This window comes from Pempheris klunzingeri, chromosome 6 (genome assembly GCF_042242105.1).
Source record: "Pempheris klunzingeri isolate RE-2024b chromosome 6, fPemKlu1.hap1, whole genome shotgun sequence".
NCBI classification, from domain to species: domain Eukaryota; kingdom Metazoa; phylum Chordata; class Actinopteri; order Acropomatiformes; family Pempheridae; genus Pempheris; species Pempheris klunzingeri.
In genome coordinates, this window is record NC_092017.1 from 21759578 (window position 1) to 21876422 (window position 116845).

At 40.5% G+C, this 116845-nt stretch overlaps 3 protein-coding genes across 8 annotated transcripts; 1 reads left to right on the forward strand and 2 right to left on the reverse strand.

Annotated features, from left to right (window-relative positions):
• Positions 1–17176: 17176 nt before the first annotated feature.
• dnajc6 (DnaJ (Hsp40) homolog, subfamily C, member 6) lies at positions 17177–55605 on the reverse strand. 6 transcript variants are annotated; one of them, XM_070832390.1, is made up of 20 exons: positions 55427–55605; positions 49773–49935; positions 43018–43153; positions 35860–35909; positions 35304–35452; positions 33706–33828; positions 30592–30725; positions 29629–29823; positions 29238–29355; positions 28571–28650; positions 28214–28407; positions 25476–25847; positions 24811–24954; positions 23889–23990; positions 23619–23756; positions 23195–23527; positions 22550–22698; positions 21927–22103; positions 18023–18886; positions 17177–17992 (listed from the first exon to the last, which is right to left on the reverse strand). In XM_070832390.1, the coding sequence occupies exons 2-19, from the start codon at positions 49783–49785 to the stop codon at positions 18785–18787; spliced, it is 2709 nt and encodes a 902-aa protein (XP_070688491.1). In that variant the 5' UTR covers positions 49786–49935; positions 55427–55605; the 3' UTR covers positions 17177–17992; positions 18023–18784. The 6 variants fall into 6 exon arrangements, with proteins under 6 accessions (XP_070688491.1, XP_070688487.1, XP_070688490.1 ...); XM_070832386.1 differs by lacking the exon at positions 55427–55605 and having other exon boundaries at positions 18023–18627; positions 18778–18886; positions 49773–49995; XM_070832389.1 differs by lacking the exon at positions 55427–55605 and having other exon boundaries at positions 24886–24954; positions 49773–49995.
• Positions 55606–56941: 1336 nt separating this feature from the next.
• ak4 (adenylate kinase 4) lies at positions 56942–66469 on the reverse strand. The gene is made up of 5 exons (XM_070831989.1): positions 65982–66469; positions 64967–65086; positions 61901–62073; positions 60685–60803; positions 56942–59604 (listed from the first exon to the last, which is right to left on the reverse strand). The coding sequence occupies exons 1-5, from the start codon at positions 66121–66123 to the stop codon at positions 59478–59480; spliced, it is 681 nt and encodes a 226-aa protein (XP_070688090.1). The 5' UTR covers positions 66124–66469; the 3' UTR covers positions 56942–59477.
• A 7667-nt stretch (positions 66470–74136) lies between these two features.
• On the forward strand, positions 74137–108468 carry jak1 (Janus kinase 1). The gene is made up of 25 exons (XM_070832899.1): positions 74137–74382; positions 81576–81787; positions 82642–82765; positions 86572–86725; positions 87379–87542; positions 88255–88523; positions 89329–89444; positions 90032–90214; positions 90941–91098; positions 91361–91475; positions 93179–93374; positions 96160–96269; positions 96939–97091; positions 97279–97366; positions 97464–97591; positions 97772–97910; positions 100313–100464; positions 100662–100812; positions 101642–101730; positions 102097–102289; positions 103143–103267; positions 103738–103910; positions 104926–105043; positions 105532–105642; positions 106249–108468. The coding sequence occupies exons 2-25, from the start codon at positions 81583–81585 to the stop codon at positions 106366–106368; spliced, it is 3534 nt and encodes a 1177-aa protein (XP_070689000.1). The 5' UTR covers positions 74137–74382; positions 81576–81582; the 3' UTR covers positions 106369–108468.
• The last annotated feature ends 8377 nt before the right edge of the window (positions 108469–116845 follow it).

Consider the following 116845-nt stretch of genomic DNA (forward strand, 5'->3'; position numbering starts at 1 on the left):
TATTGCTATTTCTAAAGGTAGACAAACACATGCAGGCAGACTTACTGTCGACATTACTCAAAAAGTCAACATACTGTGGATTGTAGAAAAAGCCCTTCAAAAAACTCCCACGCTGCCAAAGCTAATGGCTTATGATGTTATTCCAACAAAGCACCATCTTAAAAATACCTGAATGTCTGCGTCTAGGAATTTTTCACATTCCTTCAAATTCATCAAAGTGATTCAGAAATATGAGAGCCTACTACACAGTACATAAAATAAGGTTAAAATGTTAGGTTCACTGATCAGACAGGGCTGTGGAGGCGAGTGTGAGCGGGGGAGGGGAGGGGAGGGGAGGGGAGGGGAGGGGAGGGGAGGGGAGGGGAGGGGAGGGGAGGGGAGGGGAGGGGGACACACCAGCCGCAGCCACACCTACAGCATGCATTCAAAATGAGGAGATGATGTCATTCCCTCCAATGACATCATCCCAGCCTGTGTGCAAACATGACATCATCCTCTTGGTATGTAATCCCCCCATGTGAACATGATTGCGAAGTGCAAAAAAGCTAATTAAATAAAGGCAAGTAGATGTATAAATAAATAAGACATGATGATTGTTCATGATTGACCTCGTAGTTCGATCAGCACAACACTTCATTACCTGTATATATAGATAGTACTTAACACTACATAGCCTTCAATATATTTAGTAGGCTGTTTGCTATTATTTTTATAATAATAATAATAAAAAAAGGTCAACCATGATGAATTGGGGACTATGGACATAATTAGTAACTGTAGAGTATAAGAGTATAAATATAATATCTTGGTTTATTCTCTTTGTTATGGTTGTTATATCTATTGTTATGTTATATGTAAGCAGATTGCAATCTGTTACCAACTTGATTCTTCTTTTTATTACATTTGACAAATATCATGCTTTAAATACCATCCAAGAAATTATTTGACTGCAGAGCTATAGTGACATCATCGCAGTGGATGAGACAAGCTTTTTACTCTGTACAGGGAAGCCGCTCATGAATAATTAAGCAGGCTCTGCACATGAGGTTACACATGGGGGGGTTACATACCAAGAGGATGATGTCATGCTTGCAGACTGGTTGGGATGATGTCAGTGAAAGGGATAATGTCATTTCTTTATTTGAAATGCATGTATGAGTCTGCTGCAATGTGATTCCCAGACCAGCACCCACGTTCCAATGCAGATTCAATCTCTTTGGTCACTCAAGGTTGAAATGTAACTAGATTTTACATAATACGGAGTGAATCTCATATCTGTCACTTAAATGTTGCTTTATGAAAGGGAGGAAACCAGGTGGGAAATGAGATCAGATGACGGGCCAATGTTAGAGAGCATGCTCTGCAGGAATGCCCTCAGTAGTTAAGGACACTGGTTCCTGCTGTGTATTAGCGTTCTCTTTTATAGGAGTAGAGTAGTTTTACTTTTAGATATTTTGGGAAATTTGCTTCCTCCCCGTCTTGATGAGCATTAGATGAGAAGATGTCTATATGGTTAATTTGAGGTCAGCATAAATTAGGAGGAAACAGCTAGTCTGGCTCTATCACCGCTAAAACTGACAAAAACACATTTAGCCATTACAAAAGCCACAGTGTAAAAAAAAAAAAAAAGATCAAGCTGCAGTTTTACAATGGTTATGTGCCATACTTTTCCATGACCAGGTGACTTCTTGGAGACTACTAGCAGCTTGGCGATGCCAAGGTGATGACAAAAGGGAGCTGGAAGCCTGTAGCCACCACTCCCGTTTCATCTATCTCTCAGCAAGAAAGCCAATTAGCATATTTCCTGAAATTCGGAATACACGAGCACAAGACACAGATCTTCTCATTTCATTCTCCCGATGAAAGCAAAATGTTATTCCACTCTCACAGTATTCAGCTGAGTATTCATCAAGTTATCTCATTCATTCAGAACCAGGGTGAAGTCAAAACCTACTGCTAGGATATGCACAGGCCTGCTGATGTCTGAAAACCCTAAAAGTAGGTCAACCTCCTGGTGCTCTTTCTCCTCTGGGAGGATTGTATAGAAGACACCAGTGAGAGGAAAACGCTAAAGTATGCAGAGCAAGTGGAGCAGCACTGAAGTTGGAACACAATTTTTAGTTTGACCCTCTAAAGGTCATGTATGTAAATGCAAATGTTCTGGTCTTATGTGATATTTACATTTTTTGTTTCACTCTATTCTAATATAGAACATAAAGCATAGCATGTGCAGGAAGTAAATCAAGTGACAAGTATCTTTTCTATTCCCGCATACAAAGCCAAAAACTAGAATTGAGGTATATAAAAAATCTGAACACTCATTTCCTCTAAATTTGGTAATTTTGATTTGTCATGAAAAGAGAGAAATGGACTCTGCTATTGACTTTCACTTCACAAGTGTACTGGAGTATATTTCCCTATCTGGCCTCAAATTTTCTTATTCTGAGCACATGAAACAGTTGTGTTTTCTGTTTATTATTTAACATGATTTTACAAATGTGTTTCTCCTTTATAGCTAGACTATTTGTACTATCAAGCTTTGTGCCCTCATTTCTGAGGAAAGTCCATGAACCGGACATCCATATTTCCTCTGGCTTTATGCCCAGGGTCACTCTCTGTTCCCGAGAAACTGGGTATTTCAGATACACTGAGGCCTGAACAATCCTATTTTTTTATTTGAAGGACATAATCGCTGAGTGAGAGTTTAAGTGCACATGCATGTTTATGTCATGCATTGTCATCATCGTGCAGAAGTGTGTGCTGACAAAGTTTCAGCCTGATGTCTTTTCCAGAGCACAGCTGTATCACGTCTCCTCAAAAGCTTCGCTTGCTGAAACACAAGCTGACCCTGCATTTCTTTCTTTAACCCCTTACCACTCCGACAGCCCGTGTAGAGTAATCCGGCCAAAAAGGTGGTAGGCAGGCAGACTCAGCAGACATCTTGAGTGCAAAAGAGGTGATCTTATTTTACAGTGCTCCATGAAGTTAAATTCAAATTACAAAAAGTAAAAATTATTTACAAAGAAACATAATTTCAAAATTAAACTGTAGCTACTCAAAAAAAGAACTATTATACTGTGGCAGCACAGCCCTCACATCACTGTCTCTCTGTCAATCCATCTCTCACCCCAGGCATCCAAGTACCTACTGTTTATATAGGGCATTCAATTCCCACCTTGGCTCACTTCAGCTCTACCATTCGGTAACATGGTGACATAGTCTGTACCGTGAATGCAACAAATCTGCAAACAAAAATCACAGCACACACACTACAAACCTCTAGACATTTCTTAACCATTTCCCCACAAGCTAAACAAGCGAAAACAACAATTTTTGCATTTTAATACAAACAAACATTTGTCAAAAGGAAAAAAAAACCCTCCACTTGGTCCGACCCAATGATGTAACGCTGACATCACCAACACCATAAATAGGGGAAGTGCTGGGCCGGCCTCCTCTCCAAACACTACTCCTGCATGGTGAGCCAGGACAAACAAAGGTAAGTATAAACAAAGGAATGAACAACTGAACCACATTTTACCTGCAACAAAGGATAACTGAACTAAATGACTGTGTGTTTTACTTAAATCCTTCATGCGCAAGATGTAAACTGTAACCTAATGACACAAACAAACCCGGGATAGTATGTGCCTTAATGCTACACTGGCCTGGTTAAATTAAAGAAAAACACACAAAGGGAAAACAGGAAGTAGAAAGTACCATGAGCATGTCCAGGGACAAGTGGTGAGGAGAAATGAGCGCTCACCCACTTTGTCACAGCTCGTCCGCTGGTTAATGCAGGTGAAGTCTTTTAAATCAAACAGACCAATAGTTTGGACCCATCAGCCATAGAATAACAAAACCTGCCGACGTCTACTGGACTGTGCACTGACAGAAGGAAATGGGATCCGAAAACTTAGCGTTTTTGTGCAACGAGTGGAAATAAAGTAGTAACGTGTGACGAAAGTAAATTGGACACAGTTCCACCTCATAGTCATGTGAGCATGTCAACAGGTTTCAATCAGGTAACCTAGTACATTTAAGTAGTGGGCAGGTTTCTGAAGAGATGCTTTCAAGCATCTCTTCACAGCACACTGGGATGGTTTTAAGACAAAAGCCCAAATTAGTCATTAAAGTGAGAAAGGTCCATTCTTCCTTATTTCAAGAGAGAAGTTGGGTTTTTTTCCCGCTCATTCTTACATTTAGTTTGCTTGACATCAGCTCTTTCTCAAAGCTAGCAAACAATGAAGAGTTAAGTTAATAGTTTTCCCACAATGTTGTATATTTAAACCTGCAGTACTTTGGCCACTTGGGGACGGCAGTGACAAGCTGACCTGTCGTCGCCTTTTAAGTTAATATGGTGAAGTCGTTAGCAGACATTTGCCTATTTACACATTCAATGTAAGCTCAATAATCACTCTCTTGTGGCTCTATTTTTGGTCTCTAGCATCTCCTTAGTGCTGTACTGTTTTCACCAGCGAGTCTCTGACTGTGTGCAGTGTGGTATTAAGCAATGAGTACAATGAGGTTTTTAATGGAGACAGCTGCCTGCTCTGGCAGCTTTGTAACTCTGAGGTGAGCTGCAGATTCAGGGGATGAGGTTCAGGTGACTCAGGTGTAAGTTCGTCCCTGCAAACAATCCCTTTCACATAGTCTCATTGTTTCAAATTGTCATTTTGGACATTTTGTTTAGAACAAAAGGGGAAATTGTTGCAACGGTACTTTTCCACTGCTCATTTTCTGTTTATTGAATTAAAGGAAAGATTTCCAACTGCAGAGCTTCACATGAGACACAGAACCTGCCAAACATCAGGCCCCAGGAGAGAAGAGGCAGATGGAGAAAGTGTCAGACAGGCAGAGAGGAAAAAGAGAATGAGTCAAGGCAACATGTGCCCAAACCACCTTGTGGCAAAAAATGAATAAATTAAACTGTGTTTTCACTGTATTTTCAACATAAGACAAACCCTCCCATATATATATCTACCTCTCTCACTTTTCCCTCTTATACGTCAATCCAGAGTGCTCTTTGGCCAAAGGACTTGTCCGTCCTTGTTTACTGTTTTATATCATTGTAATTGCGCATCATGGAGTTTCAGCTTTTGGGCCATTTTATAAACTAAATCATTGCTTAATTTGTGGAAAACAATCAGTAGTTGCCGTCTTACTGTACTATTCTCTTTCACTTGTCCTTCTCATTGTCAGTCCTTCTCTGTTTCTTTTCTACAGGCTTGCCAGTGTGTCGCAACACAGCTGGAGGTCAATTTTGACCATGTGCGTACTTACGACGCATGAAACCAACCCAGCTACTGTGCGTGCGCATGCATGTGTGAGTGTGCGGCCCTCAGGTCTCACAGGAATTAACGAGACAGCCGCAGCTAATAGATTTAATGGGTCTTATTAGAAGGCAAGAGCTGGCCTGGAAAACACAAAGAACTGGGTTGTTGGGGTTTGTGGATGCAAAATATGTGAACAATGTGCATTAGTGCCAGATGTGAGTGGGTAACATCTGGAAGTGACACCAGTAAGGCTTAAATATCAAGGCTTGCAGGACAATGCTTAGCATCAGAGACCAAAGCAGTGAGCCTGAGGGGAGAGATGAGCATTTCTTATTCATCTTGTGGTCCTTCTGTTCTTTATTTCTACCTTTGTCTCTCTCCCTCTCTCTTTGTCTTACGCACAATGACATAAGCACGCATCAACACCGCAGCAGTGTGTGCGTGCACGATGATCTGATGAAATGACAGCACTGTACTCACTCTCAGCTTGTTCTCTGCACTGCTGTAATCACATCATCTAAAGCGTGATGGAGTTACTCGTAAAGTCACAGTCGCAGTCTCTCCCTTGGGTACAATCCCCACCTTGTTTCTGCGCATACACACACACACACACACACATATATTCAACTGTTCTGTCACTTATTCCACACCAAGTAGATTATGTGCTCATATGCTCAAACAGCTTCCCTCTCACTTTCTCCTCCGAGAGAGCATTATAAGGGAGTCTTCTTTCCATCTTCCCGGGGAAAAAAAACAAATATGGAAAGAATTAGAGAGAAATGCTGAAAGAGAGACAGTGCAGAGGTGCCCTGATGCCAAGTCTGTGCGTCATCAGATTTTATTATCTAAAACCTTGTGAGCCATCCCCTCCCAGCCAGCACGATAAAACAATAGCTAAGACGTCAAGAAGGCGGCTCACATGTGGGGGCAGATGGAGGCTGTGTCAGTACTGCTGTCACCTTGATAGAATTTTGTGACTGTTTTGAAACGGAGGTGGTTTTAGAGGAAATTGTGAACAATTTTAATAAGTTGTTGCTTCCGGTTGCTTCTGATCATCCTGTATTCAGAGGGAGAGTTGCCTCTCGAAGGAATCAAGCTCGTTGTCCCCCAACTCCAATAAGCATTGCCTCCACTGTTGCCGTAAATTAGTGTCAGCTTGTTGTTGTTGCAGTGTTTTAGAAGTTTCATGATAGAATTTAATAATTTCAAATGGATTCAAATTCTTTTATCCCAGTTTCAAGCTGAATGATACTAAAAAATTGTCCATCTTAGTTTGTTAGCTATCACATACAGGAGCGCACACAGATTAGGGGTCTCCAGACACAGCCAAGAGTGATCAGGACTGCTGAGGAGGCAGCAAAAGAACTTCAACATGCTAAAAGGAAAGTCAAACATATCACTGAGAGATTGCAGTTGACACCGGACAATGAGCAAGCTCCGCATTAACTTCTCTGTAACCAAACTGTAATTTTAACGTGGGAACAACTGACTCATAACAGACACATAAGCAAGGGGCTGATGTTTTATAGCACATGATTGAAAAGTTGCATCTGGTGAAAAATACTGTGCATTGAGGGAGTCCTCAAAGAATCCAGGCAGCGACAGGCACAAACACGACCATTAGAAAATAATAAGTCTACGATACAAAAAAAAAAGGCCCTTTGAGCATTGGCCCTTTAAGTGCAGCTGCTGCTTTTGCTGTCGTTCTGTGTTTCTTACTGTTGTCATTATTTTCTCTTTTGGACACAGATTATGCACATTGTTGTCACTCATTTTGCTCATTTACCACCAAATAAACTCATAGTCTGGTTTAATGTCAAGCCAATGGGAGTCTCACATTTCTACATAATGCCTACAAGTCCCCAAACATCCACTTGTGTCTGTGCATGAGTTGATATTTTTATTTAGTGCCCACTCACACTGGGATGAGCATCAGTCAAACAACAGGCAATAATAATCCAGACAGCTCTCTCTTTGAGTCATACCCCTGTTCTCTACCATAATGTCTTGTTGCATCCTCTAAGCACTCAGAGACGGCATCAGTTTGGCACCTTCAGCCATTCAAATGCTCTTTATCTTCCAAAAGAAAGCTCTGAGCTCATAACGCCTCAGTGGGGAAGGATCATAAGAACGTACTGAAGTACTAACACACACACACACACACCCCACACACCCCCACCCATCTTATCTTTCTGAATCAAACACCCCTGGCTCAGGCCACTGAATCACTTCTATTGTTTTGTTTATTCTCCATTCAAAGGTATTCCAAGCAAACCTGGATTGTAAATGTGGGTTGGGATCTTAATTTGCTATCGGAAGCTATTAAAACACCATAGTTTTATCTATTTTATTGCTTATCAAGCTGCTTCTTTATTACAGTGTGCCATGGGCCTTGGAGCAGACATTTCATCTTACGCTACTGAGTAAAAAAACTTTGAAAGTTAACAAAAGTGGAACTTAAAAGACGTGAGAGACTGCAAGCTGACAGTTTAACAAGTGTACTGTATGACCATACTAATGGTATAATATTAGATCATCTTATGTTTCAGTCTTGTTTGGCCAGCTTTGTTGGTTCCGGCTTCCTGTTAATTTAACTTTACCTCTTCCATTGACCTCCACACAACCAGTAATGACTGAGGTGCACACATAATAACAAAAATCAGAAGGAAGCGAAGGTGAATTAGTGTGAGGAATGGGAATGGTGAGAGTGTTTATATTAACTTGTAATGACAGAGAATAGAAAAAGAGGAGAGGAAGCAATGCAACAAATGAACCAAAGTTCATTTAACTAAAAGTACATGATGTGAGTATTTTTCAGTAACAGGTCAAAGAATATTTGCAGTGCTATACCCCTAAAAGCATTTCTGGGAATTTGAACCACAAAAACAAGTGAGCCAAAGTAGTTTGTTGGCAGACCGACAGCTGCAGAACATTTGGTCATGATAGTGTCTAATTAACCAGTTTATAAAGGTCTACATCCATGCTGGTGATTCACAGGACAAAAACACAAATCACTCCCACGCAAATGTCTGTTTATGAATATGCTTTTGTATATGTCGCAGGGTTTGAGCTGCGCTGGAGCCAGTGGGAGCTGAACTCTCATAAACACAGTGAAATCCTACATCACTAAGTGTCATTAAAACATTACTAACAACCATTATTTTAATCACAAATGATGCACTTTTCGTTGTAATGTGTATTAGCTATGCAAACAAGATAAATATGTTGTCAGAAAGAGCTGCCCACCATGTTCTGTGGTGAAGTGCTCTCCCTCTCTCTCCCCCCCCTTATCCTCTATATTATTTATCTATTTATTTATTCATCTACATCTCTTACTTAATTTTTGAAATCCCTGCAATGCTCAGATTAGAACTCAAACCATGGTATGTAATTTATGTTGTTCATCAAAAGTATGAAAAGTAATTCATCAATCACACGGACAATGTGGCATTAATGGAAATCTGAAGCCTGGAGCGAAATGCAGTCAGGACATGTAGCCTGACGTGGAAACCTATAAATGTGTAAAGCTGTATATTAGCCCTTCCTTTTCAGTCAGGCACAGTGGATTCTTGTTTGTTTAGTGACAATTTCAGTAAATATGACAAAAAGCAATTTTAGTAAGTTTTCTATTTAAGTTTTCAGTACACAAGATAAGATATAAGATATTCTGGATAATGTAAACTGTCCCCCAGGTTGCTAAACCCCACAAATATCCCGAGAGAATGTTGAGGACAAGACCTTTTGCCTTACTGGTAGCTACAGCCCTGTCTTAAGTGTGAACATAAATATCACCTGGATTAACACAAGGTTAAAGAATTATTCACCCTTTCAGCTCCTGTGTAAATTCAGCCTTAGAGGTCCGACTGAGCAAACAGCACAGTGCAGGAGCCTCTAATCACCATGGTGATCTCTGTAATCATGATCTCACCTTTTGCACAAGCTTGAATAAATCAAATAGTCAAACAGGCAACAACCCCCCCACCCCTGCAAACCATGGCTGTTTGCACGGACACAGACTGAAAAACAGGAGTCTCTGCCGGACTGTCGATCTGCTCAGCTTTTGCCCGAGGCTCTTCTTAAATGTGTCTGTGGCCAAAGCCACTAACCTCATCTTGCTGTCTTTTAGTGGAGCCTGAGAAACTGCTCTGTGAACATGGGTTTTTTTTTTCTCTGTTGTAAAAAAAAAAAAAAAAAGGGCTACTTTTATGTAATGCACGAAACTGTCATGATCTGTGCTTCCTGTTGTTCTAGCAGCATGTGTGGGATGTCACTCATCTCACACCTTTTGTTCCATGTCTTATAAAATGTCAAATATTGAGAAACATTACTCACCGGCTGCGCCACACTTGCAGAACTCCAGAGGTATTACACAGAGAATAAAGTTTGCGCTGCGCCTGATAGCCTGAACACTTGTAGTGGCGGACTTGAAGCTGACATTTTGATTTCCCACAGACAGAGAGCTTTATGTGGAGCAGCGTGTCTCTGGGCATGAGAGGCTATTTCTGACACACGGTGTCCGAATACACACCAATCACTAACAACACCACACACAGGCCAGGATGTGCATGCATGTGTTTTCACTAATCTATGTATCTGTAGGTGTTTGTCCACCGTAAAAGATTTTACTGGATAAAAGCCATCTCTATTTCTGAGTGCATGTACAGTATATGGAGTGGAGGTGTATATTTGTAGCCGTGGGCACGAAGGGATTTCACAGAGGTCGAGAGGAACAAGAGCTTAGTGACAAGCTTACCCTCTGTCAGTAGTCACCTCGAATTTTCCTCTCTTGTTGAAACAAAGAGGGGTTTTCTGTGCGAGTGTGTGTATGTAAGGAATGATATTTGATCCTGTAATTCCACTGACGCACTCTAGCCAAGAGCTGCCATTGGGGTTGCAATGCCACGCTGTTTACAGCAGCCCCCCCCCCCACCTGACCACACTGATCCTGACCAGGCTGGACAAACTTTCTGGAATACAACCTTGCTTTATTTATCACTGGGATAGGAAAAAAAAAAAACTCGATAAAGCTGCAACGATCAATATTTTTTATGTACAAATTGATCAAAGGTTTATGTGTGAAGTGAAAGAAGAACCTTGTGGTGATAAACCCACAGAAAAATATCAGCCTCATTGTTTTGGTTTTCTAGACCACAATTTTACTGGTCTGGCTCACTTTCAGCTCCTTCTCTGCATTGTTTACAGCTCTATCTGGCAATCATTTCTAACAGAAAAATCTCTAAAAACACACTGTACGCTACCTGTTTAGTACCAAACAGTGAAGACTATATATATATGACTATAGCGAAGCATTCAGCAGCTAAAGAGATGGATATTCCCCCAAGAAGTTGGTGGAGACCGAAAGCAGATCTAAAAGAAAGTCAATATTGAACTTACAGTCATGATGTGAATCTGAATGCTAACGTTGCTCTGTTATCAGCTGGATAATAAGATCAACACTCAAAAGAAGAGGCGATGAAATATAGTTTCAGAAGCAAACAGCAACAAACCCCAACAACAGCCATTCTATTTCAAAAACAGCTTTTAGATGCCTGTGAAAGTTATTACTGTAGTGCCATTGGTAGTTTCCACCACAGCTGCAGTTACATATAATCCATGCTTGTGAAGTGGCAGAGCCAAAGGGGAGGCCTCTATTTTTAAACTGCCGGTAAGATACCAAAACACTGCTGACCACAGCAGAGTCACAAAGTTGACCTGGATAACACCTAAAGTGGTTTGACAGCACCTGCAGCTTTAACCTTGATATGGATGGGTGTACAATTTCAAAAAACAATATCATCACCAATGATTTACAGATGGCAAAAATTAGGTCCACAACTCACTGATGTTTTTCAAATAACCCTAAGATTATTATCCTATAACAGTTTATGTTTACATACCTGTTGTACTGTATTCCACATAGTCCATCGTGGTAATCAGAAATAGAAGTAGTAGTAGTAGTTTACATCCTCTGAGCAAAAACTGTCCTACTAAAGAGTCTTCTTCATCCCACCCTTTTGTCTGTGCTAATTCATGGTATTTATGAGACAGATTGAAGCCAGGCAGGAAAATCCAACATTACCTGCTGCATTGAAGTTAAATCTTACTGATAACAAGTATGATCTTGTATTTATAAATCAATAAAAACCCAAATACATAAATATCTGAGCACAAATTTCTACAACCAGTTTTTCCTGAGTAGCCGTTATGACAATACTGACAATATTTCAATTTGAGAATTTCAAGGTTCTCCTCTTCCATTACTGTGAGAAGCTTGCTTGAATTTTTGGGATTTATCAGTACAGAACATCATCTATCCAGTGCAACCCATCACTTAAATTTAGACTTTACATATTTCAAGTTTTTCCTTCAAAAAGTCAGTTTTTGGTTAGTTTTTGGCTTTTAGTGAATATCAGTCTAATTCAGCTCATCATCTGCTCATTTTTTGACGTCTCTTCTTTTTTTCTTTTTGTGGAGGATGCAATCAAGACTGCACTGAAACTAAGTGTTTCTGCTTCCTGTGTGAAATCTGCACACCCAGGCAGCAACATCTGTGTCTTGGCATGCAAGATACACATTCCTATTGTACGCACACACACACACACACACACACACCAATGTAATTTCCTTAACTCTTATTGCATCACACAGATCATGTGGCAAAATGTTCCCTTGTATCAAGTCATTACATGTAACAAGAGTTTAGATAGAAATGAATGACTGGGAAATTAGGGAGCTTCACTGTATCTGAGAGATGTTTAACTCCATTAAATGGATGACAGGGGAACTCTAACCAATTATGTGGAAATATAATCATTAAGAGGATGGCTCAGCACTAAGAGAGCACCAGTAATATGATCACTATTCTCTCATGAAACAATCATAATGAAATCCTTCATCTCGACAGTTTTGCAGAGACATAAAACATATGGCTTTTATCTTTGACATGCAAACAAGCTCCCTAAAAGATCATTTGTTTTGCTGATCAACGACCTCAGTGAACTCCAGCACCTCAACCCAAACATCCTTTGCTTTTCAGTCACTCCACACTTGCCCCCCTCACAATTCAGAAACCCATTAACAAACGTCGTGAGAATGGCGTGAGTGCATCTGTATTGACAATTCAGCTGCATTTTAATCTCCAGGTGACGGTGCTATATTTGAGTCATTATTAGTATAGCAGGGAGTCCCGAGAGAACTTTAAAATACATGTTTAGGACTCAACTCGCATGTCAACGGTAATGAGAATCGTGTTTGGCAGTGACAACCAGAAGCAATGGATTTTAAAAAAGTCTGCTCTCCTGTTTTTCCCACAGTGATAGGAGCTGTGTATTCAAACGGTCTAAAGGTCAGTGCAGTGTAGCTCTAAAAGGATGGAAGTTGGTCAGCTGGTCCATCGCTTTGGTCCAGGCTGACTGGACTCCAATTATAAAGTCCTATTAGATGGCTTAGTGTGATATTTTGTATAGATATGACTCCCAGAGGATGAATTCCATTACTTTGTTGTTCCCCTCTCTGACTTTTCCTGCAGCATCACCCTATGACATTTGTGGTTTTGAGTGAATTATCTCTACAGCTATTGGAGTATTTTCGGTGTAGCACTTTGGTTGTCTCGCTGTTCCCTTCTTCAATACCTATTACTGATATTTTGGGCATCTGAATTTATGGATGGCCATATAATCCATATTTACTTTTAGTACAACAATCCATTAGTACATTATATTAGTATTAGTATATATGCATAGTATTTTCCAAACAAGTTAGGCCTAACCATCCATAAGTGTGCAGTATTTATTTTTATTTTGCTGACCGTTCACAGGAGAGGCCATGTGAAAATGCGTTTTTTTTTGTTTGTTTTTTTCCTAGGAGCAGCATCTCTGGAGACGTACAGATTTCCCAGACGGTCAGCTGACTTTTAAGACAACAACAGTACATAGCGTGCTTGTAGAATAACTCTAATAAGTTGTAAATATTTATTTTGATGTACTTAAGCACAACCTTACATGCACTGTTTTCCAACCTTAGGAACACAGTTACACACAGTCCCAACAGGAGGTCTTTCAAGGGTAAACAGACAGTAGTGCTTGACAGAGTGAGAGGCGTTACCTATTCAGGTTCCACCTTCACAACTTCACAATTAATCATAGCAGCAGTCTTGATGCTTAGAGACAATGTTCTCCTGGTTGAATAACACCTGTCACCTTGTGAAAACACAATGCATCCTGTTCAAGTGAACCTTATGCAAAACACTGCCTCTTCATGTACAACATGTCAATCTTTATCTTGGCTCAGAAATCTGACCTCTTCTCTCAAATTCAGACAATTCAATTGTGTGAGTCTGTGATAACAAAGGTATTTAGATTTCTGCATTATCACCATCTCTGCACTCATGCTTTTCAGACAGTGATAATCAGCCACAGATGCACAATCAATAAATAAGTAAAATCCAGTCCAATTAACTTGAGCACTAGTGGTCTATAAGTCCACGTTATTTACTTTAGGAGGGATGTAAAGATGAAATCAATTTGTTCTTTGAGTAGCAAGACAGAAAAATGGGATTTGTCAAATGAGTCACATTTTCAGTTGCGTACCCTGGAGACAATGGGGAGGATTGTAAAAAGTACTTTTTTTTTAAAGTCAGCATGTTTGCTGCTTAAGTTTTGCTGACTCTTTGGTCATGATTTTACCCAGATAATAAGTCACAGTTTCCTTTCTTTAGATCTAATTAATGGCAAAACTTTTATTAGAAGTCAATCAGGTGGGAGACCCTCCTCAAAATACTGAAAGTTACGTTTGTTTCTTGTCTTTTAGGGAATAAAATATTCCAGAACGAAGACTATAGTAATTTAAAAAAAATTAATTTAGTAAAAGTCCTCATTCATCATATATTTTGTCATTTGTTGTAGAAGTCTAACGAGACCACGAACAACACTTTGTAGAAACATTCATGAATATGTGTGCACACCTATCTACAGTCAGCTTACCCCCCAAAGGACATCCATATTCCAACTGGTAACAAGATGTTTATTCGAAAGTGTGTGTGTGTGTGTGTGTGTGTGTGTGTGTGTGTGTGTGTGTGTGTGTGTGTGTGTGTGTGTGTGTGTGTTAGACATTTAGATGAGACCTGTGCCTAATGGTGTAGGATACCATGAAAAATAAAATGTCAGCCTGTGTTAATGGTCTACATCCATCAGTGCTGAGTTTCTCTCAGGAAGTGCGTCAGCACAGCGAGTTAGTGGAGGGAAAAACTGAAGAGTGCAGCAGTAACCTTATTTTACAATGAATCACTGATTGGGGGGGGGGGTGCAGTTACCCTAAATTTCCCTCTGGATAGTCAAACACTGACACCACAGTCCTGTTTTTTTGGATTTGAGCCTGGGGGAAAACTTATGAACCCCCTAACTGATCACATATGAGTCTAAGTTGCAGTGAACAGCAGCATTGTAATAGGGCTTATTGCAGAGCAGCATCAGTGTTGAAATGCTGCATCTCCACAGCGAGGGGTCATCGTCAGGATTACATCCCTATTTGTAGTGTATCACTGGAGGACGCAAACATTTCTTATATTAAAAAGTTGTCGTTATACTAAAGACTTGAAGACTTTTTGCAACGTACTGTTGGATGGTGGCTGTTGCTCAGAAAAGCTAAAACAACACAAAGTTTTGTCTAATATTAATACACTCAGCGTTGGAAATTACAGCAACTACAGTTACTGCACTGCACTTCTAAAAGTATTTAACTCATGGCTCCCAGTCCTTTTTGCTTATGACCCCTTACGATAAAAGCAGTATCTGGTTGGGGCTCCTTGTACGTTTCAGACGGTGACTTCAATAAATGTCTCAAATGGTGTCATTTAAACTATTTGAGGCCCAAATTTAGCACAAAAAATAAAAAAATAAAAAATAATAATGATAATTTGAGTTATATCCAAAATATGAATATAAATTTGTGTATCCATAAGTTGTTCTTTTTTCTTCCCTCTGATGAATCCTCAGAAACCACAAATACCTAGCAGTATAAAGTAATTAAAACTAGATCCACCTCAACCAAGTACAATGATAAAATGATTCGTATGATACTGCATCAGTATGTAACTAATAATGTAATGTTTAATATATCGGTCACAGGGGCCATGTGTCTTCAGAGCAAGTACTTTTATTTTGATAGGCTACTTTTGTATATTTTGCTGATAATGCTTCTGTACTTGGGCAGCAAGGTGGTGCAGTGGTTAGCACTGTTGCCTCACAGCAAGAAGGTTACAGGTTCGTATCTCCTGCCCGACAGGTTTGTGGTTTGAACCAGGGGCCTTTCTGTGTGCATGTTCTTCTTGCTTGCGTGGGTTTTCTCCGGGTACTCGCAGTCCAAAGACATGCAGGTTAGGTTAACTGGTGACTCTAAATTGCCCGTAGGTGTGAATGTGAGTGTGAATGGGTGTGTTGTCCCTATGATTGACCAGTCCAGGGTGCACCCTGCCTCTCGCAATTTTACTTGTAATGAGGTAGTTTTAGGTTGTTGTATCTACCACTGAGCACACACACACACGAGACAGCGATACTGTAGTTCATGTGTTGTACGCTGCTACCCTCTGGTGACCATAAGGAGAAACACCAAGAGACAGACACATAAAACCTGATGAACACTGCTCACCCCTTCTGCTTTCTGTTTACTATTTATTTCTGTGCACTGCACTTGATCATTATGTACATCCTGTAACGGTAAACAGAACTAAAAAGGAGCACATGAACAGAACTTTTACACAATTTAGTAATACTTGAACAGCAGACAGGCAAACACATAACGTACAGTAGTCTGTATCCAAATCTGATCACTTCCATACATACCACAACTTCAAACAACACACATCCATTGACTATAATATAGAGGTTAGCTTTACAACATAGCTGTAAGATTGCAGATAGAGAATTCAGTCAGCGAGGGAGCTTATGAGGGTTATTTCACATGTAGGTCCTCGGTGTAAAACAGAGTACAGAAGCACATACTACACACCACCTGTGACTAGTGAGTCACCAAGGAAAGCAGTACCCTCTAGATCAGAGTTCAGCAGTTCAGTTCAGACCCAGTGTTCAGGGATGGGATCCACCCTGGGTCCCAAAACAGGTGAGCAAACAGCGCTTTATAGCAGTCACACTCTTTTTTTTCACTCATCAGTATTCAGTCAACGTGTTCAACGGAGATGAACAATCTCAAATCCAAAAGTCCAACACAGGGACAAAAGGATTAAGACTGGAGACAAGGATTAAATAAAACAAGAATGATCTAATCCTTCCTCTGAATCTCCAAAAGAGAGAGAGCATGAAAACAGTAACGATATAAAGAACTTAACTCTCATGAACATGTGAAGGCAAATATTCTGCTCAATTTGCACGTGTTCAAACAGATTTTAAACACATTTGAACTGATGGCAGCTCAACTGAGTTTTACAGTATAGCTCTGTCAGCAACACAAAGCTGGAAGGTGACGGTGTTATTAGGATCATATTAGTTTCCTGTTAAAACCTCAAACCCCTAAAAAGAAATTGAGATCTGCTTCAGTTTCCAATGGCTAATAAGCAAATACATTTTTTTTTTTTTGCATATGTTTATCACTGGCCCACTTTATTCCAGGATAATGAAATACTTCTACACAAGGAGACAATGTCAAAAGTCAACTTCCATCATACAGAGGAACAATCATGTCAGTCAGCATATTAGTGAAACGATATGGATTGAACTGGATTCAACTGTTAGAAGAAGACCGATGCTTTGATAGGTGTGTGTGTCGTACCTTACAGCTGATATGAATCTCATCCGGACCAAAAGCTGCATGATAATTATAAATAAAAGTGTCCGAGGTGTGACAGAAGTGTCTCACAAACGTAAACAAATTACATAAAGTAATTTAAAAAATGTTGCAATCGCTGCAAATCAGTGGTTTGACAGACCTGTTGTCATGACAGCAGATGCGAGCAGGATATGAAGCAGTGAGATACAGTAACTAGATGCAGTTTGGAAACAGATATTGCAATCTATAAAAGGCCACACACACAAAAACTGCGACTTATAAATTAATATTATTTGCTAGCTTGTCAGCCAGTAGATGAGTTAAACATATTGGCCCAAAAATCCCAAACATGTCCTTTACATACATTAGCTGAAGTTCATTTAAACCAGAACGCAGCAGGTCTGACACACAAAACAACAAAATGAAGATGAACTAAACAAACTAATAAATAAATAACAATGGTTTTTCCTTCAAAGCTGCACCGAGTAGAGTTATCAGTTTGTGCTTTCAGAGCTCCCTTGCAAAAATGCATGATACTGTATGAGTGAGTACGCATGAGGCCTCGGGGTGCTTCATGTAAGGAACTGTACATGTGCTAATCCTAAAATACAGTACACAGTCCCCAGTACCCTGCAAACATGGAAACACACAAGGCTTGATTATTTCCCACCAATGATAAATCATTCTCCTACACTCCAACATCTGTTTATTAGTCTGCCTCGTGAATAAATCATATATCAAGGATTGAAACTGTACCAGCCCTCTGACCTGTGTTTTTATTGTAGACACCTGCATTTTTTCGATTCAGTTTAGCTTTTCATTTTCAATTATCCCCAGTAGACAACATTTTAAGGCTAATGGAGAAGGAAGCCATCCTGTAATCAGGGTTACTATCAAAACAGCAGCCACAGTTTGCTTTCATTTTTAATTAATTTGTGCTTCCAAACAGCCTATTTTGGATGGGAAACAGGTTTGGCTTCAGCTTAATTTCACTTCAATCAGTGACGAACATACAGTATAGTAAGTTGACGCTGTTGTTCTTTGTTGTATTACCAGGAACATTTCACATTCATTCGCATGAAAAGCTTTAGATTTGATATGACAGAAGTGATCACGGATCCACACAAAAGTACAAAGCAAAACCAATTTCCCAAACAGAATATTTTGTGGGTAAATGGCTTGATAGATGTTAAATGCTCTCTGTGCTTTACAGACTATTTGGCTCTCCAAATTCCTTATTTAGAGCAGTCTGTGAATTCCTTGTTCAGTTTACCCCCTGATGTGTTTTTCTCTTATCTTGTGTGCCCATCGTCTCTTGTCCTCTTTGCATCTGTCTCCTGTGAATCAAGCATTTCTCTGTTTTTCTAGACATCCCGGTGACGTCTGCTTTGATTGGTGGGCTGGTTCAGGGCGTAGGACACTCAACAAGGAAGGACAATGTCGCACTACATACATACAGTAGGTAGGTACATTTGAGCTACAGAAAGTCATTTGTTCAGTGACACTGTTAGTCTGGGCACTGCAGTTCTATAGTGTTTTGCCGTCTTGGCAGATCAGCTGGATGTTCTCTGTCCTGTGTGTGAGGTGAGAAGAGAGGTACGGGTCAAAGCATAGGTATAAAGGCAGATGTTGTAGGGTGCAGCTGAAGGATGTCAACCAGAGGTGGTGAAACATTTTTAGGATTAGATGACAGAATCAGCTGGGGCATCTTCTCCACGCTCACTTTTCATTCAGTAGAGGGGTTTTTGTCCTTGGCTTTCAAATTCTGACCAGGCGTCATTTAGTTCCATGAAAATCATCTTGGCATATTGTTCATAGGGCTGTCCTGTCGCCTGTGAGGGAAGACGGGAAACAACATACGGTTAAACCCGCAGGAAAATCACCTTAAAACATGTTGCATTTCTGGCCATATTCAAATGAGAGATGCAAAGTAGGCCACCTGCTTTGACTGGACTGGGGCCAGACATTCTTAAAGCCGAAACAAGCAATTTCAAGCCATATGTGGATTTACTCCACGGCCGCAGTCAAAACAGAAACAAACTGACATACACACATGCACAATATATTTTGTGTCCCGCTTTCGTCTTTTATTGTGAAGCTACCGACGACTGATTCTATGTTCTACATTTCCTGTCTTAACAATAACCAACACTTTTGCATGCATCTTTGTGTGTGTTATGTTTGCTGTGCTATACATGTGTGTGTGTATGCTGCTGTGTCCATCTGTCCAGATGAGGCAGCTTTTATGTGTCCTTATGTGCCTTTTGCTGTCCTCCATAACTGTGCTCATGTTTTTGGAGGATTGTGCAGCTGAATCATGTGTGACATAATGTTGCCTCTGAGTCTGCCCTGTTGGGACGATTGAAATCCTGCCGTCTTGAGATGATTGATCTGTGGGTACTGATTTCATGATTCACTCACTAGACCCGTGATTGTGTATATTTTGGGTTGTGCCTGTGCTCCTGTTCTGATAAAAGAGCGAGTGAACAGAGGGGTGAGAAGTCTTGCATTTTTACTGCATGCTTGCATGCTGGTGATGTCTACCTGCCAGCATCTCACAACAGATCTCAGAGCCATAACGCGAATGCTCAGATGAGTGAAACCACAGGTAAGGACAGGCTTTTTCAGGCTTTTCTCTTTGCTTGGCATTTGCGAGGACAGCAAGGAAAGACGTTTTTTGCTGTGCTGTGCTGCTGTTAGTCATTTTCGGTTCACTGTACTCATTTCACAGGTTCAAGCTGCCTTCCACGTTCCTGATGATGTTCAGCCAGAGCCTGGAGACGCGCTCCACATGAAGCAAGCACGTCTGCACCAGAGTTTAATTGTATAGATTCCGAGCCAGGTTTCAGCGCCATCACTCCAATTGCAAGAATGCCCCTGATCCTACATCTCCTTTTTTTGATCTTGATGAAGTCCACCGTGGGAGCTTCACAGGTCATGAAAGGGACAGACGAAAGAGTAGACGGTATGAATATATTTCTGACTATGGCGAGGCAAGTTGCCAGCTACATACGCCCTAATTCTAGCTGTTATGTGTGTGGCCTAATGCCCTACACAGCTGGAGAAGGTTTACCTCTGATGGCCTTACCTGCATCTGACTGTGACACGTGCCACCTGATGCATATTCACGTGTCTCGGTCTTATTCTCACCCTGTATGTGGCAGGGTCCTCAAAATGAGACCACTTAACTGTTTTAGAGGACACTCAAACTGCTACAGGTGTCTCAAAACGCCCAAACCGGTTCCCATACAGCTCATTCCTCAGCCGTTCCCTTGGTGTCTCCAGAATAACGGACAGACACCTGTAGGACAATCTGACTGCCTTCGTACATTCAAATGGGACCCAAGAGCAATCAATAGTCAGTTTAAATCTGAGGATTCTACACCTCGGCGCTGTTTGGAAACAGCAGGCCAGGCTCACCTAAGTGCTCTGGCTCACCGCACGGCCAGCTGCTCCATCTCCTCTCCGGTAGGAATGTACTGGGTGTGTGGAAACCTTGCATACCCCTATCTTCCTGTGAATTACAAAGGACGCTGTGGCTTGGCATACATCATACCGGCTATGAGAGTGGCCCAGTCTCTGCCCCAGAAACCTCTCCGTAAACGAGCGCGACGGGGAGTTTCAGATATCTTTGGGACTCATCACCAATCATATTTCAAGAATGTGCTTGGTACCATTGTTCCTTTTTACGGAGTTATGTCTGCGTTAGATCAAATTGCCGATCTGTCTCATGCTATAGAAGTTATAGCTAATGTAACTGGTAAGGCTCTCATGCTTCTGTCGAGCGAGCTCGCCTCCGTCAGACTTCTGGCTTTACAAAACAGAGCAGCTTTGGATTTTCTTTTAGCAGCCCAAGGAGGAACCTGTGCTGTTATTGGTTCTGAATGTTGTACCTATGTGCCTGAGTATAATGCTACAATTGGTGACATAGTTAATCACCTTCATGACACTGCTAAGGCTGTTCACCAGGATAGTAGCTCTTTATTTGATTTGCTCAGAACTAATTTTGGATCACTGAGTTACCGCTTTGTTGAAGCGATTATTTTTTTGGTCGCTTTCATTCTTTCACTGTCTTTGTTTACATCATGTGTGAAAAAGTTCCTGTTCAATATTAGTTAAGTACAAAAACACCCTCTTAGGTTGTAATGAAACGGTAACAATGTGCTTCATAACACACAGTCAGTCACTTTGTGCTTCGAGCTTGATACTTTATTTGAATTTTATAAACATGATTGTGAACTGATGATGTGTTTCAGAGGTCTACCACTTTATTTCTGTTTGGGGTATCAGAGATCATGGCTGTAAAACATAAATACATTTGTTTTATATATCTATAGACTGCAGAACTCTTTCGTTCCTCAATCTGTCAAACTGGCCTCAGTGTTCCTGTGTGGACTAAAGACAATGATGATTGCACTGAAGCCACTTATTCATAATGTCTGATGTAATATGTGTTTGTTGTCTGATTAAATGCTGTATTTTGTTATTTATGTGAAACAGAGAACGTTTTGGTACGCAAAACAAATTTCAAAAGAACATTCTCAAATCAGAATTTTTGCGCCACACTACCTCATCTGTAATTGCAGTTCTTTAACAGTTTGTTCATAAAAGAGATAGAATCTCTTATTCACATTTTTGTCTTCGTCTTTGAGTTTTTGGCAAACAAAAGTGATGCATAGCCCACGTAACACATACAGCATGAAATTGTTCCTTATTTGGTGTCATTTCAAAAGTGGAAAAATTGGGTGATAGCAGTTATTAACTGTTGGCACCAGTGCTGTTGTATATGTAAAACAATGAGGATATAAAGCCAATGTCAGTGTCATTATTATTATCATTATGTAGTCCACCACCAGTTATTATCTGTCTCACCTTATCTGGGTGGACGACCAGGACTGCTTTGCGGTAGACCTTCTTGACCTGATCTGGAGTAACCAGGTCAGCCATGCCCACAGGCTTCCAGCGCGTCTCTCCCTCCCACAGCACAGTATGCATGGTGGACAGCAGAGCACGGATGTTACGCTCCTTCCCCTCGATCCAGTCCAGAATCTGGGGCACAAACAGAAGAGGGATAGAAGGGGAGTCATTAGCCAGTGATGACCAGATTTGGAACAATAATTAGCAGAAATGCTTCCAGTAATTTTGGCACTGGTGAAATGTTTTAAAAGGCGTAATTAGAGGAACCAAAGTTCGGTCATGGGAGACCTAAATCGGTCGCTCCATTAATTCCGAAATAAACAAAAGGCTTTAACAGCCAAGGGCTTTTGAGCATACTATCCTACTTTTGAAAATAACTCAATTGATTCCATTGTGCTACACTGGATAAACAGCTGACAACCCTGTCAACTGAAGTCAAGCTGTAATTCTCCTCAGATGTAGTGATGCAAGAGTCGTGGAACCTCATAGTGTTTCTTCAACAGCATGAAAAACAACAAACTACTCCTTATTTCCATTACTGCACAGATCAGACTCAACATCAGAAAAAAAAGCCCTGCCTTTAGTTTCTCAGGGTCCATCTCTTTGGCCATCTCCTCCTTCCTCATCTCTGCTATAGTCCTGGGCCCTTTCTTCTCTTTGGTCCCTGCAAAGCCCTGACCGCACAGCAGGTCATCAAAGTTGGCATCCGAGGCCTTGGGCTTAGAACCTGGCAGAGAGAGATACAAACAAAGAGAGAAAACATGCTGCTCTTTAACAATACTCAGCCTCTTACCTTCCTAGATGCAATGTACTGTGACTGAGTGACAGATCCATTCATTCATTGTGCCTGCAGCATCAAAATGCTGACGTATTAAAATGTGTCATTGCAACCCCCTCTCTGCTCTCTCTCCTAGATAAATATAAATGAGTTGTTACTTTATTTATTAGAGCCAATACAGATAAACATTGTTATGTAGAGAAGAGTAATGCAACAGATAATGATAATAATAATAACAAGCATCAAGCTGAAGCTAATTGGAAGCCCCGTTTTAAATTCAGGGTTAAATTAACAAATAGGATTAAACATATCAAGGTAAAAACAAGCTTCATCCAGTTTGTTATCACAAATTACGACATAAAATATGTCATGCCTACGAGAATTTAACAACCACCTCACCACAACAACTGCATCATAACCGACACAATACACAACTCCTGCTCACCCATAGCAGCCTGTGGTTTGGCCCCCGCACTGGGCGAGCCCCCTCCCATTGCAGAGAAGCTGACGTTGTAGTTGGGTCGGTTCTGGGGCGATGTGTGAGGCATGGAGGTGTGGCTGGGGCTGGGCTTTGGCTGCGCGGCAGGGCCCTGTCCTTGGTGTTGCCATCCTCCACCGCTTCCAGCACCCGGCTGCCACGTGGGGAAGCTGGCTCCTGTGTGGGGCTGCCACCCTTCTCCATGCTGGGGAGATGGAGGGGGTCGTGATGGGGAGCCCATGGGAGGGAAGGAAGGGGTAGTTCCTGTAGGAGTGGTAGGTTTGCTGGAGAAGCCAGAACCTGTGAAAAGAAAGGACGGACATCATGAGAGATGGTGGTGAAAATGGCAAAGACTCAGTTCATTTACTTCAGATAGTTTCCAGTGACTGACCTCCAAAGCTTCCCCCGAGGTTGCCTATGTCAGCGAACGGGTCCAGGGTGTTTGGCTTGGTTTGGTGGGTGGGGGTGCTGTGGACCGAGCCTGTGGGGCTAGTAGTGGCCGACCGACTGCCCATACCAAAGCCTCCTACTGGATGAATCAACAAACAACAATGCCCTGAGTTCTTTTGGACTTTAGCATTCAGCTCCACTAGCTTCCACTGATGTTCAGTGATGTTTGAATTGATGGCAGTGAGTGTGCAGTTGGGTTGCTGCTTTGTACCTGTACTTGTGGTAGCTGGTCTGTTCCAGTCCCATCCTCCCATGGCATTTTGCTGCTGAATGTTGACGGTTGGGGTGGTGGGTGGAACAGGGGAACTCCTGCCTATTCAAGCACATAAAGGTTTGTCACAGGCCGAGCACACAATGAATGGAAACTAAGCAGCATGAACCCACACAGCCAGAAAAATAATTGGAGCATTTTGTCGTTACTAGGCGGCTGTTGAATGTCTAAAAGGATTTCCTTGTTAGTTCTTGACTGTTGATATTTCCTTGAATAAAATGAGATCATATACAAGTTATTTGTAATAGCTGAAAGAGCTATGAATCCATCAAGACTGTTGGGTCCAGGCCTGATTTAGACCTGTTTTCACACACATTACTGCAAGTTCGGGTTGAGTTCAGGCCAGCAATATATATTAAATGCCCTGCTATACTTGAAGTTAAAACACTGGCTTTAGGAAGAGTTCAGACTGAAACTGTTGATGGGGATGATTCGTGCTGTGGGAGACATATCAAGCCTGTCCGACATCTATGGAATACTAATCAGACAAGCAGCAAATACAACGCATACACCATGCAAACCCACTCACTACCAAACAAACAGCAGCAACATAAAAAAAATATCTCTTGCAAAGCAAGTGTGTGAGCAAGCAGTAAGTAGAGCAAAGCTAAGAAAAAGGAGAAAAGATACAAAAAACACAGAATCTCGGAAAAAAAAAACCAAATAAATGAAACGTGGTTTGATGCCACTTTTAATCCGAGTTGATGCCAAGAGACAATCACAAAGCATGGTTATGTATTAACGTGTGGCAGCACACTTGCAGATACTGTATAAAATGCCTTACCCCCGCACTCGTTAAATGGTTTTATTACATCCAAAATGCTGAGTGTGTGTGCAGAAGAGTAGCAGGAGCATGCCTTACCCAAGCTTGAAGGCTGCAGGGTGGGTGATGGAGAGCGAGCAGCATGCAGGAAGGGGTCTGGCTGCCCCACATTACCTGGTCCAAGGAATGAACCCATCATGTCCTGAGGTTTAGGCATGGGACCCGTCCCAAAGGGATCAAACGCTGAGGGAAACAAACACACCCAGCACTGTTACTGTCTTTACTCTATAAAAATGACATGACCAAACCGCGAACTGAAGCTAACGTAGAGCTAAAATAAAAGTTGTTTCATTTCATTTTCTTTACTTTTGCATTACAGAATGTGCAGTAGCACTGGGTTTCTTTGTATAGCATGGTTTCGAGTAATCCTAACTAGTTTTCCATATGCCGCAATTAAAACTACTTCACCATAAGATGTTATTGTCAAGCATTTTTATGGCACAATATACCTTTATTTGTTCTAGAAAGTACTGTTAAATATCCAAAATGATATTCCTCTGAGGAAATATGTGAAGTGTGGTTGAGAGTGCAAGAAAAAGCTAGTAAGATGACTTTCCAGCTATTATTTCTAAGTTTATGAACTTTTATCCTTAGAAATCTAATGACACCCTAAATGTGTATCAAGCAATCTGAACATACTTTGTGCAATATCACATTTCGGGTTGTGCTTCAAATCAAAAGTAGTTTCAAACTAGGAATCTCACCTGGTGGTGCAGGAGAGGGACATGGCGAGGCAGTGCTTGGGACTACTCTATGTGGTGTGGACTGGGCGGATGACGGCGTACTGGTTGGCTGGGGTGGGGCCCCAAACAAGTCCCCTAGGAGGTCAGTGGTTGCGCCTGCAGCGGACAGGGGCTTAGATGAAGGACGGCTGATCTCCTCCCCATCAAGGCCAAGAAGATCCACTTCCTCAGTGGGTGCCCGGGCGGCAGGCGCCGGAGCGGGGGGGTCGGGTTTCTGGGGGGCTGTGGTGGCGTTGCTCCGCTGGCTGGAGAGAGAGAGCATCTCATCGTCCGAGGGTTCGCTCTCCTCGCCGTGGCCCCGACCATCTGGACCTGTGTGGGGCCGGCTTGGCTCTGCAGGAGGGTGGGACAGAAATAAAAGGGAAGAGGTAGAGAAACAAAAAGAAAAAGGGAAAATGTAGTGAATTACCAAATGAGACAGATGCATGCAAAGTGGACAAAGCAGAGAGTGGAAGAAATAAAAAAGCAGGAGATTAATTGGGGTAAAGCAAACAGAAATACAGAGTGGGTTAAGAGAAGAAAGGACAACAGCGAAGTAGGGAATAATGAGCAACTACGTAGGTCATCTCTGCTACAAGCACAAGCTATTCTCCTGATACTGTGTGCTATAATACACTATGCTGCACACTTTGCCACTGATAGCTGCTTTTAGCTAATTGGTAGAGATCATTTCTAAAACAACACAATACATCTTTATTTAGAAGAATCCTATCAGTAAAATATATAGTCTGCTTTTACATTAGGGATGGGATGAACCTCGGCTAGTATTGACTCAGAGCAATATTTCACCTTGGTAGAGCATTTTTAATTTGTACCACTTATAGCTGCACTTTGCTTCCTTTAGCTAATATCACTGGGATTATCTGTTTTTTCAACATATTCACAAAGACTCCACAAAAATACTTCCCTTAATACAGGGAAAATTACACTGGTCTTGTAATAAATTAGGGGCCGTGTGTTTGGGGAATTTCTTGCACTGGTGTTTTATTCAGCTCCCCAGATGATTGGTGTTAACGACTAAAATCGTCTACCAAAATGATATATCACTGCATAACAAGGATAGGGTCTCTTTCAATTCAATCAATACAGGTCATAAATGGAAAGTGATTTTCCAATAAAAGAATATTTGCTCGTCAAAAGAGTCATTGGTCTCGTACGTTTTGGGGGACAGTATGATTGAATTGAACCAAACCCTGGTAAACTAACATATCACTGTACTGGACAGTTGCTCTAACAGATCTGTGGTCTCCTCTACTGTCTTACCCTCCAGATCCAATCCCTCCATCTCATCTTGCAGGGACAAAAATGAGAGTTAGTTCATTAGTTTGTTCGAGTGTCTGCATGTGAATGTATGTGAATGTGTACTGCATTATCCTACCCTAAATTATCAGGGATCTGTTGCAGTCGTGCACCATCTTCAATGGTGGAAAGCAACCAAGTACATTTACTCAAGCACTGTACTTGTGCTTTACTTGAGTATATTCATTTCATGCTACTTTATACATCTACTCCACTACATTTCAGAGGGTAAAATTGTAATTGTTTTTACTAAACTATGTTTATTTTGCAGCTATAATTACTAATCAGTTCAATTACTTTTTTGCATAAGAATTATACGATCAGTTAAAAGTTATGCATTATTATAGATATAAAATACCCAGCAATATATGAGGTCGTTCAAAATAGCTCCACATCAACAACATTTCATATTTTCATACTATGGTATTGCTACTTAAGAGACTGAATACACTATTATTCTTCTTCTTATTATTATTACTATTATTATATTATTATATACTGAATACTTCCACCAATGACCATCTCACACATTTGTGCATAGAAATGTGTGTGTGAGGGTGTGCATGCATAGTGAATCTGTGAGTGTGTGTTTGTGTGCACTATTCATTTGTTTCTATACTTAGACTTGTTTTACAGGTAATTTAGTCTATTCGTCACTTTTTGTTAAACGAGCTTAAGGTTAGTATTTTGGTTTGGGGTTACTTTTGGTTGAATAGGCTAAATAGTTAGCTGTTAAAGAGCAGCTAAACAACTATTAACCATTTTCAATTTGCACGACATTCATGTTGGGAAAGTCTACTCAGTAAATCAAGAAAAGACGATATAATTGTAATTCTACACTCATTTTCATTTCCAGCTACAAAACAGCTCCAAAATGAAGGTGCTTTGCTAATAGCTAGCTAGCTAGCTAGCTTGTGAGCTAGTTCGCTGGTGTTCCACTTGCTTTATTTCCTCTTAGTTTTATATCCTCTCATTATGGTTGCGAGCCGAATCTTGATTCAGGGCTTTTATTTTAACTACTTAACTACTGCTGCCTAAAATGTGACACTTAAACAAAGATTGAACAGTTGCCTTTCAACAACTACAGCTCCCAACCAATGTTTGGCTGCGCTCCAGCGTCAAAGTCATCAGAGGTGTTGTCCTTTAATACTGAGAATATAATCACTTGTGTGTAGTAGCCAGTATGGGAGCGGATACTTATTTAGCAAAGGACAGAAAAAACACTAACTGAGCTTTTAAGAAAAGCTGATGAAAGAGAAAAAAAAAAGTTGAATGGATCACAAACTGTAAGATAAAGTTAGAGCTTCCCACCTCGACAGTTTACAGTTTGTTATGGATTACACATGCGTGCAGCCCCCTTTAGCCTGTGTTTGTCCCCAGTGTACCCGTGCCCACAGTACCAGCAATAGCCAGCGCGTCCTGATGTTCCTGGTGGCAGGAGAAGAGCACGTTGGGGCTGAGGTCTTTACAGGGAAACTGCTCCCACGGCGGCGTCAGATCTTTTTGCTTGTCCACCCCCTCCACCTCCACATCCAGTATCAGGTGGAAGAGCTGGGGATACTTCTCAGGAGAGTCGCATGCATCCAGCTCTGGTCTGAGAGGAAAAATAAGACGTATGAAAAAGAAAATGTATGTAGGAAGAAACACACTGGAAGTGTTTTTTAAAGTATGTCTCTCTGAAAATCCAGATTTTAGACAAGCCACTGAATCAGTTATTTTCTGGTATACAAGAGATAAAATAGAAGAAATTTCTTTACTTGTTAAACTTTAACATGGTGGAACCAGGAGCAATGAAGCCGGTGTGGAACTGGATCTGGAGGATCTGGGTGTTGGATACCTAACAGCAGCAGAACAAATATAAGTTTGGACCATATGATATTTTAGCGCATCATTACCATATTGCATCAATAGTGTCCTGTAGTCTCCTGCTGCGTAACTATCCTAAATGTAAGCACAGCGTTCTGTTGGACTTTGTGATGTTCAAGAGAAACTGCATGTCGCTTTGCCACCCTTAACAACTTCCTAAGGATTGGGTTTAAAAATAACTTTATTGCTTAAACTTTATTACATAAGCTGCCTCCTATAAAGGCCAGTTAGATTTTTGAAGCTTTGACCTACTCTAAAAGCTGCAGTAGCATGCACGGTTACAATACAATTTTAAGCAACACAGGAAATGCTGGGGTGCAGACACCTTTACCAATTTATCAGAACGCACAGTAAAAAGACAAGATGAGAAAAAGACTTGTTAAAAAAAGAAGCACTACTTGTTTCTTCTTTCCTCCTGACAATTTGTGTGTTTTGTGTTTGGCCACATCCTGAGCCTGTGTTTTGACTAATAGCTCTGTGTGTTTTTGTCATCTGATATTATGGGTACACACACACACACACACACACACACACACATGCTCAGCTGTTGAAGTTTACCTTGGCCTGCAGACGCCCTCCAATAGTTGACCTCATGTGGTAGACTGAAACAACGACGTCTCCTTGCACACTCACACCCAGAGGGAAAACTACCTTACCCTCCTGGACCCTGTGCTCTCTGGACATGCAGAGTGTGCAGGGGGGACAAACATGGAGGAAAGAATAAATGGAGCAGCAATTATAATATATAGTACATAAGATCTTGATTTCTATTTGTGGCTCGCACAATTCAAGTAAGATATTGCTCTGCATTTCCCGATGTGCTGGGCTGAATGTTAAGGCACGACACGTGTATGTTCGCTGATGTTACTTTAACAATATCACATAATCAGTTCAATAGCATGAAAATGTTAGTCGGCAACTTATTTGAGAATCAGTTTTACGTCCGTACCTCATCCTCTCGTACTCCTGTGCTGTGGTGAAGATCTTTGTCTCTCCGATGAGGACGTCGCAGAAGGGCCGACAGCCGCTTCGCTGCTTATTGAAGCAGGGGACCGGACTCATGGTGAGAGCCTTGATCACCAAGGGCTTGGAGTGGGGTAGACTGGGCTTCTCTGATACCATACTACACACATAGCCTATGTACCTTGAGCGAGAAAACACAAGATTGTCTTTTTTATCCCGTTTTAATTTTTCGCTGTGTGTTATGTTCACATGTAAGTTGTGTTTTTGGTGGTATTTATCATCGGCTGGTCACAAACTGACAAGTGTTATACGCAATTAGAAGGTAAAACACAGTGATAAGTGCAGACAAGTTAATTTAAGGACTTTGAGTAATGTCCAGAATTGTGTTATTGCCACCATTTCCATTAAATCTCAGTCAACTTGCACTAATACTCTGACTCATGAGGGAGACTTTGCTCCATCATGGACTGCTAAGTATTACAGCTACTGGCTGGCACGGTAATAAAATCCTTGGGGTCTGCCAGCTCTGCAGCCTAAGATTCATGCTCAAGCTGAGAAAACAATTTGGCTTACGCATGTTTTTCACCTATGATGATTAATCTATCACCAACGGCAAATGGCTTGAAAAGATTTTATTATGACAGAATCTAAAAACTGCTTTGCCTTCTAAAGAGGCAGATAGCAGAATCAGCATGGCTAATGGTGGAGCAGGCTGATGATGTGAATGTGTTTTTTTTTTCTCTCCATACCTGGAAAATATCCAGTCCAAATGAAAAGCAATCTTTAAACTTATAAAACACCTGTCTGTATACATGTAAACTATCTATCATGTAACATCTGTAGGTGCCACTTTCCGATCCTTTCTTTCTCTCTCACTTCCCCTCTTTTTTTTCCTCATTCTCTGTATGCATGCACACACACACACACACACACACACAGGGATGCAAACCTGTGGTGTGAGGGCCAGAGGCCAGAACCTGGTCTCTTGGCGCTGAGCAGCTGCATGGCAGGAATCGGGTTGTTGAAGAGGTGGCAGAAGCAGAACATGGCACAAACCAAAACACCCGAGGGAGCACGACCATCCTAAAAACACACAACGAAGGAGAGACTGAGACACTTAATGAAATGCTGGGCAATAATTGTATTTTAAAGCTTCACTAATATACTTTCATGTCTTGTCTGCTGCTGCTGCACCGCCTTAATTTACAACATTTATCATTGTAGCGATGACAGTCTCAAGTGTGAACATGTACAGCTGAAGCCACTGAACACTGAATGCTTGCTGTAATGCTGCACTGCAACTCTTAGATGAACTGTTAAAATGGCCAAGAGATTCTTAACTTACTATACAGGCCAACACAATATAAAACAGTAGCAGAGATTTTTGTTCCTTGAATGCATCACTGTTATAAATGAACTCTGAGTTCATTTCAGGTCACAGGAGGACAAAAACATTCTTGTGATCTGAAGCAGAGAAAACAGTTTTCAGAGAGAAACCGTTTGGTGGAGGTTATGCAAGATGGAGTAATTTGCCAAGCCACAGTCGAACCACAGCGACTTGGCAATAACATGCTCTACCACATGCCAGTGTACAGTATTGCTGTCCCTGAATTGGAACAGACAGAAAGGCCGGTTTCACCAAATACTTTAGTAATCATTGTACTGCAAAACTGTTGTAATGCAAAGTATTCAAGGGTTTTAGCTGTGGTTCAAGCATGCCTGACATTATCATTGATGTACTAAAAGTGCAACTGGTTGCTGAAGAAACTTTGTTGAGTTTTCCAAACTGGTCTTTGTCAAGCAAAATATATGTATTTTGGATGAGAACTTCTTTATCTACCTATATAATTGTAATATATCTTACCAAAGACAGACACCTACAGAGGAGTGCCCATTTATCCAACTAGCCATTCCAATTTTATGTCCAAAATACTAAAACATGACTCACGTCCACACTCTAAACTCCAAAGCCAACATGCAGGACTAACATGCTCTTTTCCTCTACTTTGTCAGAGGCACTCAATTCTCTTTACAATAATAACACTAACTGCTAAGCAACAATAGAAAGTAGAGAAAGTGACAGAACTGATCAACCGAAACAATGAGAGCAGTTCTGACAGACTCCAAACTGTGTTTTAGTGTATTTGAAATTGAAAAAGACCAACATGAGGGGTTGACAACAGTGAGAGGAGAAGAAGAGAGAAGTGTGAAAGAAGCTAAAAGTGGAGTTTGTCTCCTTTTGTTAAGAGTCCTTGTCTCTGTGGTATTGTAGCCTGGAAGAAGATTTTGTGAATAATGGGAAGATCACTTTGCAGAATTAGTTTTTCCTTATATAGGAGAAAAACAAAAGGTTGACAGTTATGTTAAATGTTCTCAAAAGATATAATTTTTTGAAATTTTTAGGCTCAGCAGCGCAGACTGTATTAAAGACATAGAGACATAGCGTCCAGGTCTGAAAAGTATTTTTTCAAATCAGAGAAGGGTTATGCCTAAACCAGGGGTGTCCAAACTACGGCCCCGTGGTCCAATTTTCATTGGCCCGCAGGAAATTGTAAAAATGTATTGTAATACGGCCCACACATGGATTGTGTTGTACTTCTTAGTCTCACCACTAGGGGGAGTAACGGTCTTGAACGAGGCAGCTTCGCTATAAAATGAGTAATAGAAGAAGAAATGTGCTACAGGTGACCCAACATGGCAGAATTAAGGAAATGTAAGAAAGCAGGTGAGTGTAGAAAGTTTCAGACACGGTGTGCGATGAGAGCACAGCTAATAACGATCACTTTTGCATTACAGAGGAGCTGCTTGATGTTAGCAGTCTAAACGACGGGTGAGGATGTTTTTTTGAAGCTGTGCCAGATGCAGTTGGCATGATCGGAGTTAAATGGGACGAGATGAGTGGAGGTACGACGGATGGGACTCCAGCTGGGAGCGCAAAGGAATCTACGGTGTCCGCCGAGGGGCAAGAAAGTGAAGGTAAGACTGTTAATTCGAGCACCAGTTCTCTAGCACAGACTATTTCAAGCTTCCCTCTCTGGTGCTGATGTTGGTGCTGGGGGGGGGGGGGGGGGGCGCTGGCTAAATCGTGGCTCTGTGCTGCAGCGGTTTTATTCCCTGAGATCAGAAATGGACCAGTTTTGAAGAGAGAAGGACTCTTCATGAGCTCAGTGACCCTCTCTGGTTGGCATTTTTAGTGGATCTCACTGATCACCTGAACAAGAGCCTACAAGGCAAAGACCAGCTTGTACCACAACTACTAAATGAAAGCCCACTAATGGAAAGGCTGTTTTTTTTTTTCTTGAATCATATTCAGTTATCAAGCAGAATTTACCTACATTTGATTGATTTTGCCAACTTTAATCCACTAGAGGTGAGGCGATATACATCACCTCTAGTGGATTAAAGTTTGCAATACAGTAGGCCTGTAGCTCACTTCTAGTGAGTGGCCCAGCCCTTTGTATATTTTTCTGTAAAAGTCTGGACACCCCTGGTCTAAACCTTACTAATCAGATGCCTTCTGGCTCCAAAATCAAGATGAAAATGCCAAACTCGAGGCTTCAAAGCGTTAGTCCACCAGTGTCACAATAGTGATGTTCACTTCTCATATAGTCTATGCTCAGGACCTTCTCAAAGTTTCTCAAAAGCACATTATGTAAAGCAACAACCAGGCTGACAAATCATCTGTATTGGCAATAAAATCCGCCTGAAATGAATCATTATGCAAGGAAATACATTAGAGGGGACACAGAGGGACTCTGATTACATTTCAGTTACTCCATATGTGGCAAAGCGCTGTGCAGGGACTCAAAACTGGGTCATAGGACAATTAGGATCAACTCCAAAAACATGATATTGTGGGACAATCAAAATAGTGCCTCCTCAAACAAGGACACGTGGCAATGCACAACATTAGTAGTGTAAATTTACATGAGCTGCCTATAAATCCAAATTGTTTTGGTAACTTGGCAGTACATTAATCAGCACAAATCCAGACAATCAATGAAAAATAAATAGAAGATCAGCATGAATATGATGAAAGCATAATTCATGGGCATCCTCTTACCGAGCAGGTGATGACACACACATTCTTGGGATTCTGTTTGAGCCAATTGTGCATGTTCTTACACACGGCAAACAAGTTGTGAAGGCTGGGAGCCTGGCGAGAAGGCCAATTGCACTCCGAAACCTGGAAGGGTGTTGGCACAAGAAATAAGAGCGGGAGGAAGAATGAAGAAGACAGAAACAGGAAAAATAGCAGAGAAGAGGGCAGAGAGGGCAAATGAGGGGAGCAACGAGGAGAGACAGGGGAGAGAGGAGGGCGGTAGAAAGGTGAAGAAACGGAGGAAGAGTTTGAAATCCATAAATAAAGACAAAGTGGGGGCAGGGGGGGGGAAAGGAGAGGTGTGAGTTAGCAACAGCGCTGCAGCAGCAGAGCAACACAACACCAGCTGCCATGATGAGTCACTTGCTAGAGATACAGCAACTTCCACAAGCAGACAGGGGGCCATCTAGGCCACGTTAACTCCACAGCTTGACTCCTCAGCTTTCTGGGATGGTTCTGCCGGCGTTTGGCTTGTCTTTTATCTATAGAGATCCCATTTAAAATTACAATCTTTAATGGCATTTCAGCTAGGACAGTTGGACTGGTGACCAGTTCCTCTACAAAAAAAAAAAAAAGAGTTAATTGAGGCTCTATAATAAAGTGGTTAGTGTATCTTTAAAGCATGGAAGGCTAATGCTATGCTAATCATCTCACTGAACACTGAGTAGTAGAAGCAGTAATGCCTTAAACACCCTGAGTTTTAAGTTGTGCAGTCATGAGTTGAGATGATGTGTGTCTCAATTAAAACTCATTTGATAATCAAATAAAAGTACTCTGTAATATAACTCTGCAGCTCTTTGAAGCTCTCAGCCACTTTCACCTTTTTCTTTTGCACCTCTGTTCTGTGTAATTGCCCCCCAATGAGTCTTACTAAAAACTCCATATGTGACCATAGCAAGCACCCTAATAAAAACCTTCATGTAAGGGAGCTACAGTAAGCAAGTGGTTGGTGCAGACAGTCGACAGCAGGCATTAGACATTAAACCTGCATTAACTGCATTTTAGCCAACTAGGGGCAGCAGAGACTAGCTATAAACACAACATGATATATTATCACCTTTTAGGTTGATGGGCATTCATTTGGAGCTGCAACATCAACCATGTACGACTTATGAAATTGATAATAAAAACGTGTTTAGCTGCTACATGCTCCACTATGTCGCTAACTTTGTCTGTCTGCTGTTTGGTGGCATTCAGCAGTTTTATCACAGCTTCATAAGAACATAAAACCAAAGCAATAAGAACGATGCTTAATGCAGAGCTCTGCGTAATTCAGGGTCTGCGGGTTTGTTACTCCGAGCTCAATGACTTACTACCCAGTGAACAAAAAATACTAATTGTAGCTTTAATGCAGGAGTGGCGAGCTATGATGGGTCCAGTTAGGGAAAATCTAATAAGAGGCTTCACTCTGGGTGCCTGTGTAGTTTATGAGTACATGTACTGACAGTCACGACTTAAAACATTGGCATTCAAATGAAAATAGCCAGCAAACTTTAAATAAGCCCTTGTATCTTACTCTAGTGTTGTAATGTAATGGCTTCATGCAGTATCACACTCACCCTGTTGGAGAATTTGGCGCCGCGGTAGTTGCGCTGCGATAGATTGAAGACAGTATAGTGGTCGGCATGGCGACTGTCGAGGAAGGAGCGAATGTCCTCTACGTGGTTCTGGTAACCGATCTGCATTGACTCCGCTGGATAGGTCATCACTGGAAAAAAAAAAAACAAACACTGTTCAGATGTTTTGAAGAATATCATGCAGTGCAGGGGAAATATGGAGAGCAGGTCCACATTCAAGCATGACTATCAGCAGTTGCACACAAAGCATTATGGGTTAAGGCCCTCAGGTGACAAATATCCAGCTGACTGTTCTCTTAAGGGCACACTGCTGTTCCACACTCATATGAAGCCATGAGCAAATTCAAAATGAAAGAGGAGGACAGAGGGTGAAGGTGAGATTATGCTTCTATGTATGTTAATGTCGCCTTACGGGCTTTAAAGGCAGTTCTGGACATTGTGGATCATAAAGATGTCTTTGACTTATTATTTCTGGTGACAATGTTAAAGTGCATCTATACACACAGCTCACACATGATCCATCCAAATGATCCATTACCTATGATCCGTGACGTGATGTAGGCAATGTCCAGCTCCCCTTTGGTGTACCTGTGACAAAGACAGTTACCATTGGAGATTATTTCAATGATTCAATCAGACAAGAGAAAAGGATTACAAGGAAAAGATGACCTAGACAAAGAATGTCCACCGACACCCTGACAAATCTTTGAAATTTGCTCAGTATTTGCCAAATGTGTCGTATTACTGGTACACTGTTACATTCGATACAACAGGCACTCGCGTTTCTTTCAGAAAATGTAAGCATTGACGCTGAGGCATCAAAAGAAGCCATGTGTTTGAAAAATATCAGATCATTAAAAAGAGCCGATCAATACATGAGAAGCACCCAGAAGGTTGATCCACCTCTCCAGCCTCCTGCGCTGCTGTCGGCGCATCAGGCTGCATGTCATGCATACCCAAGTAATGAGACTCAACAGGCTTTAGAGCAGAAGCTTCCATGTGCCAGGCTGTGGTGACGTTTTTTAGGCTGGACTGCTCCAGATCAAAGGAGCACCATATGTGAATTCTCCAATTGAGCATCATTGCCTTTCACTGCCAAATTTATCTATTCCATATGGAGTTTTTTTTTTTTTTTTTAAACTCAGAGAGCAGCTGCAGTGCACACACACACATACAAGTAATCCACTACTGCTGAAGCATTGAAGCGATGGAGAACAGGGTTTATGAAACACTATGAAGCAAGTGCAGCAGTTTTGAGTTGGAGTGGGATTTGTTTTAGTGGACTACAGACTCACAAAAGTGATTTGTATTTTAAATAATCAATCAATTGGGTTTTCTCTCACAGATCCCTGATACGAGTCTGACAATTATGCAAACCACACTTCAGACTTCTTTCTTGTCAGCTGCACCTGAAAACACATGTATGATAATATCTATTTAAAAAAAACATCAAGAGCAGCTACCTTGAAACAGCTTAAATAATTTAAAACAAATTGTGCTCGACAAGATTATGTTCTTTGGATGGTGATGAAATAGTTACCAGTTTCACAATAATCCACGATAAAATTCCTGATGGTTCATATTGTCGTTTCAAATGTTAATTATCATTAAAATCATGATTTAAAACCGCGTTTATATTACCACTGGTTGAAAAACTTGCAGTTAATACTCAACCAAGGTAAAAATAATCAACAGATGCAGGCGTGGAGGTAACATGGGTTCTTTTAGCATCAGTGAAAACAAGGTTTTTCAGCCTTCACTCTGAAGTGTGGCCATATTTAGTTTTTTATTGGAGAGCTGAGGGAAACTTTTAGCAAAGACGGTCACCCTGTCTGCAGAACACACGGAAGCCGCTGTGAAAGGGGACACACTTTGAATCTTATGACTCATCTCTGTGATCTACACCCACTATGGCGAATGCGAAGTAAGCTAACTTTAACTCGATGCATGACTTGGAAAGAGGGTAAAATGTCATGATCTGTCTGTCTAACTTGATAATAGCTTTGTCAGTGGTGTAGAGCGAAGCTTTCGGTGGTACCTACTCTTGTGAAGACACTACACGTTGTTCTGTTGCAGTGTGTCGTGTGTCTGCAGAATCTATTCACCCACTGCACAGCGTGTCAGTACTTTTTGAACATTTTCAACTTTTTTGGACACGATAATACTGATAACTGCAATAATACTGACAGTGATAAGACTTTTTCATATTGTTTCATCTGTAATCTTGGATAAGAAAAATACGGTCTCATCATACTAAAATGAGAGTTAATTTGACAAGTTGACAAAAAATGCTTTTAGCCAACAGCAATCAGCAGACAGCTCAACTACCCACTGTAGTGCAATTATCAGGCAAAACACATTAGTAGGCTAATGTGTATCAGATTGAGTTGAGTTGTTGCCTACTGTGAAAATCCCCCAAGCAGGCCTGATCTGGGGCAGTCCTCTCTGTGTGGTCATGGATGAGTGCCATATGGCCCTGATGCAATCCTAGACCTGGTTATGTAATGCAGTGCTACTCAACTAGTCTGCTTCGAGTGAGAGCAGTCTTGGAGTGTCTTGAGATTTTCTCTAGTGTTCTACATAAACGCATTTTCGGATATATTGATCCTCCTTACAGCATTGTACACGGAAAGTCCCAAAAACGATTTAATTGTCATTTGGCATGGCGGACAAACAACTTGAGTTAAAGCCATCGGAGAGAAAGGTGGGAGGAGACTCCTGTTGTGTCTGTAAGCCCCGGATAATGAAGTAATTGGACCACAGTTCAGGTTTCTATTTACATCCAATTCTGTGTATTTATCCCTGAGTGAAACTGCAGACTGCAGGTTTCACTGAGTGGTATGAAAGCTGAATGTGTGGACTGTGTGCTCCCACTGAAGCCACTATACAGATATACTTTTCTTAAACTTAATGAGAGGCTTGCAAAAAATAATTATTTCACCTTGTCCAAAACTGTGGCGATGAGATTTCTACAGGACACCAGCACTGTGTGAATCTGTTTTTCCTGCTTCTCTCCTGAATTAGCTAGTTGGCTATTAGAGGAGAGAGGCAGGTCAGGTGTCAGATTTAAATGGTCATGGCTAACAGCCATGGAGTGTGCACACGAGCAGTCTCCCTGACCTCTTGAGGTTAGAACTGCAGCAATTAAAATGTACTGCAAGGTGTGGTACTGAGAAATGAATGAGGGTGGAAGATCGGAAAGAAGGGCACTGCAGTATTTTCTTCCCTTTTTTTAATGGAAGTAATGGACAGTAAATGATGGATACAACGAACTATAAACTAAACTATATTTAAAATGAAGAATTTAACCATAGTCTGTATACCAGGAGTTCAGTGGCAAAACCCTCAGACGTAAGATTACACAGGCAACATTAACGTTCATCCAACCATTTTAAAATGTATGTGCAAGTGAAAATAATGGTTGTTTTGCAAGTGAGGAGTTCATTTGCAAAAACACAGAACAAAAACATGGCAGCCTGTAGGAAAATAAATAAACCCCTCAAGTGTAAATCACTGGCAAGAGTTAACCATATTAAACTTTCCTTATTAATATACTTATACTCCTGGTTCCACTTCACTGAATGGAAAATGGAAGTCTCATCCCCTCTGAATAATGAAATAATACATGCATGAAAATTGGTACAGTGGCCTTTTTTTTAGCTGAAGAAATCTCCAAATGTACTGGCTATAATTTCTATTAATTATTTAAGCAATGTGGCATAAACAAAACGATTAAAAGAAAGTGTAAAAGTAATAAACATCTCTTTGCTTGATGTGAAAAAAGTTTTGACGGCACAAAGCAATGGAAAGTAAAGTTGTGTTAAACTTTTAATTTTATATAGACAGCCAGCCTTTCGATGCTGATATACTAGATCAGCTGTGTTGTGCTTGAGGGACGATTTAACTGATTTTTCAGTTAACCTATACCTTTGTGAATCTCTTGTTACTGTGCTACTTCATTTTTTTCAACACCTTTGGTCTAACTTCCTCTTGCTTTGGTATCTCATCTCTTCCAATTGAATCACTATGATTAAATTTGCTGTCCGTACTGATTCTCACAGTTTTACAGTTGCGTTCAGTAAAAACCTCAAAGTCCAACTACTGCCTTCAACCCTTATTTGAAGTATGTTTAGCTCACTGCATAGCTGTGTACTTGCAAACCTAGTGAGGCCAGAAGAGTGACAACAAACACACACACACACACACACATTCACATGCAGATACCCACAACCACCAGCAGTCCCTGTTGTTTATGTTTTCTGCTGGAAAGTAAACATCAGGAGCATGAAAGCCATTTAAGGCCAGATTATATCAGTGAGAGGTGCTCAAACCAAGTCTCCAGAGATTACACACACACACACACACTCAAACAAATACAGAGTAAGTGGGTTAGATCCTGATGGATATTATATTTGGCTTGTCTACATTACTTCAATGCCTCTCTCCAAAATTCTCTATTTTACAGCCTTTTTTCTGATTGAACAGCATTATTATAGAATATCTGTTCATAGTGGAAAGTTGAAGAACAGAATGACAATATAAGAGCTAAAAAAAAAAGCAGTGTCCAGATAATGTTTGCGCTGCAACCCACTGACCCCAGGGCCCGATTTAACATCTTTTCCCTCTTCCCTCTGCCCAAACACCAGATCCTGATTCATTTTGTCACAATTCCCTTGACTTGTTTTACCTAAATTATCCTAATTGACCAAGAGATACCCTGGTGTTGTGATTTGTATATGAAAAATGATAATATGTGAGAGAGGACTGATGAAAACCAGTGAATGTGAGAGAGACTGACCAGAATGGAGACAGAGATGAATGTGTGTCTGGTTGAGGGGGGTGCTGGGGGGGGGGGGGGGGGGGGGCAGTCTGGGTGCAGACCAAGGACACTGTGCCTTTCACAAACCCAGATCAGCCATCCAGACTCCATCTCCGTTGTGTTTCTCACAGACAGAGGAACACACAGTTGAGCTTTGTTGCCACATTGGTTTCCCTGCAAAATTTCTCCTCAGCCAGGTAAACAAACAAGCAGGCTGCTTTAAATAATTCAGCGACAGCCTTTTGACTTGAATATAGATGAGAAAGAAACACAGAGGAACCAATCAAGTCTAGTTGGGCTGTTAAAACAGGGCCTGGTTAACAACTGTGCTCGCAGGGGTTTTGCCTTATATCCAGCATGCTCAGGGGAATTTCTACTGGCGTCGCCAAACTTGGATGAAAACAATCTGTTTGAGAAGTCACACGTACTCAACCTCCGAAAGCAATACTGCTGACCTAGAAAACCTTCAAGCTGCGAAAAAAAAAAATCCCCTTTTACATGAAAGCATTGACATTTCTGCCAATGGGATAAACACAATTTGGAATAGATTTATTGAAACTAGAATAAAAATAAGGCCACCACAAAACTGCTTCTTTGCGTCTGATTTAAACCTGCATTCATTTTTTTTTCCCACTTTAGGGCAGTGCAACATGCTATAAACACATCAGTGACAAAATATTACATTAGAATTTATTTTTCCACCCGAAGACTGTGTCCAAGTCCATTATTGACTTTCCTTTTAGCTCTGTTTTGGTTTCCACCCTCTCCTGAGTGAAATTTCAGACTTTTTAGCTGCACAATGTTCACAAACTGGCAAGTTTTAGACTTGTTTGTTGTCAGTTACAGCTGATTGAATATGACCAAGTTTCAGCCTCATGGAGCAACACAGGTAAAGAACCAATGAGCAACACAGAAGATCATGATACTACATCTATATAATCCTCATCAAGCTTGAAACTGCTCATGTAGCTCAGTTCACATGATGTTTATCTATTTATGAGGGCAGTAAAACTCAACAGTCGTCTTTTCTGTCCTTCCATTTCTAAATAAAGCTATTCAATGTAATACATACAGCAGCACAATTAACTCTTAAGTGTGTCAGATCCCAGCAGTATAGTCCATGTTGTCACTTGTCACATAATGGTGAAAGAAACCTGTTTAATTAGTTTTAAAGTGCAGTTTGCTAAATTCTGGCACATTATAGTGCCGCTGGCCAACTACCTTTCCTTTCTGAGGTTTTCAGCTGGTTGCCACGGTAGCCTGCCTCCCACCACCCTATTATTCCAACCACCCACTCACGCATACATATACAGTTCACACAAACACACACCACCACACACGGGGCCGTAACGAAATGAATCCTTCTGTATCAGCAGTGCACTGGCCATTTGGCACAATGAACTGCCATGAATAATTCAGCCAGGAGAGGAGCGATAGATGGCAAAGAGAGGAGAGGAGGAAAGGTACAGCCGAGTTGAGAGGCGAGAGTCGGCCGAAAAACATGCGGGAACGACAGGGCAGGAGAGTGGGAGTTTGCCAAGATGTGAGCAGCAGAGGAGGGGAGACACAAGAGAATAATCACGATCAAACTTGCTGAGTCAATAGTGAGAGAGGAGCTGTGTGTGTGTGTGTCTTTCTGACAATACAGAGGGTCCTTTGTGCTGCCCTGTGCAGATGCCTGTGCACAAAAACACTGGGACGACCGAGCCGTGCCAGACTCTGCTACCTCCCTCTTCCCTCCCTCCCTCCATCCACACTGCTCTGTTTCACTTCTAAAGCTGACGGAGACTCATTTTACACTGTAACCAACAGCTGAAACAACAATCATACATTTAATGTTAGTTAGATGAACGGGGGCAACATCCAGCTACTTTTATATTTGAGCTACGTTTCTGAAAAGCATTCATTGTTAGAAACAGAATTTATTACGGTAATATCTAAAAAATAGTAGTCATAGATCACAGATGTTAAAATATACAGTGTAGGGTGTAATCATGTCTGTGCAGTGTGCAAGGAAAGATTCATGCTGCTATGAAATTGTTACTTTATAAACTGGTCCAAATTTTAAATCACTCTTTATATGAGGGTTCTTGCTACAGACACTTGTAGAATAACAACAATTTTTAGAATTTCATTTAATGTCACACTGTGGCTCCAATACCGTCTGCAGTTTATGTCAGACTAGTCACTGGTGTATTCTGGTCGTTTCATGTTGTATTCTGATTGTTTGGTTTGTAGATGTGGGTTGTAGCAGCTGTCCCGATGTAGGATTTTAGTCCTCGCATTGGTCACTGAACACATCTTACAACACAATCTCAGACTCTGGCCAATTGACAATCAAAGCCATTTCACTCACATTTGTCATTGTGGTTAACACACAATTGCACAATGTAAAAGACCTTACAATTCTCAAGGATTATCCTCATTGACACACAGTAACTTTGATATGAAGAAGCCAAATCCAGATCCAACAAATATCATCCCATTTAAGGAAAGGCTGGAAGGACGGAGCTTGTGACCAGATTATATTTGTCTGAAGAAAAAAGGGGATAGCGATGCAGAGGCCAAAAGAGAAGAAAACATAAAAGAGAACGAGAGGTCCTTGAGGGAGAATCCTGTTAGAAACTTAGAGCCCTCTGATCACAGCCTTGGACTCTTCCATATCTAGTTATTCCTAGATAGCATTCCTCATGTATTGTTACACACCAGCAGGTTACATGTTCAGAGGGTTTTTTTGTGATCTCACAGATGTTGACAGTCGTAGCATCTCTACCACAAACACGGCTCTGCGTCTATCCTTTTTGGACGTAGGCATGATAAGTCGCATTTGCAGTTATCAGTGGGTGCATCGTGTATATTAAGGCTGAGGTAACTCACGTGGCAACCTGATGCATGACCTTGGTGGAGGTGTCTTTGAGCGTGTCCTTCAAGTTGTCCTTAAAGTTGCTGAAAAACTTCCCGGCTCCTCCCTTCACCATATCCAACAGTCCTCCACCGTAATTGGCATCCATTTCTGGGGACAGAGGAGAGACAGAGTTTTAGGACACGAAACACACACACACACACACACAGATGTACACAGAGGATGCAGACAAAGAGGAACATTTTACAAATGTATGCGATGCCTATTGAATCAACAAATTCCAAAGTGGAGTTAGAGGTGTTTATGTGACTTCAGTGATGAACATGGGTCACTGCACAGCATACAAAGTAAACACAAGACACAATAAAATGCATACCATCTGGACGTGTATACTGCTGTGTTTGTGTGACTGTGTGTGTGTGTGTGTGTGTGTGTTCTTGTTTTTGCTACATAGAGAGGACCAGAACAGTTTTTATAACCAACAAAGTGAGGACATTTTGGGTGGTCATCACAACTTCAGAGAACTCTTTTAAATGTTAAGACTTGGTTAGTTGAGGTTTGAATTAGGTTTGGGTTAGAGTGAAGGTTAGCATTAGGATTTAGGTGTGATGGTGATGGTTAAGGTAAGGGGCTGGGGAATCCATTATATCAATGAGGCCCTTATAAATACAAACGTAAGTAAGTGTGTGTGTCTGTGTGTGTGTGTGTAGTGACTCAAGTGTCACATCTTCTCCAGTCCCCTCTGGTGATGCAAGATTCCTCCTCCTTCCTCTCTTCCTCTGTCTCTCCCCTTCATATATCCACAGATAACAACCACAGCGGATCACATGAGATGTAGCTTTGCACTGCTGACAAATCTAAAGATAACAGGGATTTTCAGCATTTTCTCTTTGAGTCTCTTCTAAGCGCCTGGATTCATCAAAACCTTCTTGTACTCCCGTCTACAGGAAACAACCCCGCGGACTGACCAAGAGTCAATCATTTTGTCCTCTTGCCTTTCATCTGAGTGAAAGAGTCAACAGAAACTGTTTTCAACTCGCTTCACACCGCACTCGCTATAAACAATCTCGATTGGCCTCAGAAACATTTAGGAGAAAACACAAGCAGTATCTCTGTTGCATAAGATGTAGCATAACTATGTGCACAACCCCTCAATGCATGACTGCAGATAAAGCGTACTGCCAGTAATGGAAGAAAAAACCTTGTTTAAGGGGAGCTGCTCAAAACATCTCCAATTATCCAGAGGAAGGCTTCTTCATTATGATAACATTATGACCTTCTATGACTCGGGGTCATACCTATACATCCATTTGGTTACTGTTTGAAATGTCAAGTTCAGGTGCGAAAGATGTTCAGAGTGTCCCAGCCATGTCCAATTAGTGAATACTGGGAGAAGGTAACACAGAGTATGACATCGAGGTAAGGCCGATGGTACATTGTGATGAAATAGTATCGTGTCTTTAGCTGATAGGTGGCTGACATTTGTGTGATGTTACTGCCACTAAAACATAACCGGAGAGGAGCAGCTACTTGGCCATTACAAGCCACTTTTGTTTCATGCTGGTGAGCTGCTGTCACTTATTCTGTGTAGACATCGTAGTTACACTGTACTTCCAGATTAGTTGTTCGTCATATGTGAGAAAGCCATTATGAGTGTCTTTCTCTTTGATGAACAAATAACCAAATTATGACGTTGGGCCAAGCGCAGGTCTACAGATCTTAACAGCAGATTTTCACACTTAGGCATATAATCACAAAGACTGTCTCTGAGGAAATCCATCTAGAGAAAATTGCATGCTGCTGAGGCGACGTTTCTTGATTACTAAAAAAACAGTAACTGCTTTAAACATTGTTTTCTCTCTCCCTCAAAAACATGACTTGTCTACTACTGATCGCTCCTCCTTCACCACATTTTTAGACGATTCGTCACAAACTTCCAAATTTAGACTTTTCATCTCTGGCTGCTCGGTATTGAAATGTGTGACAGGGATTTTTTTTTTTTTTTGTCAGACGAATAAAACTCCTGCTCGTCGCACTCAGCATATAATCAAGACATTTCTCAAACTCAAACAGAACCTCGCCCACAGCAATCAAGATGACCACTGTTAAATCAGATCTAGCCAACTGAATTACAGGAAATTTGTGTGAGAGAGAGATCCGGATTATCTAAGATTGGGCTTTAGACTAAAAAACAGAAAACCTGTGTAACAAACATGGGATGCGGATTAGGGAAGGTCCAACTCAAACTATTCCATTACGGGAATAGTGGGATCCAGTGTTTTTGGAGCTTGACCCATACTAAAGGCTTAAAGTCAACATATCTCAAGATATCTAGTCCTTTGTAAAGTGTGTCCTTTATCCTGAGATTTTAACATTTTTTAACTAAAATGAACAGCTGTAAACCACTAGAAGTGGAGTTATGCAGTTTTTACATGAAAATACGGGCATGGAAACACAATATGAATGGACCAAAAATAGTTTAAACCTGCACCACTCATGTTATCACATCTGTGTCTTTTAACCTTGTAACCTTTGGCAGCGCAGCACAGTACCGTCCTCGGATTTTTGCAGTGAAACTGCTTCATTATTTACCTGTACAGCAGACAACACTCTTCAGAGAAAAAGTAGGGAAGATAAAGTAAAGGGTGCACACCCCAGTAAACACCATATTCTGCTCAATACACAGACAATAACCCTGTACTCTACTGCTGACTGAAGTAACTTCAAAGTCATTTAATTTGTTGGTTGCATCCTGGGCTGAGGCCATACAACCACCACCTAACCTTTATCTAAAGGAGTAGTTCTACACACTGGGAAATACCTTTTTGCTCTTTTGCTGCAGGTTAGATCAATGTCACTCTCATGTCTGTGCACAACTAAGAAGCTCGAGCCAGCAGCTGCTTAGCTTAGATTAGCAAAAAGACGGGAGGACATAGATAACCTGGCTCTGTCCAAAAGCAACAGAATCCACTTACCTGCACCACTAAAGCTCTAAAGCTCACTAATTGATGCATTATAACTTGTTTGTTTAATCAAAAAAGAAGTATGACGGCAGATTTTGTTGCCTTCAGAAAAGCCCTAGCCCTAACCTCAGCTAGCCAGCTGACAGCTGAAACTTTATATTCACTGGACAGACCTGAGAGTGATATCAATCTTCTCATCTAACACTTGGCAACAAAGCAAGTAAGTGTATTTCCCTAAACTTTGATCTATTCCTTTAATGTGGTAGCCATAATGAGCATGTCTATACTGGGAAATACAAACTGGAAGGCTCCCCTTACACTCTTCGGGCTACGCCGTAATTTCACCAGTAAGTTTTGGTCTATTTTTAACCTCCTTACTATGCAAATTTCCTGGCCAGTGAGCATGACAGGATGTATTAGGAAAACCTGCATCCTGCTCTGCCGTGCCTCTTGAAATCAAAGGCTGTATAGGTTCAACCTGAATCTGCCAGTCATGTTGAGACACCTGCACAGGTAAATAAGCATCTGTGTTGATGAAGGGAAAAATGTGCTTCAAAGAAACCACACTACAGGGAGAGCTGTTCCACGAAAAAACAGGACCAGGCCAATAGCCCATCCCTCCTCCCTCTTCAACCACCTCCTATCGCTTTCACAGTGAGCCAATAGAAACAGAGAGAGGGAGGGAGAGGAAGAGAGATGGCTGAGGGAGAGGAAAAGTAAAGAGGGAGACAATTCTAGTTATGTCCAGAGGGATCAGTGGGCTGTCTGAATATGTCTCCCTCCTCCTACAGCACCAAACCTTTCTCCCTCAATTTCCGGCTTGGTGTGAAAGACACGGACGGACTCGTACACACAACAATAAAGCTTGAGAAGCAAACCCACTGCACTGCGCTGCATCTCAGTGCTGCTACACTGTGCTGGGCCTTGTTGTGTCCAGGACCTGAATGACTGCAGCGTAAACCCGGACTCTAATCTGCTTAATTATAGATGCTGCTGATGAGACAAGGAGCGTATGATTAATCATCCCCTATTCGGCTTAAACACAAGCCTCCTTTGAATGGCAAGCAAACTCTTACGGCCTGCTAAAAGCATGAAACATTGTTGAAACGTGACACCTGGGTGCAAGCTGCTAAATAGTCAAACAAAATTTTGTATAAAAGGTCAGAAAGGTCTTAACTATATCTGAGCCTTCAAAAGGCTTCACAGTGATTTCAAAATGCTTGGCCTTAGGAGGAACCAAACACCCGGCTAGCACTGATCAGATCGTGCGGAATGAGGGGAGAAATAGATGGACAGCGGCAGCACGTAAAGGTTCCCAGATGTTGCAGTTCTTGGTCAGCGCCGTAACCTCTACAGGCCACCGGAGTTCCTCAGAACTGCAGTCCGGGTCAGACGCTGCATAAGAGACTGAATGTATCAATTCACAGCTAAGTATGTAGAGTAAGACTATAGAGAAAGGAGATAGTGTTAAAGATTGACTGTGTTCTTGGTACCTTGTTTAAAGGGCGAGCCTGGGCTAATAGGCTACAATTGATTACGCAATAAAGATCACAGCTCTAATTAATTTGATCAGTTATGTGCAGCCTTAAAAAGCCCTAAAATTGTGTCTTTTATACTGGCTGTCGATCTAGCGAGATGCTAGCTGTGTCTGACACCTGATGTCTCCTTGCGATCCACTTTCAAAAGGTTGATTATGTCTATGAGTTGTGAGGAGTTCAACTACAGAGTATATTCTCCTTTAAACCTTTCAAATTGTTTTATTATGATAAACGTTGGAGGCCGAGGAGTTAAAACTTTTCAGTGTTTTACAAGAAGTATGAAAAGTCAGTGAATAAAATCCAAAGTTGAATGATATTTTTCCTTTTAACTGTCCCATTACTTATCTTGTAACCCCCCAGATTCTCTAGCGTCTCCTTGGAGGGGTCCCGACCTCAGGTTTTCTCTTCAATCCCACTGCTAAAACACTGGATTTGAACCCTTTTGAATAACTGCCATTTCTGTTCTCCTGTCCTGTTGTTATGTTACATCTATTTCTCTATTTACTGTATCTGTGTGAATCTGCCTGCTTGCTTGCCTAGCTTCCTGTTAGCTGGTCTATCTCTGTGGCCAGATGGATGTGGGAGTGTGCAGGCTGGTGAGCCAGTTACAGTGACAAACCTCTCTAATGCAGACACCAGGGGAGGCTCTGATACAGCCTCTGCTGGGTAATAGAGCAGCAGAGAGCCCAGCCACTCACAGAAAGTGAGAGCAGGACATCAACAGAGCAGAGAGCTCTTGGCAATACCACAGAGATCAATGCTTTATTTGAATGTGTTTCCCTCCTCCTAGAGTGCCAACCTTAACCCCTCAATATGAGGCTTTGTGTGAACGGGACAGACGGACAAATAGACACACACAGAAAGGGACCGGCGCACACATACATGAAAGAGATCACCCACAAAGGCCTGGCAGGCCAGACAGACATCTGACACTGGAGCCCAGCAGCCCACCCCAAACCCACCCTCCCCATCGCCAACCCCAATCCCCTTTCCTCATTGACCCACCCTCCTCATCCAGCTTCTTTTGTTTCACACAAGTGTTCGTCCCTGTAGGCTGCCTGACTCCACAGAGCACCGCAGTGAGGTGAACACAGGCCAGGCTCTACTGACTTTCCACAACCGGAGAAACAGGCTTCCCCCTATGAGCCCTCATTCACTGCAAATACTATGATTACCATCATTATGCTGCGATATTAGAAGTAATATACATTTATTTTGATGTTTGATAGATAGTGGCAATCTCGTAAACCCACATGGGACGGGCCAAATGTTTGGCATGGCGTGTACATAAAAATAAGTAGCAATAGTAACTATATAAATATAAGTAGTACAGTGGCAGAACTAATGACTGCAGTAGAGGTAATAACATCTTAAAACTATTCTTCCTAAGAGCCTCTGTTACAGATGACAGAATTGATCTCAGTGAGAATAAAGTGTCACAACAAAATGTGCTATTATGCTTGAATTCAATAAAACATGTAGGGGATTTGTCACCATATTAATGATAAACAAATGGATTATAGCATGTGCTTTTGTCATCACCAGGATCCTATTTTTTTTTTTAGGTTTAATTGGAAGCATTAGGCTCATAATCCATCATTCATGGCCAGCTGACTAAACGTCGAGCTCCTGCTGCCTGTAACCGAATCAGGATTTATTCTCTTGACAACTGACATATGGGATTGCAAGTACAGTTAGTGATGTATATATATTTAACGTTTAAAGCCCTTAGGAAAGTAAATAGGCTTTGAAATGTGGCACCAAAGCAGATATCACTGGAAATTAGCTGGAAAATTAGTTTGTATACATATTTTACATATTTTAATATATTGTGGACATTAGAATACAATAGATCTATTATGAGCTGATATATCGGTGCATATTATCTAAAATATTATCCAAAGTGTGTCTTTTTGATACTTTGCACATCCTAAATGCATCTTTAAGTCTAAGTCTGAATTGCATGTGCAAATGTACCAGACAAGTATCACTATCAGTTTCACTTGGAGAAAGATGCATAGGACTGTGAGAGCACACAATGCAGACGGTTATCCTGATCTGGTCTGCATGCAATAGTCCAGTGCAGCCATGTAGGTGGGGTCTGAGAACCACTGGGAGCCCAGGGGGAGATTCCAGGGGGTGCAAAGCATCATTGTACACTTTCTCTATTGTTAGCCATTGTGTTACAGGCCACGTTAATATTGTGTAAAGTCATCACACCGGCGTATGTTCACCTTCCCAGTAGCCGGAGGCGGTGAGGACTTTTACCTGAGCTGTCCATGGTGCTGCAGTCCTCCTCTCTCAGCGGGCCTGCCTTCGGTCCAAGGGTGGCCGCTATGGAGCCTGCGAGTGTGCCGCCGCCGCCGCCGCCTCCGCCGCCGCCGCTGCTCCCTCTGCCGATACTGAAGCTGTCTCCGCCGCTATCGACCAACTGCAAAGATTCATAGCCATCGTAACTGGTCTTTTTCTTGTAGGCCCCCAGCAGGCTCATTACCGAAGGACACACAAATAGGAAATGAAAGATAAAAGAAGCTCCAAAGACGTGGTAAGGCTCCGCCGCGCCGTCGCCGCCGCCACCGCCGACGCCGCTGCCTCTGCTGCTGCTACTGCTGCTGCTACTGCTGCTGCTGGGTGCACCACCACATGTCCGAGGACGGGAGGACGGCCGGCCTCCTCTGCTATCTGAAGAAAGAAATATTCTGCCGGGTGGTCTCCCTCTCTCTCTCTCTCTCTCTCTCTCTCTCTCTCTCTCTCTCTCTTTCTTTCTCTCTCGCCTCCTCTTCCTCTCAGCTGCACCGCATTTTTACTACGACGTTGCTGCTGTCGCTGTAGTCCCCGACTGAGCAAAAAGGAAATCCACCCCAGCACACAATCCTCTAATGTTATCGCTGCATCTATTATTCACATACTCTAACTAGTAGTTGTGGGCACTCTTGTGGGCCTATTTTTTTGTATTAAAGCTTATAAATACAGGAGATTTTCAAAAAAACTACAAAAAATAGGTCCTATAGAAGAAATATGTTAGGATAAAAAGTAGGAAGAAGGGTCACAGTGAGCTTATTCTTACACATTATAGTACCCCATCAGTATATTATAGGAATATTATAGTGATACAAATATTAGCATGTCAAAAATAGTACTGCAGATACATTCAAATCTGTATAATATAATAGTATGATATCTTTGGTTGTGATGCCAGGACTCCCACATGTGATTCCATTACTAATGCCCCTATTTTAAAATGATTGGGATCCCGGTGTTACAGTTCCTATTCTGAGAGGATTTTCCCTTCAAAGGCTCCTTCCAAAATCTCCATAGGCTTCTAGCCAATTATCATAGTCCAATAATGGGGTGGTATGGCTGGTGCTCCCGCATCTTATTAGTTTTCATTGAATATGTCCTGCATTCATTACAAAATTTGCCATACAAAGCCTATACAGTTATTTTTATTATCCACTGATTTGCTCTCAATTAATTGAAAAGCCATTGTGTCAATAAAATGTTACAGAATTGTGGAGAATGCCCATCACAGTGTTGCCCAGTCATCAATGATTAAAGATTTTTCATTTACAATAATATACGACAGAGGAAATCCCTACTACTCACTGGTGCCAGCAAACGTTTGATATTTTAGCTTCAAGAGTGACTCAAGTGATTTCTTGATTATCAAAATAATTGCTGATTGACCTTCTGTCAGCAAATGATTTCACTTTCAAAACAGATGCATCAAATAGATGTGCAGTGGATGGTGTCTGATGTAACCATGACTGCACATAGTGAAAAGGCACAGCTCATAATGGTGTAAAGTGTGCTAAAAAGTTAAATTTGCAGTGTCATCTGTTAAAATAATGGAAGTCCTCAGGGAGAACGTGTATGAAATCTTGAATTAATTAAAAAAAAAAAAAAAAAAAACATCCATCATGACCTGTTTTCTTGGGTATAAATAAGGACCGGATTATACGTCTGGGCTCATAATAGAGCAAATTTCTTATTTGAGTCCCGTGCTCGAAATGAACGAGGACCTCTGGCCTTGTCATAATAAAAGATTAAAATAAGAGCAGTCTTGTAGTCAGCATTGCATGACAACAGCACCATGCTTCGTCAGAAAAAGGAAATTCACTCTGCATCACAGGGAGAGAAAGGCTCTGTAGTCGACTAATAGCAGCCTTGAATGTTAACAGTCTCTTTGTGTTATAATTAAAATCAAACAGATTTTTAATTTGCACTCCAAATTTGTAGTTTTAACTCTAATTTTTGTGTGATGACCCTGGATCCAAGCTGGACAAAGCACTGACCACTGATGGCGTGCTTCCTTCCTTGGCCTTGTCCCCTGGCAACAGAAACCCTGCATGGTTCTGAAAAGAGGACATGAGCCTGGGAAACTCTTTTAGGAGAGCAGGCGGGAGCTCAAAGCCCAGCAGGAACGGAATGTCCGAAAAGGGAGGAACGATACCCCCGCCATAACCGGACGCAGCGCTGCCGCTCCATTGTGGCGACGGAGCTTCCTGTCTTGTTCCTACCCGTTTCTACCAATGTTTACCCCTTGATGCCCTCATGAGTGTGTAGCTGTGTAGCAGTACTTAGGATATAAGCAGGTGCTGTAAGGACATCATGAAGACATGATGAGCCCAAACCTAATCAGATACACAAAAAGAGCTGAAACAATTAGTATTAGCATGGAGTTAGTCAATTCATCGATAAATCAATTTCAGTCATTTTTAAAGAAAACATGCCAAACATTCACTATAGTTCCAGCTCCTCAAATGTGCAGCTTCTCTTTGTCATATATGATAGTAAACTGAATATCTTTGGACCGTTGGTCAGACAAAAACAAGCCATGTGAACATGTAACCTTTTACTCTGGGTAATAATTAAGTGGCCATTTTGGCTGCTTTTTAGACGTTTTATAGACAAAATTATTAATATATTGAGATAAATGCATTTAGAAAATAGTCAGTGGATCAATCCATAATGAACTTAAATGTTAGCTGCTACCTTCCAACTTGAAATGTGTGTAGAATTTTAGTTTGGCCTATATCAGAGCTCTGATATTAACAGCATTACTAGGCGTCGTATTATGGATTCTGGTTTTACCCCTTATGGTAACCATTACATAATATGGGCAACTGGCTTAGAATTGAAAGAAAATCCCACAATGTAGTGACCTGTTCTGATCTCAGGGACACTGTAAGAGAGGTCGTCTAAGTCTCAGCAGAGACTGATGACTTGAGGCATTAATCTGTATCCCTCTTTTAAAAATTCCGTAAAAGGAAAAAAAATTCCTTGCAAGGCTCAGTGCCATTTGAACTGTTTTATGACACGGCTGTAACGTGATACTGACTATGATCTTGTATCTTGAAAGAAGCTATTTTCATTGGTTTTTTTTACCACCGTTCGCAAGGATAGTCTGTGGATTAATGATTATCCTCATAAGAGTTAAAGCAGAATCAGGGAATCTGCTGGATCAGCTCTACCACTCGCACCACAAGACAGACGGTGGACTTGAATCTCTTGTTAAGTCTGCAAGACTTAAGATCCTGTAATCCAAGGATTCTTGTTCTGTGTGGTAAAAACTGAATCATAACAGATACACAATGGTTGGCTACTGTGTGTCTTCATAGGAATATAACAGCATTCATGCTGCCCCAGTTTGACACGGGATGATCACAGTTTGTATCACAACAGTTTCCTGCCTTCAACCATAAAAAAAAAAAAAGCCTAAACCCCTTTTATACCTGGTCTTCTGAATGCACCATAAACAGGGACATTACAAATAAAATAATCTGTTCATTTAGTAGTGAAATTCAATGCTTTAAAGACACTGTAAAATGAAAAATACATTTCACGTGTCCAATTCCTGTATTTTTACTTTAAACGTCTCTTTTCTCTTCCTGTAAAACATAAAAATATTTTTGATAGTTCATCTCAAACTGGAGCGGTTACGTAAATCTATCCAATCAAATGTGATTTGGGGTGAATAGCTAACCCCTTCCATCATACGGAACCAGGAGTGAAACTAAGTACATTTGTTAAAGTAGGCTTACTGTACTAAACTTACATTTTTAAGTATTCCCACCTATGTATTGAAATTTTCTATTATTTTACACTTGTACTCTCCTACAATTCAAGTATTACATTTTTTACTCCACTACATTTATTTGATAACTTTACTTTTCTGGGCTTTGGAAAAGTTTTATGAAGATTAAACCCCCATAGATTAGTATATACAAAATATACAATAGAAAGAGTAAAAGAATAGTTGACTGCACTTATAGCTGGAGGCATCCTGTCAATAGTTTTACTATTGGTCTTTGGAGAAAATCCTTTTTGAGCTGCAGGAAATTTTGTTGTTGCAGTGCTGCAAGTGGCCACCATAAGAAATTGGAAACAAGTCTGAGCAGAGGTCCGCTATCTAATGTGTGCATGAACATATAACGAGAGCTGGATACAGAGTTAGGAACAGGGCTCAGTTCATTCCTATGAAATTTGCTCAGTGGTGCATTAAGTCAAAAAAGTTTGACTTCCATGCATAAAAGTACCCACATCTTCCACATTGTTGGGCCCGGATAGCGCAGGCATACTAGCCTCGAGGGTTAGCCTTCTGCTAATTTCAGTGGTGATGAAATGATTTAATCGTGCAACTTTCTAAATGTGGACCTAATGAATCAAATTCTGACGGTGAAATGAGTCATTTCGTGGCGGTTGTGACTCAAAAAAATGTATCCGCTGATTCAAAGACGTCTCTTTCACAATGTAAATTTAAGAAAAAAGGTCTTTTGGAGGCCCAATGGCATCAGGTGACAGGCACCATTGCTGTAATTCCAGGTTTGGCTACAGATGAACTTCAGAGCCTGGCACACATCCAGAGGGGCTTGGGTTTGTGTGATACATCCACTGGTAAACTATGGATCCCTCATGTGATCTAATAAGATCTGGTAACTAAAACCTGCCTACAAAACTGATTTAAACATTAGGCGTCTCTCTCATGTCTTGGGTTTAAGCCGCACCAGGGCCTGGTGAAGGAGCGAAGGAGGCAGCAAAAGGTGACTCAGAGTCTGATGATCACATCATGAAATCTCACCAAGCCGTGGTAAGCTGCTCACGTGACGTGCGTGACGCTGGTGGTGGTGTGACGTGGCTGTGGGACAGGAGAGGGAGAGAGGAGCTGCTCTCTCAGCGCCAGATGATGAAGATGGTGACTCTGATCATACTGATGATCGAGATACAAGAGGCACCCACCACGTCCGAATACCATGATACCGAAGTTGTGTTGAAAAAAAAAAAAGAAATCAGACTGTAAAGAATGGAGCTGCGCACTGAGAGCTGTGTGCCTTTAACTGGTGTCCTGAGGTGCCGCTACAGAGATCATCAGCTGACACAAAAATCCGGATGAAATGGCATCTTTCATGCTGTTAATTCAATCTAGGTTGACCTCATTTATCATACGGATAAAGCAACAGCTGCAGTAATCCTCATACAGGAAAATGGCTCATTGCATCTGTGTAAAAAAAAAAAAAAAAAAAAAAAATTCACCTGAACATAAATAACCCAAATGATGTCATACATGATGCTCGTGTGCGCATCTTCAGCCGCACAGAGGCCACAAGTTAGTGATGTCGGCTGAATTGATCTCCTAAATGAGAACAAACGCAGGAACAAGTTGCATGTTGCTCCAGCCCATCGTGCACAGATGCACCATAGGGGGTGGTGAGTGGGGGGGTGGGGGGGAGGAGGAGGGAGGATGGAGATGGGGGAGGTCTGGTGTGGATTTCCAGAGGTAGCCTGGTATTATGTAACATCCACACACAGATCATGATGCTCCCTGGCTGCTTATTAAGAGAGGCCGCGCCAGGAGGAAGGAAAAAAAAACATGTCTCACGAATCAAATGAGCAGAAACAGAAAAGCCCACAGATGACTTTACCTTTCGGAGCGCTTTCTACCATTCTCCCGGGGGCGCCGTGTTGTGCCGTGGAGCTGATGCGCTCTGAAGCCGGGCTCCGCTCACACACTGCGACCTTTGATTTGTCATTCGCTGCCAGTCAAAGGTCAAACGTCCCGTGACACGCGCCCGTCCTGCAAGGTTAGCTCCCCGCTTCACCTGTCGGTAGACTCACACGGGCATCATCGGCATCGTCACATTGTCACATTTTGGCATGTGAGGAAGAAACACGGTCCGGCGATGGCGATTGGCTGATCTGTAGAAAATGTGGATGAGCCTACAAACACAGTGCAAGGAGGGGAGAGCATGTGTGTGGATCTGTGCGGCAGAAACTGCGCCGCTCAGCGCATCCTGCCTGTGCTGTCAGTGAGGCTCGAGCCAGCCTGGTAAAACCTGGGATGGACTTCAGAAGCAGGCACCATGAGGATTTTGGAAAATCTCTCTGCTCGCAATCGAGAAATCAACACTTGTGATGTGCACCAATAATGCAAGAATCAGCCCCATCGTGGAGGTGTTCATTAAAAGGATACAAATATATATATGTATATATAATTCAATATTTTCTCAGTTCACAAAACCTCTGAGCACCAGTTTCATACAGCAGAGGTCCCCATAAGAGCAATGATCATTCAGACGCTCTGAAATGCATCAACTGTGCTGGATTTCAGGTTTTGGAGACGTGGTGGCATAATGGTGAATACTGTGAATCTGCATCATGTTTCATGCATGATCAAGCTACACCTGTCAAAGGTAAACACAGCAGATGAGACTCTAATCCGCAGCAGTAGAGCAGGAGATCCACACACACACACACACACACACACACACAGGGTTTATTTACAGGTCTGAGAGGATTAGACGAGAGACGAGAGAGGAGGATATGTGCACAGTATTCCCACTTAAGTACATGTGTTCATGTGTGTGTTAGTGTGTGTTTCAGTGAGCGTTTTAAGTATCCACCATAGCTTCAGTGTTTTGTTAGCACACCCTCCTGCTGCTTCCTGTTTTGCTCACATGGTATGAAAGATCAAGGAGGAAAGGAGGGAGGAGCAAAGCATTTCTATTGTTTTTTTTATGTTTGCCTGGAAGAAAGAAAGAAAGAAAGAACAAACACAAAACTTGTCACAGATTATAGTGATTATCCAACATGATTTAAGTTTTTGTAAACCTTTTGTGAAGTTTCAAGCAGACAGACCACTAAAAAACATGACATCTCTGAAAGAAGACTGTCATTCTAATAATTTAAAACCAGGAAATTAATAATGCTGTGTTTTTTTTTTTCTTTTTGTGGTTAAATTCCCATTTTTGCTTGCTTGTATGTTTAGACTGGGGAGTAACTGTTTTCTATAAGGAAATCTGTGTACACCCATGATTTAGCTGGTAGTCTCCCACAAAGTGTAGCTGGTCTTAAGACACAGTAAATGACCAGTGCAGGTGCATGTACGTACAGTAGGCCTATGTACAGTTTGGTGCGTTGACAAAAACGACGGGATCAAGCAGCCTTGAGAAAATAGTTTTATTGTTCTCGGAATGTAACATGTTTGAACAGCGTGGTTTAAAAATAGGGAAGAAAAACTCCACTGTGGTCTTACACAACGGCAGCGGGGTGTGGTCATGTGCACCATTACGCCCTGTCACACCATGCCCATTAATGCAGCAACACAGACATGAAACCAAAGTGTGAATCAAACCAAACCAAACCAGACAGACACATGCCCACTTTATCAATCTGACAATCCATAGACTTCATACTTCAGCTGAGGCTGTTGTCGACATTTTGCATACATATTGTAGACATCTGGTCCTACTGTCAGTGAGTGTCTGTTATGAGGGTTTCAATCTGTGCAAAATACAGCATCCACTGTCCTTCGATAATAAAAACAAGAACTTGATACAAAGCAGTTTTCACCTCGTGAAAGAAATGATAAAAAAAACAAACAAATTTTTGCATGCGAGGGGTTACTTATGCCCATCTGTCCCTGAATTAGTGCAAATCACTACCTCAACACTTCATAATAAATTCTGATGATAACATTTTACTATACAGTTTGAAAAAAAACTGCATTAACAAAGCTGGAAAATACAATCAAACCCATGTGTTGGTCTTAATTGCACAATATCACGTGTTGCATTGTTGGGTGAATATAGGACATATTTTTTTAACTTCACACGATTGACTAGAAGTTCATCTGCAGAGCGAGGAAGTATTAGAAATGTTTATCAATCACTTACAAATATAAGAAAAAGTCCATCCGCAAAGTTAACTTTTTACACGTTGTTCATCCCACAACAGTAAATATATACATTCAAACAATCTAAAAAAAAAAAAAAGCTGTTTACATATATGACCTTACCATGCTTCAGAATCATCAACAGTATTTTAAGGCTGAACACAACGCATTACATTTTATACACAAAAATCTGTGACAATTAAACTCTCAAGGCAACCTCACATATATAAAGGAATGTAACAACCTCGAAGGCACTCTATGTTCTGTGGATTTGGTCTTCATCCCAGCCACAGAGTGTGTGCGATTGCGAGAGCTCCTTGCACCTGTCCAACAACAGCCCGGCACACTCTCCTGCATGTCATCACATGCACAGGTGCATAATATTCTGCAGCATGCCAGTTCAAAAGCAAAGAAAAGCAGTTTCTACAGTGCACATTGTTGACATAATTGATGGTTGGTTATGTGTAACAGCTGACTTGTAGGCAATATGTACAGAATATTTCAAAGCACAAAGCAAAGCATGTCAATGTTTTGGAAAATGGGCCTAAATAATGCCTGTCCATGACTGATTACAGCTTTAGATTTGACGCAATGCTTAATGTCAGTGCTGCCCTCAGCAGATCTGTCACTTTAGGCTGAGGTGAGACTGAACTGAATGAAAACTGAACTTACACTGAAGGGGAATAGAAGGGTTTCACTCCTAAATTATATTCATAGAGGCAACAATGTCACATTGCTTGCTTGAATATACAAATATAAAGTGCAATTAATCAAATGTGTAAAGATAACATACATCTAAGTGACATTTCCTATGTCGGTTTTCATTGAAGTAATAATCTCAAAGACTTCCAGTTAAATAAGTGTCTTGTAGGTCTCGGTCTACCGTTGAAGGGTGACATTACGCTGTGGTATGAGTGTCAATGGCGACGTTCCCAGGAAAAAACCACAAGCGGCACCCAGTTAATGAAGTGTTTTTCATTCTGTTCTGACTCGCGCTTCAACCCACTTGCGTGTGAAGCAGTTTACTGTTTTTTTAGGTCTGGCTGATCAAACAAAAAAATAACGGATGACTACACACGATGAAAATTCAAAAACAAGTGCAAATCCAAAGAAAAAGAAACAAATCTGACATTCAGACAAAGTTAACTGCCAACTGACGGATGTCACACGGGCAACGGTGTTTGGATCTTTTTGATGTGACGTCCATAAACACGCATGCAACTACAGCTTCTCGCCATGGGTGCCACCAAAAAGAGTGAAATGAAGATCTTCGAAATTGTTACTTTAAAGTTATTTATTTTCAGAAAATCAATGCTTTCTATGGGGTTCAGTTGGAGCGAGATACTTAAATATTTGGTTTTTGGTTTAATATTCTTAAAGTTCCCTTACCCCCCTGTTGTTGGTTCCCTTTCAGCTCTATTTACTTTTCCTTCTGTTTTTAAGCTCTGATTTTACCACAGCTTCTCTGAATGACCTATGATTTGAATCAGTGTGTGGGAATCTGAAAAATTGCAGGTAAAAACGCAGAAGTGTAAAGAATTGCTTAATGGTGGGTGCTTGTGTAAAATTATTAATCACGTCTCTATTACAGACATCAACAGTGTGTAAAGCTCTTGAAATATTTGCAAACAACCATTCATAAAAAATCTACAAGTGACCTAATCACAAATAGTTTTGATCAGTGTCCTTGTCCATGTCTCTCAACCTCATGATTACTGAGGAAAATGAAAGCTGAAGCATCACCACACTTCTTCTAGGCTGCCTCTTGATGTTTCCCCCTGGTCTTTTCATTCAGACTAGTGTCAGGGTGTTTGAGTTTGACATGCATCTGATGGCTGTGTGTGCATCTTGGCGGTGAGGAGAGAGTTGATATAAGGCCAAATCCTGTCCGTCTCTGTACCAGAGAATGAGTGCAGGATTCCCTGAGACCTGCGTGAAGAAGTAATAGAACAAATATGAAGGAAAGCTGAGAGAAATTCAAATACTGACTAATAAATTGATTGAACAGCAGAATGTGTGTAATCAGTCGCTCAATGCTACAAGAGGACTCCCCCCACAGTTAAAATGAAAGACTTCTTTAGAAAAAGTATTGGCAGATCCAGAGATATAATCTTTTTCCACACATTCTTCTCCTTTGTCAAAACCTCTCAACTACATTACCCACAATGCAACTCAGCTATTGACAGTTTGGCCAGAGATTCGGGTGTGCAGCGCTAGCTTGATGACAAAGTAGAACAAAATGAAACAAACTGAACTCAAAGAAAAAAAATGCACATATGTACGTCAGTCTGTACAATAACTGAAATGTGCAGAATTGAGGATCAGAAATAGGTCATGGAACCAAGACCAAGTGAGGATGAGGAGGGCCCAGGATGAGGGCTGGAAAACTGAAATCAATTTCACATATTTTTAGCCTCAACACCCCGATTTTTTTTTTCCATTTTCAAACTTGTAGTCTTCAGCCACAAGTGACATCACTGGAGGAAATGAATCAAACTTTGCAAAACTCCCTCTGGAGCCACAGAATACTTTGTACCACTTCTTTCTTATATACAGTAGTACTCCCCAAGACCTCTAAACACAATTCGATGTATAAAATTGGTGGAGTACCCCTTTAAGTAAGGCTGTCATTATGCAAACTAAAAGTTTAATCATTAGGAACAGATATGACTCGACAAAAGGAAATGATCTGCTGACCATGGTTTTGTTTTATTTAAATAAAAAATATTTAAGACTTATTTACTGCTGTAAATTCCTGTTTTCATATTCGTTTGACATCAGTGTGATTTTCAATGTGCGACATTGGCCGTGAATACACTCTATTTCAGCATCCTAATCTCAATTCACTGTAATATAAATGGTACTATGATACAATGCTGTTAGAATGCTGTTACATATCACTTGATTTTTATTCTGATGGATTATCTTTCCCAATATAGATTCTATCTGACAGCACTGGCTGCCTTTAGGAAAATCACTGATAAAAAACCATAAATTTAGTTTACTGACTTGTATAAGGATATGACAGGCTTGGCCACATCTTTGTAGTGTCTCAGTCTGGCCATCAGGGCTTCTGGTTTGTCATCATCATGCTGAATCAGTGGCTCCCCGGTGATGTCATCCTTACCCTGAGGGATGCAACACAAGGTCACACATGCAGCAATGCTACAAAGGTCAACTCAAGACAATGCAATAAAATCTAATAGCACAGTTAAATAAAAACCACACTCCAGGAAGACACCTTTCAGTCATTACTGTATCAATATCAGGTTCTTTTGCAGGTTATATATTGCACTATGAAGACATCAGCTTTGGTATATGGAGAATTAACATGTAATGGTGGTATCTTGGTTTCAAATGCCTCCCATGTCACATACAATGTTCTCAATTTTTCTTTTTGTTTTATGCATTATGTTCAGAGAAAAAATCAAATTCATCATATGACTAATTTTCTGTAGTGAAACTCCACAAAAGACTTATTTTCACAAATGAGCTTTTACTGCAACCACTTATTGCTTATTTAAAGATCTCCTCAAAACATATAAAAGACTTTGTTTTGATTAATAATTCATGTCTGATATGGGCTTCCACAAAAAGCTAAAAATGTAGTTAAAGATTAATAAAATCACAATCGCTTCTTCACCTTGAAAAATCCTTAATCTATGCAGATAACGATTTTTTTTTTTGTTTCAACAGTTCAGCTACCGGACGGACCCACATTGTCTCCTACTGCATATTGGACATGTAATTGTTTGTTCAGCATTTAGATTTTGCACGCTCTTGTCTGTATGTTCATTGTTGTATCAGTTCTTATGTCTGTGAGGCACTTTGTAAACTTGTTTTTGAAAAGTGCCATAAAAACACAGATTATAACTACAGATTTTAGTTAAGAAAGATACAAATAACAAATAGTAAATTAAACCAATGTGACAAAAAGGACCTTGTAAAGTAAAATAATAAGCAGGAGCATTGTTGTTGTAGTTGTTGTGCAGGAGGGCGGAGTAGTGGGTTAGGAGACTGTCATTCATCTGGTTGCAATCTTTCTTATTTTGACGAGCTTCCGCCCCGCTGAAGCCTGTTATTAAACCCCTAGCAGCTTTAAAACACATTGACATAAAGGACACAATTGTCCTCCAGAAAATGAATAAAATGCCACAAGAAAATCTAAATGCCAAGCAGAATATTTTCAGCACTGTAACTATACTGTCACTTCTAGATTTGAGACCTGCACTCGTGGCGGGTTGAAGCCCATGTTGTAGACTCTGCCACTGGCTGGGTGGATCCAGCGGTCGCTCAGTCTCTCCTTCAGAGTCTCGTAGGGGATGTTGAGGCTGATGACCAGGTCGAGCTGACACAAATTATTCAGAGCTCGAGCCTGCTCCAGAGTCCGGGGAAAACCTAGACAGGGAGCAGAGGGAGAAGGGGGTAATGTATGAGGCATTGCCACCCAGGAATAGTTTATGTTAGGTGTTATACATTGATGCATGATCTTTTTTTTTTTCTATCAACTATAATTAAGAGTGCGACATGCTTGCATTTTTTTCCCTAAGTCCAGAACATAGGCAAAGAAATAGGTCATACAGTTTCTTACAGTACATGCACAGTTGATTTCCTGTTTAAATGTTGCTAATATCAGTAGCTGACAGCATGTAAACTTGGACTCAAGCTGTTTCCAGTTTCTCAGGGAAGCAGTCTGAAGCTGTGACATAATGAGACTACCCACATGTGAATGGATTTACTGGAAAAAAACAATGCTCTCAGTTACATGATCTGAATGGACCACCAGTGTCAACAGATACAGTCACACTAGAAGCTCTGTGAGGCTGTACTTACTGTTTGAGCTTTGAGTTAAATGCTAACATTAGCCTGCTCAGTGACAATCAAAATCATCAAAACATGCTGATGTTTAACAGGAAGTCTTTACTTTGGTTAACATCTTAGTTTAGCTTGTTAGCATGCTAACATTTGCAAAGTAACACTAAGTACAAAGACCAGCTGAGGCTGGTGGAAATGTTATTTGTTTTAATGGTATTTGGTCATAAACCAAAGTATGGAATTAATTAAAATGTTGACCTGATGATGTTGCTGCATGAAAAGTCAGGGGATGACCCGCTATTACAATTCATCCAAAGTTGAAATATTTCACCTACAACCACAGATGTCAACCTGGTGGCACAAGACATAAAGTCAGGGGATCACCAAATCATCATCTGGGAACTATGAATATCTGTATGAAGTTTGTGCCAATACATCTATTAGATATTGAGCTATTTACTGGATACGTTCTCTTTGACGAGCTGATGGCACTAAATGAAAAGTCAGGGAATCACCAAGGTGTACAGAAATAGTCCTCTGGGAACCATGAAAATCTGTACAAACTTTCAGTGGAATCAATCCAATAGTCGCTGATATAATTTCACTGAACAGCTAAACTCTTAAACCTCATGGGAACACTAGACCAAAATTCAGAGGGTCACTAATGTCACTGACATTCAGCCTCTGGGGACCATGAATGCCTGTATAGAACTTCATGGCAATCCATCCAATAGTTGCTGAAGTATTTCAGTCTGGAGTGCCAGACCAACAGAGCAACCCCCCCCTCCTTGATAATAGTGCACAGACAGAGGCAGGAAAAATAGTATATTATAGTCTTGTATTTCACTATTATGTAACTTGTGATTGGTTTACATTACTTTGATCTCTATGGGAAAACTCTTTCCTTTTGCCCCCCTCTGCTGGGCAGTCAGAGGTCAAGTGACAGCACCAGTGGGGTAGGTACTGCTTTACTGTAAATGTAGTTCCTTTATTCTTAAGGCTATTTTCTCTGTCAAACCACAAAACAGTTTTTAAATTCCCTTTTTTTTTCTATTTCTATTATGCTTCGGTATACAAACACTGGAGCTTCTCTTCAGTTTATTGCTTCCATATGTGCTGAGAGCGGAAACTGGCAATCTCTCTGCAAGTTCCTTTGTTTGGTCAATAAAGAAATGTTAAATCTCTAAAGAGATAACCCACAAATGAGTGATGGGAGGCCACCAATCAAAGAGCTATGTATCTATATAGTAGAGTATACTTTAGGAGGATGTATGTGCGTATGTGTCTGTGTTAGTTGGTGCGGAGGTAGAAAATGAAGTGACATGTGACATGACATACATTTGAAAAGAAGAATACCATGCAAATCAATATGCTGTGGACACTAATAAACCAGCCTATCAGAGTCATGAGACAAACACGCTGACCAGGGATGAATGCGTGTGTGTGTGTGTGTGTGTGTCTGTGCGCGTAACCTTGATTTCTTGCCCTTGTCTCTTGCCAAACAAAAACATGATTTGTTTAGTGATCATGCTTCAAGGTTTAACCATAAATAACGCTGACCGGTTCGTTTCATCAATGTTTAGCATCTCTCTTGTAGATACTGGATAATTTTTAACTTGGAAAAAAAAGACATTTGAAATGTTACCGAAGGCTCAAACTAAACATGTTGCCAGGTGACATCTTACTAACTCCAAAAACAATAGAAAGAACACTTAATACACACTTCTGAGGCCATTTCCAAACCAGCAAAAAACATGAATTATTATGTATCACTATAAAGGAAAGATATAAACCTTTTCTTCCAGTGGAAACAAATGTTGTAGCAAAGGTCACTGGAGTGCAAGCTTGGCACTGAATGGGAGTAAAATTATAAATTTTGAGACAATAAGAAAAGCAAGGAACTTGAAGGATCCTCTTGATATTAACAGCATTTTTTATTTAAAGAATATATTTGATTTGACCTTTGATTTGAATCCGATACAAATCCTCTGTAACTACCGTAAGTTGATGAACAGTTGAGAGCATGCACAGATCTTCCAGTATCAGATTTAGTACTCCAGAGTACTAATTTCCCACAGATGTAGGACAATGTAGAGCAAGTTTTTTTCCCACTTATTCCCTCCTCAGACTCAAGCAAAGGGGGGCACTGTATATAGCACATCGACGGCCATGCTTCTTAACATGCAGGAGTGTAAAAAAAAAAGCTTTCCTCATGGCTCTGACTAACAAAGGTATAAGTCTGGTGACTTTGGGGGTGGCACCCAGCGTGGCCAATCAGATTTAAGGGGTGGTTGGCACTTCCACCCACTGGCCATGAGGCTGCATTATGAAGAACATACTCCCGCACTATAAATGATCAAGACAAATAATGGCGGCTGCTGTAAGATAAAGGATGCAAAGCTGATGCACCGCAGCGCATCCATAGAATCGAGCACACACTCTGCTTGTATGAAAACCAAAATAATATTTTTCCTACCATCCAGCAGCCAGCTGTGGCCGCTCAGCTGTTCCAGTCTGGGCAGCATCAGTCTGGTCATCACATGGTCAGGCACCAGCATGCTTCTTTCTACATAGGTCTTCACCAGCAGACCTGCCTCTGGTACACAACAGACAGGTAAAGATGGTCAGATAGTCACAGATTCCGCTTCGTATCTCCTAGACTCAAAAACAAGACAGGACCTGCTGAGAAACATATGAGCGCCTTGTTATTAGAACTATCTGACCCGAGACAGTGCTTGGCTAAAGCTGTCACTGTCCTGCCGGTAACCTCTCTTATCTTATTCCTTTTAAATCACACTGGAAACTCAGGATTATAAATTCAATATTCATTGAATTCATCAAACAAGCACACCTTATGGAGTTTTAAAAGCTGAAAATGAAAAGAAAAAAAAAAACCCATCCAGCAAGTCACAACCTTACTGAAGCAATTCAGTAATGGTAACCCAGCACACATGTTTTAACTTAAGCCCTCTGTACTGAACTCCCGCTTTATCATCAGTGTGCATGAGCTTGGCACATACTGGGGATTAGATTAAATCCAGTTGGGTAGCTATAATGAGGAAGTTTAAAAGAGGTGAAATCAATGGTTTAAAGTGTAAGTTTGGGAGGATAATTGTAACTTAATTCTTGATTGGGGGTTTTAACTGGAGTAACACTGAGTCATTGTAGGGTTGGGCACTTTTTTTCCTTTTAAGTCTCTACACTAGTTTGGAAACATGGAGAAAAAAAAAATGTGTTCCCTCTTCTGGGGATTGCGTTGAGGAGAAAATAAACTCACTTATTTCTGCAAACTTCCCCATCGTTCCTTTTTTTTTTTTTTTTTTTTTAGCTCTGATTACACTTTAGTGCCAATTATAATGATATAAACGGGAAGACACACATGCACCATGAAAATGACGCACTGGACCAGCTTTCTTTCTGCACACTGGTTCTCTGTGTTGACACCACGGTATTGACGTTTGGGCTTCAGTGCATGTGCAGATGTATCCTACCTGTATTTGCCGCTATGCTCTCTCGTAGGTAGTGGCCACTGGACAGATACTGCAGGCCAAAGCTTTGCGCAATCCTCTTGGATATCGTGCCTTTCCCCGATCCTGGTGGACCCATGATAGCTGCTCGGAATAACTTGGCCATGACTTCCTCAAACACGGAGCCCAACTGTGAAAACCTCAGGGATGCACAGATGTAGCTGTTCTTGTTTGAGCGCGAGAGAACGACGTAAATCACCTTTTAATTAAACTCCTAATCAGTTTCACGCATGAGCGATCAAACTGGTCCACAGCCTGGAGGGCTCAGAAACTTGTCTTGCCAGTGTTAATTTTAGTCAGTCACTGGAGTTTGCGGTTCTTTACGCAGAGCTCACTCTCTGCGCACATTGGGGTTATCCTCCTCTGTTACTCGGCCCCAGTCTGAACGCCTTGCCTCTTTTTTTTTTTTCTCTTTCAGCTATCTCGTGGAAACATTACGCCCGTCTACGTCTTTAAGGACAGAGATTTTTCCCTGCGAATGAATGAGGGAGTCGCCACAACGCCCTATTTTTCTGCGCACATCATCCAGAAAAAATGCGGACGACTGATTCGCACGAACCTTGCGGGGTAAACTGGTTACTGTAGTTTTTATATACGAGTGAATTACAACAACAACTGTATTCTGTTACCGTAGCTCACTAGTTTCCCTGAAATAGTGTTAGAATAATTGTTAGAATTCTGATCACATTTTTCAAGTGTATTTTACATCTATCTATCTATCTATCTATCTATCTATCTATCTATCTATCTATCTATCTATCTATCTATCTATCTAATAAAAGGAGGATGGTTTTGAGAATTTAAAGTTATAATTCATCAGCAGAAAGACCAGAATGATTCCCTTCCATTCTAGCAAGCGAAATTAAATGAAATCTAAAATGAAATAAAAAATAAAACTGCATTCCAGTAAAATGCACTGTAGCATCATTTAAAGTTACATAGGATAGAAGACAGTGAGGGGGTGCCTCTCTGTGCAAACATTTTTGATATCCTGTCCTGTCGTAGTCTGTTTGGGAATCTTATATAAAAGCTATTTTGACCTACAACTGCAAAGCTTTGCGTCGGAAACTCAGATAATCCCACTTTAAGTTCATGTCAGGGCTTGTTCAAAAGGATTTTCCTCGTAATTCTCATAACATTACAAACCAGAAAAGGGCGTGTAAGTCAATGTAACGTCACCTGATCCCATAAAAATGTCGATATTGGGTTTTGCTATTTGCAATTCTCGCTCTTACGGTAGCAACTTTTCTAATTATCTAAGAGCATTTGACATTTGGAGAGACTGCAAAGAGAGTTGCTGTATTTTACGCGTGTTAATCCATTAATTGCCAAAGTGGGCCATTCTTGGATTCCACCACTTGTTGACAGCATTTTTTATTCTGTATGGTTCAATGTGCTGTTATGGTTTCGCACTGCTGGCAGCGGGCGCAGAAAAGCACATGAGTCGCTGTCATTCCGCGCAACGTTTGCGGACGGAAGGAACCAAGTGAGTACTTGTTGCGAGCCATACGGCGGCGGCAGCGCGTCTCGGAGCTGTCAAATATTGCGCACAGCCTTCAGCCTTCAGTCAGTGGAGTAACCAGACTAATCCATCAGACAAACAACTCGGGAAGATGAACCTTTTTTTTTTTTTTTTACCCTCGCGAAACTCTTTTTCTGTCTCCACACCCGGAAGCCTGTTTTTTAAAATCATTATCAATTTGTCACATGGCTTTGGAGAATTCAATAACAACAAAAAATGGCGACAATCACGTTGCTCTGAGTGGTCTTGCTGCGTCATTAAAAATATTCATGTAAACACGGGGAATTAAACGGGAAATTTGCAGGTGAGTGAGCCGAAAATGTGTTCTACGTTTAATGCGGAGTGAATGTAAGTAAGAAGAAATGATTATATTTGGATCCCGGAGCATGCTGTTTGTTTTTGGCTAGAAAAGGGGTGTGTGTGCAATGCTGGGCGTTAACGTTTGGCTGCACAGTATTCAGTGCGAACACAGCGCTTATATTTTGCGCCTCAGTTCGCTTTTTAAAGAGCGCATTTAGCCCATTTAAAGCAGGGCTGCGCGCTGTTATGTAACGGCACAAACAATGGTGTTGTTTGGATGTGGTCAACTTTTGTTTATTTGCAGGAAACAGCAACAAGCGCTGGCACAGCTTATTCCACTCCTCGCTCTTATTCTCATTCCCTGGTATTAGTATCAGAGACGTGGATCCGTGTTTTGCAGCCTGTTCCTGTCACTGTCAGCGGGTTATAAGCCATTTCCCCGCTTATTTAACGTTACATTGATGGTTTATGCAACATGGACGCGCTTTCTTCACTGGATCTATTTTTTTTTTTTTTTTTTTTTTTTTTTTTACAGACGCTGAAGGCATCAAACGGAGCGATCGGCCCACGCCACGTGTTCATCCTCTGCTCTTTTTTTTTTTTTATTTTATTAGTTATTAACACATGTTGCTCTGCTTTCCACGTCCCACACGGACATTCGCGGCCAGAGCCCTGTGCAGCGGGGCTAATGGAGTTGTTTACATGAAGTGTGGAGGGCGGACTGGAGAGGAGGAGGAGGAGCCCCTACGTCGGCCAGCGACGCCACCGGACTGCTGGAGAGGCTGGCTCGCGACGGAGGGGGGGGAGGAGGAGGAGGAGGAGGAGGAGGAGGAGGGGGGTGAGGGAGGCGGAGCCCGCTAGGAGATCATAACAAGTCTGACGTCACTCGGCCTTGTGGTTGGTATGAATTATATAGGCTACAGTAGTTCGTCCTATCAGGAAAGAGGTGAGGAAAAGAAAATCTTTGTACCCGCTGTTGTGTCATGAGATCAAACATTAACCAGCAAGAGCAGAAATTAAAATGCTGTCATATGGGAAGAAAAAAAGAAGAAAAAAAAAAAAAAAGTAATTGGTGCTAAACGTGCAATGATATGAAAGACTGAAAAGCAGGATTTGGGAAGTGTTTGTAGCCACAGATTCACATCCAGAAGGTCATTAGGTTCACATTGCAAGTGCAGGTTCGTGCATTATTAACCGTCAGCCTTCAGACACAGGGAGAAGTTTCATCCTATAATGGAAGACAGAGTCTGCACTTTGCAGGAGGGAATCAATAATCAAACCACTTTGGATGTGCAAATAGCAAAAAAAAAAAAAAAGAAAGAAACATACCGTACCGTACCCGAAGGCATGACGAATAAATAACGTTAAAATGCATCAGCTTTAAGTGCATGTTGCAGTTTACTCCTATAACCTCGGAGACTTACTGCCGAGCCACTTTCACCAAATCTGGACTTTTGAGACAACCTATCTAACACAAAGTGGAATACAGGATAACAGAAACCTGGATAATCAGGATTCTATGAGCCTGTTGCATCATAAGTATAGATTAGGGGGTTGTTACAATGAAATTAAATGAAATGCTGGGGATAGATCTTGCATATGTTTTGTATGAGATACCAGCCAATAAGCTGCGAAAATGCAAAAGGAAGACATGGATACGTTTGCACCTGTTGACCTAGAGCTCAGATATTAATGGTGGACGACGATTGCAGCAGACTGCTAGACTTGACAGGCTGCCCTGGTTCAGTTATCACAGTGCTGATGCTGTCCCCATCGAAGGTACAGTACTGTGATAACTGAAGGATGGCTGCCAACTTGACGCGAGCGCAGTGAATCAACGAGCCAGAGGACCCAAGAGAAGAAAAATGGTATTGTGGTATGTTGATCTAGAAAAGTTTAATGGGAAATCCAAAAGTCCCTGTTTTTTTACCAAATTGTTTCTCTTGTTGAATCAGTCAGTCAGTCAGATTTCTGTTTGTTTAAGCGAAAGAAACATTCAACTTAAAACCTAGAAGCTATATATATCTTCACCACATATGTAACTCCTGCTTAACTATAAGAAATAAAGTGGTTTTCTTTCATTTAAACGTGTCTGTCCTTTTATTCATCTCTGCTTTTGAAAATTCAGTAGATTTTGAATACAGACATTTGCATTAAAAACAGTCAACTGTTGAGTGACTGAAGCCTCCGTCTGATCAGTTTGAAATTTAAATGAGTATTTTTCCTATTTTTCTCAAATAAGTGACATCCTTATAGATAGCACATTTAGAATAACACTGTTCTTCAAGTTCAAAGAATTTCTCGAGGAATCAGGATCCACACTGAATGTTTGCTCCACATTGTTGTCAACAGAGGGAGCTAAAGACCTATTATTGATGTGTTTTTGTGGTCTACACACTAAGGTCCACAGCTCTGTCCCACTGTGCCAATCTGTTCCTGAAACCTTAATCGTGAATATTTTGATGTACAAAGTCTGTTAAAACAACTGAGGTGCTCATTCTTTCTTTATACGTGTCACAAATGGCCTAAAGGTTTGTCTGATTCCAGTTTTAATGTGACAAAAAAGCTCATTGTTCCGCCACTATGTTTATATAATCCAATAAAACAGAACAGATGAACATGGAGACGCCAGTGTGTGATTCACACCAGTGACAACTATAGCCTCCATTTTGGGATAAACTGCTAAGTCACTGTTGCTGGTTTGTGAATCTTAGGTAATGTTCAATATATGATGTCAATATATCACATTTCAAACCCCACTTGCTCTATGATCTGTGATGTCAGTATGCTGAAATGAATCACATTTTTCAGAACACTGTTTTGAACTTTGAGTCATGTCTGATAAACCACGGGTCACTCTGCACCTGTGCTTAAAATGTTTCATTGAAAGGGTACAAACTGTAGCTGCTGTGGAAATCCCCAAAGAGTCATGATACATGTATTGTTTTTGTCTCACTCTAACCTCAATCCGCTCGACTTGCCGTGTTTTTCTGACTCACCCCGTGATATCTTGATACATTGTGGTGAAGCATATTTTTTTGATAATAAAATGATAAGTCAATAGAGGACCACATTGCCTAAAAGAGCTATTTTCTAAATGAGACCAGGCAACCCACCAAATTCCTCAATAGTCTTCTCAACTACTGTATGTGCAAACAACAAAAACTCTCCTCTCCGTTGACGCCCGTGATCATGGGGAATTTCTGTCTCACTTCCTTTACTGCAAGAACGCTCACTGGGATGTGGCATGGGAAGTCCCTCCTTTAAAATGAACCACCCATTCTTGGTCTTTCAGTGAGGAAGTAGTTTTCCTTTTTATTAACACGGATCCCTGACTATTCCAAAGCAGACTAAGTGACTCACAGTTGATGGCTGCTGCAGTGATGCAGTTCGGTGATGAAGGTCAACCCCCTTGTTGACACTGACCACTGCAAATTTGTCAGCTTTTATGACCCCTCCTGTGTGCACACATATGCTGGTGCATGAAGGGATAATGAATGACGATATAGTAAGATGGCGTGAATGTAAATGCCTGAAGCAACGATACACAGAGCAAGGAAACATAGAACATAAAAGACATGCATTGCAATGTTGAAACATAGACAGGCGAATGAATCCGTTGGCATCTGTCTACGTCTGCAGACATTTAGATTATTTCTACATTTTATATCTTTTATGTGCTCTGTTGCCTTGCTCTGTTTTGTTTTGTTTTGTTAACACTGCTGTCTTGCCCAGGTGCCTTTGTGAAAGAGATCATCGATCTCAGCAGTACTAACCTGGTTAAAAGTAAAAACAAAAAACTAAAAATGTTATGTCTTCATAGGGGAGTTATACTATAATTGTTGACAAATACCCTACTGTATAATATAGTTGACTCTTAAAATGTCCTTACAGCTGCATACAAATACGTCATACTGAGTTTTAAACCTTTTCTATTCTGATGTTTTCTGATACGTATCAGCTCAGGGATGCAACATGTAGCTGACTTTAACCCTTCTAACGTCTAATGGTCTTATGCATAACTCATTTATTTGATCTGTTTGTTTTCTTTCCACATCCACAGAGCCATTTGTTACAGTACTTTGTACAAATCGGGAAATATGTCAATGTCTACACATGTGTTTGATCTCTTCTATGCAGTCAGTGGGTAAACGCCATTATTTGTTTAGTGGAGAGGAAAAAGTACAGTAGTCCAAGATTCCTGTTTTCTCTTTTGTAACACATTTGTCTTTAAAAGACTTGCAACAGAACCTCTTATCATTTGATATGAAGGGAATGCTTAAACACATTTAGGATATTGGCTCTGTTTTGCCACTGGAGTGAATGTGCAATGTTTCCAGTAAACAACCACATTCAAAAGGGCAGTTATGCAAATTTCTAAAAGATGAGGCAATGATAATTACACACATTGGCCACACATAACTACATGTTGTCAGGTCTTGGAAATACAATCACAAAGAGCAAAGACCTGGAAGAAACTACCTACATTTTTGCCACCTACAGAATGGCAAAGATGAATGATTACCCTCCATGCTACAGTGTTCAGATTGTCCATGACAGTGAAAAATCTTATTTGGTTCTCATGTCTATATGGCTTGTTTTTTTCACTTAGGAGGACACTGCATTGACTTTCATTAATTCCCTGGAGCCTTTCCTTAATCTAAATATTACTCATTGTTACTTCACTTAGATTTTTGACCGTCATTTTTACAGATTGATATATGTAAGCAGAGTGTGGCACAAAAACGTTTCTCTTTGATCACCTATTTGAATTTAAGATGTGCTAGTTTTTATGTCTTCAAATATAGGGATCTTTAATCTTAACAATAAACATTAGATGGTGTACCCTAACCCCACAACCGTAAGCCTCACTTTAACCAAAATCCAAGTCTTAATGTTACTTAATTCTTTACTTTTGGCTCGGAAATAGCAGATGACAACCACAAAGCCCGTTCAGTAGATCACCTGGAGCTTTCAGTCATATTGCACGATCATCATCAGTAAATTGATTGCCATGAGAATGTACATCTAGATGTTCAAACATACATTTGTTTCTGAGAGTTTTCTAGACTTCTAATCCATGTTGGATTAAAAACTGAAAAAAATGATTACGTGTCTAAAAAGCGTAGCTACTTTTTATGGTTCACCATTTGGGGATCACCCTTTTGTCTCTAAATGGGAGGAGAGTCCCACTTAGTCATACAAGGGGGAAAAAAAAGCCCACATTCACACACCTATTTTTTCTCTTTATTGAACATTGTGAAGATACAGATATTCCACTGGACATTCTTTGCAGAATAACTGAAATAGGCTTCAATAAATTAGATAAAATACAAAAATGTAGGAATCTATTATATCAATAAAAGTTAACATATCTTAAGTGGGGGCTCCAGGAAACAGTTCTGTAAAATACAGCAGTGTGTGCTCACTTTTATCCCTTTGTCATTAGGATTAATAAATCCACACACAGATTGAATTCAAAAAGAAAAATATTCAGGCTTGTGAAAGACTTATTGCCTTATGTATGTGAAACTTGTGAACCAAGACTACAGTTTGTCATAAAACACAAAGGTCTATTATTACATTGAAATTTAATGATAATGTCTTTTGGCATAATTGCTATAGAATATCCAGTGTTGTTATAGAAACATCTCTGAAACACAGATTGGAAAAGCCCACATTCACTTTTCTTTTTTTAAAATTGCACTGTTGCAATGTTATACAGTTATCTTCAAATAAAACATGCTGTGGTATAGAGTTTGAAAAGGAAAAAGACATGCAGGACAACACTAAACTTTATACACAGGGGTATCATATAAATCACAACAATAGACAGACATTTAAAGAAAAATAAATTAAGCTTTACAAACCTCTACTGTTTAATTGCTTTAGTGTTCTTCAGTCCAAATAATATCCCAATGTAGTGTGTGATTTCTATTTTAAATTGTTCTACATGTGGCATCCTTTCATTCCATTTACATTTGTGAATGTAGTATTTTCCACATAAAATAAAGAGGTTTAAGATAAAAAGTTTTTATTTATTTATTTATTTTACCATAAATAACATTCTTATCATAAAAAAGATTGTGTTTCTTTCTTGTAACTGAATAACCTGTAAATATCATTAAAAAATATATATATTACATATTGACCAAAATAAAAGCCAACACTCAGTGATGGGGTTAATGTCTTAATGTCGCCTTCTTGATTGACGGGCTAAACAGCCAATCAGCAGCCGCCTCCTGCCGACGGCTTCTGCGTTGTTTTCGGGAAAGGGGACGTTTCTTGTCAGGAAGGGTTATCGAGAACAGCGGTGGACTGCGCCTTCGTTCAAGCTACCGAAACATCACCAAATACCGCGGAATTAACTCACTCCTGTTTTTCCTTTTCGATACTGGATAATTTTCTTGGGATTTTTTTGAATCAAGCAGCCGACAAGCGATAAGTAAAATCCTCCAAGAGAGGAGCTCGAACTTGGTCGAAGCGTCTAATGTACTAAACGAAACGGAAGTAACTTGCCAGCTGTCTGGCTAAGCTTGCTAGGTGAGTAAAAAACAGCGTGTCTGACTAAACAAAATGTCTGCCCTATGGTCAGTTGAACACATCCACTTGTTTGTCATCCTTCTCCGTTGTTGTCAAGCGGGGAAATGCCCAGCTACGGTTTGCTTTGACTGTCTAAGTTAGCTGGCTAACAAGCTAATGCCAACCAACGTTAGTCCTCTTGGTATGTTAGCATCGACTCTCCATCCGTATTCATCGGCCTCAGAAACTCACAGGCTGATAGATGCTGGGCCGATGTACAGTTTGGTTTAAACTAAACCTGCAGAAGAACTCACTGAGGAATATATACAGAGTTACTGTGGCAAAATATTAACTAGGTCTCATAACATGATGCAATCTAATACAATATCCGCACCACAAACTAGGGCCAAGTGTTTAAGTGATTAAAAAAAACTGTAAGAAAATTGAAAGGGCAGAAAGTGAAATGTCTTCAGCTGTCTGTATTCGGTCTTTGTGCCTATAGGGTGTTCAAGTAAACTGAAATCTGTTGTTGGATTTTTATCTGACCAGGGGGACCACAGGGGCCACAGGGACCCTCCTCCTACACAGTAAAGTTGGATCTATTAAGTGAAATGGCTTTATTGTGTTTGTGTATTTAATAATATGCTGGACAACAATAACAAAACAGGCAGAGAATGGCTGTTTTGATCATAGGTATCACTTTTGCGGCCCTCTCCTGTAATTAAAGCTGTGATGGTTAGAGAGAGAGAGAGAGAGAGAGAGAAAAAAAAAAAGATTTTGAAATTTTTCAGGCACACACGACACAAATTCGCTGGTTTTAATCTTCTCAAATCTCAGTATTTTTCTACTCCCCTGATAATATACTTAGCACATACCACTACTGCCAGGTTGCTGATTGTTGGTGTGAACAAACAAGACATTTTGAAGACGTCACCTTGGACAGGGAACTTGTGATGGGCCTTTTTTCTTAATGTTTGAACATTTTATAGACCAGACAATTAATTAATAAATTGAGAAAATATCAATAGATTCATTGATTGCCGCAGTCCTACCTGTAATCCAAATATTTTACGAAATTGTACCCGACAACAAAGGGTAAGTGGCTTCACGCGCAGTGGAGGTTGACAAAAGTAGGTGTTTCCTCTTAAACCCAACACACACACACACACACACGCACGCGCATGCACACACAAAATTTCTGGCCTTACCATCACTCAAGAAAACGTTGTCTCAAACAATGAAAGAATGTGGTTTCTTGCAGCTTGTTGCCACAAATGTGAACTGTCACACTTGAATGGTTAAAGCCCTTGAACCACACATCTATGTTTGATCGGCATTTTATTGATATCAGAATGGTAGACTTCATTTCAGAGCTATTTTGTTTTTGCTATCATCACTTGCATTAACCAAATGTTTTTACCCAACCTTGGATATTAAGTTTACTCACTTGTGTGCATTTTAACAAGTGTAAGGCATTTTCTCCCCCACATTTAGACTGTGGCTGATTTGATTGAGGAATTGATATTTGAAGTAGTAAATTATAAGAGGAAATTATAATCAAATTGGAATAATAGAAATATGGATTTATAATGTGATTTTCTAAATGTACTTTTATATTGTATGGTGATTAAAGTTTAACAATCTAAGTTTATTTCCGTTTATGAAAAGAAGTAGGCACGCTCTTTGGTGTTCACCATGGTAACTAAACATCAGGGAGCACCAGATCATCACTCACTTGACCTTTTCTTGTAATAACCAAGTTATCGCTTTACCAGCCTATCATCTACCCACTGTATTTTCATTTCAGGCTCATTGGTTTTTCAGCTTTCTAAAAATCAAACATGGTGTCGCACAAAATGGTAATTAAAAAAATGGCCTGCCCATCCAAATTACACTATTGTGTGTATGTGTTTTAATTCGTAGTCCTCCTTCCCCAACTTATGTTTAAGTTTATAAAATTCTGTGGCATTGAATTAACAATAGCGACTCTTAGCTGACATTTACAACAAAAAAGTTAAAGGCAACGTTATTGCTTCATAAAATGCCGTCAAGATAGCCAATAGTTTTTACTTTTCTGGTTTTAAGTCTGTTAATCAGACTCAGAACCAGTGCGTTACTGTAAAGTTAATATTTGAATTCTCGATTTGGTGGTTATGGTGAAGTTAAATTACATGCAGTCAAAGTATCTCAGATTTATAGAATAGGCCACTGAATTAGATTTTTTTTTTTTTTGCCCTGAAAAGTGCTGGAAAGGTCCCATAATGAAGATCAAGAAAGTTTGAATTCCTAACCTCCACAGTACTTATTCATTCTTTTGTTAGTATAATTTTCTTTTACTGCAAATTGAAATAATAGAACTATCACATACATAACATCTTATAAAAATAGTTTCATGTTTGAATGCTTGAGTGTCTTAACTTTGAGCAATTGACAGCAGTTTACCACTGAGGTAGTGAACACACGTAACGTCAGTATGCTTACTGAATCACCACACACTGGTAGGAGAGAGCGGGGTTAGCTGTCTTTCATAGGCTGGTTGTCTCAGTGCTTATGACAGCACCAAACTAGAGGGCGCTGTTTCATCATGTTGATATCAAAAATTTGGCGTGATGTCATGCTCATTAATATCTGGCCCTTTTGTGTAAGAGGCACAAAACATTGAGATGAGGAGAAATTTTGTTTTTCTTATGGGTCAGAGTAATTTTTCATGTTGCTATTATTTTTGTAATAAAAGCTCATATATGATTAGGCTTTGTCAAACATTTATTAAAAAGAGGAAGTTAGTTGCTTTTATTTGAGTCCACTTCTTAGGCACTAACTAAGAACGTGCTAGCTTGCATAAAAGGTGGGGCTGCTTGTTTCACTTGTGACTTTTCAACACTAACTTTTTCAACACTGTAAATTCCGTCATGCTACTTATCATTACACAGAATAATTCAAACAGATAATCATGATTCACATTTTAATGGTTTAAGGAGTGTTATAGAGATGGTGATTCTGTTAATTTGAAACTGATTTATTTTTATTTTTTTTATTGAAGCCCCATTGATAGCTATAGGGACAACTAACCCTGTATGGAGTAGGTTACACAATGTGTCAGGGTGTCTGAAACGGCTAATAATTTGAAAATTAAATGAAATAGAAATAAAAGGGGTAACCATTTGAACCCAAAACCTTGTGTGTGTTTATGATGAGCACTTCATATGAGAGTCAAAAGTGTGACAACAAACCCTGCACTCCCTTACAGAAAAATCCCTGGTAGCATAGCGCACTAATGAAATTATATTTTAATGCTCAAACATTAACCAATGTTACAGCCAAGCACTGCGACACACAGCTTTAAAGCGTTACTTTAAGTGCAGCAATGTAGCCATATAACTGCAAGTCACAGAAACTGATGAAAAAGGTGTGCCAATCATAAAGTCAAGAATGAGATTGATTGTAATTTACTTGGAATGATAATAAGATAATCATTCTGTGTATTGACGTACAAAAAAACACTTTAATGACAATTGCTAGATAGTGTTTAAATACTAAGGTAATAAGGCGAAACTCCCCTCTTGTGTCTGAAACTAAACAAATAAAAGCCTCACCGTAGTCCATTATTCAGTTTAACTAAACTCTGGTTAAATATCTGTAGTACTCATTCAGTTTGTAAACTGCAGTCGTTATTCACCCCACTTATAATTCCCATCTCAAACATGAGGGCAGATTTATTTGTTAAATAACACCAGACAGAATGGTATCAAGAGCAGCAATTTTGAGGGTTAGCATTGTTGTTGTTTTTTAAAAAAAAGAATTGTGTTAATTCATGGCTGTAGTCCACTTTGGAACAAATAGTTCTTACAGTCAGACTAAAGACTGACTTGGATCAGGTTGTCATAGGTCTGAACAATAGGGTGTCAGTCAGGATTTCCTATGGACACAGTAAAGGCCATACCCAGTTGTCTTTACTGAAAGGGTTTCGCTATGAAAAGTAGCAACAGGAAATTTTGAAATGGTGGGTTGAGATGGGGAAAAGGAGGCTCATTCTATTTCAGTTTCACTTTGATGTTCTTCAGCAGCACTTTTCATCATGATGCGCGTGGTCAGCTTTTTTTAGATGGGCTACCTGCCTCAGACTTAGATAGGAGGGGAAACTTTAAATAGCTGCAAGTGATGCAGAAGTGTTTACTTGTTTGTTGCTATGATATTTATTTTCTATGCTTTATTGTTTTGGACCACCCAACCAACGTAGTGTAAACTCAAGGGCTGCATTAACTGCATTAATGCATTCATTTGATTAATCTACCTATAATTTTCTCGATTAATTGTTTAGCCTATAAAACATTAGAAAACAAACATCAACATTAAATTAATTCCTCATTAACTTACTGTCAATCGACTAATAGTTGCAGCTCTAGTACATATTTTACAAAGTTGATATTAATTCAGTTCTCTACATATGTTTTTGGATTTTTGTTTTAATATTTTTTGATATTAAAGACTAAGTGACTGATTAATCTAGAAATGAATCGAAAGAAAGTAATCATTACAGCCCTATTACAGTATTTTGTACTTTTATGGAAAAAAATTTTTTTTATGGAAAACAGATGCGAACGGAGGTGGTGTTTGTTATGTCTTTTGCGTAGACTGAAAAAAAAAACTTGATGGTGTAATTTGTTCAAGATAGCTGTATATATATATCAAACAAAATGCTTACATTTCATGATTATCAAAGTAATGTCTATAAAAGAAATTTGTGTTAAGTATTAAGTTGAATTTCGGTAGAAAAAGGAAGAGGGACACACTGATTAACTCACTTTGTGAAAGTGACAGACGGATGACTCATTGAAAAAGCTCTTCTCAATAAATTCAGCAGTAAAAATGATGATGACTGTCACTTACTGGTGTTTAGGTCGGGGGGCCAGGGCATGTCTCTTGTCTCTTTCTCCCTTTTCTCCTCTAGTTTGTTTATGTAAATGTTTGTGTATGTGACGTCATATGTAAATAGATGGCGATGTAATGATTATCGCTGTTTGTTGCTGGAGTACCTTGTAACCGTTGAAAGCCAGAGAGTTTTTTAAGTACACTTAATATTTATACTTAAGTCCTAGTAGTATTAGTCCTAACTTGTGCGCATATAACAATAGCAATTTGCCCCTGTCTGCCCCTATCATTCTCTGTGCTGTTCTTTTCAAATTTAGTTTATCACAGTTAACCAGAGGGAGACAGTGATGTTGACCGCAGTTCTACAGCAGGATCACATCACTTGGTCCACTTTAGTTATGAGAAACATTACATTCATTTGGTCACAGTACAACATGTCATCCTTTGTCCTGTAGATCTGTCGAGGCGTTTAGCCGCAGGAAGTGTTCAAATTGTTGCTCAGCTGTTGCTTAGCGTTGAGGGGAAGAGGCAGGGCAAAGGAAGGTGTGTCAGGTGTGCAACAAAAAGCAATTATGATAACAATGGCCATACCTTTTTTAAAATGATACTGAACTAAAAAGCTAACTGACAAACTAGTGTTGAACTCATCTAGGATTACTGAGTAACAGCACAGAAAGTCAAAACTCTGCAAATGGCTCAGTCCTACTGTCCAACAACACTTCAGCATCTAAATACTACAGACTTAAGCTTCACTACGTTTATATTTAAACTTTCCCTCTTCAAGTTGGCACAGTTTGGCCAGCAGTTGTCAGTGTTTGATTGGCTCTTTTTCTGTGAAGATATTGAAAGTCTTGAGTAGTATTAACTGTGTTAGTAGTATTAGTTGTTAGTAATGTGAGGGAAAAGGAAATGTTTACCTGTCGTCTACACCTGATGCTTTTCACATGTGTTCTTGTAGCTGATCCTTTACAACAGAACGGACAGGATTAGCATTTTTATGTAATGGTTTATTGGACAGATCCAGTGTAGAGATGACAGAAAATGAGGGGAGAGAGATAGGGATTGACATACAACACACATCCTCAGCAGAACATGAACCGTGGGTTTGTTGGTCAACTCCCTTCAGCAAATAAATCTATACAGCTGTCTGTATAATGGCTTGTACGCACATGAAGTGAAGTGTCTCTTTCATGCCTAAAGGTAATTTTTTTTCCCTCCCATCTATGTGCTTAACTACATAATTGTGTATTTCAGCTGGATGAGCTGTCAACACACTACTGAGTGCAAAGAGGCACTGTGTGTGAACGGATCCAGTGTAAACGCTGATGAATAACTCAGGATTGCTGCCGTCGACATGCTGCTTTTGCTGTGCAGCTGTTGTAGACAGGCTATTAGACTCATCCAGTAGTGAAGCACTGATGTGTGCTGATGTTATCAGCTCACTTGAGAGGCTGACGTCATGTCATTTGCACTTAACTGAGGCATCATTGTATTCTGTGTGCTTCTGTATATTGGGGCTCTGCACTGTATTAACATGAGTCATCAGGTTGATGAACATTGAACTCAAGAGTTTCTGTTTGCTGAGCTCACCAAGCAATCAATACTTTTGCCTTATTGTAACACATGCACACACACACCCTATACACACATAACTGTCTTTGTTAACAACAGATTTGTTACTAATTTCTTCTGTAAAGATCATTATATAATCAGCTCCTTCAGCAGCAGGCTGAGGCACCCACCCTGCAAGAAGGAACGCCACCGCAGGTCATTTCTCCCATCGGCCATCAGACTCTTCAACAGCAGCATCACTGGCTGATGTTAAATACACTGACAAACAGTACATTGTCACTACATGGTTGCTAATTGGCACTGTTTTTTCACTCATCTCATTTCATATCCCTGGCCATACTGTACATTCATGTTCATAGTGTAAATATTTATTTATCATTACAATATATATTTATTTACTATTGCTTATTTTCTACTGTTGTTTTCTTTATTTCTTTTTTCTATTACTGCTTATGTTGCTGCTGTAACGTGAATTTCCCCCTATGGGGGATCGATAAAGTAAAAGTCTAAGTCTAAAGTCTAAAGTCTATATGGGTGGGACAGGCTGGCATAAGTATGGTAATTCTGAACTAGGCAACAAAAGCACTCATTAAACTTTAAAGACAGCCTGAAGACTTGTGATTGTTTCCCATGTGTGTATTTTCTCTTTTCTCTAGCTGATATTGCTTATGAAAGTCAAAATGTTGCTGCATATAGAACCTATGACGTTAACGCAAAGGTTTAATGTAACATTCCCACTTCCCCATTTTCTCTTTGTCACTTCACTTATCTAGTGTCTGAATGCCAACTCTGTGGATGATGGAGTTGAGCCGGCAACTCTGTGGGAAGATGAGGAGGTCCAGTAGAAGAGCCCAGCTCCCCTCTTCTCCTATTCCCACTTGGGGCCTGGAGATCCACTTTTACATACCAGATGAGCACCAGCTAGAGTACCTGAAAGGCTGCTACACCGCGGAGGAGCTCTGTGTGGAGGCTGCCAGGAAATGCTGTGAGACTGACTTGTTGCCTAGTTTGCACAATCAAAAATTGCCTGCTTTGCTTATTGATATAGTCTCTGTTTATTGCAACTTATGAAGGGTGTGTTATTGATGTCACAACCAATATAGTGTGTGGTACATAAGGGCCAAATCAGTTGGAGAGAGCAAAATCATCAGGTTTATAGCATGTTGACAGAGAAAGGCAGACATATGAACATAAGGTGAGGAACAGCTAGTAAGACTGAGAACAACACCCAAAATCTGATTACAACACATTCAGTGTTGGTCATTTGGTGACACACTATACCTAATAAGTGAACATAATGGGTATTTTGTAATGTGAAACTAGAACTTATCCCTGTCTGTACCAGATCTCAAATCTAGATGAACAACATTTGTTACTGCCTTACCTCTAAGTGCTACAATTCAGCTGTCAATATGTGAAATAAAATGTATTAATTCCTAAAGAGAGGGACTTTGTGGTTGCAAGAGAATCAATAATAATAATAACAATAATAATAATGCAATTATAGTGCATGACACTACTGCAAATCCAATTTCAACCACAGTTTAAAAGCCACGAATCAGTTATTGTAAAACTTGACAAAGTGGCACTCCGTGAGCTCTTAGAAGAACTGTGTCTCTCTCTTTACCCAACCTCTAGTCATCCTGTAGCCAAGTGAGACTGATTTAGTGAAGCATGCAGATATTTCTGTCTATTTATCTTGTTTTATAAGCAGATAGTTTCCTTGCTTTGGACAGAGGCTACAAATCAACCTCAGTCCCAATCCAACAATTGGTCTGAATATTGATCCTTTTTCCTCTTTTTTTTTTTTTTTTTGTTTTTTTCTCCTTCCCTTCTCAGCAATCTCTCCCTTGTGCCATAACCTATTTGCCCTGTACAATGAGACAACTCGCATGTGGTATCCTCCCAACTATGAGTTCAAGATCACGGATGAAACAAGTATCAAGTTGCACTATCGCATGAGGTAAGAATGGCATCACTGCGGCGGCTGACAACATTGGAGTTGAATTTTATTATTTTCTAGCTGCCATTTATCTCCATAAAATCATTTCTGAAGTTGAAATAAAGTGTGCTTTTCTTCTTTAAACCACTTTAAATGTTGTGTTGTCTTCAAGGTATTGGGAATATTATTATATATTATCATATATATTATACATTTTGGTGATGAAGGTCAGAGCAATTTAAATATCTATATGGAACACCCACCTCAGGGAAGAGCAACCTTGTCCAGACTTTTGATACTGGTGCACCTTCCTTAATTGAGCCCCTACACCCATTATGCCATTGCCAATTTGGCAGCACTGAAAGGCAGGACCCTTGGCATGCTGACGCCTGGTTCCTGGGATGTTGAATGTCTCTATCTGGTGACAAGGAGCAGGAAGTGGAGTGATACCAAGCAAACAATGTGCCATAAAGAAGCCCTTAAGTAAATATAGTTGAACTTACTTTTACAAAAAGCACAGGCTCTGAAGCCAAACTTGTAAATAAGGGCATGACTGTTTCCTTGTCAGGAGTTTTCCAGGGCCAGAGGGTCAATGGGGTAGCGTGAACAGGCCCCTTGGTGAGTGCTGATGTGTTACACCTTTCCCAAAGAGAAGTGCCTCCTAATTGTGATTGTTAGTCATGAAGAGAAAGGCGTTAACTGTTGCCTTGGGGGTGGCTAGTAAGAGCAAATGTATAGTTTCTTTGTTACATTTGTAAGATGTTAGCGACTAACTGCACACACTCCCACATCCATCATTTGTCCAAAAGTCCTGGGTGTTCAAATTATTTTCATAATGAGCAAAACACATAAAATAGAAACAGGATTGTTGGGGATGTGAAATGAATGACAAAGTTATGACTCCACCTTGTAACCTCGTCAACAAAGGTGGTATCTGAATAATCTGTTTTTTTTCTATTACTTTAACTGTTAGTTTTAAGGGATTAATTATTACACAAAGACATGATGGATGTGCTCTCGTCAGGGCATGGGCATGTCCTTTAACTGTGCACAGTTTCAGAAGACCATAAAGTTTGTGGCATAATGTGAGAACAGCCTGCTGAATATTGTGGTTGTGAATCAACAGCGCCGTAGTTCTGGTTGTATAAGATCAAAATGTGGTAAATGGCACTGGGTGAGATACATTCCACGTTTTCACAGACTTGTTTGATCTTGATTCTCACTTTGGCTCGATTAAAAAGAGAGCAAAGGAAGAACGGCTAAAAATATCTCAAACAATGTTTGGAATTCAGCGAAAGATCAGAGAGACCAAAGGTTTTAAACTTTTGGTCATGAAATAATATGATCTTGGCATAGAAGGCAATCAGAATAGGAATAGAAGGCAGTGAGTCTGACTCCATACATGACCCATTGATAAGAGGCTCAATTGGTTTTCAGGGGAAGGGAAAAAGGAGGGAAAGTTTTCATGAGACAGACTAGCAGTGTTACTTTAAAGGGAATCTTTGCCACATTTTATGTGCATGTCCAATCGTTGTGATCAACTGAAGAATTAAATACCTCTGTGTGGTTTATTGACCAAGTAAACAGTTCTTCTCCTGCAAAATTTGTTGTACTTCCTGGTCAGCAGTGCTAATATTTGAGTCACAGGTAACCAAGAGGAACTACAGGCCTTGTTAGCTTGGATACTTAACCTATTCTGCTACAAGTTTCTGCATGGGCAGTTTTTGTTGAGTCTTGCCTTGGTTATTTTTGAGCTGTCTGTGGCCGAAGCTAACCCCAAGAGAGTGGAGTGGAGTGGAGATGATTTTGGAATGGCGAGTTGGGAAGGTCGCATGCTATGCATTATGGTAAATGTAGGCACTGCCGGCATGACTTAGTGAGCAGGATAACTCACAAGCTCACAAGCACAAGCTCATAACTCAAGTTCTTCTGGTCAATAAAACACACACTGAGGTATTTTTTTTGCTTCACTTTGCTACATTTAGCATCAACACTGATTGGACATCCATGTAAAGAGCGGCAAAATTACTGCTCAACAAGAGTTACGTCCCTCTTGAGAGAATCCAGTCAGCAAGTTGGGTAGCGTTTCATGCAAAGAGGAGAAATAACATAACTGTGGTGTCTGACGTACTTCCTCTTTCTTCGTGCTCTGCTTTGACAGTACCAAGTGAAGAGAAAAGCAAGTATGCAGTATGCAAGTACGACCGTCGTCTCATTTTAAAAAGTATATTTCCCTTCGTTTTCGCCGGCGCCCCTTAGTACGGAGCAGTGGATTGATACGGGTCATTGAGATGGAGCCAGATCTGTGTAAAGATGTGGGCACAAATAATTTTTTTCTGATTTTTCATTGTTTCATTCATCTGATTTTCCCGCGACTGGACATTAGCTAGAAGCAGCCTTAAGTGCGACACTTGGTCTGGGTGGACAGAAGATCTTGTGGGCAGCAATCGAATCAATATCTGCTTTAATCCAAAGTAATTCAAACGTGTAATTCTGCCACAAGTAATACATGTTTCAGCGATAAAAGCGATGTAGCATGAGCTATGCCCGCTGCTTCTCCTTGCAGCAGTGGTGTGTGTGTGTGTGTGTGTGTGTGTGTGCGTGCGCGCGATGGGGGGTGAACTATTTGAATAATCCTTGAATAGTTCACAGTAACTGTCGAATAGTATTTTGCTTGAAATGCCCACCCCTAGTTATGTGTGTGTATCTTGTTTGTTACAGCCTGCTTTGCGTACTGTAGTGCAGTCTCCCAAAAAAGGAATAGCATATTGTGGCCAAGTCTTGATATACACACAATCTTTGGCATAAACAAATGTTCAACACAAATCACACACAGGGATTAAAGTGCCACCAGGATGGATTCCTGTCAGGTAAACAAAAAAGAAATAAGACTCCATCCACACAACCCTGCTCTAGTGGGTCTGTGAGGTTGCACTTAGGCACATCAGTGCTTTTAAATGAGGCTTTTTGTCTGCATGCTAACATGCTTAACAATGACAATGCGGTATGCTTATGGTAATATATAATATTACCATGTTTGATATCTTATGTTTGTATGTTAGTCTGCTAATATGTGCTAAATTGCACAAAATACAACTCAGGCTTACTGGAGTGTCAATAACGTGACAGACGTCAAAAACACCTGTAAAAACGCTGTCTATGGGGACTGCCCACTTTGGGCAATATTGTTGTTCTAAAAAGGTCCCATCTCTATCAAAAAGCATCATATTTCAATGATCTCTTCCTGAATGTTTCTCTCTGGCTAGTAAAGTCTCAGCAGTTGTGCCATCAGTATGTGCATGCCCGTTGGCTGAATGTTACTGATCTTTATCTTCTGCTATTTTCTATTTTCCCTCTCTTTTTTTTTTTTTTTTTGCATGTTTTTCGAATGGTATCTGGATTTGGATCTCAATGATTCCTGTACGCTGCCCAATATCTGCTGTTTTTCTGGGAAGAGTGTAGACAGACGTCTGTGATGCTGAACAAAAAGAGATGATATATTTCCTCTGAAAAGCACAGACAAACTGCTTCATTTGAGAGAAAACAGGAAATTAGGTCAAAGCCTAAAGGGGAAATACGGCCTAGGACCGACATTGTAACAGACTGGGCAAAAGATTAAAGTGGAGATGATGAAATGCAGAAAAATGGGCACGGGGAAGTGTTAGTCACGGGCATTTTATGTACTTCATTTCTTCACTTATCACTGCATACAATAAAGGAAGCGATAGAGAACTTCCTGTTTTATTGTTTCTATGTGCACACTCAGATGAATGAGCATTTTTCCTCTATTAAGTCTTTTCACTTGTCTTCTTTCTGTCTCCTGTCAGGTTTTACTTCAAAAACTGGCATGGCACCACTGAAGGTGAGTCTCCAGTTTGGAGGCACTGCATCAGTAAACTCAAAGGAGGACATAGCCAACAGAAAACACCAGAAGGAACGCCCCTACTGGACGCTGCCTCCCTCGATTACCTGTTTGCCCAGGTGAAAAAAAAACAATATATTTCTATATATACTGTCATGGCAGCGTTGTAGGCCTTGTCCTCTCATTGTTACCATTATTAAGAATATACTGTATCTGGACAGACAATCTAATAAGATCTGACACTACCAAAATCTTTTCTTTCTTTTATTTTTCAAATTTTTGTTTTTATAATTTGTTTCTTTGAGATACCTTTTGAAAGTACATTCTGATTGAAAGCTCAAACAACAGTACAGTTCACAGTTGAGTTTCAAAACAACAACAGCTAAGGGGAAATGTAACAATACCAGGAAGTGCAGGTTTAAGGTCAGCAATACACTGCACACCCCTTCAATGTAATTTAGAGCCAATGTTGTCAATTCAATTCTAACAAAAGACTGAAAGATGTTGTGGCACAGGAAAAACGGATGCTTCCACACTTCAAATGATTTTCAATGGTCCAAAATGTGAGAAATTCATCTGAATTTGCTGTAAATAAGGCAGTGTGCTTCTTAATTTAATTTTTTTGCCACTGAAGGACCCAAAGTATATCTTGGGGTCCTTAAGTGGCACAGTATATCTTGTAATCTCCCATTTCTAATGGAGTTCTTCTTAGGTGTTAATGTTGTATTTGGTGTGTGTCTACATTGATAATTGTAATATGTTTGTCGTACAGGGCCAGCATGACTTTCAGAAAGGAGTGGTTCCACTGAGGATGTCCCAGTCAGAGGCAGAGCAACATGAGATAGAAAATGAGTGTTTGGGCATGGCTGTGCTTGCTATCACTCACTATGCCACGCACATGGATATGCCACTAGCCACTGCTTCCCATGAAATCAGGTAATACACACCTAAACATTAACACATAATATGGCTTGAATCATTGATTTTCTGATCCAGTCAGGATGGTGTGACTTCAGCAGACCTTTAATTAAGATCGAAGATTGAAAATGATTCTATGAAATTCACCTGCTCGTTCCAAGTGTCCTGTTTGAAGGGCATTTTAGTGCTCAGCTCACTTGCATATGTTGTCCCGAAAAACAGGCTTTTTCCACATCCACAGGGGGTGAAACAAACAAGCATGATCCCTCATGTAAATTCCACTCAATGCAGTATATTCACACACTGGGCAGAAAATAGATTGTTGATGAATTAAGAGCATTATCTGAATTCCTGTCAGAGAAAACGGAGCAGTGGTGTTGTCCTGATTATAGTTGTGGTGAATTCAACTATAAAGTGACGTCAGGAACTTCATAGATGCATACAGTACATACATACACAATTAAATTTTTCAGCTTCACCTGACATCCTCTTGCTCACGTCCGTCACGTCATAATCCTCCCCAGAGTTGAAGCTGAGAGAACCTGTAGACCACAAAAACACTTGCACATAGACCAGGAAGTAACTAAAGAATGAGATGGCTACTCTTTAATTCATAGTTTCTGAGAAGTCACGTTTTTTCCTTGCCTTCACTTGCACAAAGCATAGGTAGTAAGCGCTGAAAGAAATTGTGACTTAACTTTCATCTATCTTTCTTTCTTAATCCCACCAGCTACAAGCGTTTCATCCCAGAGGCGCTGAACCAAAACATTAAGCAGCGCAACATTCTGACACGCATCCGCATCAACAACGTCTTCAAGAAATTCCTCAGCGAATTCAATCGCCGCACAGTCAAGGACAGCAACATCACGCCGTACGACCTGAAGATCAAGTACCTGGCCACCCTGGAGGGCCTGACCAGAGGCCTGGGCAGCGAGCTGCTTGAGCCCATCTCACTCAGTGTAACGCAGGAAGGAGACCTCTGCAATGGAGGTTACCATGGTAAGATTTCAGGAAGATGATTTAAAGTTCCCAGGCAGTCAGATTTGTGGCATGCAACAGCTCAGTGTAGGGTTGTGTTTGAGATGGAGTTTTACTCGACCCAAAAAGAGAATTATTTGATTAGATAATCAAGGTGGGAGTAATAACAATAAAGGAAACATGTTGTGGCACACCAAGAGAGGGAGATGAATGAATTGATGATTGTTATTATCATTATTATTCTTTTTTATGGTAGTATTGCAATTTTCTAGTCAGCTGTACATCTGTATTGGATTAAAGTAGTTAACTGACAGTATTTACTTTGGTGTGTTTACGTGGAGAGTACCTGTGGTGTCCCACAGTTCTCGAAAAAAAAAAAATTGAACTTTGTTGACATCCAAATATACCTGAAACATTGTGTGTGTGTGTGCTGATGGTGAAAACCGAAAGTGAAAGAAACAAGATGTTTACATGTCACATTAACCCACTGATCACAGAGTCGACCAGACCCTTTTATGTTTCTAACCAATGTGTGAAGTTTTCAAGCACTGATGCAGAACTGGATAGTCTGAGTAACCTGCTTAAGATCAGAATTGTCTTTCAGTGTAAACATACAGTACAGTAGCAAAGGCCAATAAGACATTTCCCTGGCTTCACTCTGCTCTGCATAGTCACTGCAGGATTTCCCAAAAAACAATAGCGAGAAACCAATTAATTAATGGATAAATACTCCGATCAATGTGTCTACAGCCTATGTGTCCACTGGATTAGAGTATTTGGCTGCACGTGCAACGGCTGTGGTTTAATTTTTGCTTGCTGTTTCTAGGGTACTACAACCAGAGCCAAGGGCAGAGCCAGAATCAGAACATGGAAACAAGCCGTGACATGCAGGTCCTGGTTACTGGTACTACTGGCATTTCCTGGAGAAAGAAGCCTGCTACAGTGAGTGAAACTATGTGGCGTGGTATCTGGTTTCACTAGTGCCAAATCAACTGGAAGTATCAAGCAACTATCAGACAGATCTGTTTGCTATTAAATGTAGAGCTTCTTGACAGAATTACACAAACGTCATATCAGAAAAATATTGTTAACTTGTTGTATATGATATGTTTGTATACGAAGAATTAAGATTAAGGTGAAGCTGGATAAATTACACCACAATATTAAAATCAGGAACTAAGCAAACTAGTGCTCCTTTTTTATGTTTTAATTCTTGCTTGTTAACAGTATGTATACTGCCTGCAGTTTTCCTTACAATCCTGCTGCCGTTGTAATATTTGACATAATCAATGATAAGTATCAAATTTCATGTGCACTGTTGTTATTCTTATGCACAAAGACCTGGAATTGGTTCTGTAAAAATACTCCAGAAATTAGAGCGTAGCGGATACATTATCTTTTGATGATGATGATGGACAGAGTATGTGAATTACTTCATTTTGTTCTTGGATAGTACTTTGAAAACGCTGATGGTTTACTTCCTTACATAGTTTTTATGTGTGTACGTCTTTTGCATATCTTCAAAACAGACGCCTGTGATCTTTAAAGAAAAGGGCAAGTCAAAGAAGAGCAAGCTGGATGGAAAACAGATGAATGACAGAAAGAAAGATGCCAACGAAAGCTGGGTGGTGTTCTGCGACTTCCACGAGATCACTCATGCTGTCGTCAAAGAGGCAACGGTCACCATCTATAGACAGGACAACAAAAGGATGGTGAGACAGACGCACAGACCATCAAAGAGCATTGTGTTTCATGTGGGATGTGTCGCTTGCACTAAAATCTGCTTTTAGTAACCCCAGCTGTAACTTTATATGATTATTTTGAGCTGTGGATTGTCATTTGCAATGTTGTAGAGTGGTAGAATGTCACACTAAGACAGAACCTGCAAAAAGACTGTGTTTACATTAAATACCCTATAATGGTGTGTCTGAAGCCTGCTTATAATTTTTAAGATCAATTGTCAACTTCTTCATTCATTCATTTACAATCATTGTTCTACACATGTTTTCTAAAATGTTTGGTATTTAACTTTAAGGATTTATTGTACAAAATTTCTGTGGCTTAGCGGTTGTATTGACCTCAATTCTACACATCAAAGTAAATGCAGTTGTGATGTGTCTTAGTATAGTCATAATAAGACCACTCTTTCTCAGTTATTTTAGTAACCTGGACTACTGCCTCGACTTGTTTTCATAGTTGATGGGAACGAACGGTAGCATTTGCTTGGAATTGCCTCATGCTGAAGTATCCCTCTCGCTGCATGCTATCAGCCATGAGTAATGGTGGTATCATGCTTCATCATGAAAATGGATTTTGAGTTTTGTAACGCTCCTTTAGATAGCCCTCTCGAATATTGTGGTTTTATAAGAGCTCTGATTTTGATCACTTCTTTTGTCCCTCCCTCCTTCTCTTCATCTATTTGTGTCCTCTCTTTACAGGAGTTGGTTATGGCTTCTAGGGCTGAGGCTGTGTCCCTTGCAGCCCTTGTGGATGGGTATTTCAGGCTTACAGTGGATGCCCACCACTACCTGTGCAAGGAGGTGGCCCCTGCGTCAGTGGTGCACAACATCAACAACGGCTGCCACGGACCCATCTGGTTTGTACTGGCAGTTTTATTGTTGGAATGTGTGTGTGTGTGTGAGCATGTGGCAGTTTTATTACACATATGCACCATGAATCATCTGCTGCTGACCTTAATTCATCTTTACCTATACTCTACCTGCCTCCTACCTGCACATGCAGACATGCTATATTTCACTGACACTTTTATTTAAGTCTTTTGTATAACTTAAAACCTTCAGTCTACTTTTCATAGAACCCCATTACTGCCCACCTTTATTATTCCTCTCCTTTTTCAGTACGGAGTATGCCACCTACAAACTGCGTCAGGAGGGCAACGAGGAGGGCACTTACATCTTACGCTGGAGCTGCACTGACTATCAGTACATCATCATCACTGTGGTCTGCAACGAGGTAAAGTAGATTCATTCAGGTGTCAAGAAGCTGTTTCGTTTGTCCCGCACAATAAAATCAAGTGTGTCATTAGCTCAACAAATTCTTTTACAGCCAGCCCGTCTTTGTTAGACCCCAGGAATCTTTGGGAAATTATTTGTCAATGCTCCATCATAGTATGATAATTAGTCCATTATAGTTGTTACATGCATTAGTGGTATAAGTATTATTAAGTACAAGTATTGTCATATTTCCCATTGTTTTTAAAAGTAGAAACTGAAAATGTATTTGAAAAATTAATTATAATTGAAGCGAAATACACATAAAATGTGGACGTTAGTGTGAATTAGCCAGCATGATGTAATTTTGTCCTTCATAAGAATATCTTCAATAAGTGCTCACATTGGCACTAAGGAGAGTTTTGAATTTTAATTTGTGCTATGCCCATAGTTATTGTTGTGTTTGTTCGATTTCTACAGGCCTCTATGCTATAAAACGTTATATTATAACGATAAACTGATGTAAGCTGAGATGCTCTTACACAATCTGTCCTTGAAATCTGGAATCCTCATAATGTCATATCAGGAAATTGTAGGACTAATTTCCTGATATGACACTATAAGGCAAAGTGGTCAGGAAATTAGTCCTATGAACTGTGTACACGGTGTTGTGCGGCTACATTAAAAGAGGATATGAATGGACTGAATAATGTATTATTAGGATAGGTAATAACTTCCATCCCAATGATGTACTTCGAAGGCCTTGTGTAGGTTATTCACAAACCAGAGGACATGGCACACACACATACAGTAGCCACAGAAACACCGCACCAATTAGAGTCAGTTTATTTTCTATTGGATTACACGATGCTTAGATTAAGACAGGTCACTACAGTGCACTGCAGCATTATGAGTCAGCATGGGAGGAAGCACCCACTGGGTCAGCTAAGCCACTGTTTACAGACACAGAGGGCCAAATACATGTTAGTGTTGTAGTAGTTAGAAAAAGAAAGTGTTTCTAATGTAAGTAGTTTTTAAGATATTGACATTAGCTCAGTTCATAACACTTATGGCGCTTTTCCATTACACAGTTTTAGCTCTACTCGCCTCTACTCGACTCGGTTTCGGTCGTTTTCCATTACAATTGCATACCACCTCAACATGGGTGGGTTCGTCATAGCGAGGCGGCCCGAAACTCCAGTGGCGTCATTTGTATGCGACACAAACACAACACAACTAAGGACATCGAGTGTTTGGTTTGCGTGTAGCCATTTACCTCGTTCACAGAAATAATAACAATGCATGGTCGCTGTTGCCAGGGTTTTAAAAACGGCGGGTTTGATTCTTGTGAACGAGTCGATCTCATGACTCATCTAGGGACGTCACTCCCAGGCCAATCAGTGGCCTGCAGTCTGTTGACGTCACATTTTCGGCTCGACTCGGCTCGACTAGGCTTGCTTGGATCCCCGGACGAGTAGGTACTAAAAAAGTACCTGGTACCAGGTACTATCACCTAATGGAAAACCCTAAAGGTCGAGCCGAGTAGGTGCTAGTGGAAAAGCGCCATTACTCACTTTTCCTTGCACACTCCCACTCTTCTAAAATTTTTAAATTGTCCACTTCACTTCTGTTGCTCATTTGATCTTTCCATTAGCCTCATGTTCCTCCATGTTTGCCATTTTGTCCTGTTGCAATCAAACACTCTCTCTCTCTTTCTGCATCCAGGTGGACCAGGAGTCTCGTCCTGTGCGTCAGTATAAGAACTTCCAGATCGAGATGGTCCCCAATGGGTTCTGCCTGTATGGCACTGAGACGTTTCGGCCTACACTCGGGGAGCTGCTGAAGCACCTGGAGGGCCAGAGCCTTCGTACCGACAACCTTCACTTCCAGCTGCTGCGCTGCTGCCCTCCTCAGCCTAGAGGTAAGCTTAATTCCATACATACATAGAAAATGACACTGTTATCTACTCAAAGGCACATGCAGGAACACCCAATACCCACACAGTACTACAAATACAGCAGGATAAGACGAGATAAAACAACCATCAGAAAAAAAAACACTTAGCTTTCATACATAGTCTGCCTGGGAGAGGAAGGGTCTGACTCTGGCAATATTCCCCAAATGATAAAAAGACACTATAGTCATGTTTCTAATGTCACATTCAAAATATAGATCAGAGTCAAAAATAACATCATAGTTTTCGACCCATTCCTTGGTATTAAGTGCTAATAATATCAGGTGGTCAGGCAGTTTTTTCTCTTTCAGCTTTTTCTTCAATAACAAAGACCTTAGTTTTGCCTTCATTTGCTGATCTGTAATAATTTTAGCTCACAGGGACAAATAGCTAGGTATTGTCTGTGTAATTATGGAAATAGATGTTGCGATTTCTAATAACGCTGAGTGGTTAGATATACAGACTGAAAAGAATTGGGCAATTGGGAAGATGGAGCTCTGTGGGGCACCACATTTAGGTCTATTTATTGGTGGAGCGGTCATCCACATAGAAATATCAACCAGTTAAGTAAGATTTGAACCATTAAAGAGCTGTGCCAGAGAGACAGACCCAGCGTCCTTGTCTGTTCAGCCGAAATTTTTTATTGTATTCAGATGCGGCACTTAAAGCTAGCAGGACAAGCACAAAGGTCATCCACAACTTTGAGTTGAGCTGTTTCCTCACTGTGCTGGGTCCTGAGGCCAGATTAGAATTTTCTGAATAGAAAACATTGGAGATTGGTCTGGAGTTAGAGATCACACGAACAATACTTTGAGCTATATTGTCCAGCCTCTTCTAAGAAATATTCATTCTGATGGTTGAAATCTTGTCTCTGAAATAAGTAGCAAATTCATTGCATTTAGTAACACTCAAGTGATCAGAGTTATGGCTGAGACAGGGTTTACGAGACAATCAGCAGTTGAAAAAAGGGCCCTTGTCCTTGAATTGTGAGAAATTTGATTCCCTAGTGAAGGTTTGTCTTCATGATGATTCTTAAAAGTATATAATCCGCAAAACCATTTGCACTACATATTTTTCATATTTTCAGGTTCAGCTGAGGTTAATTGACACTTTGATTCTGAGGTCCTCATTCCAGGAAGCAACAACAAATGCTTAAGAAAAACGCATTACTACTCTGTAACGTTCCCATGCTTTTAAAACAGATAAATGCTACAGCTGACTGAAAATCCTGCTTGATCTGGCATTTGGCAGACTCTGCATCCTCAATCCACACTCAGTGCAGTATAACTCTTCACTGTGCACTTTGTGCAATGCTACATTGCAGCTGGGTGTGGTAACAAGTACAACAGACCACACCTAGCTGTACCGTTGGCTGGGGTCAGCTTTCCCTCCATACAAGATTTAGAGTGGAGTTGCTCTTTCTAATAAGCGTGTGTGTGTGTGCGTGCGTGCGTGTGTGTTTGTGTCTCTCACTAACTGAGGATAAGTGAAGCTGGCAGGAACAATGTATGTGTCTGTGTGAAATGGTGTCAGAGAGGAAGAGAGTTGTAAATGTGGGTTTCCGGAGCCAAAGTTGCACTCTTTTGTTTACTTCACTCAGGGAAAGGTGGAGCCTTGTGTGTGTGTGTGTGTGTGTGCATGGATGTATTGAGCTGTTTGTTGGGGTTGTGTGGTGTTGATTTATAATAATAAGGTACAACTGTTAGAGTTTGGGCTGTGTGTGCTTTAGAGGATGAAAAAACACTGGAGTGCATGCTGCATTGGTGTCCCTGTTCAAATATTTATGATACAACAATAGCATGATTATAACACAGTTTACTTTTACTTTGTGTTACCTTGGGTCTATGCATGGCTGTTCATTATTTTGAAAATAATATTATGTAAACACATGATAGCAGATGGGTGAAAGATGTGTGTACCTGTGTCCCTAGAATATGTGTTTGTAGCAAGGTGTGAATAAGAATGCTAAACGTTACGCCTAGATTAGGTCAAGGGGCTAAGACGTGCAGTGTTATATGTAACATAACGGGTGCGTGCATAAAAACATAGATTGCATGTTATGGAAAAGTGCTCTTAACACGCTTTGACGGTGAATGTAGGGTGATGCTGATGAAGTGCAGATACCTTGTTCTCCCTTAAACCACAGTGTGCTGGTTTTGTCACAACACCCACAGACACAAACACGCACACACACATGTATAATCTGAGAACAGGCACAAAGGCACATTTTTCACTTTATCCTCCCACACACAGCTCTGTATATACAAAAAATAAACTGAATCAGTATGGTAACCCGACCTGAATAGCTGTTCACATGATTGCCACATTGACGTAATTGTCGAGAGCTTGTTTTACCACATGTAAACAACAGTTTTGCTTTCAAGCTGAATACCAATGCATACATGAGCGTCTATACATTTGTAGTATTCTTGCATTCTGCAAAAGACACTTCAAGTTTACCTCGCTTCTACTTTTATTGTTGTCAAAACAAGACTTTTCAAATCCATCTAAACTCTCGACAGCATTACAATAACAACAACCTTGACAACAACAATACAAACAGACATAACATTCTCTGTGGGGGATCACCTAACCAACAATTATCAAGTCTTTGCAGCTTGATTTTGACAAAGAAGAATCTAAAACACACTTTAAAAAATGGTCAGCAGCTATATAAATAATGTAGACTTTAAAGTACGTACAACCTCAGACCTAGTATGGCCCTTTAAAAGTGTGTGTGTTCGTGTTTCAGAGGTTTCCAACCTGCTGGTGGTCACTAAAGAGAGAGCACAGACCCCTCAGACACCCATGCAGGAGAGTCAGCTCAGCTTCCATCGCATTCTCAAGGAGGAGATTGAACAGGTACACTTCCTCTTGTCTGTCCCATGTTGTGGTGGTAATGGAGTTGTTATAGTACAGTTATATGATCTTTGCAGATGAAGTTCTTCAAATAGATAATGAAAACACAAGTCTAGATAATGTATTGCAAACTTTAAAATTATTTTAGATGTAATATAATGCAGTCTTACACCACCAAGCTCAGCCTCAATACATACCGCAGTTTAGTGAACACACAAACAACTCAACTTTAGTATTATTGTAGGTCATTGCATTTGCATTATCAGGGTGTCTCTATTTCAGTATGCAAATTGTTATTTTTCCCTCATATCTGCATTAACCCGCACAGTAGAATTTAAACTCGTTACAACAGATTTAATCTTCTTTTTCTCATATAAACTACAGGTGTAGTGCACAGAGAAAGAAAGCGATTCCTCAAATATCAAGAGACTCTATGAACTTGATTATCTTATGTATATATTTATAGATAGATAGATAGACACACAGTTGAATTTATTCCTGTCTACTGATAAGTACTTCTTCTTCTCACAGACTTTAACAAGTATCATGATGAAATGTTTGGCTGCAGAAATCCTGCGGCTCACCTCTTTTTGTTGTAGCCATTCTTTGAATACGTGATGTAATTATATTAGGTAACACTGTGTGTTCTCTGCTCCCTGCTGTATTAACCAGGAGGAGCATCTTGGCCGGGGCATGAGAACCAGCATCTACTCAGGGACTCTGAGGGTGAAGAGTGAGGAGGAGGAAGACGCTGGTTACTCATCCTTTCAGGAGGTTAAAGTGGTCCTGAAGGTGTTGGACTCTGGACACAGGGACATCTCCTTGGTGAGGCACACTCACAGATCCTCTTACACCTATTGTTTATGAAGACTTTGACTGCATCCTTTCTGCAACATGTAACCACCCTGAAAGTTAATATTAGGTAGCAGTCAGCTATTTCAAAATCTAATCAGAGCAGAAACGTTTCTGTAATGTGCTATGTATTAAGGGCTCTCTGTCTTTCCGGTGACAGGCCTTCTTTGAAACAGCCAGTATGATGCGACAAGTGTCCCACAAACACATAGTGCTGCTTTATGGAGTGTGTGTCCGCAACCAGGAAAGTAAGTGCATTTTGGGATCTGTGTGTGTACATGTGTATGAGAGTGTGGGGTTGTTTGTAACATCTTGAACACTTGTCTCTTTGTGTTTGTGGAACAGATATCATGGTTGAGGAGTTTGTCCAGTTAGGACCACTGGACGTATTCATGAGGAGACAGCAGAGCCCACTCAGCACACCATGGAAGTTCCAGGTGGCCAAGCAGCTGGCCTCAGCTCTCAGCTACTTGGTGAGGCAGGAAAGCACACGTACACACAAACTGTAGGAATGAAAGGATCTAAGTCCTGTGTGAATCTATGGGGTTAGGCATCATATTAGGACCGTTTTATCAATATAATCTTTATATTTGCTCTCTTGATTGTGAGCTAATAGAGTTTTTGTATTGTGCGTGTATTGTGGGTGTTTGTAGGAGGACAAAAAGCTGGTTCACGGCTTTGTGTGTGCTAAAAACATCCTGCTGGCCAGGGACGGACTGGATATGGATGAAGGAGGGCCCTTCATCAAGCTCAGCGACCCAGGAATACCAATTACAGTGCTTACCAGAGAGGGTGAGCACAAAGTTGAGACATAAATACACACATACACACATTGTGTCTCTTTCTGGGTTACCAAAAGTGAAACTAAATGGTTACAAAATAGCTGCCATGGAAAATTTCACAATAAGTTCCACTTTCTTTCCCAGCCAGCTGTAAATGATAGTGAAACCAAAATGAGAATGCATAAAATGCTACAGCTGCATGTTGTTAAGTTGAGGAGCTAAAATAATTTGGATAGAATAGATTAGTAAGACTGATTACCAATACATTTTGAAAACTAACTCTAAAGTCCAAAGACCACTAATTTAAGATGTAGTTAAATATGTTAAACTGGTTTGACCAAGAAGAAAACAGAACTGCTCGCTGACACACATCTGATGTTGGTCTGCCAGCGTGAGACTTGATATCAAGAGTCTGATAAAAGGCTCGAACAAATTTCAAAATATGCTTCCTACTTGTCTCCTAACACTTTTTACAGTAAAGTATAAATTAATAAATTTATTGTCGTGTGTTTTATGCACAGCCCTGTCCCAGTTCCTGAGTTGGATTCTTGTTTTTGCTCTTGTTTTGTCTGTTTTCTTAAAAGTCCGTCTCTCTGTCCTCATTTCTTCCAGAGCATTTCCGATCAAGCAGGGGTTGTCAGTAATAGGAATCATATTTGTCACATAATCGATGCACATTACTCTGGGTACATTCCCCTCTCAGACTGTAATTTGTTTTGTGAAAGCCAGATCTGGGTTCAGGGAAGATGGCACAACAAGGACATTTCTCAGATTGCACAATTCCCCTCAAATGGCCGCCTCAAGTTACTGTTTGTCTATTAGAACTAGTTGTGCGATATAACACCGTTTGGCTGTACAAATGGATCAGCAAACCACAGGACAGACTTGAAATGATTCTGTGCAAATGTCCATTGCCACATGCCCCCTGGGGACGCTCCTCCCTCCCTCCTTCTTTGTTCCCAGAACTCTTAACATTTCCTCTTCAGTCTCCATCACTTTGCAGAGCAATCAGTCTTCCAGTTACGCATCGATGTCCTTGTACATAGATTTGATTGAACATATGGTGGACAAAGTGCTGAGAAACCCATGAGAGCCATCTTGCTTTCTTCCCAGCAACCTCTGATTGCTTGCCTCAAACCCTCAAATCCATCCATCACTTCCACACTTAATTTGTCCTCTTTCTTTTATCCTTACACTCAATTATCTCAGTCCCTGCTCCCATTCCTGTCTCCATCCTCCCCCTTCTCTCCACTCAGCCCCCCACTACTTCCTCTTTCCCTTCTGTGTGCCAAAAAGTAAACACTGGAGGTCAGCTAACCAGTTAGCGTGTCTTCCAGTCAGTAATATCTTTCAGCCAGCTGGTGCCAAGGTTTTTTACATTCTGTAGATGCAGTCAGTTAACATTTAAAGCCAGCTAACCGCCCAGTCAGCCCAAATACTTTATACTCTACTTTTGCTTCCTGGTGTTTGGATTCAGTTTGTGAATGTTGGCTCAGATCCATGAGGTCACGCCTTAGCCACACTTACAAAAAGTGTTAAACATAGAGATTTTTTTTAGCATTTGATAAAAGTGATCATATTTTACTGTTGACTTGAAATTTGAAATATGAATATAAATCAAGTCAAGGCAGCTTAATTAAAAAATAAAAATAAAAAAATAATTCAAGTTTTTCTGAAAGATCTTTACAGTCTGCACAATATATATTGCCCTCTATTCATAGATCCATAACGTGGACAAATCAGAGAGAAGGAAAAACTGCACAAAAAATCTGCCAACTGGGAAAAAATGAGAGAAACTTCAGAAAGAGCAGCGTAGGAGGAGGGCAGACAGACATGCAATAGATGCCATTATCAAAGAGAAGAAGAACAATATTATGTCACTAAATTACAACATGTAGGAAATGAAAAGCAAACATGTATGAAGAACATGGATTAGAGAGGACTTCCGGTGCGTCCGAGCACTTATAGGACATGGCCTACAAAAACGTAGAAATACAAATGTTCCGGCTTAATGAGGACAGGGCTGATATGGCTATACTAGTTTTCCAGTTATTATGGTGTTTCAGTCTGTTCAAGGTGTGTTCGAATGTCAGTGAGCATATGTGTCCGTATTTAAAACACACAATATTGGAGGAAAGGTTCCCACTATCACATGTTAAAGCGCAAGGTTTGCCTTTGAGAGTCTCATTGCTCAGAGTGTCACTCACCTTCACTTTTTTCAAACATTCATACACATCAGAGCAGCTTAGAAAATGATCTTCCACTAATGAGGTTTGGCCTGTGTACTGTACGCTACACACACGGTCACTCCAATAATCTTCTTTTATTTTTATGAGGACATCATGGGACTGAAACAAATGTGTGCTTAAATTGGTTTAGTGTAGCCAAAGCTGACTTTGTTTGCCTCTGCAGAGTGTGTGCATCGTATCCCATGGATCGCTCCAGAGTGTGTGAAGAGCGTGTCTAACCTGAGCGTCGCAGCTGACAAGTGGGGCTTTGGTACCACCCTGTGGGAGATCTGCTATGATGGAGAAGTCCCCCTCAAAGAGAAGAAACTCACAGAGGTTGGGGGCACACACAAGAACCTAAGTGATAATGACTGTCTATATAATCATACATACATCTAATGTAATGTCTTTAATTTGAAATATAACCGCTATCTTACATTTTCATTCTCCTGTCTACCATCACACATCAGTGATCACATTAACTCTGTTTACATGCACCTCCTCATTCATATGTATGTGTTTGTGTTGAGCAGAAGGAGAGGTTTTATGAAACAGAGTTCCAACTGGCCTCCCCAGACTGCAGAGAGCTGGCTGAACTGATGACCCACTGCATGAATTATGACCCTAAGAAGAGACCTTTCTTCAGGGCTATCGTCAGAGACATAGACATGCTGGAGGAAAAGAGTATGTATGAGAGGAATGTGTGTAATGTACGTTATGTAATGTATGTTTGGTATTTTCATATACTGGAATGGATCCAGTTATGAAGTACAACCATTTGTTTTTGCAGTTTAAGGTGTTTTATTGCCATTGTGTTTTCAAAAACATGTTAGAATCGAAAAGAGTTGAGCGTACAGTGCAGAACAGGCCAAAAGCAGGTACAGGTTGTTTACTGCTGGAACATGATCTGACTGTTTTGCATTTTCTTGTATCTCACTTAGCAGCAGCCTAGTAAGCAGTGCAAAGACAGACAGAGTTGTTTATTCAACTCAGATGTTCATGAGGAAGTTCACTGGGTGCATTATCACTGATCTGCCCCTTAGCTGGGCCCCATGGCAACATAATAGACTCTGTTCTTCCACCTGCTGGCCAGAATTAGATCCTGCAGACATTCTTACTAAAGCTAAAGTTTCTTAAACCCCTAACCCTCTTATATGAAAATCCCAAGAGGGCTACAAAATCACTTTAACTAAATGTCACTCTATAAGAAGTTGCATTTAAAAAGGCTGGAAAATTTAATGACTGCTTAAGTTCAATAAAAAATAATTACTGACAATGGTGAATGTCAATACAATGAGTCCGGCTAAAATGATGAAATAATTGATGAACTAAAAGTAGCCATTTGTGTGGAAACCAGGCCAAGTGAACAGTTATACAACCACAGCAAATTCTGGTGAAAACCTTGACACTGTCAACCACAATAGACTTCCTATGACGCAAGTGTGCTTATGTGGAAGAAAAGACACGTTTTACCCTGCATGGCTAATGTATGTTTCTTTTTTCCGTCTCTCAGACCCATCTATCAAACCCAAGCCGACATCAGAGGTGGACCCAACTGTGTTTGAAAAGAGGTTCCTGAGGAGGATCAGAGATCTGGGAGAGGTAAACTGTTTCTGCTGTATCAGTGCTCAAAATGCTAAAAATCCCAACTTGGCTGTTTTGTTAAATGTTTTTTATTAAAGTTACTATTACTTTCAGTGCATTTTGTACTGCAAATAGTTTGGTGAGTATGCATCGCTATTTTATGGTTCACATAAGTGTGCTACAAATAAAAAATCCACCTGGATTACAATTCTTGAGGTGTATCATAACCTAAAGTGAACTGTAGGGATTTAAGAAAAGACAATATAAGGAAGAGCAGATGCAGAATTAAAGTAATTTAGGCAATGATAAGAAACCTACAGGAAGTAGACGAGAACTAATCCATAATTGTCTGCATAACTTAAATTTCTCACGTTCCTCACGCAGGGCCACTTCGGTAAAGTGGAGCTTTGTAGATATGATCCTCGGGGAGATAGAACAGGTGAGCTGGTGGCAGTGAAGTCCCTAAAGCCTGAGAACCGAGAGGAGCAGAGCACCAACCTGTCGCGCGAGATTGACATCCTGAAGGAACTCTACCATGAAAACATTGTCAAATACAAAGGCATTTGCCAAGAGGAAGGTAAGATGGGAAGAGTGCAGACACAAAAATAAACACAAATACATAGAAACCCACATGTGTATTGTTGGATCTGTGCTCCACCCACTGAAAAGCCTTCCTGATGTTTGAAAATAGTCTTCAAAAATCTTAAGGTCACATTAAGATGTTTCCCACAGATACCGGTAGGTAATATAATGTAATATAATTTTAATTCAAGCGTAGCAGACATTTAGGGTTAACATGAAGTGCTCTTGTTTGAAAAAGTCACATACACTATGAAACACCTATTTAGGTGTTCAACCAACCATCTTCACTTGTATATTAAACCAGTGCTGTGTGCTTTCTGACATCAAGCCGGCAGAAATTAAGCAGATGCTTGAGCTTTCAAGATAAAAGCATGTTAAATAAATCTTGAGTGCTACTGACCCTCCTCTGATGAAGCTCCTCGCGGCTCATGCTGTCTTCAAACAAACAAACAAACTATAAATGTTCATTCTAGAGCAGCTTATGTAGACTTGGTCTCACTTTCTGTGCGGCTCAGTGACCTTTAGTTAAATGCTTCAATTCCAGGTGGAGTCTCAGTGATTGGAAGGTAATTTAGCAGGGATCCAACATTAAATGTGTTAAGCATACATGTATGTAGCCCCAGTTTGACAGTAATATGAAATATGTCCTCAATTTCTTTGTGAACACAAGCAAAATATAAAAAGAATAATTAGCTCTGTGACTTAAATGTGAAGATAATACATTCATAATATACAAACTGGGATTAGCATGTTCGCACAAACACAAACACACACACCCTCTATTTATTACCCTCACTATTAAGAATGACTCTGTCTCGAATTGAATTGATGTGTGTATCTGTCCGTAGGTGGTCAGGCCATTAAGCTGATCATGGAGTACGTCCCCCTGGGCAGTTTGAAGGAGTATCTACCCAGAAATAAAAGCAAGACCAGCCTCAGCACTTTGCTCAGCTACTCTACCCAGATATGCAAGGTAACAGCTTCTTCTGTTTGCACTGATTAGCTGGCACCATCGGGCACGTCTGCTTCTCATACTGGCATTAAACACCTTTTGCGCAAACTGTTTTGAAATGTTGTAACACTTCCTGTTAAGATATTTGTGGTCAGCAATTCAAAAGCATTCCAAAGCAGCAGTCATGTGATTTGATAGAGGTATGACAAAAATATTAAACTATTGTAGTGAGTTTATGGTGTTGGTGGTTGTTTGCTGTAAAAATACCAAAAATACCTCATCCTCTTTGAGTTGTGGCAAATTTGACCAAACATTTAAAAATAAAACTTAATCAGGTATGTGCCCCTAATTCACTGGCTGAGTTTCTCCCTCCAGATGTAGCCTTTGCTTGTATGCATATGACACAGAGTCGATCACACAGAGCCGTAGGCTGCATTTCAATCGCCCGGTCTGAACCGTTGAACAGTGACCCTGTTTTGTTTCGTTTTTAGGGTATGGACTACCTGGGATCTCAAAATTACATCCACCGGGACCTGGCTGCCCGAAATGTGCTGGTTGAGAATGAGAGGACAGTGAAGATCGGAGACTTCGGCCTCACCAAGAGCATCAAGGACAACGAGGGATATTACACCGTCAAAGACGAGAACGACAGCCCTGTTTTCTGGTGAGTCACGAGGAGGGAAGGAGATCTGAGAACGTATTGTTAAGAGGAACACTTTGTAAAGGAAGGGGGGAGTAAAAAAGGGGAGCGGACACTAAATGAAATAGGAAGGATTAGAAATGACTGCAGATGGACGGTATATGACTGGAGGGGAGCGACGCCGTGTAGGAGATATATGGAGTAATGGTGATCCATTCAAGCACAGTTTGGAGAGTCTTTTTAAAAATGTCCATTTAGTAAAGTTAGACAAAGACAGTCCCTTTTCTATTAAAGAGACACTTAATCATCATTTAATCACTAATATTTCTTGAAGCAAACACAGACATCCATAGAGTGTAAACTGTATTTAAAAAGTGCATTAAAGCAGTATATTTCAGTAAAGATGTACCATACGTGATATTGACATTGAAAACCTACTTTTCAGTTTTGAGTGCTTCATAGGCCGCACTAGTCCCGTATCAAACTGCAGTCGTTTCAACCTCCTGCTCCTTCTCCAATTTGCCCTAAATGTAAGACAGCTCCCAGGGTCTTTTTTGGTACTCTTCTAAACTATATATCTGATATTACACCAGACCCATGCACTTCCATTCTGGGCTGGTCCTGACATCAACTAGCTCTATCCCACTTGCAATGAAAGACATTTTAACCGTTTGTGGGGGGCAGAAATAACTTGTTATAAACAACTTGTTATATCTGGCGAGGGTCCAACACAATATTCAACCCATTAAGATTGACCTAAAGCATTTGCATACATGTGTGTTTGTGCATATACTGTGTATGTGTACACGTACCATACATGTATATGTAGATCGATATTTGTCTTGATCAATGAAACATGTTGTAGACAGCCATTGCTTTGTATCCTGTGAGAGATCCTGTGCTTATTTGGGTTTATTCCTGAGGGTGGGGAGCTCCTTTGTAGCTGCGTCTCTTGTTTACGGAACTGAAACTTTATTGAATGAAATATAAAGACAGTGCAGTATGAATTCATTTCATCCTCTTACACTTTGTTTTTCAGGTATGCTCCCGAGTGTCTGACACACTGCAAGTTCTACCTTGCCTCAGACGTTTGGTCCTTTGGGGTGACGATGTATGAACTCATCACCTACTGCGACTCCTCCAAGAGCCCGATGACGGTCAGTATCCAGCACCCTTTTTTTAAAGCTTGGATGATTTGATCTTAAATACATACAACATACCCGTCACGCAGGAATAAAGATGTGAATTTATCACAGCATTACACACAAACACAGTCATTTGCATGTGGCAGATGGTGTAGCTCTTTGGCCAGAGCAACAGATGACAGACTCCACCAGGAGCTGCGTCCAAACTACACCCTGTGCCAACACTAAGAGCTTAGTTTATCATGGCGATCTTTCATTTACATCAAGGCTTTTAATCGCCACTGTTATCCTGACTGACCTATAACTATTACTGGAAGGTAATTAGTAATAAAGACCTGCACAGGTCAAGTGATGTGACAGAAGATAATAACATAAAAGCTCGTACAGCTCTGTACTCATCACTATCTTCAGCCCATTTTCATGTTTCATGTCTTCATAAAAATAGCCAGCATCAAATAATGTTGTATTTGTAATGTTTCTTTTGTAACCTGCCCTCGCAGCTCTTCCTCACTATGACTGGCCGAAGTCAAGGTCAGATGACTGTCATGCGACTGGTGAAGGTGTTGACAGAAGGGAGGAGGTTGCCATGTCCTGATAGCTGTCCTGAGCCTGTAAGAAACTGTCCAACACAACACCAACACAACACAACACAGCAATGATATGGACACTTTTTTTAAAAAAAATTTTATTGCGTACATCTTGAGGATTGTCTTTATTTACAAAACAAATATTTTAAAAAAAAAACATGAGGAAAGGAGCAACAGACTGAAGGAAAAGTGGGTCTCAGTGTTAAAATTCCAACATCCCATTGGAGAGGAAACAGGGAAGAAAGGGTTACCAAAAAAGATCAGAGCACACAAAGTAGTAATTTACCCTATTACATGGAGCAGCCGCATCCTTCAAACCTATCTTAGAATATGTGAAACATTACTAGTGATAATACCATTATTACAGTGGTTTTAAAGTATTTATCTTGGAGACTTGCAGTATACTTTTAGGTAGAGATGCTTGTGACTGAATTGATCTTCAGATCTGGTTTGAACAAAGCCTGACTATCCCACATTACACAGTTTCTTCGTTAAAATCACCATATTAGCCACAGTAGTCTCTGGCCTCATATAATAATGGTCAGTGCATCTCTACTTGGCTGTGGTTTATTTTGTTGCCATGTTTTGAAGTTGTACCGCCCGTAATCTAATACAGCTGATGTTTGACAGGTGTACAGGCTGATGCGCAGATGCTGGGAGCAAATGCCCGAGATGAGAATCACCTTCAAGCACCTGATCGAGGAGCTGAGCAACATGCAGCAGCAGCTCCAACCACAGAACGACATTTGAACCTCAAACTGTTTGAGGCAAGCAGATTTGGGACCAGATGCAAACGGCAAAGCCTGAGCCCAGATCAGCATCTGCTTGTGCAGCTTCACTGTACTGAGAGACAGTCCTGAAGGATCAGAGCTTCACACAAAGCCATGGCTCCTTTCATACTCGCATATAAACCTTCCACAACTTTGGATAATGAGTCAAAGTCCTAATCCGATCATGTTTTTTTTTTTTACGTTTTTATTTGAGGCTCGCATATTTGTCATACTATTCTGTTTCTTATTTGAGTTGTGATTATTTTAGATGCAACAAGTCAATCCAGTCAAATCTTGTAGCCTTAGCACACGCTATATGTGGCCCTCTTCCTTACAAAGGACTTCCAAGTGTACCTAACAGACTTAACTGCCTGCATTGGGAGAAATGTCAAACTCATGTGGACCTGCCGCTCGTGTAATGTGCTCCTAAAACCTTATAATTGTGTGGGCCGAAGTCACCCTCACTGCTAGAAGCTTGAAAGATGGAGACGGAGCACAGAAAGGAACTGTTAAATGCTCACTTTCACGCCGTTTAACGGTCGCATGACGTCACCGAGTGGATCGATTCACTTATGAATCGTACTGGGATGAAGAGGACGGGACAGAGGCATTAACATTGGTACTGAAAATGTTTTGTTTTTTTTTGTGCCACTGTCGTTTAATTCATGGACTTCTTTTTGCCATTTTGAAGGAATTACGCGATTCGTATTTGTTTTAGTTACAGAGCCGGCGAATGATAAATAAGATAAATGTCACATTTTCTGTTCATGATGTGCCAATGCAGTCACTGAAAAATGGAGCCAGCGATCAGTGAGCAATGTCCCCGTCACAGCTGTGATGTCATTGTTTTCTTTGTTGGTTGGACTAAACGGGCAATTTGAAGACATCTATTAGGTTTTAGGAAACTGACATGCATTTTCAGACATTTTATAGACCAATGAGTTGGAAGTAATTATTTGCAGATTAATCAGTAATCTTTATTTGCAGCTTGTGTCATTTAAATGCATAAGATACCCGTCTTACTCATAGAAACCAGACGCCCGTGAGAATACATAAGAAGCTGTTTTAGCTGCATTTGCACATGAACAGAAAATCTTCCTTTTTTTTTTTCTCTTTTTCTTTTACAGGTTCTCACTTTTCATGCGGTTTCATTCTCCTCAAATAAGAGGAGGGAAGGATCTCACGTCTTTTGTCTCGGGACTAAACTTTTTTTCAACGTCCTCCGATTGTTTGAGGTTTGCTAGAAATGTTTAATCTTTAATTGGGATTTAAATGTGATCTTTAATTGAGATCTGTATGCATGTGATTAGTGGCACCTAGTGAGAGATGTGAAGATAAATACCTGTGGGAGACACTTGAGGGCAGTATCACTTCACTTTTCTCTTCTACTGGTTTTGCATAAAGTATTTGTGGTTTTGTAAAAAGCCACAAATACTTTATAGAAATGTCTACTATACATACTGTTGCAAAAAAAGAGCCAATTGCCATTGCTGATTGTATACGGACGGACTAGGTGGTACACAGGGGCTGAAATAAGACAGAACAGTCAGTTCTTTCACTGATTACTCACATGGCATTTAATGTACATTTGTTCTGAAAACTAGGAAACATGAAAACATTCATAATTATGTATGTGCATTTTAATTGTATAATTTCCTTTTTAATTCTCAAATATCCCAGAAAATATAACAAAAGTGTATTTTATGCGTGTGTTTGTGTGTGTGTATGAGGAATTGTTTGAGCAGAGGGTTTTTTCTGTTTTAAATCCAACAGCAGATGTGAGCCGCGCGGCCATAAATTCTCGCTCAGTCACATTATCATGGCTTCAGAAGTGGTCTGTGCAACTCTATGGCTTTTTCTGTGAATGTTGGCAGAGAGAGGAAGAAAAAGGACTGTCAAGAGGACAAAGTTGCGCTTCAGTCCATGTTTTATTTAGGAATGTAAAAGACAATTCCTTCTGCTCAAAATAAGAGAAAAGAAATATATATATATATTTTTCAAGAAAATAAGTGAAAGTATGACTTATGGAAGGTAAAAGTATCCATAAATACACAATGAAAAAATAAATAAAATCAATGTTTGTTGTGTTCTGTCAGTCCAAATGCAATATATCAACTACTGAAAACAGTTTGATCTATACTGTATATTACAGCTGTAAGTAGGCATGCTAAAATTGCTCTAGAAATACCTTATTCACAGTAAACAATAGCAATGTCAGTGATATAAAATTTTGCAAAATCTACAGTATATTTCAGGTCAGAAATAAAAATCCACATACTTAAAAGGCAAAAAACTGTTTACAAAGCAAGAAGCACAGCAAATCTAGATTTATCTACAGCCATTAAAATGTGTCAGAAAACCGGAAATACTCAAAGTATTGCAAAGCTTTGTGATCAACACACACACACACACACACACACACACACTCACACATGGTCATTCACTATTGCAAAGTCCAGCCTGACCACTGACCTTGTGTAATATGCAGAACACATACTGGTACAATGGTAACACACTGAAGCTTAGAGGAGGTTCTGTTAATTCAAGAACAGAAAAATCTGGATTTTAACCTGAAGTGATTCAGCTGTGTTTGTATTAATCCTACAAACAAAACTACACAAGAATGAGAATCAGAAAAAAATATCAGCTGTAAATAAACACTCTTAAAAACAAGAATCGGCGGAATCTTCGTGTCAATATTGTAGTTCTAGTAACAACTTGAGACCTAAAAATTATTTTTTAGGCTGCATATACACAGAAACAGAATTCGTCCTGAACTCCAGCGTTACACGAGATTCAAGAACGTCGTTCGCTTCGTGTGTGTATGTGCAGGGTTTGTTTGTGCTATGTCCGATTCGGGGACCAGGCCCCTTTGTGTACAATCATCATGAGGACGTCACGTCTAGTTGGTGGCACAGAGAGGCACAGAAAAACAAAGAGAGATACAACCCTTTCTCCATCAGTCCAACCACTCAAGAACGCACAACATCCACCGATTAAGAAAGGGTCTGATATTCTACAAAGGTAGCAAACCACAGACATAAAAAAATGGTTTCTCCCCCAGTTGGAGAACTATGTGTTTATATTTTAGAATATAATATTGCAACAGTTAATATTGCATCAGTGAAATTCCAAAATCATATATTCACTTCTTGAAAAACATCAAATCAAGGCTTACTATTCAAAGGTTGAGAAGCCAGCCATGCACGGGCACATAAAGAAAAGCTGATCATTTGGGACTTGCAACTCAAGGTACAGACACAGAACGACGAGTGAAACCAAACTAAGCTTGTGCTGCGAGTCCGAACTTACCGGACTGGACATGCAGTAGAAGCTTAGCGGCACAAATTAGCCATGAGAAAAGATTAGGTGATGTGAGGAAGTGAGAAGAAGTACCAAGACTTTTCACGTGACATTAGCTCTGTCCAAATTTGGGGCCTGCCTCCCTTGAAGGGATGGAAGTATGAAGGCAATTTCTTTGACTGAGAGCTGCTGGGCTCTAGTGGCTTCTCTTTCCAAAATGAGACTTGAGACGAAAAAACACACTAGTTTGAACGTGATCATTCCAAACTAATCCTACTGTTAAACGCCAAATTTTATTTTAATACAACGTCAAGCATGTGCCAGATTCATGACATTTATATATATATAGATATATCTCTATATATCTATATATAAATCTTCTCACAGCATCAACAGAGCTGGAGAAAGATCAGGGGAGACATCCACATCCAACACCAGAGACCATCCTTGAACTGAGACAGAGGTCACCATCAAACAGCTATTTGTGAAGTTCAGAATGGACACTGAAGCTCAGCTATCTCTCTGTCCCTCCCTGTGTAGAGAACATGTCCCGACGGCTAACAAGAACAAACACTGGAAGTTATTCCTGGCTTTTATTATTTACATCCCGCAGGGGCTTTTTTTTTTTTTTTTTTTTTTTCCTTATCGATTCAGTTCACGTGATGTACAACACCACCAGCCTCACAAGCAAGCAGCTGCTCACCGCATCAGTTTCTCAAATTTCTAAGTTAAAAGTCTTTGGTCTGTACAAAAAGACACTGACACCCGTTGTGTCCTCCAAATATGGGGGAAAAAAAAAAAATCTTCTAATTACATCTCTCTTGCTAGAGGAAAGCCCGCTTGACCCGTCGGCTGGGAAATATTCAGTTTTAACACACAGACTTTGCAGGAAGCAGCACTTGAATCAGGACGAAACTAAAATGTCCAATCATGGAAGCAAAACTAGTGAATACCGATGCAGCTGTTTGCAGATGTTATGGCCATAATACCACTTTATCTAAAGGACAAGTTTGGGGATATGCTATATTTTCCTTACTGTCAAAAAAATCCCATGGAAAGTCCAAAATCAATAAGGAACTGACCAGAGAAGTGTTGTCATCCCTCTGTGCTGTACAGCTCCACTATTGTACAACAATACACTACTAATGCTATCAGAGAGCCACGCTGCTGCAAGGGGCTACACCTCCTTCCTTACGGGCTTATTCGGCGTCTATCGCACACCATCCCCCTGCTGCAAATTCTCACTAGAGCACCAAATGTGTATTAATCCGTAGCTGAAAATAGTCCCCAAAAAAATTGCACTGTTTGTGTAACATTTGCTGAAAACTACAATGCCCAGCTGTTTATCAAACCTCTTTTTTTTTTTTTTTTTTTAAATCTATATAATTGAAATCTGTTTTTACAGATGTATGTCTATAGTGGTGTATAGAGGTAATTGGGTTTGGGGATGAAAATCCCAGACTGGTTCTAGAAGTCGAAGTATTAAGCGAAGGACCAACACATTGCTGGCTTTAGTCTTTTCATGGGATTTGTTGACAGTAACAAAAATATGCAGTATCATCAGTCTTATCATTTAAATGTGATTGGGGCAGATTTAGTGGGATTATTCTGCACAAAGCCGCCACATTTGCACATCCCATGACAGACAGGTTCGTGGGCTCGATGCCAACCGTGACCTTATGTGTCTGTATTTGAGCAGCTACAATTAGACCGCTGTCAGTATCTGTTCACCAGGGAGGAGGGAATGATGTCTGTCACTTGGCCTGCGGTAAAAATGCATACTGGTATTGTTTTTCCCTGTTGATGCTGAGAAGGCTGGACGATTTACTCCACAGGAGAGACAATAATACAGGAAGCATAAAAACATGAGGACTATAATGCATTCATATAGATCTGGTTCACACCAGGAGGGCTGTGGGAGTGTGGAAGGCAGAAAATGGTCTGTGAGAGTCCAACTAATACAAATACCAGAGCAGAGAGGAGACATTTCCAGTGTGTTGGAGTGTGTGTGTGTGTGACAGCTCTACAGGTACGTGCAACATGCAGGAGTCTGGCAGACATAACCAACAGTCTTCACTGAGCGAGCAGACAGAAAAGAGGAAAAAAAAAAAAAAAGAAATCCCTGCAGGCTGAGCGGCTGAAGGCAGCTGGAGTTGTTTTTCCATTCCTCTCCCTTTCTTTCAGCCTGTCTCTCCTTACCCCCATTACCTGCCAAGAGCACATTTTTAGAGAGCTACACCCACAGAAACACACACACACACACACACACACACCTTCCTACAATTACTGGCTCCAGCACACACAGAACGAGTCGAAGTAAAACACACAAGTTCAACTCTCGTTATCAGCAATTCTGTATTATTATTATGGAAGCTCAGAAACGATGAAAGTATTGAGTGAACACGAGACAAGGAGAAGCTTTAATCAATGCGGAAGTCAAGATATGAGAGCGGACGGGGTCACATTTAGAGAGTGTAAAGCATGCCGAGAGCACACATTTAAATAAGAGTCACATCTCCAACTGTTTCTTTCTTACTGAAAGAAAATGTGCTAAATAACCATTTCTGGCGAGCAGGCTTCAGCAGGACATGCACATTAGTGGCTGTCACACCTTTATCACAGATAAAAAAAAAAAAAAAAAAGAGGTACAGGAAACTTGATTTACATGCTAAATGTCAAACGAGAGCTAAAAACCACCACAAATAACCAGACATCAGGTTGGTATGGGCATTTCTATTAGATGCGAGTAAAATCCAAGTCGAGCAGGGGAAATGCAAACAGCCTCAGTGTCCCACAAAGCAACACGTCAACATGGCGGACTGTAAGTTGCCCGTGGCGATACATGAGCAATGTCACAATCGGAAGGGATCCCTCTTTAGTTTGAGCAAAAAAAAGGCAAAAAAGGTCCGTCTCTCCGTGTGTGTGTGTTACCTGAGGAGTAAGGCGGCGGCGGGGGGGGGGGGGGGGGGGGGTTACAGCTGTCACTTTTTAAGCATGATAGGTGAATGCTCCATTACTGCAAAGTTCAGTTTCATTTGGGAAAAAATTGCTGTTGTTGAGCTCCACTGCGGCCAAACAATGGAGCTGCACTAACTTTATGCCATGTAGTTCAGGCTGAAATTCACGCTGCACTAATGACCGTGAACTGGTGGTATTTCTAAGAGCTGTTAGTCAGATCACCAATATAATTAACACCTACTGAGTTACAGGTTTAGAGTTTCTTGTGCCTTGACGTGATTTTGAACTGAATAAAGGACAGAGTTTGTTCTGTTATTATGAGATTGTCTTACACACTCCATTTTTAAATATATTTGACCCTTCATGCGCTCATTACAGATTAGAACTCAGATTTGTTTTGTCCATCCATAAACTCTGTAGTATATGTGAGCATGGCTTTAGAGCAGCTGAGGCGTAACGCAGTAAAAAAGCTGACACAACTGTTGGAATAGCAGTAAAATAATTGACTGACTGACTGACTTTAGTACCTGAAAACACTGTGGCAGACTGTCGGACTGGAAAACAGACGAGCAGACAGCGCTGTCTAAAGTCTGCTGCCTCAGCTAATCACATCTACAAACACAGAGGCCCTGTCTCTGGTTCAAACACACACTCACACAGACATTTCTCTCTCGCCTTTTACAGAGGTGGAGGTGGGAGCTATCACCTGGCAGGAAGAGAGCACTGGAGTCCAGCTGGCTACTTTTCATCCACTCACAAGCAAAGCAAATCAAACTGCGGCTCAGAGCCAGGGTCAGACAGCCAGCTAGTCTACAGAAACACGTCATTGTAAAATGTGTCTGAGTGGCGACGGTTGATTCAGGAGGGGATCAGGTAGATGGAAGCGTGATATGGACAAAAAAAAAAAAAAAAAAACTCAATGAAAAGAACTGCTTAAGAGGGGAAAATGCTAAATGGTTTCTGCAAACATCCACAGATGGAAACAGAGATGTCATGTGGGGCTCTTCCTCCCCAACTTTACTTCTTAAACACAGGAACTCCCTGTGTTAGCAGGCAGACTCGCTGGATCTCCTGCCTTCCCCCCCCGAAATGAATTTCATTTGCTATTTTAAGACGGAAAAAATCAACAAGCCAGACAGAGCAAACACGGTGGAGGTGTCGGGGCAGCAGATGAGGATGAGGAAAGGGCTTCAAAGATCTTTAAATCACAGATCTACACATCTACTTCTACATATTGATATTTTGTCTTTTAATTGCTGGGTGTGCAATATGACAGTGATAAATGAATTTAAACAGCAGCTGTTCAATTGAAAAGCAGAATTAAAGCATTAAGTCCATTTCACGTTCCAGATATTTCTTCCATGCTTGTTCTGTAATGTGGAGACAGTAACTATTCATTCAATATGCTGAATGTGGACACTTGTGTCTGACAGTGCAGCATTATGAAGCCCGTTAATACAGGAAACCACCTGCGAAGAAAGAACTTTGAACAGAAAAATGTTATGCAGGTGTTAATTTGGAGTCACATTTAGAGACATTTTCTCTCTTTCTTGTTATTTTGGTGAAGCAAAATGGTTGAATATAAGCTGATCTGATTTTAATGGTACTATGGAGGCCTTCAAAAAAAAAAATCACCAAACCAAAGGCATGTTAATCGACTCATAGCAAGATAGATGGGACATGAGCCAAAACAGCACAAAGCTAGTAAAATCAGCAGGAATGGAAACTGAAAATTAGAAATGCGTGCTGAATAGGAAGTTTGACATTTCAAAGTAGAATGATTCACTTTTAAAATGTTGACAAGCCACATATAACATTCATTCGCAATATATACATGAACTCAGGTTTAAGGAAAAACAGTAGAAAGAAACTTCCTAAAAGAGATCACTGAAAACAGAAAAGAAAAAAACGGAACGGGATACAAAGAAGTGAGAAAATTCATTATACTAAACATGTGCACACATACAGACTCATATTTGTGCAAACATTTAAGCATAATGCATTTTCTCATGTTTTCTCGTGTATTCTAACGCTCCCGTCCTTTTTTTTTTTTCCCCTTTCCTTTCTATTGTCCGTATCCTCCATAACATATTTCACGGATGCGTGCTTCAAAATGCGATGTTAAATATGTTTCACTCACAACCGAACAGGAAGCGAGACATGTGACACCGTAAAACGCATCACAGTGAAATCAAGTTAGAACACATGTAATTGGATGAAGCGCAGACAGTGAGAGAGGCGGCGAGCAGAGGTAATGGAAGACATGAAGCTGTGTGTGTGTGTGTGTGTGTGTGTGTGCTTTAGTAGCGATCCTATGAACAGAGTGATATGCATTGCCCTTTGTTTAACATGAAGTCGCTTCGTTAGTACTTAATAAGCGTACGTGCACACCACCACTCCTACGTCTCCACAGATACTCAACTCTTCCATTATTGTGTCGGCGCGTCTAAACATCCAGTGCGTCCTGTTTACAACCAGCTGTCATCCCACAAAGTCACACCACGTATCTGGACCGCACTGAAGTGTAAGTATTTATCTGTGTGTGGTCGCCATGGCAATGCAAGCAATATTGTGCTCCCTGATGTACAGTCAGAGTTAAGAGCCGAAAACAAAGACACATTAAAAAAAAAAAAAAAAAAGCTTTTGCCAAGTGTCTGAGCCGTTATGTAGGAGTGTATGATGCTGTGTGAATGGCAAAACATTTACACTAGAAAATAAACATTTTACATTCAACTTTCTACAGTAGTTGGAGCCTTAGTTATTGCCAGTTTGTTAGACAAGAGACAAACCTAATGTCCATGCTGTAATGCTAAGATACCGAGCCCTCATCTTAGTAATGGACATCAAACAAACCCTCTGGACATGAAGGGTGATTCGGTTTGCAGCCTTTTTCTAATATTAATAATGGAAATGGTAAAAGCAAAAATTGTTTTAAAAAAACTTTTTTTTTTTTTTTTTTTTTCCCCTCAAAGCATAAAGAATCATTTCTCTTGTAAAAGCAGCTCAGCAAAGATCAACATTAATAATTAGCGGCATGTTACAGCAGCACGCTATGAGCCAAAAATACCAAAATTGCTAAAAGTTTTTAATTCAGAAAATCGCAAAGTTGCTCAAATGGTAAACGGTGTCCCAATCTCATACTACATACCAATCATGTACAGCATATACGAGTCTTTATAGTACACAATGTTTGTGGTCAGTATACAAACAAATAAACATACTTTACTGTTTCTTTACTGAGCTGATTCACCAACATCAACCATTAGCTTATATTCATATATTTTTACCCTTCAGTTAGCAGTTTCTACTTTCCCCTCAACAGCCCACTAAAAACAGGGTTTTATTTGTTGTATATTGAGCAAAACATACTTTGCTTTAAGTTAGTATGTAGTATGGATTCAGGACACGCATACAGTCTGAAACTTTATATTCTAATGGCAGCTGGAAACGGAAGTAAAGCTCCTGTTACAGTCCCAGCGGATCCCGAAAACACCCTAATGTGTTGGAGAGGGAAAGGAAAGGAAAGGAAGGAGGAGAGGGAGGAGAGGGAGGACTGTGCCCTAATATTTGGCTTTAACGTTAAAAACTAGATATCTACATCTAAGTCAACACAATTTGATTCAGTATTAATAAATGACTTGAATTGCCTTGGAATATTAATATATTACAAATATAAAGCAGTATAGATTGAAAAAAAAAAACAAAAAAATCAGACAAGTAGCAGATGTTTTCCTCTCATTCGTGTAATACCATTCGCTCACAAAAGAGCTGGGAAATGTCTATCACACATATCTGATATTGTCTGTTACGCATGGCTTTATATATTCTGTATTACACGCTGTATTTACACCAGCCTTTTATCTTCAGTCCAGTCTTTATAAGAAAGGTCCATTCGTTTAGGGAAGCTATTGTAAGTCACCACGATTAAGGGCTTCGATTGGTTCAGGCCCTTTTTTTTTTTTTTTTTCTTTTTTTTTTTTTCCTGATGTGCTCCCAAACCTTGGGATTGAAATGGCTGACACTTCCTACAGAAACAGCATTATCAACACGCATAAACGCACACACACACACACACAAGCACATAATTCTCTGAAGGGGGGGGGGGTAAAAAAGAGGAACCTGGGCATTGAAGCGGGGAACAAACAGATGTCAGCTCGACTGACTAATCAAAGCGTGAGTGTGCAGCGACAGACACA

Bases quoted from the DNA above. Each gene is read 5' to 3' on its own strand.
- dnajc6 (XM_070832386.1), bottom strand. From the start codon at position 49,995: ATGAGCCTGCTGGGGGCCTACAAGAAAAAGACCAGTTACGATGGCTAT. The intron at 29,356-29,628 runs GTACGGACGTAA...CTGCATGTCCAG, and splicing joins CAGGAGTACGAGAGGATGAG to AGAGCACAGGGTCCAGGAGG. The intron at 28,651-29,237 runs GTAAACTTCAAC...TGCTGCTGTTAG, and splicing joins GAGGGCGTCTGCAGGCCAAG to GTATCCAACACCCAGATCCT.
- ak4 (XM_070831989.1), bottom strand. From the start codon at position 66,123: ATGGCCAAGTTATTCCGAGCAGCTATCATGGGTCCACCAGGATCGGGG. The intron at 65,087-65,981 runs GTAGGATACATC...GTTGTGTACCAG, and splicing joins GAGCATAGCGGCAAATACAG to AGGCAGGTCTGCTGGTGAAG. The intron at 62,074-64,966 runs GTAGGAAAAATA...CTCCCTGTCTAG, and splicing joins CCACAGCTGGCTGCTGGATG to GTTTTCCCCGGACTCTGGAG.
- jak1 (XM_070832899.1), top strand. From the start codon at position 81,583: ATGCCAACTCTGTGGATGATGGAGTTGAGCCGGCAACTCTGTGGGAAG. The intron at 82,766-86,571 runs GTAAGAATGGCA...GTCTCCTGTCAG, and splicing joins AAGTTGCACTATCGCATGAG to GTTTTACTTCAAAAACTGGC. The intron at 96,270-96,938 runs GTACACTTCCTC...TGTATTAACCAG, and splicing joins TCAAGGAGGAGATTGAACAG to GAGGAGCATCTTGGCCGGGG.